The following is a 133,324-nucleotide window of genomic DNA, read 5'->3' as shown; positions in this document are numbered from 1 at the left end:
GTCCACCAAAATAACTACCACTTGCCCATACAAGTGCAATCAAAATAACATCACCTATAACCAAAAAGGGCTCCGCCCAATAACTACAAGTCTAGAATGCAGCGGAAATTATGATAATGTTAACTAAACAAAAAGGCCCTAAAGTTTGGCAATATACATCAGTCAAATCATGTATAAAAATAGAGGCTATACAGAGTGGAAAGGAAAACTCAAGCCTCGGACACCTTCCCCTTGGGACCAACACCTGAACCCTCGCCTGAAAAATGTTAAATAACCACGGGGGTGAGTCAAATTGACCCAGTAACCACAATTCCAATTCAACAAGTATCCAGGGAGTGATTACAAGATAGCTAAGCGGGCAAAGTACAATTTCAAATAACATATAAGTTAAACATCTTTACAGAAAACAATATATAATAATTCAAAAAGTAACTTGCATGCATAGAACTTCATCAACCATCCTTATAACCTCCTTGTAACCTCTGACAGAACCCATGGGCTATTCACACATAACAGGATTCGTCTCTTTTACAAGACTGCACCAAGCTCTCCAATAATGAGGTGTAACTCGGCCAAAAGTTACAGAGCTCATATCGGACCATGGGTTCCCTTTCCTTGGAATATGGAAAGGTGTCATGTCCCTTGGGCTGACCCTTGACCCGGCCAAAGGAAGGGTGATACCGAGGGCCCTAAGAATGTTAATGCCAACCACTGGGCGCCAAGTGGCGGCTATACCACGTGGTATAAATAATCAGACCTCCCACAACTACATTTCAGCACAACCAACACAGCCCATCCAACCATCCAATTCCACACAATTTCATATCCATAAAGTATTCTCAGATTCAATAATCAAATTTGTTCAACATCAACAAGATATTCATAAGATGAAATAATTCATGCCCACTTAACTAATAAATTTATCAAAAATAATCTTGATATAGATATATAAATTACTTTTCATACAAAAACCACCATAAACATATTGAGAACATTTATAATATCAACACATGCTTATAATCACATCAACAAGCATACAAGGTAAATTAGAAAGTGGTTACCTCAAGTTCTTGACACAAGAACTAAAAGTAGGAGGATTCAAGACCCAAGAGCCCAAACCAAGCTCACTCTACAATAATAAATTGATAAACATATATTAATATAAAAGACTAATTAATATAGCATTAAAATAGTTTATTAACTAAATCCCCATAATTGGCTTTCTTAAAAAATTTATTTAGGAAAAATAATAATTCATCTATTCTTCCAAGTGACAATTCCTAATACTTCCCAACTCTATTTCTCTCATTCACATCATTAATAAGAATATTTCCTTCAAATCATCTAAAAATCTCCAAAAAGTGCTTACTTTAACTCTTAGAAAAATAACCATATATCAACTATGCCTTCAATCATTATTAAAATCCTATTCCCTTCTTCCATTAATCATTTCCCACTCATTAGAATCAATAACTTAGAATATTTTCTCAATTTCCTCCAAACACCCAACTTCCACTAATTAAAGTCTCTCCAAGAATCATCAACATTACTATTTCAACAACAATCCTCAAAGTTTAAGCATTGGATCCTCAATATAACCTCAATGAACTCAACTAAGAGATAAATTTCGAAATTAATATCATCATTAATACAAATCACAATTTCCCAACCAATCCCTAACTCACATTGCCTCAAATCAACCATCAACTAAAAATCTAAGTCATAAGGCTTCTATTCTAACCCCATAAGCTCCATTAATATCATCAAAATGAGTTAGAAACCTTAAAATAAAAAAATCTAACAAGCCCTAATAAACTTTATTTCTGCCATAAACTTACAGAAATAAAAAGAAAAAGCTAAATAAAAATAGAGGATGAAAATAGCTTACCTAAATATCTTATATGTACCCAAGTAGAGCCCTTCCTTTCACACACTCACACTACACTCGCCCCACACTATTGTCGGCGCGTGCGTGGCGTGGACCAGAGGAAAGAACAAAGCGGAAGGAAAGGGAAGGGAAAAAGCGGACGAAGGGGTGGGGAAATAAAGTGGTTCACGTGATCCACCATATTTTCCAATTTCAATTTTTTTTTTTTTTTGAAAGCCACGGCCTAATGGGGAGTTAACCCCCCTCCTTCCTGTGGCAGTGGGTGGCCCACGTGCCACCCACTTGCCTTTTTATTTTATATATATATATATTTTTTAATTTTTTTAAATATAATTTTTATTTATTTTTTTTATAATTTATATGTATATCACAGAAACTATGATTACAATTTATTCAATAAGCTTCATATAAATATTATGAATTAATCTCACCATATAACCTAAATCCTAAATAAGATAAAGAAAAAAAAAAATGGAATGTTACAACTCTCCCCTCCTAAATAGGAATTTTGTCCCAAAATTCAGTTTAGTAGGAATTCTACGTACCTAAGTAAAAAAGATGAGGAGATTGTCGCATCTTCTCTTCCGTTTCCCAAGTAGCATCACCGGGAGCCATACCCTTCCATATGACTTTCACAAGTCGAATTGTCTTATTTCTTAGTTGTTTCTCCTTCACATCGGCAATTCGCTCCGGTTCTGTCCGGTAAGTCAAATTCTCACGGAGTTCAACCTCTTCAGGCTCAATGATGTGTGAGGGATCAGGTTGATACTTCTTCAATTGTGACACATGAAACACATTATGAACCCTGTCTAGCTGTGGTGGCAATGCAATTTGGTATGCTACTTCACCAACTCTTGCAAGAATCTCATATGGACCCATGAATCTTGGACTCAATTTCTTGGCTTTGATAGACCTTCCAATGCCTGTCATTGGAGTGACACGTAGAAATACATGATCACCAACACAAAATTCCAAGGTCTCCGTCGTTTATCCGCATAGCTCTTCTGTCTACTTTGAGCTGCCAACAACTTCTTTTTAATCATTTCAATCTTTTCTGTAGTGCGGTCAACGTAATCAGGGCGATGATAGTTCTTTCACTCAATTCTGTCCAACACAACGGCGATCTACACTTTCTGCCGTACAATGCCTCGTAAGGCGCCATCTGTATGCTCGAGTGATAGCTGTTATTATATGCAAACTCAGCCAATGGCAAGTGACTGTCCCAGCTACCCTTCAATTCAATGGCACATGCCCTCAACATGTCTTCTAAGGTTTGGATTGTCCTCTCTGTTTGTCCATCGGTTTGTGGATGATAAGCTGTACTATATTTCAATCTAGAACCCATAGCTTGGTGTAAGGCTCTCCAAAAACCTGACGTGAACCTTGGATCCCTATCAGAGATAATGCTCTCTGGCACACCATGCAATCTGACAATCTCCTTCACATATAATTGAGCATATTGTTCCATTGTATAAGTAGCTCGTATAGGCAAGAAATGAGCAGACTTGGTCAAACGATCAACAATCACCCAAATTGCATCATGATTACTAGGTGTCCTCGGTAGCCCCATAACAAAATCCATAGATATACTATCCCATTTCCATTTCGGTATCTCTAAAGTTTGAAGTAACCCTGGTGGCTTTGATGCTCAATTTTGACCTTTTGGCAAGTCAAACAACGGGAGACAAATTCTGTCACGTCTTTCTTCATTCCAGGCCACCAATAGTTCTGCTTTAGATCATTGTACATCTTAGTGATTCCTGGATGTATGGTGTACCTACTTCGATGAGCTTCCTCTAAGATGTATTGCTTGGATTTTCCATCATTAGGGATACATACTCTCTCTTTGAATCTCAAAATTCCATCTTCGCCAACTTCAAAATCACTTACCTCTCCTTCTTCTAGTTCTTTCCTAACCTTCAATAAATAGTCATCCTCTAACTGAGCTATCTTGAGCTCCTTCCAGAATTCATTCTCAATCCGCATGGCTTGCAAGATTGTATCCGTATCAGCTAGCACATCAGTGTCCTTCACCCTTTCTAACAAATGGTTCTCATAGAGACTCAACTGAAATACATGAACAGCTTTTCTACTCAAAGCATCAGCGACAACATTCGCTTTACCAGGATGGTATTTCAATTGAAAGTCATAGTCTTTTAGAAACTCCATCCACCTTCTCTGTCGATTATTAAGCTCCTTTTGATCCACCAGATACTTCAAACTCTTATGGTCACTAAAAACATCAAATTGTGAACCATATAAGTAGTGTCTCCATATCTTCAATGCAAATACCACTGCTGCTAACTCTAAGTCATGAGTTGGGTAATTTTCCTCATGTGGTCTCAACTGTCTGGAAGCATAAGCAACAACCTTCCCTTCTTGCATTAATACACACCCTAAACCTTTTAAAGAAGCATCAGTGTAAAGGGTGTATGGCAATGCGGGATCAGGAATAACCAATATTGGTGCAGAAGTCAACTTCTTTTTCAACTCTTGAAAGGCGGCTTCACACTTCTCAGTCCAAATGAATGGTTGGTCTTTCTTGGTCAACTTAGTAAGTGGCATAGCCAACTGAGAGAATCCTTGTACGAACCTCCTATAGTAACCAGCTAGACCCAGGAAACTTCTCACTTCAGTCACTGACTTCGGTTGTTCCCACTTAAGAACTGCATCAACTTTTGTAGGGTCCACTGCAACCCCTTCAGCTGAAACCACATGCCCCAGAAACTTACCTCCTTAAGCCAAAACTCGCACTTGCTCAATTTAGCATAGAGCTTGTGCTCCCTCAATACTTGCAACACTATTCTAAGGTGCTCACGGTGTTCTTCTTCGTTCTGTGAGTAGATGAGAATGTCATCTATAAACACCACCACAAACTTATCCAAATAGGGTCTGAAGATCTGTTCATATAATCCATGAATGCAGCTGGGCATTAGTTAAGCCAAATGGCATCACAAGAAACTCATAGTGACCGTACCGAGTACGAAAAGCAGTCTTAGGAACATCTTCTGCTTTAACTCTTAATTGATGGTATCCCGACCTCAAGTCAATCTTAGAGAATACTGCTGACCCCACCAACTGATCTAACAAATCATCAATTCTTGGTAGTGGGTATTTATTCTTGATGGTGACTTTGTTTAATTGTCGATAATCAATACATAACCGCAAGGTTCCATCCTTTTTCTTCACAAATAGCACCGGTGATCCCCATGGGACACACTTGGTCTGATGAATCCTTTCTCAAGTAATTCCTCAAGCTGCTTCTTTAGTTCTGCCAATTCAGCAGGAGCCATTCGATAGGGAGCCTTAGAGATAGGCTCTGTCCCAGGAGGCAAATCAATAGAAAACTCTCCTCCCCTCTCAGGGGGTAATCCTGACACTTCTTTGGGAAATACCTCAGGAACTCATTCACAATCTCAATTTCATCAATCCCTTCTTCTATCTCAGCTTGCACAGAAAAGAAAACCATAAAGGCCTGACATCCTTGCTTTATACAACTTTCAACTTGAACAGCTGATAACGAAGGAGGGCCACTAGGCACCTCTATAGGCAGGCCATGCATAGGCAAGGAACAGTTTTTGCTTTACAATCAAGCGTGGCACTATTAGCTGTTAGCCAATCCATACCCACAATCACATCAAGACCCTTAAGGGGCAAACAATCAAATCAATCTTTGTCTTGTGACTCTCAAACTCCAACACAAGATTCAAGCATGCATTTGAAGTTTTACAGAAGATCCAGCAGGTGTCGAAACATTCATATCAAAAAAGGCAAATCATAAACATGCAAGTTCAATCGCTTAGCACATTCAAAAGCAATAAAAGAATGTGTAGCACCAGAATCAAATAATGCATGTATACTGTGACCTTGGAGAGAAATGATACCTCTAATCAGGTTAGGAGACCACCGGCCTCCTCTTGAGTCAACGCAAACACACGACCGGGAATGGTAGATCGGGTCTCCGTGCACTCTGTTTGTTTGCAGTGCAATAGCGAGAAATATGTCCAACCTTGCCACAAGTAAAGCAAGTCCAACACTTGCCCTGATGATGCTTGCCACACTTAGAACATGCTGGAGAACGTGCGGTGCTGGGTGCAGAAACAGTAGAGCCTCTGAATGATGATTGGCTCCCACTAGCATTACCCCTTGGAGTGGGGGCCTCTGTGACTGTCTGTTCTGGAAGCGGCTCTTCTTGCTAGAGCTTCCTGGATTGAACCCACTTCTCTTGCCAATCCCACCACTAGGCCTCATAAAGGAAGAGAAACGGCCCTGGGAGTCCCTCTTTGGCTCAATTTCATAGCCATAACCCTTAATCTCAGCATCAAGGAGGCGAAGTCGAGTACACATGTCATCAAAAGAATCAATCTGGAGTGGCACTAGCTGTCGTCTAAACTCCGGTCTAGCCTTTTGTAACAACCTGTCTGCCATCCACTTGCTATTCTTTTCAGATTGTCCATAAGCAGTATACTTAATCAACTCTAGAAATTTAGCAATGAAAGCATCCACATCCATGTCGTCTTGCTGAAAAGCATAGAACTCTGTCTCCTTCAGTGATTGGAGGGCTGAAGGAAAATAGTGCTGAAAGAACATCTCCTTAAACACCTCCCATGTAGGGAAGTGCCATCAGATGGTCTAACACTCTCCCACCATCTCTTAGCAGCATCAACAAGTTGTACAACCGCCACTTGCACCCTTTGCTGTGAGGTGCATGGGACCAAGGTGAAGATAGTTTCCAAACGATCGATCCAAGCCTCACTCTTAGAGGGATTAAAGGTGCCATTAAATGTTGGCGGATCACACCTATTGAAATTCCTCCATACATCACTAATAGGCTGCTCCTTCTTCTGTTCATGCTGACTACTATCCCCAGTTTCCATAACAGTGTGGTGACCTTCTTCGGAACGATGGCCACTTGATTCATTAGCATTGATATGCCCATTTTCTTGGATGGGCTCCTCATCCTGTCTCATTTCATTCAGCTGTTGCTCATGTCTCTGAACTTGCTGACTGATTTGGACTACCAATGTCCTTAGCTCCCTTAAGAATGCTTCATTGTCCAGGGGCTCTTGAGGTTTTTGGGTTGCTATTATTATTATTAGCCGGCTGTGTCCTACGTGTATCTACCATCTCTCCCCTCCTAAAGGACGCAACCAACCAAGAAACGATAAGGCTTGAGAAACTTAGAAAAGTCTAATAATAAAGGGGAAGCACATGTATGATCAATGTATATTGCCAATGCAACTATATGCCAAAATGAAAATGAAACAAGAAACCAGAAAACATGAGGCTCTGGATACCAAGTTTGTAATAACCCCCGTAATTCATGGTAAATAAACATTTTCAAAAGATAATTACTTTAAAAGGCTAACCATGGTAGGAAGGACAAACCTAATCAAATAGAAATTTACCATAGTCATTAACAATATACATTCATAACAGTGCAGTAGCCACTAATCTAAAGTAATAAAGATAATTAATGTAATAAGAAGTAATTAATACTTGATTTTTCATGTGTATAACAAATCCCATCATGAATCTCTAAAATCTCAAAAATAACTAAGACCATCATGAATGGACTGTAGCATTTTCGGCCCACCAAAATAACTGCTACCATTGGCCATAACAATCGTAATCAAAATAACTCACCTATAACCAAAAAGGGCTCCGCCCGATAACTCAAGTCTAGAATGCAGCGGAACATTAAATAATTTTAAGTATAACAAAAAGGCCCTAAAGTTTGGCAATATACATCAGTCAAATCATGTATAACAAAATAGAGGCTATACAGAGTTGAAAGGAAAACTCAAGCCTCGGACACCTTCCCCTTGGGACCAACACCTGAACCCTCGCCTGAAAAATGTTAAATAACCACGGGGTGAGTCAAATTGACCCAGTAACCACAATTCCAATTCAACAAGTATCCAGGGAGTGATTACAAGATAGTTAAGCGGGCAAAGTACAATTTCAAATAACATATAAGTTAAACATCTTTACAGAAAACAATATATAATAATTCAAAGAGTAACTTGCATGCATAGAACTTCATCAACCATCCTTATAACCTCCTTGTAACCTCTGACAGAACCCATGGGCTATACCACATAATAGGATTCGTCTCTTTTACAAGACTGCACCAAGCTCTCCAATAATGAGGTGTAACTCGGCCAAAAGTTACAGAGCTCATATCGGACCATGGGTTCCCTTTCCTTGGAATATGAAAGGTGTCATGTCCCTTGGGCTGACCCTTGACCCGGCCAAAGGAAGGGTGATACCGAGGGCCATAAGAATGTTAATGCCAACCACTGGGCGCCAAGTGGCGGCTATACCACGTGGTATTGATAATCAGACCTCCCACAACTACATTTCAGCACAACCAACACAGCACAATCCAACCATCTAATTCCACACAACTTCATATCCATAAAGTATTCTCAGATTCAATAATCAAATTTGTTCAACATCAAAGATATTCATAAGATGAAATAATTCATGCCCACTTAACTAATAAATTTAACAAAACATAATTCTTGATATAGATATACAAATTACTTTTCATACAAAATCACCATAACACATATTGATAACATTTATAATATCAACACGTGCTTATAATCACATCAACAAGCATACAAGGTAAATTAGAAAGTGGTTACCTCAAGTTCTTGACACAAGAACTAAAAGTAGGAGGATTCAAACCCAAGAGCCCAAACCAAGCTACTCTACAATAATAAATTGATAAACATATATTAATATAAAAGACTAATTAATATAGCATTAAAATAGTTTATTAACTAAATCCCCATAATTGGTTTGCTTAAAAAATTACTTTAGAAGAATAATAATTCATCTATTCCTCCAAGTGACAATTCCTAATACTTCCCAACTCTTTTTCTCTCATTCACATCATTAATAAGAATATTTTCTTCAAATCATCTAAAAATCTCCAAAAAGTGCTTACTTTAACTCTTAGAAAAATAACCATATATCAACTATGCCTTCAATCATTATTAAAATCCTATTCCCTTCTTCCATTAATCATTTCCCACTCATTAGAATCAATAACTTAGAATATTTTTCTCAATTTCCTCCAAACACCCAACTTCCACTAATTAAAGTCTCTCCAAGAATCATTAACATTACTATTTCAACAACAATCCTCAAAGTTTAAGCATTGGATCCTCAATATAACCTCAAGTGAACTCAACTAAGAGATAAATTTCGAAATTAATCATCATTAATACAAATCACAATTTCCCAACCAATCCCTAACTCACATTGCCTCAAATCAACCATCAACTAAAATCTAAGTCATAAGGTTTCTATTCTAACCCCATAAGCTCCATTAATATCATCAAAATGAGTTAGAAACCTTAAAATAAAAAAAAAACTAACAAGCCCTAATAAACTTTATTTCAGCATAAACTTACAGAAATAAAAAGAAAAAGCTAAATAAAAATTGTAGGATGAAAATAGCTCACCTAAATATCTTATATGTACCCAAGTAGAGCCTTCCTTTCACACACTCACACTACCTCTCGCCCCCGCTCATTGTCGCGGCGCTGCGTGGATGTGGACCAGAGGAAAGAACAAAGCGGAAAGGGAAGGGGAAAAGCGGACAAAGGGGTGGGGAAATAATAGTGGGTCACGTGATCCACCATATATTCCAATTTTCAATTCTTTTTTTTTTTTTGAAAGCCACGGTCTAATGGGGACTTAGCCCCCCCTCCTTCCCGCTGGCAGTGGGTGGCCCACGTGCCACCCACTTGCCTTTTTATTTTATATATATATTTTTTTTTTATTTTTTTTAAATATAATTTTTTTTTATTTTTTTATTTTTATAATTTATATGTATATCACAGAAACTATGATTTACAATTTATTCAATAAGCTTTCATATTAAGTATTATGAATTAATCTCACCCATATAACCTAAATCCTATAATAAGATAAAGGAAAAAAAATGAAATGTTACAGCTATATTCCTCAAAAGAAGCATGTATGGGATACCTTGCAACATATTTCCTCTCCCAATGTATAGGTCAGAGCTAGCATTGATTGGGACAGGTCATGCATCAAATCATGCATCTTAAAATATTTTATTTCGCCGAATTCATCCGTCTCAACATCTTGCAAGAATGACTTTGTTAACAAAATGCGAACATATGCTTCACCTACATCTTCTAGACATTGTTTCTCGTCTTTATTTTCAAGGAAGCCTTGTGCCATCCACAAATCAATCAGTTCATCCTTATCATATATCCAATCTTTTGGATATAAAGAACAATAAGCAAAACAGTGTTTTAATTCAATTGCCAAACTATCATAACTCAACTTTAGAATTGGCATAATTGAATCATTACGGTCATATAGCTCCCAAAAGTTACCTTGCAACATATCTTCCCAATCACTTTCCTGCGATTTTGATTGCAACAAACTTCCCATAACTCTTATTGCCAGCGGAACGCCCTTACATTTTTCTGCAATTTTTTGACCAATAGACTCCAAATTTTGGGTCATTATTTTATCTTCATCAAATGCCAATCTTTTCAATAAAGTCCAAGATTGGTCATTTTTCAATCTTTTCAAAAAATATGGTGTTCTTACACCCATTATATTGGCTACCGCTTGACTGCGTGTAGTCACTAAAATCTTACTACCTTTGGCACCACACATCAAATATTTTTTCAAATTTAACCACTTCTCTCTATCCTCAGTCCACACGTCGTCAAGGACGAGCAAATATCTTTGTCCGTTCAAATTCTCTTCAAGTTGATCCTTAAGTAATTCCAATGATTGGTCATTCACACCATTGCCAATTGATGATTCCAATACTTTTTTAACGAGCGCTTTCACATCAAACTCTTCAGAAACACACACCCACATTTGCTTATCGAAAAGTTTGTTGGCTTTGGCATTATTGTAGACCAGTTGGGCAAGAGCAGTTTTACCTAAACCACCTATTCCCACAACAGCAACCAACGAAACATTTTGATTGTCATTAGTGTTTAGCAACAGATCAGTAACCTCCTTCTCACTTTCCTCCCTGCCAGTGATATTCTCTTCAAGCTTAGAACTAGTTTCCCTCCAGCTACTATGTTCATGCTTCATTTCCACAACTCTTCGATCAAAGTTCAACCTCGAAACAGTTTCAGTAACAGCCTTAAATTGCTCTCTAACCTTTCTAATCTTGCGAGCAATTTTGAGGCGAAAAGCGATTGGATTGGAGGATGAGAGGAAGTCACATACCTTTCCTTTTGCATCCCTCTTGTGCAGCAAATGCTGGGTGTGGATCTCATCAAGCAAGTCATCTGCTTCGTAAAGCACTTGTTTGAGTTTGGTCATCCAGCGCTGGATGAGTTGTTCAGTCTGCTGCTTGTGGTCAGCATCAGCAAGCACAGCTTTGATGTCTTCAATAGTTTCCTTCAGCCATTCAATCTCAGTCTCGACCCCATAAATGGAAGCAATCTCTCTGAAGGCTGATGAAGCCAACGTGTTGATGAAACTTGTAGCCACACCATATGGAACTTGTTCCGCCATCCTCAGAGCGATAGGTTGAAGAACTACGCGAGGCTGCGGTGTTTGATGATCAGATCCAGTAAAGGTGAGAGTGGAAAGACTACTATGTTCGCACAGTTAATGGCCTATAAAGGAGGAAAAAAGCCTTGGATTGGGAATGGTGACGGTATCTTCTGAAAATCTCAAATTATTGTGGATTTCTGACTTTGGATGCTAAGCTCCTGACCTTTCCTCACCGCATTGGACTTAACTCCAAGGCTAATTTGTCGTCACACACACGTACACATATGACATATTTCCTGTCTCCAGATTCCAGCGATGCTTCTTTAAATCTGAGCCCTTCACGTTTCAATCTGTTTGTCGGGACTTCCATGATCGTGACTATAAGGCTTGCTGGTAAAAATAAAAAATTAAAAAAAAAGGGCTACAAGGCTGAGGCTAATGCGTTGGAACATGAGACTTCCCCGGCCCTCAACTAGTACCTTTTTTTTCTTATTTATATACTCTTCCGCTTGTTAATATAAAACTCAGTTATTGACTTGGTTTTAATTATAAATATAAAATTTATTTATTATATTTATTAATTTTTTTTAAATTAGTCATATGGATACTCCTTCAACTATAATTAAGTAGAAGAGGAAGACAGGGCATTACGAAAGATGATTATGGTGTTTTAGGAAAAATATATTACATTTCTTATAATTAACTAACTTACCTAACTTCCTTAATCTAATCAAATTAGTTAAATTGGTCTTATATTAAAGACCGAAAGAGTATTAAAACAGATAATATATTAAATTTCTCATAAAATTCAAATAATTTTTAATATTATATATTACTCCTATGGTCCTATTTATGTGTAGAAAAAGAAAATATTTTGTGTCCTGTTTATAAAATATTGAGAGAAATTTTTCTTATAAATGTATAATTTTACTTTTCATTTATTATTATGTTGACTTTATTTATATGAGGTGTAGTATATATTACATAGAAATAAAATTAAAAGTTATTCGATTTTAAATAAAATTTAAGTTTTTTCTTAGTTTACATAATATTAAGAAAGTAACAGAAATAAATTTTAATATTGTATTAACTCTTATGTCTTTAATATCTTCATTAAATATGAGTAAGAAAATAAATAGTTAATGTTACTCCCCTAATCCTATTTATAGGTCACTTTTAATATATCTCACATAGATTAAGAAAAAATTTAAATTTTATTAACTCTTATTTAAAATTTAATAATTTTTTAATTTTATTCTTATTTAATATATATTACACTTCATATAAATAAAATCAATGTAATAATAAATAAAGGAGTTAAATTGTATATCCAAACAAAAAAAATTTCATTCAATATCTTGTAAATAGAATAAAAAATGTCTTTATGAATATAAATACAATAAGAGGAGTATTAAATAATTCTATACGTGATAGAGTGGTAAGTTATCAATCGTACGTGCATTGCCTTAAAGTTAAGGTTGGCAGATGATGATCCCGGGTTTCTTTTGAGGAAAGAGGAAGACGACAACGAGGAGATCATAACCGGTAAGAAGCTTTCGTTTTTGGTCATCAGTTTCATTCTGCAGGCTTTAACCATCTCTGTTTGTCACTTTCAGTTTCAAACTTCCTCGCAAAGTCTCAAAGTCAGTCCCTCCAGCCTTCCTCTCAGCTATCGGCGTTTATCTATGTGGGCAATGATGCCGAAGTGAAAGTGATCATGTTGAAGCTGTCATGTAGATTGTTCTTTCATTACGTGGATTAAGAAGGACGAAGGATTTTGTGTAAGTATGAACGATTTAGGAAGATCGAAAAGGCTCCTCTGTTTTCCGTAAGAGAAAACAGAGGCAAACGAAAGCTTTCAACGAGTAACAAATATATATATTTTATTGTTGACACTGTTTACTACAAAAGTACGAAATAAAACTTCCAGGAGGAACAACACTGTGCAATTAACTTGGCGTTTAAATTAATTTTTTGTCTTTCAAGTTTTAAGTGCAACTGAAACTGCAATAAGTAGATACAGGAAGGTAATGCTTCTAATTGTGAAAGTCCCGACTTGGGGCCTTGTAATAACCAACTCTTACGTCTAAAAGAATTCAAATTAATTGACAGCAATGCCTGGAATTGGGTTTGGGTGTCTGGAAAGGTGAGGAAGAAGAATCGGGAGAGAGTGGAGAAGTTGGACGTGTGGCTCTGGAATGGTGAGGAGTTGCCTTGAAAAAATTTAGTAAATACGTGAGCTGAGTTGGATGACGTGTGCAATTTTTGATGGTGTTAAATAATATTTTTTGCCAGGTAAGATAATTATTTTTTTTAGTGCCATGTAAGATAATTATTTGATCATTAAAATAAGTTATGTATGATAAGAATTAAATTATTAAATGTGAAAAAATGACAGAATAAATTATAAACAAGTTAAGATATCAGGAATTGAGTCACGCAATTATAAGTGGGTTAAAATAGTAAAAGACATAAAATATTGCCAGCTATACGTTTGAAGAGCACTCATATGAGACAATGAGCTATGAATCTGGTTATTTTATATATATATATATATATATATATATCTGTGTGTGTGTATCTGTGTGCGTGTGTTTGTTTGTATGTTTCTGTTCTTTCTATTTCTTCGGTCATGATTAAAACGCTGCGCATCTCATTCTTTCAGCAGCATGTGTTTCCGTACTTTCACCCGTAGGCTTAACAGTTCATATGAGGTCTTTGATTTTCTTCGATTTTGTCTTTTAAAAGAATAAAGTAAAATAAAGGGAATTTGGATTTTCAGTTATTCATAAAATCATTTTTGAAAAATCAAATAAATGAGAGAAAATTGGTTAAAAGTCTCTCTTTTGACAAATTAATCAATTGGGAAAATTGGTTAAAAGCCCCTCAAATGTTAGTAAGTGTAGTAGGAAAAAGATCATATTACCTTGATGGATGCTAATTGCATGTAACAGATCCTCAGTTACATATCACGGATTCTAATTGCTTATGGTGGATGCCTAATTGCATATAGGATATTATTTTGTATTGCAATTCCTAACTACATATTATTGATCCAAACTTGCATATTACTGATTCTAATTACATATTGCAGATACTTAGTTACATATAAGATTCTATTACATATTACATATCTTAATTGCATTTTGTTGATCCGAACTTGCATACTATTGGTTCTAATTGTACACTGCAAGTACTTGATTACATATTATGAATTCTAATTATATATAATTGATTCAAAGTTACATATTAGCGATTCATATTGCTTGTCATTGATTCAAATTTGCATAAATAAATTCTTTTGCTCAGTACTCACAAACAAATCCTTATGTACAAATTAACATGATGAAAGCGGGATCTGTCATATGCAATAAGCATTCGTACGTAGATAAGAATTTGTTTGTGAGTAGTACAGAAAGAAATTTTATGCTTTGGCTCAATGTACAGGAGACTTGCTTGATGGATCTTGTGCTCCGCGTCTAGTTATTGCAGAGAACAACTTCGACACATTTTGCAGCAATAACAAAGAGTGTTGGGTGTTGTATAGTTCTTATTATGTCTGATACGAGCTTTATCCTTTTTTCTTTCCTCTTGATCCTAACATCACAGGGCTCAACAACACTGGGATGGCTATTGTTTATCCGTGAATGTTTCAGTGTAATTGCTCTGAAAATAAAGATAAGTTTGTGTCTTTGTGGCACCGGAGGCTATCAAATATCGTCAACCTGTTCGAATTTTTGTTCTATCCTGAATAAAGATTCGAACTCAATACCTCGTAAATATTCAATAATTTTTATTACCATTATATTACTTAACCTTATAGCCAATATAATACAATAAATAGTTAAAATAATTAACCATCTCATTTTTTTTCCCCAGGGCCATTACAATTACTGTCATTCTTCATTGCCTTGTTATTTTATTAGTTTCAATATGAAAATCTTCTCTATCTCAAAAATATAAAGCAGATATTGTGAGTTACGTGGTCGTTTATTAGTTCATTTGAATTGTCTTCTCAAAAAGTATTATGCAGTCAGATTCCAAGAGAATCAGTCCAGATGGTTATATCTGTCATAGTGGAAGCTAATTCTACTTATATTTGACATCAGATTAATGAAGGCTTTTCAACTAATTTGAGGGTTCAATCAAAACACCAATTTAGTTAGCATATTAGTCAGCATAGAAATCATAATTTTGGTATATCTTCAACAGCATGCATGTAGTTACTAGTTTCTTTGTTAGATTTTTTTTTAATTTTAAAACTGAAAATTGAAAATAGAGTTTGATAAATTCCTATTTTAATATATTATTTGATATCTTTTTGGAGATATTTGTCAATTAAAATGGGATAATTTGTATTGATTGTGGATATTTTGAATTAAATATTGATTGTATGAATTAAATAGAGTTTGATAAATTCCTATTTTAATATATTATTTGATATCTTTTTGGAGATATTTGTCAATTAAAATGGGATAATTTGTATTGATTGTGGATATTTTGAATTAAATATTGATTGCATGAAATTAAAGATTTAAAAGAAAATCTTCTCATATTTTTATCTGCTCTTGGATAATTGATCTTGGGATTTATGATATTATCTTAATTTATCTTTTGCAGGCCTCAGAAAAGAAAATAAATATAAAAAGAAAACTAAAAGAAACAAAGAAAAAAATTTTAAAAAAATGGAGATGCAAACAACTTGAACGTCAAGATATCTTGTATTGAGAGATATTTTAAGAAAGACAACATCTATTTATTACAATAATTAACTTAACTTATTTTCTTAATTTTTTAAATTAGTCAATTAATTCTGATATTTAAGATCGGAGGTAGTGTTATATTATTTATATATTTATTGATTCATGGCAGAAGGCACCCATACACAGCCCCGCGGATACACACATACGCCGCCAATACCCTGGGAATTGATTCTTCAATTTCGCACCAAAAAAACTCGCCGCCAGAGAATTCGATTTCTGGGTTCCAGTTTTCTTCCTCTTCTTTTTTCCCCTTCGACCTCTATTTTATTTTTCCTGCATCTAATCTCCACACCCACGCTTGCTTCATGGATTCTCATTGCTTCAAACATATTGTGAGTTCTTCTAGAATCATGAGAGGCTAATCCCATTGTGCTTCTTGGAGATTGAGGAATAGTTTGAGCTTGAAACCTCAGGGGAGTATTTAGTTTTCTAATTAATTTTCTTGTGTTAGGAATATTCTTATTTGATTTGGAAACTGAGATTATGCCTTATAATTTCTGTTAATTGGATTTTTGCAGTTTAATTTGAGTTGTATTACGTGGGATTTGAATTTATATATTAATTCCTTTGCATTCATTGAAATTATTTTATCTGACATGTTGTTGAATTTTATAATTGAGATCTATTACAAATGAGTATCTACGTGAATTCTTTGAGAGAGAAACAAGTTTTGTTAACTCAATTTAAATTGCACATCAAACCTTAATAATTTGATTACTATCTACTCCTCTAGTCCTATTTATAGGACCTTTTTTATTCTATTTATAAGCCATTGAGAGAAATTTTTTTGTACGAATATACTCTTCTGGTCCTTAATATAAGACCCATTTAACTAATTTGATTAAATTAAGGAAGTTAGGTAAGTTAGTTAATTATAAAAAATGTGACACGTTTTTCCTAAAACACTATAATCATCTTTTTTAATACCCCATCTCCCTCTTCTATTTGATTATAGTTGAGGGAGTATCCATAGAGGTAATTTAGAGAAAACTGATAAATATGAAAAATGGGTCTTATATTTAAGACCAAAACTAATTTAACAATTGGGTTTTATATTAAGGACCGGAGGAGTACAATTTTACTTTTCATTTATTATTGTGTTGACTTTGTTTGCATGAGATATAATATATGTTAAATAGGGATAAAGTTAAAAAATTATTAAGTCTTCAATGAGAGTTAATGAAGTTTAAGGTTTTTTTTGGTCTGTGAAACATATTGGAAGTGCCTTATAAATAGGACAAGAAGAATAGCATTTAGAATAGTCGAGTGTTAAGTTTACTTGATTCAAACCGTGTTTGGGGCTTTTTTTTTTTTTTTCCTTTACTTGGTGCATTATTTTACTTTCATGTTTTTATAAAGTAAGGATAGTTATATTTCGTTTTTAAGAGGCACTCTTATTATTGATTTCTTAAAATTCAAATTTGCATTTATCATTTTCTCTTTATTAAAAATACCAAAAAAAAGTAGCTCAGATTTATTCCTTTATTTTCATAATTAATTTTATAAAAAGGAAAAAAAATCCCTTTTCAAACCCTTCATTTTTAATATTTTTATCACTTAGTTAACTTAAGAATTAATCAAAAGCTTCTCAAGAGACACGGTTCAAGTTGTGTTTTCCTACATAATCTGGTTTTGTTTTTTATTTAACTCAAGGTGACTAAAAAGTTCAAATTAGAGTTTAATAGAGATTTAGATAAGGAAAATCAAAATGGCAAACAGGACATTTAGAGGAAGATTGTTATTGCTTTAAACTTTTACCAGATTCTAATAATGGGAAAAGAACTAATTATTTTCCACCATACAAATATGAACCCTTTGAGTTTTTGACAATAATTTCAAAGACAAACATTGTAAAAATGTCAGGTCGTAAAAATACTTTTCTTTTTTCGCTAAATAATAAATGTGTATGGACTCTATGTTCAATACTACCATTACCTGAAAACTAGCGGTTCACTTTTAACGATTTAATATCTTTTTGTTTTTAATTCTGTCCAACAAGTTAAATGCAAGTTGACAAACTTCATTATAAAATCCATAGAAACTTTCTTTATAAATAAAAAATCCATAGAAACTTTAAGGTGATAATTTGCAAATTGACCAAATTGTTTATACTGCGTGGCAAGCAATTAACCAAGGCAATAAATATTATAAATTACAGAAATAAAATTCAATGATGATCCTCAAGAAACTTCAGCTTGAAAGTTCTTCCGTGTGATGATCTTTTATTGAGGGAGATCCAAAATGGTAGAAACCATGCAAAAATAATGTGGAATACCAAAAATATGATCTTAAATTTTTGAAAGGCCATGAAAATTTTGAAAGTTAACTTGGAAGCCAAATGTGCAAGCAGAAAAGACGTAGGAACCAGGCTTTGATGCTGATTAATGCAGCACAGGAAAAGGAAAAGGAAGAAAAGAGGTGAAGAGAAGGGGAAGAGAGAGACTAGAGGAGGAAGAACAGCAAGAAAGGAGGGAGAGATTAAGAAAAGGGAAAGGAAGAAAAGAGGTGAAGAGAAGGGGAAGAGAGAGATTAGAGGAGGAGGAACAGCAAGAAAAGAGGGAGAAATTAGAAAAATAAAGGGAAAAAGAGAATTTAGAGGAAGATAAACTAAATAATATGTTTATTCAAATCACAAGGTGTACAAAACAAATAAATTGAGATATTATTATAGGTCTTAACCTAACCCTAGAAATTGTTTATAGAAAACTCTAGAATCCTAGACTTGAAAGCAAATAATAATTAAAAGATAACAATCAAATTAAAATTAAAGCCAAATATTCCTTAATAATGATAAATATCCTTAATATCTGAAAATCATAATCAACCATGATTCCATATCCCATCAGTAGCCTTGCCACCCATAGTTTAATGAAATAATCATCCTTATCAAACATGATTGAATTGTTGCTTCCTGATAAACATCCAATAATCACCTCCTAAGATAATACATAGCTTCCCAATAACTTTTTTTATTTTTTATTTTTGAATTCTTGATTGCAGCATATTTCCCACATCTCTTATCTGTACTTGAAGAAAATGTGTGTACCTTGAATCCGACAGAGTGATCTAATCTACTCACATGATCAGTTTTTTTTTTTTTGGCTTTTTGGTTGAAACTCTGCGTTTTGCAAAAACACACAGGAGCACTGTTTGCCAAAATAATGTCATACCTGCCATACCATATAGTCATTTTTAACTAAGGATATTCAATTTGTCCTGTTCCGGTCCTGTGAATTCGGAACAGGACAAAAAAAATTTTGGGATGGGGTCATCCCGTCCCGTTCCATCCTGAGTGTTTTTTTAAAAAAATTATTTATTAATAATTATTATTGGATTATTCAATTTACTTATTGATAATAATTATTATTTTTATACTTATTTTTAACTCTTAAGTTGTAGTATCATCTCAACGAAATCTCCTTCCTCAATAAAATAATTCATAAAACTATTATATAATATTTTTTTATGGTATTTCTTTTACAATATTTTTTTATACTATATAATTAAGCTTTTTACATAATATTTCTTTATAATGTTTTTATCTTTAGAAACCCAATAAAAAATAAGCATTATAACAGAAAAAAATTTATACAAAAAAGTATAGCATATTTTTTTTAAAAAAAAAAGAAAAACGGGACAGGGCAGGATACGGGACAAAAATCCTGTCTTATCCCTATTTACCCGGATGGGACCGGGACCGTGACCACCTCTATCTTTAACTTCTAGTTTGTGTTGAGTGCATTGGACCCTTTAGATTTATTCGTGATAACACATCCCACCAGATTATGGAAGTTAGGGACCCATATAAACCAAGGTTAGTTTTTTTAAAAAAAATCTTGAGACAAAAACAAGAGTTAGAAGAATATTCAAGCGATGGGCCAATATATAGTTGCCCATGAAATTGATAAGAAATGGAATCAATGTTAACAGGGACGTAACCCTCACGTATTGCCATCAATTCTCTCTTCTTATACAGGCGAATGTATGATTTCTTTTCTTTTCTTTTTTTTTTAAATAAGTATGTGTGATTTCTTATTAGGCTATTATTCTGCCTTCCAAATAGTATATGTATGTCTCTGAAACTTATAAATTTCAAATATAAAAAAATAGACACAATTTTGAATCCAGTCCTTCTGTTGTGCAAGTCCCACAAGTTGAATTCACTTTGGTTTGTCAAATATCAAAGTGGAAAAATAAAACATAGAAGTATGCTTCTCTGCCTCTCTTTTATAATGTATAAAACAAAGTAAAAATGACAGCAGATTTAACGTGGAAAACCCTCTAATACTGAGGGAAAAAACCACGGGAAAAACATTTCACTATATCAAAAATCATTACAATGTTCTTAGAAATAGTACACATTTAAAGAAAAAAGATAAAACATAGCATGTAAACACTCCTAAAATTACAATCAGATGTGGCTGTTTTGCATAGTGCCGTATGAATTACAAACTCAACTTTATTTATGGTGACTCCACAACTTGAGCGATATTACTCTTTTCAATTCTTCTTTGCCAAATATATGAAACTTGAGATTTAAGAAAATATCAGCTCTTCACCCTGCAAAAAATCACAGACGTCAAAAGGTTCAAAATTGTTAGTTATGAATTCGCCATTTTATCAAAATATTCCCCACTAATTATAGGCAAATGAGAACTTAAGCATCTAATTATTCTACTTAATTAAGCATCTAATTATTCGATTTAATTCATTCATAACTCTACGGAATTAACCTCATGCGTATACTAGGCTTTTCATGTAAAGCACGTATATTATAGTTCAGTAACTAAAGAAGCATCTTCAGGCGCCACATAAATATTAACTACAGAAAAGATCAAGAGGGTGAGACCTGGACCCTATTCTCATTCGGCTTCAATCTTCTGAAAGCATATTGGTGGTTCTCTCCTATGAATATATAGTGGATGAAAGATCTATCAGATCTGAAGTCCGCTGCATTGGCTTTACTGTACACAAATCTGCATAATTTGTTGAGCCCAATGAAGCTTTCTTGTAAGGCCAGTGACTAAATAAGCATTGAACAAACAAAGTGAAATATGCAAGTTTTCAAGCTTGAACAGCAAGCGATGTAATTCATTGCAGTTGAATTCAAATTCAGAACAGGAATGGAGTTTCCTTATCACATTCATCCAATTCTGAAATTGAGTAATAAGCGAAAATCAATTAAAAATAAGAAGACAAGGTGATATAATTTTTTTTTTCCACCAAAAAAAAATTGTAACCCAATTTCTTTTGCTAGATACTATTCTTCAAAATAGGCTTTCATCACAAGTTTATACATATTAACCTTTTCATATTTCGACACGAAAACAAGTGACTTACAATGCAGTAAACATAACTCACAGGATCAACCTGAACATAACCATCTTGACCTGGAATTTTCATGGGTAAAAGATGGTAATTAGTGTTATTGATAATAACAAGGGACACAACAAACTATTATTGGAGCATAAGCTTAACATATTTGTTGACAAACTAGAATCCTTTCTTACTTGTCCGAGTTCTTAATTCTCTCCAACAACATTCAATAGATTTAAAGAACCCTTTCCATCATACATAGGATCAAGTATGTGCTGGTATGAGTAAGCTCAGGTGTCTAAAAAGTTTTCCTCTTACTTCATCCCAATTTGAGTACTTGCAAAGTTACAAAATAATTAACAGATCAGAATTCCTTCAGTTCTAAGTAAATGTTCCTAAAACTTTCGAATTTAAATTAAAACCATGAAATCATGATCATTGAGTAAGAAAAGGATTGAAATTAACTAAAGTAGCAGAGGAAGTGTCAAATTTGGAGTAGCCGGAGCACCCTTTAGTTGTTATCTAATTTTCATAAAAAGAGAGCAAATAAAAGTAATCGTCAAGTAATCGATTACCTCTTTGAATGTTTCCAAAGGTTTATAATCCAAGGAGTCGGACATAACCAGTTTGAAATTTAAAGGGTGCACAAGTCCGTTAACTGGCGAATACTATAGTAATCATCAAAGTAAGTAGCAATGGAGTACCTTATTTTAAAGATTCAGAGCGCAGAGCATGCTCTGTGAGGCTGCCTTCTCTTGGGAAAAAAAATGGTCAGCTGCAATGAAACGTTACTTTAGTAAGAGGAGTGGAGCTTAACAACTTGGAAGCTTTCTAATAATGAATTCTTATATGAAGGTGAAAACAACTTGAGTAGTATGTAATTGTTTTGATAAAGTAATTGTAGATATCATACGAGTTTTTGTTCTTGTTGTTTAATGGCATAATAGTTACTCATGAGTATACCTTTGGATGCATGCAATGAAGAGTTAGCTTTGACACCCATCGATCAATATATTTGGGATGTGATGAATTTTTAGCCACTCTGCTCCTGTACGTTTCTGGCATATTTCCTTTAAAAGTAGAGAACATCTATCCAGCCGTAGTGTTTGTAAATTAGTGAGGCAAGACATTTCGGCTGGAAATGACTTCAAGTTTGCACAAAACCAAATCTCTATAACTCGTAGTGATTGGAGATCACAAATCCACTCTGGTAAAGCCATGAGGTGATCACAACAAACAAATTCGATTGTTTGGAGAGAATGTAGGCAACAAAGGTCTTGGCACTGCATGTTATAATCTTCATCAACATACTGTGAATCAAGTTTGAAAATACTCAATTTTTCGAGTGTGGCAGATAGATTTTGCATATGAAGAAATGGTTTCTCTAGACTTGAAAATCCCACAATATAGAGATGTTTAAGAGAGGAGAGATTTTGCATCCATTCCTCTGGTAATGCTTCCATTTCTATCCGTCCAATGTGAAGAGACTTGAGCATGGAAAGAGATGGAGTCATATCATGTGATGTTGACGGCCCAATTGTGCTCACTCTTAATGTGTCTACCAATGGCTTTATGCTGGAGTTGATTAATTCCAAATGCCTCGCGAGATTTGGAAAAGTAGGCATGCATCTTAAGTTTGGGCAGTTACGAATTTCCAATGCTGAAAGATGTGAAAATGGAGGCAGTGAATCATGCCACTCGTTATCTCTTGTATTTTGGACATTTGCCTCCCTTTGCCATCCCCTTAAACTTCTACAGGTGTCAATTGTTAATTGCACCAAAGATGGGAAGAAGTTGGCTGATGATGAACATCCTTTATAGTATATGCACTCCAATTTATCCATCCCCTCTATGTGAAGAGTCTTGAGAGAAACAAAGCCTTCTAACGCTGGCAAGTATTGACAATTTTTGGATTCAAAAAACTCTAATTGTACAAGATTTGCACATGACAAAAGCCAATCAGATAGACATACCCCAGGGTACCGGTTTATTTCTAGTGTCTTCAAATTTTGATGAGGGTGAAGATTTTCTAGTAACTGCATGGCATCACTTTTTTCCATCTTGGGATCGTCTCCCCAATCCAGGGACAAGGAAATGAGGTTTTTCTTTGTTTTCAAATTAATATTTTTGGACTCCTCCTCTACATCCCTTACTGAATCAAGTTTGTTGATGGCTAATCTACCTTTGAGGTCAAGATCTTTCAATTCATTCAATTTGGCTTTCTTTATCTCCTTATCATCATTACCTACTATGAAATGTGACAACCTCTGCATACAAGTCATCTTGCCCAACCCCATAGGCATTCCATCATCAAAGGCCTTGCAACCTAGTATATCAAGGCGGCGCAACTTTACCAACTTCGTGATAATATCTCCAGAAAATTTCAAATTAACACAGCGGGTCAATCTAAATGTTTGTAAATTGACTAAGTTACCAAAACTCTTGGGCAAACAAGTCAAATGGTAACAACGATAAAGATTAAGATGCCTCAAATGGATCATTTTACCTATTGATTTAGACAAATATCTCATCCCACAGTTTGACAAATCTAGACTCCGTAAGCATTTTAACACAAATAAATTGGTTTGATCCCTTCCATATGTTTTCTTCATTTCATGAAAGGTTCTCAATCTACCTAGATTCAGCACATTTAGTAACCTACTGGAGTCATAGTTTTTAGAAAGAGCATGTCTAGGACACCTTGGAACGTCTTTTCCTCCCTCAATGTATATGTCAAAGCTAGCAGCAACTGATTGGGACAAGTCATGCATCAAATCATGCATTTTAAAATATTTTATTTCTTCTGATTCATCCGTCTTAACATCTTGCAAGAATGACTTCATCAATAAAACACGAACATACTCTTCACCCACGTCTTCTAGACAGTGTGCCTCGTCTTTATTTTCAAGGAAGCCTTGTGCCATCCACATATCAATCAATTCATCCTTTTCATATTCCCAATCTTTTGGATATAAAGAACAATAAGCAAAACACTGTTTTAATTCAGTTGCTAGACTGTCATAACTCAACTTTAAAATTGGCATAATTAAATCATTATTGTCATGTGGCTTCCAAAAGTCACGTTTCAAGAGATCTTCCCAGTCAGTTTCCCGCAATTTTGATCGCAACAAACCTCCCATAACTCTTACTGCCAGCGGAACACCCTTACATTTTTCTGCAATTTTTTGGCCAACAGACTCCAGATTTGGGGTCATTATTTTATCATCGTCAAATGCCAATCTTTTCAACAAAGTCCAAGATTGGTCATTGTTCAATCCTTCCAAAAGATATGGCGTTTTTATACCCATTCTCTTGACTATCGCTTGATCACGTGTAGTCAACAAAATCTGGCTACCCTCAGCACCACACATCAAAACCTTCTTCAACTCTTCCCACTTTCTGGGAAAATCATCCCAAATATCATCTAAAACTAGCAAAAATTTTTGGCCATCTAAATGTAGTTTAAGCTTATTTTCAAGCAACTCTCGTCCTTGATTATCTTTTTCTTCCTTTTTAAGTAATGATTCTAGCATCAGTTTAACAAGCACATTTACATCAGAGCCTTGAGAAACACACACCCAAATTCGCTTGTGGAAAGAACGCTCCACGTCAGCATCGTTGTACACCAACTGGGCAAGAGCAGTTTTACCCAAACCCCCAATGCCGACAATAGCAACCAAGGAAACATTTTGATGGCTATTATCATCATTCAACAACAAATCAATTATGTCCTTCTTGTTTCCCTCCCTGCCAACCATCTCCTCTTGGAGCACAGAAGAACTAGTTTCCCTCCAGTTACTCTTCTCATGCTTCATTTCAACAACTCTTCCATCTAAATTCAATTTCGACATATTTTCAGCAACAGCATTAAATTTCCCTTTAATGTTTCTAATCTTGCGAGCAATTTTGTGACGAAAAGTGATTGGGTAGGAGCATGAGACACGTACCTTTACCTTTCCCTTTCCCTCTCCATCCCTCTGGCGCAGCAAATGCTGAGTGTGGATCTCATCAAGCACGTCATCTGCTTCGTAAAGCACATGTTTGAGTTTGGTTATCCAGCGCTGGATGCGTTGCTCAGTGTGCTGCTTTTGGTCAGCATCAGCTAGCACAGCCTTGATGTCTTCAACAGTTTCCTTCAGCCAATCAATCTCAGTCTTGACCCCATAAATGGAAGCAATCTCTCTGAATGCTGCTGAAGCCAACATGTTGATGAGACTTGTAGCCACTCCATATGGTACTTGTTCCGCCATCCTTCCTCCAATACACAAATCAAAGGGAGACTCTCTCTGGTGTTCGATGATTAGAAACAAGTTGAGGAGAAAGTGCAGGAGAAGAGAAGACTTAAAAGCACTCAACTAACTCTACCATATGATATTTAACTTCATTGATAGAGAAATGACCATGGCAATTATTTTGGTGTCCCCACTGCACTGATTCATTGTCTCCCACTAAGGAAGAGGAAGTTTCCTGGAAATTGCCTATACGTCTGGCATCCATCAACTTTAAAAAAGTTTCGTGGAAACCTTGCAATAATTTCTCCCTTGTGGTGGCCCATGCAGTAAGGTTTAGAGAAACCAACGTCGTGCTGAAGTGAGAGAGAGATATATATACATATTTGTATCACAGAGACGCAGCTAAACTTAGAGAAAGTCCATGCCCAGTTTTTATTGAGATTTTTCTTCTTCTTTTTTCGGTGAATAAAGATAAACTAGTAAAAAAAAAATACAACCAGCTACGCTAAACCAGGCGAACTCGTCTTGGAGTCCCGATGCCCAGTAGACCCTTATGCAATTGCTCTTCCAAGACTATTGGAGGTATTACCCAAGATCTTTTCCTTTCAGACTGAAGGAAAGCTTGATGCCCCATCTTGTCTGCACAATCATTTGCTTCTCTGTATATAGCTTTGAACCTCAGTTGCCATTCTCTTCCCATTAGCTCTCTTGCTTCCTCTACTAATCCATTATATTCCTCTTGCGGTTGCTCCTTCTGAATTTCTTTTGTTGAGATTTTTCTGATAATTACATTTTATTATTTGTCCGCACTCTATGAAAACCCACCTTTTGTCAATTGTAGGTTGGCCCATAAAAGATCTTTGATTCTGGGTTTTGTTATATTCTGATGCTTTCTGGGCTAAATCCTTGGGAAATATTCATGGCTCATTTACAAAAATATATTATTATATAAAAGTAGAGTGTAAAACAAGATTTGATGAGAGACTATAAAGTGGCCTCACCAAAATACAGATAAATAGGTTTTATTTTTTTTTTTGTAAAAACCTAAATTTTATACACACCTCCCCTATCTATGCGTTCCTCATCCTATCATGATAAAATTTGACAGTTATCTCCTATAATGAATCTAGCACTTATCTCACATTAGTCTTAAAAAAATGTTTTAAACTTAAAACTAATGAGATTTATTTATTCCAAAGCTATTTATTTTTTATTTCCATTTGAATTGCATGAAATAACTTCCTTGGTTTTGAAAATCATGGCATGTATAACATCCATGATATATTTTTAAAATTTGAAATTTACATTAGTCTTGTAGTGTTAATAAATATTTTAAATTTTAAATTAAATAACATAAGCTATACATATAACTTTCTAATCCTGTTAACCAATTATCTTTTTATTTATACAGTTTCAACAATTTAAAAAGATATTTAATTTCTCTCTCATACGACCTTCATATTTTTATTTATTGGTCGCTTCTTCAATAATTTTAAATAGAAAAATAAATGTGAGCATTTTTTTATAGTTGGGTTTTAATTTGACTAAATTTTTCACAAGAGACCACTCTACCAAATAATAGGTTTTACCAAATAATAAAATATTAAAATAAAGCTATATATATTACATACTTTGAAATCTAATGGATATTCAATTCTTGAAATTATGTTGAAATTATAATTTATAAAAAAAATATTATCTTCAACTAACTATTTTATGGTAATTCAACTTTTTATATGATATAAAAGGTCATAAATTCATACCCATACATTATCGCATGGCTACTGAACTAGTTTTGAAAATAACAGTAGCGCAGAAATCGTATCTTGTTCCTTCTCTGGTTTCATCATCAACAGTATCCATGTGTTAAAACTTAGTACAAACTCGTTAGCACGTGAGAAGCACATGGTAGCAAGTCCAACGTCCAGTTTCGAAATTCTTGGTCTCTATCTTATCGTCTTTGCTTAGTTTACCCAGTCAAGTAGGTTAGTTCCTATTATTTTGGTGATTTATTTTATTCTGAATAAAGAGGGAGTGCTAGCAAGATTTCAGGAGATATTTTAGGAATAAGTTGAAAGCCTTGAGTTATAAAAGGCAGCTGATGTATTCGTTTATGTTAGAAAGAAATAAAAAGCATTCCTGATAAGTTCGTTGTCTTTTGCTCTTTATTTTCCTTCTCTGTTTTGTTTCATGGTATCCGAGCCAGGTTTGGATAACAACGTTATTTTGTTGCTGAAATGGAGCCTTCAAACGGAGGAAATGGACACCTTGGAATGGAGAAGCTAGTCGGTGAAGGGAATTGAAAGACGACGCGCAGCGGAAAACGACATAAAATTTTAAGACTTCCAACCCCTTGCCCGGATCTACCGATCGCGTTTAAGTTAGGTAGTAAGAAGCATTACCTTCGGTGTTCGATTTCCTGGTGACTCGATGATTCGGCCGTTCAGGATGCTTCTGCTCGCCTCCTTCGTCGTTCGAAGTCGACAACTTCGGTCGGCTTCCTCTACCGGTATCCATACTAGTAGCCCTCAACCTCGAACGGCGTGCTAGCACCTATGCCCGTCTAGGGTTTTCGAAATCCGTCCTCTCTCTCCTCTCTTAGGCCGTCTCTTATCTGTCAGTTCTCTCACTCCTAAACCCTAGCTCCTCATATCAAATATATAGGATGCTATATAGGTTTAATTAATAATATTTAATTTCGAAATTAACTCTAAATTAATTCCGAAATTAATACAATATCAAATATTGCCTAATCAGATAAGAGAACAATTAAATAAATATGGTTTAAATTAAATCCGTCTCACAGATTTAATTCACTTATTTATTTAATAAAGAGATGACGGAATTTATATATTTAATTTATCCTTATAAATTAATATCTCTTATATTTATATATATATACGAATTTATATATATATATATACACGTCCACCCTATTTATTCATTGAATCTGGACATATCTTAGATTCAATGAATCTGGACATCATAACTCGTGTTGGGCTATTTTGTGTGCGACCCTGTAGGCCCATATGAAGTTGGCAGTGGGCCATTAACTATAATGACTCACAAGTCGTAAGCGGTCTCTAGCAAGACATCACGACTACCCAAAACATATGAGGATCATTGAACGATGCAACCTTTCATACAACCATATCACGTCCCTTTTGTCACACGACATTTTGGTCATGGATGAGGCATGGAGAACTTCATCCTCCTATTCATGACCGTTACTTTCTCGATCCCTGAGTAGTCTGAGTATAGAAACGGAACTACCTTCCATTATAGTATGGCCATACATTTCTCAGACTCACTCATCGAGGGGCCCAGTAATGTCTCTCTACGAATGTGAGGGACAAATTCCATCTTGACCATTCACATTCCTCCGCATGAAAAACCACTAAGTCTGAACATAGTCTTTATGATCACTCGGTCAAAAGTGACTTTTGACTAGGTCAAAGCTAAGCGTTTCTCATGTAGGAATCCATGATGATCTCAGGTCAAGGGCATAGTGACGTGGTTTGTATATGAGAGAAGCTTATGACTTAACCCATGCAGCTCTCTCATAGCGGGTCGGTCCAACACCTTGTACTCTTACATGTGCCTATGACTTTAATTTATATCTCTATATATCTTTAAAGTCATACTGGTCTTATTTCATCTTTGCTCCCATATAGATGACCGACCAGGGACATTTAGGATAAACCATGAGTTATCCAAGGATAGTCATCACAGTAAACATGCAAATAATATGATAACTTAATTAATAAATTCATAAATTAACAATGTTCAAAACAGAATGATTGGCCCCTAGGGCACAATTTCCAACAGTCGGCACCAATTACAAATATTGGCGGATGTGTATGGAGGCTTATCTTCAAGGACAGGACTTGTGGGAACTAGTTGTCGGCACTGATAAGATCCCCAGCGAAGATTCCAAACACTCCGAAGCAAGACGCAAATGGAAGATTAAGTGTGGAAAAGCTCTCTATGCACTAAGAACGTCCATTAGCAGGGAGTATATAGAACACGTTCGAGATGTTACGTCTCCGAAAGAGGTATGGGAGATTCTTGAGAGGCTCTTCACAAAGAAGAACACGGCACGACTGCAACTTTTGGAAAATGAGTTGGCTAGCCTAACTCAAGAAGGTATGACGATCTCAGAATATTTCTTACGAGTCAAAAGTGTGTGTGCTGAAATTTCAGAGATCGACAAGGATGAAAAGGTTAGTGAGTCGAGGTTGCGTCGTTATATTATACGTGGCCTACGGAAGGAATATGGACCCTTTGTCACCTCGATACAAGGGTGGCCAACACAACCTTCCATTGAAGAATTGGAAAACCTGCTCTCAAATCAAGAAGCCTATTACGTGCTTCAGGTGTGGCAAACCTGGGCACATAAAACGGTTCTGTCGAGTAAAACTCTCCAAAGCGAATGTGGCTAGCACCGAGGAGGATGATCAGCTCAAGTGGGAGCAATGCTTTACAGTTGAAGCAGTAGATCAGAAGTCCACGTTGAGCTTCGCTAATTATGCATCCAACAAGAGTACAGAATGGATAGTTGACTCAGGATGCTCCCACCATGTAACCGGTAATGAGACTCTGTTTTCAGAAATACATGAATATTGTGGAGACACAGTCGTGGTGACCGCCGACAATTCAACCCATCCCGTCACAAATGAAGGAGTAGTAATGGTTGAAGGCAATGGTCAAGAAAATATCAAGCTGCATGATGTGTATCACGTCCCAGGTGTGACTAAAAATTTAATGTCTGTTCCCCAGATCACTAACACTGGAAAGTATGTATTGTTTGGCCCAAAAGATGTAAAAATACTTGGTAATGTGAAAGAGATATCTGCTGATGTCCTTTTTTCTGGCAAAAAGAAAGGCTCGTTGTTTGTTCTATCAGCAGGGGAGGCCTATGTGAAGAAGACAAGTCAAACCGATAATGCAGCCATATGGCATGCTCGGTTGGGACACGTGGGATACCAGCTGTTGCAACAAATCTCCTCAAAAGGACTAGTGGACGGGATGCCAGGCTTGAAAAATGTTCGTGAAGATGTGATATGCCAAGGATGTCAATATGGCAAATCTCACCGACTTCCATTCAAAAGGTCATCAAACCGACGCTCCTCAATGCTAGAACTAGTTCATACAGATCTCATGGGACCAACAAAGACAGCAAGCTGTAGTGGACACCAGTACGTGATGGTGCTGGTAGATGATCACTCAAGGTTCACTTGGGTGAAATTCTTAAAGGAGAAAAGCGAGGCGTTGACTAAATTTGCAGAATTTAGAGAAGCAGTTGAGAAGGAGTTCGGGAAGAAAGTCAAGTGTCTCAGAAGTGATAATGGCGGAGAATACATGTCTGATGAATTTTTCAAGTACTGTGATACCCATGGTATTGCTCGGCAGATGAGATACCCCTCAGCAGAACGGGGTTGCTGAGAGGAAGTTGGCATATCTCACGTCTGTTTGTCTTTCATGGCTACATGACAAGAACCTCCCTAAAGAGCTGTGGGCAGAGGCGTTTCAGTGTGCATGCCATGTAATAAACAGGTTGCCAATCTGGCTAGGTACACAGAAGTCTTCTTTTGAGATTGTATATGGAGAAAAACCAAATGTTAATTACTTTAGAGTATTCGGGTCGATATGTTATGTTCATGTCCCTAAGAGTAATAGAACTAAACTTGACCCAAAGGCTAGGAGGTGTGTGTTTGTTGGATATGATCCGTGCAGGAAAGGTTGGAGGTGTATGGATCCAAAAACGAAGAAGTTCACAACTTCCAGGGACGTCGTGTTTGATGAAGTCTCAACAACGTTCCCAGCTCCTAAGTTAATTGCTCCAAACGACAGCAACACAGAACTTCGGTTTCCTGAAACAAGTGAGAAAATGACGAATGAGGATGCAGAAGAAGATAGGCAAATATCTCCCACAAACAGTGAACCCGAAGAGCAAGTAGTGAGACGTTCAACAAGGGAGAAGAAACAACCTCATTATCTAAGTGACTATGAAGTGAACACTTGCTCGGTTGCTGCATGTTTCTTTATGGGGGAGCAAAACGAAGGAGAGCCAGCTTGCTATGAAGAAGCAAAGGGAAATCCAGAGTGGGAAAAGGCCATGCGAGAAGAGATAAGTGCCTTAGACAAGAACGAAACATGGGAGTTAGTACCCAAACCAGAACATTGTGAACCTGTCACGTGCAAGTGGGTATTCAAACAGAAGAGAAAGTCTGATGGCACTATTGACAGGTACAAAACTCGTCTCGTAGCACGTGGTTTTTCTCAAAACTATGGGCTGGACTATGAAGAAACTTTCAGTCCCGTAGCAAAGATGGTGACCGTGAGAACTGTCATTTCCTTGGCTGCATACAAAGGGTGGAAGCTGTGGCAATTGGATGTGAAAAACGCGTTTCTCTATGGTGAATTAGACAGAGATGTGTTCATGCAACAACCTCCTGGGTTTATTTCCGAAAAGTTTCCAAGTCATGTGTGTCAACTGAAGAAGGCATTATACGGGTTTGAAGCAAGCTCCACGAGCTTGGTATGGAAAGGTAGCTCAGTTTCTTGCCTTCTGTGGGTTTAAGATGTCAGATGCAGATTCAAGTCTGTTTGTGAAGCTAAGGTCCAATGTGCAGCTGCTGGTTCTCTTGTACGTAGATGATATGATCATAACTGGAAATGATGAAACTGAAATTTCTAGCCTACGGAATGATCTAGCTCTGCGTTTTGACATGAAAAATCTAGGGGAAGTGAGTTGCTTTCTTGGCTTGGAGGTTGAGAAGACAGAACAAGGGTACTTTATGACACAGCAAGCTTATGCAAGGAGCCTCTTAGATCGTTTTGGTATGAGAGAGGCAAAAACAAAAGCCACTCCCATGGAACCAAACCTGAAGCTAAAGAAAGAGGAGGGAAAGATGTTGAAGAACCCGAAAAAGTACCGACAACTAGTAGGTAGTTTAATCTACCTGACTATTACGAGGCCAGAAATTTCATACTCAGTAGGCGTTATATCTCAGTTCATGCAAGAACCGAGAGTTCCTCACTTAGAAGCAGCAAAAAGAATCCTGCGTTACATAAAAGGGTCTCTTGAATACGGGCTCTTGTACAAGAAGAATACCAAGTTTGTGTTAGAAGGGTTCACAGACGCAGATTGGGCAGGAGATACAAATGACAGACATTCAACCTCTGGTTACTGTTTTAACGTCGGCTCAGCAGCAGTGTCATGGTGTAGCAAAAAGCAAGATATCGTTGCCTTGTCCAGCACCGAGGCGGAGTACGTGGCAGCTACAATGGCTGCTCAAGAGTGTGTGTGGTTAAAGAGACTGATCAAAGATATACTGCATGAAGACGAGTACACGGTGGAAATTAAGTGCGATAATGAGAGTGCTATCAAACTTGCACTAAATCCAGTGTTTCATGCTAGAACTAAACACATAGAAGTGCGCCATCACTTTATCCGTGAGAAGGTTCTGAACGAAGAGATAGAGCTTACTGGTGTTCGGACAGGAGCTCAAGTTGCAGATATATTCACCAAGGCTTTAGTGAAGCCTAAGTTTCAGAGTCTTCGTAAAGCACTCGAATAGAAGACCGGAAGTTTGTACTAAGGGGGAGTGTTAAAACTTAGTACAAACTCGTTAGCACGTGAGAAGCACATGGTAGCAAGTCCAACGTCCAGTTCCGAAATTCTTGGTCTCTATCTTATCGTCTTTGCTTAGTTTACCCAGTCAAGTAGGTTAGTTCCTATTATTTTGGTGATTTATTTTATTCTGAATAAAGAGGGAGTGCTAGCAAGATTTCAGGAGATATTTTAGGAATAAGTTGAAAGCCTTGAGTTATAAAAGGCAGCTGATGTATTCGTTTATGTTAGAAAGAAATAAAAAGCATTCCTGATAAGTTCGTTGTCTTTTGCTCTTTATTTTCCTTCTCTGTTTTGTTTCAGGTTGGCTCACAGGCCCAGTATCTTCATTTTTCACTCGTGACCATGGCGTTCGCTTATTTATCAGGCTATCAGCAACTAGAAGCAGAGTCCAAGGGAGTTTGGGTTTAATAAAAAAAATTAATTTCTTACAACATTATCAATTAAAATTTAAATCCTTCTTAAAAAAATGCCACATTTAATGCTATATTGTTTTTAATAAAAAGATGAGTTTATATAACACATATTATAATTTAATAATTTTTTAAATTAGTTGTGTGTTTTATATTGCTGAATAGAAATAATATTTTGTTTTATACATCTATGACATGGCTCTTTTAAGAGATGGGTACGTAAAAGTGTAAAACGCGTCAACATATGTAAATAAAGCAGTATTACTTTGGGGGTGTGGTCCAATATGCAAGGGCCACATCATTACATAAATCCTTTGGAGGTTTCCCAGATACAGGAAGAAAGGGACACATTAGTTTGAAGATAAGATTGCTTTAATCCAAATGTGACATGTGAGTGACTGCTTATTAACAATAATAACGCCTTGGCCTTCCCTTTTTTGGAAAAAAAAATTAGTACCGTTTTGTGATCACGATTACATCATTGTGATGTCACACCCATGGTAGATTAAAAATATTATATAACATTTCAAAAAGAGGAAAACTATTTTTAAAAAAATTAATCTCCTATTTAAAAATTTTATTGATGAAAGGGACTTAAATCAAAATATCAATATTTTGTATGCACAAAATTTGTAGATTACCAAACATCTTTTATGTATAAAAATTTATAAGATTCTTCTCATCAATAAAATTTTCAATAGGAATTTTTTCCTAATTTTTCTTTAAAGATTTCATTTATGCCAGGAAATAAATTAAACAGAAACGGCTTGCAAATTAATGAAACTATATTTTCCAATCATTAATATAATAATTTGAAAAAAAATATTATATAAATGTATGAGAGAGGGAAACTTACATTTTTATTGTGATGTCATGCCCATTTAATATTTTGTATATACAAAATTTGTAGCTGGTAAAAAAAAATACAAAATTTGTAGATTACAAACACTTTTTATGTATAAAAATTTATCAGATTCTTCAAATTAATAAAATTTTCAATAGGAATTTTTTCCCCAATTTTGCTTTAAAAGATTTCATTTATGCCAGGAAATAAATTAAACAGAAAGGCTTACAAATTAATGAAACTATATTTTCAATCATTAATATAATAATTTAGAAAATATTATATAAAATGATGTAATAAGAAATTGATTAAAAAAAAGATAGAGTAATAAATATGTAGAAAATGAAATTAATTTTTATTTTTGTCATTTTGTTCGTGATCCCGTCTCTTGTTATATGTTTCAACGTTATGTAGAGAAAGTATTTGCCACATAAAAAGATAATTACATAAAGGTCATGTCATGTCATCCAAAAAAATAAATTATGATATTTTTATTCAAATTAAAATTACTCTCGGTAAAGAGAGTATAAGAAACGTAAAATGCTACAAGACTATTACAATATTTTTATCCATTAAAATGCATGGAATGGAAGCATGCCATGGAATCCAACAGAATGAAAATGGTGATTGGCATGAGGGAGAAGCATTCGCCTTCATCCATGCATTCCTTCTGGAAAATTAACAAATTAAATCCCAAAACTTATTCCCACAATCTCTTTAAGGATTTTTTTAGGGGGGAAAAACATACTTTAAGGAAGGTTACTAACTTAGCAAATGAGTATTTCTTCGATCAATAATGTAGTAAGGCTATTTATCTATTTTGGTAGATTAAGGGTGTTAAATAAATTATTTAGTTATAACATATGTGCTCTAATATTTCTAAAATAATTCCGTGTGACATTGGGTATATCACTTTATAAGTTGCATAAATTAATTTTAAAGAAATAATAAATGCAAGAAAAAATAATGAATTAAGATATTACATTTGATTAGGACCAAAGCTTGGCTACTATATTTACTACTATATTTAGAACAAAAGAACAATTCGACAGTAATTATGTGGAGTGAAAAAAATTGAATTAAAAAAATTTTACATTGGGAAGCGACTTTCATTCAAGCTAATAATGTTGGAATTTGATCCAATAATACTAAATATTATATATTACTTCTATAAGAGCTAATTTGATATTTAATTTGATCATAAATATAAAATCTTAATCTATTTTATCTTTCATATTTATCATTTTTTAAAAATAGTCTTTGTTGTGGTTACACATGTTAAAGGTTCTATCAAATAGTAAGTCTAGTTAGTACATATGATTAGTAAGAGTATTTAAAAAAAAATCTAAATAGTACAAATAATAACGTAGTAAATTTTCCTGCTCAATTAAGTAACAAACTCTTTTATTAAAAACATGAGGGAATATTATATATATTAAGGGGAAAAGGCGAATGACTACCAAGTGTAGGTTTAATTTTCACCCTAGATGCATCACTTGGCCCCTACTTAAAAGAGGCTTTTATATCTCATCAGAGCGTCTTAAATTATTGCCTGCTCCTGTCCGTCACACGGCATTTTTAGTGAATATCACTACGAACGTTTTGAACCTGCTGCATCAATTCCCTAATTTATATGACCCCATGTATAACACCACGCCGTTAAGTTAATAAATCACCAATGTCAATCTTGTTGATCTAATTTAAAACCCTACTTATTTAACATAAAAATAGTCAAACACTAAATTAAGTTAGTTATTTATAATAAATAGACGTTGTCGTCTTTTTTAAAATATTCTTATTAATTATGTGTATGGAAACTATATTTTGATAGAGACTCGTTAACATATGCAATCGTCATAAGAATTACTTACAGGCAAAATAGATAAATATTAGAGATTAAATAGATTGGGGTCATATTTTAAAACCAAATTAAATCTCCAACTATTTTCTACGTTAATGACTGGAAGTAGCATACATGAAGCATGCCCATGCCCGTTCAGAATCAGATCATAGAAATAAAGGATTAAGTACAACAATAAAAAACACACAGCACTTACTCTTCCCATTAAGTACTTCAAATATACACATACAAAAGCTATCTATCTACTATTTAATTTTCTGATTAAGTACCTAGTTAGCAAATTGAAAGTTTCAAGTATATTTCATCAATACACTCAAAAGAAATCCCTGGTGATGAGAAGCCAAGAATTGCAGAGAATATTGATGTAATAATTAATTACCCCAGATCATGAATTTCAAGCGTAAGTGTTTCTTTAAGAGGATATTGTTGTGAGGTGATCATGATGCATATATGAGATTATATTTAGTTAATTTTTGTTTTTGCGTTTTCTGATAAAGAAAATGATCCAAGTGATGACTTCCAGCAACAAGGCAATAACAGCCAAAGCTGCAATGGCTGCCACATAAGCAAGCTTCCATCTCCTGTTAGGGCTCAAGATGTTGAATCCTCCAAATATGTTAATGATCCCAAGGATGATGCTGATATATCCAACACTGTGATGATACATATTCCACCAAAATCTGTACTTGTGATCCTTGTTTGGTCTCAACAACAATGCAAATACCTGCAATTTTCCAAAATACACACAGAGGTTAAATATAAACAGAGAGATTAGAATATTTCTCTTGAATTAACCACATCATGCACTAACAACAATGCAAACTATAATAAGTTGTACTGTCCATAAATTATACTCCCTATGATCCTAGATTACACTATAAAATGAATATTATATTTAGAAAAGAATGAGTAAATAATATGGTTTATTTTCATTTTGTGCAATGCATGCATGCATAACAGTAATGGCTATGCTTTACGTTACTAAATGGAGTCGATCATATGGATAACACTATCTTCAATCCTTAATATAAGAACTAGTCGACTAATTTAAGTAGATTAAAGAAATTAGTTAAATTAGTTATTTGTAATAAATAAGTGTTGTCTTTCTTAAAGTATCTTACAAATCAAGTATATTGGCTAGAACTACTATTATTATAAAAATTATTTTAGAAAAAAATGAATAAATATAAGACACTTGAGGTCTTATATTTAGTACCAAAATAAAAGTTAAACAAGGTCTTATATTAAGAACTGAAAGTAGTAACATATTATTGTGTTCTATTCAGAACCATGTTATTATTTTTTATTCTAAATATAAGACCTAATTTGTATTATCAGAATTACTATTTACAAGTACAATAGCCAACATCCTCATTTGTTACCTGTAATGTGGCAAGGCAGAAAAGGGTAATTCCAATGTTGCGATGGCCAGAATACTGAATACCCTCAGATTCACTTCCAAGCTTAAGACCAATGGCCCATCCTGAAACTCCAATGGCGTATCCTGAAACTTGACAAAACACATGAAGGTAGAACCATGCTGAGTCTAATGACGGAAATGCCCTCATGTATCTCGCTATTATCACCCCCAATGGGAATAGAATCCCCCAGCTCACTGTATTCAGCACTCCATGAATCTGCCATATATTAATTAATTAATCACAATCAAATTATATTAATATATTCCGTAATTAATGTAAATCAGTGAAGCTTGATAATTTACATTCTTTTGCTTTGTTCTTGAATCATCCCCACCACTACTAAAACCCTGCCCAGACTTCAAGTTCAATACGCCCTTGGATTCTAGATTCACCGGAGCAAAGTTATGAGCGTCCGGTTCTCCGTCGGTGACTGAAGGTCCCACCTGCCACACCTGGTTCACTTTTTCTGCATTTTCCGGCAGCTTCACTGTGGCAAAAATGCTCACCGCGCCACCGGATGACTCCTCCGCCTTCAAGTCCCACACGTCAAATGATAGCTTTCCGGGAGCCACTGAACTGTAAGAGCTAATGTTATATGTCTTCACCGCCACTACGCCCTCCTTGTTTTTAAACGCCACCAGAGCTTGCGCTCCGGCCATGCCAGTCCCCGTTGGATTTATCGCCCACGACACCCACCCACCGAGTTTCGCGGGAGCTGCGACAAAGGCGACGGAAAGAGAAGAGTTGGAGGAATCATGGGTCCAATGGAGATAGGAGTTTAACACAGGAAGGTCAGCGCAATTGGAATAAACTTTACTATCGGTGAACTTCTGGGAAGTGCATGTGAGTGAAGTCGCCGGAGAAGGCAGCGACACCAAAAGTGAAAGACCCAAAAAGAGAGGAATAATTGAACGTGGCAGCAGAGACATAATCGTCGTCGTCGTCGTCGTCCAGAGAGAGATTAGAGACAACACAACGTGTGTTTTTTTTCCTCTGATATATTTATTTAAGGTCGAGATTAAACAAAAAGCGAAAGGCACGCCAATAAATCTGGGCAAATTAGTAAGTACTCTTAGAGAGCAACAAATGCGTTGGAAGAACGTAAAACTTTTCTGCTTGGAAAGGAAATCGGATTGAAACCTTTATCCAGATTTAGGCAATTTTCGGTTTACTTTTCTATTGTTGGTAAAGTGTCGTTTAATTTTGTTTGTTTTTTTTTGTTTTTCTTTTAATTAGTAGTTAATTACAACGCACCCCATAGTTCCATATGTGATATGATTGTTTCTAAAAGGAGAAAAACTTAGGTATGATATCTTTCCATATAACAGTGTTGCTGGATTTTTTATTAAAAATATAAATTTTAAAATCAAATGTTTATTATTTTTAATTCAATAAATATTAGAAGAACCCTGCCTGTTTAATATTTTTAAAATATAATTTTTCGGTATGCCGTATTATAAGCTTCGACCTTCTAGTATATTATCAGATTAAATTGAGGGTAATTGAGAGACTTGTTAGATTATTTTTGTCTCAACAAAAAAATGAAAATTTTTGTCTCAATATCATTGACGAGTATAGGGGAAATTATTTTTGCTTCTTGTAGCTGATTTCCTAAAAGGATTAAATTTATAATAGTTTTGTATATCTTTGTAAATGAAATTTTTAATTAAAATGTAATGATGATTCTAATGTTTTTCGATGATTCTACAATAAATATATATTGTAGACTCAGGTTAGGTCTCAATTTAAGGAATGAATTACATTTTTTTATAAATTATAAATAGCTCATTTTGCTTAAAAATTTTTATTTTATAGATAGATTATATAATGGAGCATAATACTCCTCTGGTCCTCTGGACAAAATATTTAACACTTCAATATCTTTTAATTTCAGCCTTTTGGCTGAGAACAAGGGTAAATAATGGGATATCTTTTCGGTTTCGGAAAAACTGAGTTCTCAAATTAGCATATTCTTTGATGTTATCATCAATATGAATATAGTAAAAATTAAAATGTAAAAAATTCAAAGTAAATTTTATTTAAGTTTGACTTTTAATCTTTTTTTATTTGATACGATTATAATTTTTATGTTTCAAGATAAAAATTATTTTATTCTATATTTTGTATTTTCAGAAATAAAAATATTCGAAGTAAAATAAATTATTGAAAATTGTACATTTAAATAACCCAAATTTTTTTAGGACTGAAATTTAAATGACTTAAAGATGAGGTAGCTGTTACCTATTATTCTTTTCAGTGCTTCTGCATTGTTTAAGAGTACATCTAATATGAACCCTTTAGTTCGCAGTTAGCACTTGTTAGAAGGTCACTTTAATTAAAGTCATTATTGAAAAAAGGCAACTGGTACCACCCAACGTGAATTAAAAATGAGTTAATAAAAACAAGAATAAAACTTTTAATCCTTCAAAGTTTGCTTTCATTATCAATATAATCTTCGAATTTTAATATTTATTAATCAAGTTTCTTAAATTTTATTACGTATCATGTTACTCCTAATTAATAGGGTTATTTTCCCTTCAAACCATAAGAACTAATTGTATATAATTATGCAGTTTCATGAATCAAATTGATAAATATTAGACATTAGGATTAAATTGATAATTGAAGTAAATCTAATACTACCTCTGGTCCTTAATATAAGACCTTTTTTTACTTTTATTTTGATTCTAAATATAAGACCCCAATCTACTTTGTCTCTCATATTTATATTTTTTTTCCTAAGGTAGTTCTTCTAATAATAATAGTTCTAGCCAATACGCTTGATTAACAAGGATATTTTAGGAAAAACAACACATATTTATTACAAATAACTAACTTAACTTATTTTCTTAATCTCTTAAAATTAGTCAACTAGTTTTTATAATTAGGACCGGATGTAGTAGATGAAAATTTTCATTACCGCTTAATAAAACATTCTTTTAAAGTCATCCATTTAATTTGCCATAAAACATAGTAGCCCAAGGACAATTCCGACAGGATCTGAATGTTAAATAGCATAATAAGAATTCTGGAGGGTCCTCATCCCCTGTTTTGAGTTTTGACAATAGGGTCGCCTTCTTGTTCTTGCTTTCTAGTTTGAAAAAAGTGTTCATAAAAATATTTGCTAACTACTACCGATTGCGTACTAAAAGTTGGTTGGGAGATTAAATTCCGTTATTTAGTTATAAATATAATATTTTAATTCATTCTGTTTTTTAGATTTGTAATTTTTTCAAAATATTCTTATTGATTATTGATTATGAAAGCTTCCTATCAAAAAATAATTCTAAATTATAATACATATGATTAAATAGGATAATTTAGAAAAATCAATGGACATTTAATATTTTTAAGTTAGTATTCAACTCTTATATTAAATATCAAAGTTAGTACATTTTAATGATATTATCATATTAAATATAAGATGCCAAATACTGTACATCTGATTTTATAAATCACATAATTTTTTCGCTAAGTCTTTCTTGGAATCTTGTCAAAATTATATTTTTTTTAATAAAATTACATATATTTTCTCAATTTTAAAAATATGCGCAAACCTCTTCTAAAAATTATGTGTAATTTCACAGAAACGTGTCGATAATTTTTTTTGGTATTTTCATAATGTTTTCCTAATTTAATAATGAATACCAAAAGCACTAAAAAAATACCTTTTTATTTAAAGGGATATATTGCTGCTTCTAACTGGAGAGGAAAATATAAGATAATTGATCTTACGTATTTCATTGTATTTAAAGGCTTCCCTTTTGGAAAAGTAGGATCACATGCATGGGGAACAAAAAGATTCAAAATCAGATTTAAGAATATTAAATTCATTGCGACATAAATTTTATTTGCAAAGAATCATTAATATAGTGAATGGCCCAGATTTTGTTTCCTCTCTAAATAGGGGATGATCCTCTTTGACCAAAAAAAAAAAAAGAAGAGGATGATCCTGTCCTTCCAAAAATTAATGCGATTGCATTATTATTTATTTAAATTGAATAAACGAAAAGAAATATCACATGAATTATACTGACATGCTAGCAAAAAAATAACATCACAAATTAAAAGGAAACCCGTGTTATGGTTGGGGGGGGGGGGACGCAGAAGCCAAAACTGCCGCATAAATCCAATTGCAATAAGGACAAAATTCAAATTTCCACGACAAACAATATTTTATTAAAATATAGAAAGCTTATATAGAGTGCATGCAATAGCAAAATTTAACCCGTTAAAAAGGAAAGAATTGATCATTGCTTTCTATAAGCCGTCCGCAGAACAAATTTCCTATTCTTCTTTATAACGTGACATTTGTTTTTCCTAAAGTTAGAAGATGATGATGATGCTTCCTTTTTTTCTTTTCTTTCTGAAAGTCTAGCCTGACATCAAACCCAAAAAAAGTTGTTCCATTTTAACTAATCAAATTGAAATATTTATGTTTATTTTTAAGAGTTAATAAAATTTTTGGTCTCTCATTTTAGTTTTGATCCTCTAGATTTTAAATAATAAGTTTTGATCCCTCAAAAGACAAAATAATCAAAGTTTTTATTGAATTATTAGAACTAATATTTTAAATAAAAAAATTTAAAAAACCAGAACTAAAATGAAGACAAATTGAAATAAAAAATGTATTAACTCTTATTTTTAAGTTACATGACAATTTCATATTTATTTCATGTATATAATATTTTTTTTATTTCTAGAAAAAAAATGTAGCGATAAAAATCATGAATCTTAAACACATGGGTCGCATGCCAACGGTCCCATCCCAAAAAGACAGGAAATTCGCCAATTCCCCACAGCCCATTCCCATTCACATCTCGAGAAACACAATCCGAACAAAAATGACAAAAATTTAACATGAAAAACCCTCTACTACCGGGGAAATGGGCTGTTTCCCATTAAATGTTCTTAGAAATAGTACACATTAAAAGAAAAAAGATCAAATATACCGCGTCAACACTCCAAAAATTACAATTAAATGTGGCTGTTTTTCATAATTCGAGATGAATTACAAACTCAATTTTATTTATTATGGGGATTCCACAACCTGAGTGATATTAATCTTCTCAATTCTTCTTTACCAAATACATGAAACTTGAGATTTGTTTTTTTTGGGGGAGGGGGGAACCAGCTGTTCATCCTGCAAAATAAATCACAAACATCAAAAAGTTCAAAATCTTTAGTTATGAATTTGGCATTTTATCTAAATATTCCCCACTAATTATAGGCCAATGGGAACTTAAGCATCTAGTGATTCTATTTAACTAATTCATAGCTCTAAAGAATTAACCTTATGCATATAATACGCTTTTCATGCCAAGCGTGTATATTATAGTTCAGTAACTAAGGAAGCATCTTCATGCACCATACAAATATTAACTACAAAAAAGATCAAGAGCGTGAGACCTGGACCTTATTCTCATCGTTCGGCTTCAATCTCCTGAAGTCCGCTGCATAATTTGTTGAGCCCAGTGAAGCTTTCATCTGAGGCCAGTGACTAAAATAAGCATTGAACAGAAAAACTAAAATATACAAGTATTGAAGCTTGAACGGCCAGCGATATAATTCATTGCAGTTGAGTTCAAATTCAGAACAGGAATTCAGTTTCCTTATCACATCCATCCGATTCTGAAATTGAGTAATTACCGAAAATCAATTAAGAATATGAAGACATGGTGATATAATTTGTAAACCAGTTTTGTTTTGCTAGATACTATTCTTCAAAATAGGATTTCATCGTAAGTATATGCATGTTATCTTTTTCATATTTCAACTCAATAAGAAAGCAGCTTACTTAAAATGCAGTAAACATAACTCACAGGATCAACCTGAACATAGCCATTTTGACCTGGAATTTTCGTAAAAACAGAGCAAATAAAACCAATCATCTTTGAATGTTTTCAAAGTTTTATAATCCATGTAGCTGGACAAAACTAGTTTGAAATTTATAGGGCGCACAAGTTATTTAGTTGGCGAATACTATAGTAATAATCAATTTAAGCAGCAGTAGAGTACCTCGTCTTAAACTTTCAGTGAGCAGAGCATGCTCTGCGAGGCCTTCTTCTCTTGGAAAAAAAGGTTACCTGCAAGGAAAGGTTAATTAGTAAGGGGAGTGGAGTTTATCAACTTGGAAGCATTTTAGTAAGGAATTCTTATATGAAGGTGAAAACAAATGGGAGAGTATTTTTTTTTTTAATAAAGTAGTTATAGATATAATGAGCATACCTTTAGATGTATGCAATGGAGATTTAGATTCGAAAGCCATCGATCAATATATTTGGGATGTGAGCAATTTTTAGCCACTCTGCTCCTGTTTCTCTCTTGCATTTGTCCTCTAGAAGTGGAGCTCCAAAGAGTTCTAGTGTTTGTAAAGTAGAGAGGCGAGACATTTCTGCTGGAAATAACTCCAAGTTTTTACAAATCCAAATGGTGATAATGCGCAGTGACTGGAGATCACAAATCCACTCGGGTAAAGCTGTGAGTTGATCACAATGAAAAAAATTGATTTTTTGGAGAGAACGTAGGCAACAAAGGTCTTGGCACTGTATGTTATAATCCTCATCACTAAGGTGGAAAATAGTCAACCTCTCGAGTGTAGCGGATAGATTCCGCATATGAAGAAATGGTTTCTCCGAAAATCCATCAATAGAGAGATGTTTAAGAGAGGAGAGATTTTGCATACATTCCTCTGGTAATGCTTCCATTTCTATCCTTCTAATGTCAAGAGACTTGAGCATGGAAAGAGATGGAGTCATATCATGTGATGTTGACGGCCCAATTGTGCCCACACTTAATGTGTCTACCAATGGCTTCATGCTAGAGTTGAATAACCCCAAATCCCTCACGAGATTTGGAAAAGCAGGCATGCATCTTAAGTTTGGGCAGTTACAAATTTCCAATGCTGAAAGATGTGAAAATGGAGGCAGTGAATCATGCCACTCATTATTTCTTGTATTTTGGCCATTTGCCTCCCTTTGCCATCCCTTTAAACTTCCACAAGAGTAAATTTCTAATTTCTCCAAAGATGGGAAGAAGTTGGCTGATGAGGAACATCCTTTATATTCTATATGCTCCAATTTATCCATCCCGTCTATGTGAAGAGTCTTGAGAGAAACAAAGCCTTCCAACGCTGGCAAGTATTGACAATTTTTGACGTTCAAAAACGTTAATTGAACAAGATTTGCACATGACAAGAGCCAATCAGATAGGCATGCCCCCGGGTATCGGTTTATTTCTAGTGTCTTCAAATTTTGATGAGGGTGAAGATTTTCTAGTAACTGCATGGCATCACTTTTTTCCATCTTGCGATCGTCTCCCCAATCCAGGGACAAGGAAATGAGGTTTTTCTTTGTTTTCAAATTAATATTTTTGGACTCCTCCTCTACATCCCTTACTGAATCAAGTTTGTTGATGGCTAATCTACCTTTGAGGTCAACATCTTTCAATTCATTCAATTTGGCTTTCTTTGTCTCCTTATCACCATTACCCACTATGAAATATGACAACCTCTGCATACAAGTCATTTTGCCCAACCCCATAGGCATTCCATCATCAAAGGCCTTGCAACCTCCTATATCAAGCCGGCGCAACTTTACAAACTTTGTGATAATATCTCCAGGAAATTTCAAACGATGACAGTTGGTCAATCTTAATGTTTGCAAATTGACTAATTTACTTATACTCTTGGGCAAACTAGTCAATTCATCACAATAAGAGAGATTAAGATGCCTCAAATGGATCATTTTACCTATTGATTTAGGCAAATATCTCATCATAGAGTATGACAAATCTAGACTTCGTAAGCGTTTGAACACAAATAAATCGGGTAGATCTCTTCTATATTCTTTCTTCATTTCATGAAACGTTCTCAATCTACCTAGATCCGGCATATTTAGTGAACGATTGGTGTTATATTTTTCAAAAGAAGCATGTATAGGACACATTGCACCATTTTTTCCTCCCTCAACGTATAGGTCAGAGCTAGCAACTGATTGGGACAAGTCATGCATCAAATCATGCATTTTAAAATACGTTATTTCTCCTGATTCATCAATCTTAACATCTTGCAAGAATGACTTCATCAATAAAACATGAACGTACTCTTCACCCACGTCTTCTAGACATTGTTCCTCGTCTTTGTTTTCAAGGAAGCCTTGTGCCATCCACATATCAATCAATTCAGCCTTATCATATTCCCAATCTTTTGGATATATAGAACAATAAGCAAAACACTGTTTTAATTCAATTGCCAGACTGTCATAACTCAACTTTAAAATTGGCATAATTGAATTATTATCATCACGTAGCTTCCAAAAGTTACCTTTCAACAGATCTTCCCATTCACTTTCCCGCGATTTTGAGCGCAACAAACTTCCCATCACTCTTATTGCCAGTGGAACGCCCTTACATTTTGCTGCAATTTTTTGGCCAATAGACTCCAAATTTTGGGTCATTATTTTATCATCGTCAAATGCCAACCTTTTCAACAGAGTCCAAGACTGGTCATTGTTCAATCCTTCCAAATGATATGGCGTTTTTATACCCATTCTATTGACTACCGCTTGATCACGTGTAGTCAACAAAATCTTACTACCCTTAACACCACACATCAAAATCTTCTTCAACTCTTCCCACTCTCTGGGAAAATCATCCCAAATATCATCTAAAACTAGCAAAAAATTTTGGCCATCTAAATGTGATTTAAGCTTATTTTGAAGCAATTCTAGTCCTTGATTATCTTTTTGTTCTTTTTTAAGTAATGATTCTAGCATCAGCTTAACAAGCACTTTTACATCAGAGCCTTGAGAAACACACACCCACATTCGCTTGTGGAAAGAACGCTCCACGTCAGCACCGTTGTACACCAACTGGGCAAGAGCAGTTTTACCCAAACCCCCAATGCCGACAATAGCAACCAAAGAAACATTTTGATGGCTATTATCATCATTCAACAACAAATCAATTATGTCCTTCTTGTTTACCTCCCTACCAACCATATCCTCTTGGAGCACAAAAGAACTAGTTTCCCTCCAGTTCCTCTTTTCATGCTTCGTTTCAACAACTCTTCGATCTAAATTCAGCTCCGACATTCCTTTATTAACAGCATTAAATTGCTCTTTAATGCTTCTAATCTTGGGAGCAATTTTGGAGCGAAAAGCGATTGGATTGGAGGATGAGAAGAAGTCACGTACCTTTCCTTTTGCATCCCTCTTGCGCAGCAAATGTTGAGTGTGGATCTCATCGAGCAAGTCATCTGCATCGTAAAGCACTTGCTTGAGGTCCCTGATCCAGAGCTGGACGAGTTGTTCATTCTGCTGCTTCTGGTCAGCATCGGCAAGCGCAGCTTTGATGCGTTCAACAGTTTTCTTGAGCCATTCAGTGTCCCTTTTGACCCCATAAATGGAAGCAATCTCTCTGAAGGCTGCAGAAGCCAACGTGTTGATGAGACTTGTGGCCACTCCATATGGTACTTGTTCCGCCATCCTTCCTCCGATACACAAATCAAAGGGAGACTCTCTCTGGTGTTCGATGATTAGAAACAAGTTGAGGAGAAAGTGCAGGAGAAGAGAAGACTTAAAAGCACTCAATTAAGTCTACCATATGATATTTAACTTATTGACAGGGAAATGACCATGGCAAATTGTTTTGGTGTCCCCACTGCACTGATTCATTGTCTCCCACTAAGGAAGAGGAAGTTTCCTGGAAATTGCCTATACGCGTAGCATCCATCAACTTTAAAAAAGTTTCGCGGAAACTTTCCAATAATTTCTCCCCTGTGGTGGCCCACGCGGTAAGGTTCAGAGAAACCAACGTCGTCTTGCTCTGTGAGAGAGAGGGTGAGGTGTGAATCACAGAGATGGATCTAAGCATAGAGAAAGTCCATGGTATTTATGCTATCCAGTTTTTATTGAGATTTTATTAATAATTACATTTTTGGCTTATTCATGATTTTCTCTTTTATTCTGTTGGCTGTGGTTAACAAGGAAGATTTGATCAGATTGAACTTTGAAGTCTTTAACACGTCGTTCAATCAAAAAGAACTTTCTTAATCTAATGATAAAATCAACTTTAAAAAGTTTCGTGGAAACCTTGCAACAATTTCTCCCTTGTGGCGGACCATGCAGTAAGGTTCAGAGAAACCAACACGGTGTTGCTGAGAGAGAGATGTGTATCACAGAGATGGGGCTAAACATAGAGAAAGTCCATGGTGTTTGTGCTATCCAGTTTTTATTGAGATTTTTTTTTTGGACAATTACATTTCCGTTTTCGGAGTTTATAGTGATGATTCTCAGCCCACCTTTTGTCAATTGTACGCCTAGAAATCATATCTTGTTCCTTCTCTAGTTTCATCATCAAGAGTATCCATGTGCGCTCACAGGGCCAATATCTCCATTTTTTGACCGCTCAGAAGCCTCTTGTGTCGCTTATTTATCAGCATCTACAAGCAAAGCCCAAGGGAGTTTGGGTCTAGTAAAAAGCTAATTTCTCAATAGTAAATCAAAATTCATATTCTTATCAATGGAATTGGGCAAAACGGAATAAGCTAATTCTTGAATCAATATTCAAATCCTCATTAGGAGATGTGTCCATATTTAGTATTTGACAATGTCTCCGATAGCATTACCTCCAATAGGAGAATACTTATGTATTAGCCAAAAAAAAATTCAAATTCTTATTAGGAAAAATTACGACATTTAATACCACATAGTACCTCGATCAAGATTGCTTCTAATATAAAAATACATGTGTTTAAAAAAAACTAGAAGCAAAGCCAAGCTGCTTTTGTTTTCAAATCATTATTATATTATATTGTTCCTTTTATCGCATCTTTCTATTTCTTCTATCATTATTAAAACGTTACACATTTAAAATTCTTTCAGTAGCATATGTTTCCTTACTTTGTCCCCCAGTCTGACAGCTCACACGTCTTTGATTCTCTCTTTTATTCTGTTGGCTGTGAACAAGGACGATTTGATCAGATTGAACTTTAAAGTCTTTGATTCGTGGTTCAATCAAAAAGGAACTTTCTTAATCTAACGACAAAATCATATAAAAAAAAATCAAATAAATAGTTCTACCTCTATTTAATTCAATTGGCTAATTTGTCTCACTTATAAATTAATATATAATCTAATAATATATAAATATTTTTAAAGTCATATAATACATGTTATAATTAACTAATTTAAGAATTTTTTAAAATTTTTTAAATTAGTTAAATAAGTTTTATATTAACAAATAGAAATAGTATTTTGTTTTATACATGTATGGCGTGGTTCTTTTAAAAGGAGAGAAAAGGGCGTAAAACGTGTCAACGTCTGTAAATAAAGCAGTATTACTTTGTGGGGTGCGGTCCAATTTGCAAGGGCCACATCATTTCATAAATCCTTTGGAGGTTTCCCCGAAACAGAAAGAGAGGGACACTTTTTTTTGGGGCGGGGTACACGGAAAAAAAAGGACATATTAGTTTAAGAAAAAATAGTAAAAAAACAACCTTCGAAATAAAAAAATTATAAATAAAAATTTGTGATAATATTAATATGAGTTTTAATAATAATTTCTATAAATTAGTCTCTGTCTACGTAAAGAAAGGGACACCAAAGAAGGGGACACGTTAGTTTGAAGATAGGACATATAATATAATGCGGATTCCTTTAATCCAATGTGACGCTTTTTGGGGGGAAAAAAACGAGGACCATTTTTGTAATCATGATTACATCACTGTGATGTCACACCCATGATAGATTAAAAAGTAAAATACTCTGACTGTCCTTCTATTTTGTCTTAATTACACATTACACAGATCTTTCTTTTATTTTGATAACATATATTTTAGCCCAAACTATTAATACAGTTAAAAAATATTCTGAAAAGATTCTTTACATACATTTTTTAATTAAAAAATATTAGAATAAACCTTGTTTCTTACTTTACCCCTCATTATATTAAATATGTAGTTTATCTTTTAATATTAATATTTATTAATAATCTATTTGATATTTTACCAAATTTAATAAATTAAGACATAACTTTATAATTTTATTGAAAATATATATATACAATTACAAAACATTTTTTACTAATATATATTTAAAAAATTACATCACAAGTAAATTTAAACAAATAAAACAACTGTAAAATAAAAATTTGTATTTATAAAATTAATAAAATTTATAATATGGTAAACAATTCAGTAGTATAACAAAAAATATTAAAATATTTATTAAAATTATTTTTAATTTCAAATAAAGATGTATAATATGTCATTAAATGATAATTATTAAGTAATATTTGTATTAAGAAGAGATAATTTAGTCAAAATAATGGGTCAATCCTATGATTTAATGGTTAACTAACGGATGAGTGGATGTGAGTTGAATCTCAAGACTGGAAAAGAGCTTTGTATAATATATATTTTGATTTTAAAAAAGATCCATAGAAGTTTCCAAAATAAAAAGAAGGTATCTGTGATTCAGGTTAAAGAGAGGGGAGGTTTATATATTTTACTTTAGATTAAAGATACCATATAACATTTCAAAAAGAGGAAAAAAATTAATCTCCTATTCAAAAATGTTATTGATGAAAGGGACTTAAATCAAAATATTATTATTTTGTATATACAAATATTGTACATTACCAAGCACCTTTAATGCATAAAAATTTGTCAGATTCTTTCCATCAATAAAATTTTCAATAGGAATTTTTTCCCAATTTTGCTTTAAAAGATTTCATGTATGTCGGGAAATAAATTAAACAGAAACGGCTTACAAAATAATGATACTCTATTTTTGAATCATTAATATAATAATTTGAAAAAAATATGATATAAAATGATGTAATAAGAAATTGATTAAAAAAAGATAGAGTAATAAATATGTAGAAAATGAAATTAATTTTTATATTTTTATTTTTGTCATTTTTTTGTGATCCCCTCTCTTATTATATGTTTCAACATTATTGTAGAGAAAGTATTTGCCACATAAAAAGATAATTACACAAAGTTCATGTCATGTCATCCAAAAAAATAAAATATGGCATTTTTATTCAAATTAAAATTACTTTGGGTAAAGAGAGTGTAAGAAATGTAAAATGCTATAAGACTATTGCAATATTTTTTATCCATTAAAATGCATGGAATGGAAACATGCCATGGAATCCAACAAAATGAAAATGGTGATTGGTATGAGGGAGAAGCATTCGCCTTCATCCGTGCATTCCTTCTGGAAAATTAACAAATTAAATCCCAAAACTTATTCCAACAATCTCTTTAAGGATTTTTTTAGGGGAAAAAACATACTTTCAGGAGGGTTACTAACTTAGCAAATGAGTATTTCTTCGATCAATAATGTAGTCAGGCTATTGATCTATTTTGGTAGATTAAGGGTGTTAAATAAACTATTTTTTTATACACGTTAAGTAAATTATTTAGTCATATTTCTAAAATAATTCCGTGTGACATTGGGTATATCAGTTTATGTGTTGCATAAATTAATTTTAAAGAAATAATAAATGCAAGAAAAAATAATGAATTAAGATATTACATTTGATTAGGACCAAAACTCGGCTACTATATTTAGAACAAAAGAACAATTCGACAGTAATTATGTGGAGTCAAAAAAAATTGAATTAAAAAAATCTTACATTAGGAAGCGACTTTCATTCAAGCTAATAATGATAGAATTTGATCCAATAATACTAAATATTATATATTATTTCTTGTTCTTAATATAAGATCTAATTTGATATTTAATTTTGTCATAAATATAAGATCTCAATTTATTTTTTCTCTTATATTTATCTTTTTTTTCAAAAGCAGCCTTTGCTGTAACTGCACATATTAGAAGTTCCATCAAATGGTAGTTCTAATTAGCACACATGATTAGTAAGAGTATTTTAAAAAGGATAATACCTAATTAGTACAAATAATAACTTGATAAATCTTCTTAAGGTGTGTTTGGATGAAACCAAACCGTGGTTTGAAAAAGTGATTCTGGAGAATAGATTCTGGGAAGAATAGATTCTGGAAAGAATAAATGTTATGAAAAAGTGATTTTGAGAAGTGAGAGTGTTTGGATAGTTGTTATCAGAAACACTTTTTATATATACAAATTACTAAAAAAAAGACATAAGTTAATATGATAATTACAGAAAAAATAGATTTTATGATATATTTTAATTTGAAGGAATAAAATTGTTAATAATATATTTTTTATTAACATAATTAATAATACATAAGATAATATAATTAATAAATAATTAATATGTATATATATTTTTAAAATATAAGATTAAATATGTTTATAAAAAAAAATATACATATCCTATAAGCTATCACACTCTCCCTTTTTTCTCCAAAAGCAAAAAATTTCTGCTTTTTCCAAAACCATAGTTTTGATCTAAAACCACGGTTTGTCCAAAACCAGTGGGTGTTTGGGTGACTTATCACCCAAACCATGGTTTGGGATGTCACCCAAACGGGGCCTAATAGTTTACTTAAATTAAGTAACTAAAAAGCAATGAGGTAGATTAAGGGCCCTGGTCAAAAGGTGAATGACTACAAACTGTAGGTTTTAATTTTCACCCTCCTCCTGAGTCCTAACGGACCCTAGATACATTTTTAACCAGAACCCTAGGTACATCACTTGGCCCCTACTCAAAAGAGGCTTTTATATCTCACCAAAGCATCTTAAATTATTGCCTACTCCTGTCGGTCACAGAGTATCATTAGTGAATATCACTACGAACGTTTTGGACGTGCGGGATGAATTCCCTAATTTATATTATTTCAGTTTGAGTTGGACCCCATATTACCACGCCATTAAGTTAAATTAAAAAGTTATTTAAATTAGTTATTTATAATAAATAGACGTTGTCGTCTTTTTTAAAATACTCCTGTTAATCATGGCATGGAAACTACATTTTGATAGAGACTCGTTAACATGTGCAATCACTATAAGAATTACTTAGGGGTAACATGAATAAATATTGGAGATAAAATATATTAAGATTATATTTTAAAAACAAATCAAATCTTAAACTAGCTTTCATCCTAAGGACTGGAAGTAGCATGCATGAAGCATGCCCATGCCCGTTCAGAATTAGATCATAGAAATAAAAGATTAGATCTGTAAATTACAATAATTAAAAGCAGACAACACTTACTCTTCCCATTAAGTACTTCAAATACACACACACAAGAGCTATCTATCAAGTATTTTGCTGATTAAATACCTAGCTAACAAATTGAAAGTTTCAAGTATATTTCAATACACTCAAAAGAAATCCCTGATGATGAGAAGCCAAGAATTGCAGAGAATATCGATGTAATAATTAATTACCCCATATCATGAATATTAAGCATAAGTGTTTCTTAAGAGGATATTGTTGTGAGGTGATCATGATGCATATATGAGATTATATTTAGTTAATTTTTGTTTCTACGTTTTCTGATAAAGAAAATGATCCAAGTGAAGACTTCCAGCAACAAGGCAATAACAGCCAAAGCTGCAATGGCTGCCACATAAGCAAGCTTCCATCTCCTGTTAGGGCTCAAGATGTTGAGTCCTCCAAATATGTTAATGATCCCAAGGATGATGGTGATATATCCAACACTGTGATGATACATATTCCACCAAAATCTATACTTGTGATTCTTGTTTGGTCTCAACAACAATGCAAATACCTGCCATTTTCCAAAATACACACAGACGTTAAATATATACAGAGAGATTATAATATTTCTCTTGAATTAACCACATCATGCACTAACAACAATGCAAACTATAATAAGCTGTACTCTCCATAAATTATACTCCCTCTGATCCTAAATTACACTATAAAATGAATATTATATTTAGAAACGAATGAGTAAATAATATAGTTTATTTTCATTTCATGCAATGCATGCATGCATAACAGTAATGGCTATGCTTTACGTTACTAAACAGAGTCGGTCATATGGATAATATTATCTTTGATCCTTAATATAAGAACTAGTCGACTGATTTGAGTAAATTAAAAAAATTAGTTAAATTATTTATTTATAATAAATAAGTGTTGTCTTTGTTAAAGTATCTTATAAATCAAGTGTATTGACTAGAACTATTATTATTATAAGAATTATTTTAGAAAAAAATGAATAAATATAAGACACAAAATAAATTGAGGTCTTATATTTCGTACAAAATAAAAGTTAAAGAAGGTTTTATATTAAGAACCGAAAGTAATAACATATTATTGTGCTCTATTCAGAACCATGTTATTATTTTTTATTCTAAATAAATATAAGACCTAATTTGTATCATGAGAATTACTATTTACAAGTACAATAGCCAACATCCTCATTTGTTACCTGTAATGTGGCGAGGCAGAAAAGGGTAATTCCAATGTTGCGATGGCCAGAATACTGAACGCCCTTAGATTCACTTCCAAGCTTAAGACCAATGGCCCATCCTGAAACTCCAATGGCGTATCCTGAAAATTGACAGAACACATGAAGGTAGAACCATGCTGGGTCTAATGACGGAAATGCCCTCATGTATCTCGCTATTATCACCCCCACTGGGAACAGAATCCCCCAACTCACTGCATTCAGCACTCCATGAATCTGCCATATATTAATAATTAATTAATCACAATCAAATTATATTAATCTATTCCGTAATTAATGTAAAACAGTGAAGCTTGATAATTTACATCTTTTGCTTTGTTCTTGAATCATCCCCACCACTGCTTAAAACCCTGCCCAGACTTCAAGTTCAATACGCCCTGGATTCCAGATTCGCCGGAGCAAAGTTATGAGCGTTCGGTTCTCCGTCGGTGACCGAAGGTCCCACCTGCCACACCTGGTTCACTTTTTCTGCATTTTCCGGCAGCTTCACGTGGCAAAAATGCTCACCGCGCCACCAGATGACTCCTCCGCCTTCAAGTCCCACACGTCAAATGAAAGCTTCCCAGGAACCACTGAACTGTAAGAGCTAATGTTATATGTCTTCACCATCACTACGCCCTCCTCGTGTTTAAACGCCACCAGAGCTTGCGCTCCGGCCATGCCAGTCCCCGTCGGGTTTATCGCCCAGGACACCCACCCACCGGGTTTCGCCGGAGCTGCGACAAAGGCGACGGAAAGAGAAGAGTTGGAGGAATCATGGGTCCAATGGAGAAAGGAGTTTAACACAGGAAGGTCAGCGCAATTGGAATAAACTTTATTATCGGTGAACTTCTGGGAAGTGCATGTGAGTGAAGTCGCCGGAGAAGGCAGCGACACCAAAAGTGAAAGACCCAAAAAGAGAGGAATAATTGAACGTGGCAGCAGAGACATAATCGTCGTCGTCGTCCAGAGAGAGATTAGAGACAAGACAACGCGGGTGCGTCCGTGTTCGTGTGTGTGTTTTTTTCTTCTCTGATATATTTATTTGAGGCCGAGATTAAACAAAAAGCGAAAGGCACGCCAATAAATCTGGGCAAATTAGGAAGTATTGTTAGAGAGCAACAAATGTGTTGGAAGAACGTAAAACTTTTCTGCTTGGAAAGGAAATCGAACTAAACTTTTCTCCAGATTTAGGCAATTTTCGGTTTACTTTTCTATTGTTGGTAATTAAAGTGTCGTTTAATTTTGTCTGTTTTTTGGTTTTACTTTTAATAGTTAATTACAACGCACTCCATAGTTCCATATGTGATATGATTGTTTCTAAAAGAAGAAAAACTTAGGTATGATATCTTTACATATAACAGTGTTGCTGGATTTTTTTATTAAAAATATAAATTTTAGAATCAAATTTTTATTATTTTTAATTCAATAAAAATTAGAAGAACCCTGCCTGTTTAATATTTTTAAAATATAATTTTTCGGTATGCGGTATTATAAGCTTCGACCTTCTAGTATATTATCAGATTAAATTGAGGGTAATTGAGAGACTTGTTAGATTATTTTTGTCTCAACAAAAAAATGAAAATTTTTGTCTCAATATCATTGACGAGTATAGGGGAAATTATTTTGGTTCTGTAGCTGATTTCCTAAAAGGATTAAATTTATATATAGTTTTGTATATCTTTGTAAATGAAATTTTAATTAAAATGTAATGATGATTCTAATGTTTTTCGATGATTCTACAATAAATATATATTGTAGACTCAGGTTAGGTCTCAATTTAAGGAATGAATTACATTTTTTTATAAATTATAAATAGCTCATTTGCTTAAAAACTTTTATTTTATATATAGATTAGATAATGGAGCATAATGCTCCTCTGGACAAATATTTAACACTTCACTATCTTTTAATTTCAGCCTTTTGGCTGAGAACAAGGGTAAATAGTGGGATATCTTTTCGGTTTCGGAAAAGCTGAGTTCTCAAATTAGCATATTCTTTGATGCTAGCATCAATATTAATATAATAAAAATTAAAATGTTAAAACTTCAAAGTAAATTTTATCTAAGTTTGACTTTTAATCTTTTTTTATTTGATACGATTATAATTTTTATGTTTCAAGATAAAAATTATTTTATTCTATATTTTGTATTTTCAGAAATAAAAGTATTCAAGTAAAATAAATTATTGAAAATTGTACATTTAAATAACCCAATTTTTTTAGGACTGAAATTTAAATGACTTAAGGATGAGGTAGCTCTTACCTATTATTCTTTTCAGTGCTTCTGCATTGTTTAAGAGTACGTCTAATATGAACCCTTTAGTTCGCAGTTAGCACTTGTTAGAAGTTCACTTTAATTAAAGTCATTATTGAAAAAGGCAACTGGTACCACCCAACGTGAATTAAAAATGAGTTAATAAAAACAAGAATAAAACTTTTAATCCTTCAAAGTTTGCTTTGAGTATCAATATAATCTTCGAATTTTAATATTTATTAATCAAGTTTCTTAAATTTTATTAAGTAGCATGTTACTCCTAATTAATAGGGTTATTTTCCATTCAAACCGTAAGAATTAATTGTATATAATTATGCAGTTTCATGAATCAAATTGATAAATATTAGATGTTAGGATTAAATTGATAATTGAAGCAAATCTAATACTACCTCCGGTCCTTAATATAAGACCTTATTTGACTTTTATTTTGGTTTTAAATATAAGATCTCAATCCACTTTGTCTCTCATATTTATATATTTTTTCTCAAGGTAGTCTTTCTAATAATAATAGTTCTAGCTAATACGCTTGATTAGTAAGAATATTTTAAGAAAGATAACACATATTTATTACAAATAACTAAGTTAACTTATTTCCTTAATCTTTTCAAATTAGTCAACTAGCTTTTATAATTAGGACCAGAGGTAGTAGATTAAACTTTTCATTACCGCCTAATAAAACATTCTTTTAAAGTCATCCATTTAATTTGCCATAAAACATGGCAGCCAAAGGACAATTCCGATTGGATCTCACTGTTAAATGGCATAATAAGAATTCTGGAGTGTCCTCATCCCCTGTTTTGGGTTTTGACAACAGGGTCGCCTTCTTGTTCTTGCTTTCTAGTTTGAAAAAAGTGTTCATAAAAATATTTGCTAACTGCTACCGATTGAGTACTAAGAGTTGGTTGGGAGATTAAATTCCGTTATTTAGTTATAAATATAATATTTTAATTCATTCTGTTTTTTAAATTTGTAATTTTTTTCAAAATATTTTTATTGATTATTGATTATGAAAGCTTCGTATCAAAAAATAATTCTAAATTCTAATACATATAATTAAATATGATAATTTAGAAAAATCAACAGACATTTAATATTTTTAAGTTAGTATTCAACTCTATATTCAACTCTTATCAAAGTTATTGCATTTTAATGATATTATCATATTAAAGATAAGATGCCAAACACTGTACATCTGATTTTATAAATCACATAATTTTTTCGCTAAATCTTTCTGGAATCTTGTCAAAATTATATTTTTAAAGAAAATTACATATATTTTCTCAATTTTAAAAATATGCGCAAACCTCTTCTAAAAATTATGTGTAATTTCACAGAAACGTGTCGATAATTTTTTTTGGGGTATTTTCATAATGTTTTCCTAATTTAATAATGAATATCAAAAGCACTAAAAAATACCTTTTTATTTAAAGGGATATATTGCTGCTTCTCACTGGAGAGGAAAATATAAGATAATTGATCTTACGTATTTTATTGTATTTAAAGGCTTCCCTTTTGGAAAAGCAGGATCACATGCATGGGGAACAAAAAGATTCAAAATCAGATTTAAGACTATTAAATTCATTGCGACATAAATTTTATTTGCAAAGAATCATTAATATAAAAAATCGATTTCAAAGGTGTTGTGTTTAAGTCTCTCTCCTGGTGAGAGCTTTTCTCTCTCCCAATGAGAGTTTGTTACGGCAGTTATCTTGCCGATTGTGACTAGTGAGCTCCACCGCCCACTGCGACGGAGGAAGAAAGAGTGCTTTGGGTTTCTGTACACCGCAGTAACTCAGAGAGGCGAGGATTTACAATGGAAGAAGTTTCGAAAGAAGGAGGAAACGGCCAGAGAGGAGGACTGGAGGTGAATCTGGTGTGGAAGAAAAAGGAGCAGAAGAAATTTTAAGAATATTGTTTGGAAAAGTGGGATCACATGCATCCCAAAGATTCAAAATCAGATTTAAGAATATTAAGTTCATTGCGACATAAATTTTATTTGCAAAGAATCATTAATATAGTGAATGGCCCAGAGTACATGCAATAGCAAAATTTAACCCATTAAAAAGGAAAGAAGTAATCATTGCTTTCTATAAGCCGCCCGAAGAACGAATTTCTTATTCTCTTTTATAAGATGGCATTTGTTTTTCCTAAAGTTAGAAGACGATCATGATGCTTCCTTTTATCTTTTCTTATAAAGTAATGTTCTGAAAGTCTAGCCTGACATCAAACCCAAAAAAAATTGTTCCATTTTAACTAATCAAAATGAAATATTTATGATTATTTTTTAGAGTTAATATAATTTTTGGTTCCTCATTTTGTGTTTGGTCCTCTAAATTTTAAATAATAAATTTTGATCTATCAAAAAGCAAAATAATCCAAGTTTTTATTGAATTATTGGAAGTAATATTTTAAATGAAAAAATTTTAAAAACCAGAACTAAAATGAAGATAAATCAGAATAAAAAATGTATTAACTCTTATTTTTAAGTCACATGACAATTTCATATTTATTTCATGCAGATAATATTATTATTTTTTTATTTCTGGAAAAAAAATGCACCGATAAAAATCATGAATCTCAAACACATGGATCGCATGCCAACGGTCGCATCCCAAAAGGGCAGCAAATTCGCCAATTACCCTCAGCCCATTTCCATCCACATCTCGAGAAACGCAATCCGAACAAAAATGACAACAAATTTAATATGAAAAACCCTCTAATACCAGGGAAAAAACCATGGGATCAATTCCGAAAAATTCCACTGTATCAAAAATCATTAAATGTTCTTAGAAATAGTACACATTAAAAGAAAAAAGGATCAAATATAGCCTGTCAACACTCCATAAATTACAATTAAATGTGGCTGTTTTTCTTAATTCGAGATGAATTACAAACTCAATTTTATTTATTATGGGGACTCCACAGCTTGAGTGATACTAATCTTCTCAATTCTCCTTTACCAAATATATGAAACTTGAGATTTGGGGAGGAAAAAAAACCAGCTGTTCTTCCTGCAAAATAAATCACAAACATCAAAAAGTTCAAAATTGTTAGTTATGAATTTGGCATTTTATCTAAATATTCCCCACTAATTATAGGCAAATAGGAACTTAAGCATCTAGTGATTCTATTTACCTAATTCATAGCTCTAAAGAATTACCCTCATGCATATAATACCCTTTTCATGCCAAGCGTGTATATTATAGTTCAGTAACTAAGGAAGCATCTTCATGCACCATACAAATATTAACTACAAAAAAGATCAAGAGCGTGAGACCTGGACCTTATTCTCATCCGTTGGCTTCAATCTCCTGAAAGCAGATTGTTTTCTCTGCTATGAATATATTGAGAAAGGGATCTATTAGATTTGAAGTCCGCTGCATAATTTGTTGAGCCCAGTGAAGCTTTCTCGCATTTGAGGCCAGCGACTAAAATAAGCATTGAACAGACAAACTAAAATATACAAGTATTGAAGCTTGAACGGCCAGCGATATAATTCATTGCAGTTGAATTCAAATTCAGAACAGGAATGGAGTTTCCTTATCACATCCATCCAATTCTCAAATTGAGTAATTACCGAAAATCAATTAAGAATAAGAAGACATGGTGATATAATTTGTAAACCAATTTTGTTTTGCTGGATACTATTCTTCGAAATAGGATTTCATCGTAAGTATATGCATATTATCTTTTTCATATTTCAACACAATACGAAAGCAGCTTACTTGAAATGCAGTAAACATAACTCACAGGATCAACCTGAACATAGCCATTTTGACCTGGAATTTTCGATGGTATGAGATGGTAATCAATTATTGTTAAATTGATAATAATAATAAGAGACACAACAGACTTTTATTGCGGCATAAGCTTAACATATTTGTTGTAAAACTAGAATCCTTTCTCACTTGTTTTGAGTTTTTAATTCTCTCCAACAACATTAAACAGATTTGAAGAAGACTTGCCTTCATAATTCCTTCAATTGCAAATTACTATTCCTAAAACTTTTGAATTGAAATTAAAATCATGAAATCATGATCACTGAGTACGAAAAGGATTGAAACTAACTAAAGTAGCAGAGGAAGTGTCAAATTTGGAGTAGGCTGGAGCACCCTTTAATTGTTATCTAATTTTCGTAAAAACAGAGCAAATAAAACCAGTCATCTTTGAATGTTTTCAAAGTTTTATAATCCATGTAGCTGGACAAAACTAGTTTGAAATTTAAAGGGCGCGCAAGTTATTTAGTTGGCGAATACTACAGTAATAATCAATTTAAGTAGCAGTAGAGTACCTCATCTTAAAGCTTCAGTGAGCAGAGCATGCCCTGCGAGGCCTTCTTCTCTGGGAAAAATAGGTTAACTGAAAGGAAAGGTTAATTAGTAAGGGGAGTGGAGTTTATCAAATGGGATGTATTCTAGTAATGAATTCTTTTATGAAGGTGAAGACAAATGGGGCTATATTTTTTGTTTTAATAAAGTAGCTATAGACATCACGAGCATGCCTTTAGATGTATGCAATGGAGATTTAGATTCGACACCAATTGATCCGTATATTTGGGATGCGAGCAATTTTTGGCCACTCTGCTCCTGTTTCTCTCTTGCATTTGTCCTCTAGAAGTGGAGCTCCAGAGAGTTCTAGTGTTTGTAAAGTAGTGAGGCGAGACATTTCTGCTGGAAATAACTCCAAGTTTTTACAACTCACAATGCGCACAATTCGCAGTGACTGGAGATCACAAATCCACTCGGGTAAAGCTGTGAGGTGATCACAACAAACAAATTCGATTGTTTGGAGAGAACGTAGGCAACAAAGGTCTTGGCACTGTATGCTATAATCCTCATCACCAAGTTCGAAAATAGTCAATATCTCGAGTGTAGCAGATAGATTCCGCATATGAAGAAATGGTTTCTCTGAAAATCCCTGAATGGAGAGATGTTTAAGAGAGGAGAGATTTTGCATCCATTCCTCTGGTGATGCTTCCATTTCTATCCCTGCAATGTGAAGAGACTTGAGCATGGAAAGAGATGGAGTCATATCATGTGATGTTGACGGCCCAATTGCGCTCACACTTAATGTGTCTACCAATGGCTTCATGCTGGAGTTGACTAAATTCAAATGCCTCACGAGATTTGGAAAAGTAAGCATGAATCTTAAGTCTGGGCAATCACGAATTGTCAATGCTGAAAGACGTGAAAATGGAGGCAGTGAATCATGCCACTCATTATCTCTTGTATTTTGGCCATTTGCCTCCCTTTGCCATCCCCTTAAACTTCCACACAAGTAAATTGCTAATTCCTCCAAAGATGGGAAGAAGTTGGCTGATGAGGAACATCCTTTATAGTATATGCACTCCAATTTATCCATACGCCCTATGTAAAGAGTCTTGAGAGAAACAAAGCCTTCTAACGCTGGCAAGTATTGACAATTGTTGAATCCAAAAAACTCCAATTGAACAAGATTTACACATGACAAAAGCCAATCAGATAGGCATACCCCAGGGTATCTTTGTATTCCTAGTGTCTTCAAATTTTGATGAGGGTGAAGATTTTCCAGTAATTGCATGGCATCACTTTTTTCCATCTTTGGGTCATCTCCCCAATGCAGGGACAAGGAAATGAGGTTTTTCTTTGTTCTCAAATTAACATTCTTAGACTCCTCCTCTACATCCCTTACTGAATCTAGTTTTTTAATGGCTAATCTACCTCTGAGGTTAAGATCTTTCAATTCGTTCAATTTGGCTTTCTTTCTCTCCTTATCATCATTACCCACTATGAAATGTGACAACCTCTGCATACAAGTCATTTTGTCCAACCCCATAGGCATTCCATCAACAAAGGCCTTGCAACCTAGTATATCAAGCCGGCGCAACTTTACAAACTTTGTGATAATATCTCCAGGAAATTTCAAATTCTCACAGCCAGTCAATCTCAATGTTTGCAAATTGACCAAGTTACTTATACTCTTGGGCAAACAAGTCAATTGATGACAATAATCGAGATTAAGATGCCTCAAATGGCTTATTTTACCTATTGATTTGGGAAAATATTTTATCGATTGGTATGACAAATCTAGACTTCGTAAGCATTTTAACACAAATAAATCAGATGGATCCCTTCTATAATTTTTCTTCATTTCACGAAAGTTTCTCAATCTACCTAGATCCGGCACATTTAGTGAACTATTGGTGTCATAGGTTTTAAAAAGAGCATGTCTAGGACACCTTGGAACGTCTTTTCCTCCCTCAATGTATATGTCAAAGCTAGTAGCAAATGATTGGGACAAGTCATGCATCAAATCATGCATTTTAAAATATTCTATTTCTCCTAATTCATCCATCTCAACATCTTGCAAGAATGACTTCATCAACAAAATACGAACGTACTCTTCACCCACATCTTCTAAACATTGTTCCTCGTCTTTATTTTTAAGGAAGCCTTGTGCCATCCACATATCAATCAATTCATCCTTTTCATATTTCCAATCTTTTGGATACAAAGAACAATAAGCAAAACACTGTTTTAATTCAATTGCCAAACCGTCATAACTCAACTTTAAAATTGGCATGATTAAATCATTATTATCACTTAGCTTCCAAAAGTCACCTTTCAAGAGATCTTCCCAGTCACTTTCTAGCAATTTTGATCGCAACAAACCTCCCATAACTCTTATTGCCAGCGGAACCCCCATACATTTTTCTGCAATTTTTTGGCCAACAGACTCCAGATTTGGGGTTATTTTTTTATCATCGTCAAATGCCAATCTTTTCAACAGAGTCCAAGATTGGTCACTGTTCAATCCTTCCAAAAGATACGGCGTTTTTACACCCATTCTATTGACTACTACTTGATCACGTGTAGTCAACAAAATCTTACTACCCTCAGCACCGCGCATCAAAAACTTCTTCAACTCTTCCCACTTTCTAGGAAAATCATCCCAAATATCATCTAAAACTAGCAAAAATTTTTGGCCTGCTAAATTTTGTTGAAGCTTATTTTGAAGTAGTTCTAATGGTTGATCGTCCTGTTTTTCGCCAAGTAGTAATTCGAGTGTCTGTTTCACAATCGCCTTTACATCAGAGTCTTCGGAAACACACACCCAAATTCGCTTGTGGAAAGAACGCTCCACGTCAGCATCATTGTACACCAGCTGGGCAAGAGTGGTTTTCCCCAAACCCCCAATGCCGACAATAGCAACCAAAGAAACATTTTGATGGCTATTATCATCATTCAACAACAAATCAATTATGTCCCTCTTGTTTCCCTCCCTACCAACCATATCCTCTTGGAGCACAAAAGAACTAGTTTCCCTCCAGTTACTCTTTTCACGCTTCATTTCAAGAACTCTTCCAACTAAATTCAATTTCGACATACTTTCAGCAACATCATTAAATTGCACTCTAATGTTTCTAATCTTGTGAGCAATTTGGAGGCGAAGGGCAATTGGGTTGGAGGATGAGAAGAATTCACGTACCTTTCCCCTTCCCTTTCCCTTTGCATCCCTGTGGCGCAGCAAATGCTGAGTATGGATCTCATCGAGCACGTCATCTGCATCGTAAAGCACTTGCTTGAGGTCTCTGATCCAGAGCTGGATGAGTTGGTCAGTGTGCTGCTTTCGGTCAGCATCAGCCAACACAGCTTTGATGCCTTCAACAGTTTTCTTGAGCCATTCAGTGTCCCTTTTGACCCCATAGATGGAAGCAATCTCTCTGAAGGCTACAGAAGCCAACGTGTTGATGAGACTTGTGGTCACTCCATATGGTACTTGTTCCGCCATCCTTCCTCCAATACACAAATCAAAGGGAGACTCTCTCTGGTGTTCGATGATTAGAAACAAGTTGAGGAGAAAGTGCAGGAGAAGAGAAGACTTGAAAGCACTCAACCAACTCTACCATATGATATTTAACTTCATTGATAGAGAATTGACCGTGGCAATTGCTTTGGTGTCCCCCACTGCACTGATTCATGCCTCCCACTGAGGAAGAGGAAGTTTCCTGGAAATTGCCTACACGTCTAGCATCCATCAACTTTAAAAAAGTTTCGTGGAAACCGTGCAATAATTTCTCCCTTGTGGTGGCCCATGCAGTAAGGTTCAGAGAAACCAACGTCGTGTTGATGTGAGAGAGAGAGAGAGAGAGAGAGAGATTTTTGCATCACAGGGATGGAACTAAACTTAGAGAAAGCCCATGCCCATTTTTTATTGAGATTTTTCTGATAATTACATTTCTTTTTCAGAATTCATACGATGATTCTCTCATTTTATTATTTGTCCGCACTCCATGAAAGCCCATCTTTTCCAATTGTAGGTTGGCCCATAAAAGATCTTTGATTCTGGGTTTTGTTATATTCTGAAGCTTTATGGGCGAAATCCTTGGGAAATATTCATGGCTCATTTACAAAAATTTGACAAGAATAGTAGGCCCAGAAATCATATCTTGTTCCTTCTCTGGTTTCATCATCAACAGTATCCATGTTGGCTCACAGGTCCAATATCTTCATTTTTTTCTCAGAAGTCTCTAGCGTTCGCTCATTTGTCAGCAACTAGAAGCAGGGTCCAGGGGAGTTTGGATCTAATAAAAAAGATTAATTTCTCATAATATAGTAAATCAAAATTATATTTAAATCATTCTTAAGAAAGATGCCACATTTGATGCCATATTGCTTCTAATAAAAAGATAAATGTGTCTTTGGGGGGCGAGGAGAAGCAAAGCCAAGCTTCTTTTGATTTCAAATCATTATTATATTATACCGTTCCTTTTATCACATATGTATTTCAGTTCTGTCTATTTCTTCTGTCATTATTAAAACGTTACGCATTTGAAATCCTTTCAGTAGCATATGTTTCCTTGCTTTCTTCCTTAGTCCAACAGTTCACATGTCTTTGATTTTCTCTTTTATCCTGTTCGTTGTGTTTAACAAAGAAGATTTGATCAGATTGAACTTTAAAGTCTTTAACGGGTCGTTCAATCAGAAAGAACTTTCTTACTCTAATAATAAAATCATTTAAAAAAATCAAATAAATAGTGTTACCTCCGGTCTTAAAGTCAGTGGACTAATTTACCTCACTTATAAATTAATATATAATTTAATAATACATATAAATATTTTAAAAATCATATAACATATGCTATAATTAAGTAATTTAATAATTTTTTAAATTTTTTAAAATTAGTTAAATGAGTAATATATATATTACCGAATAGAAATAGTATTTTGTTTTATACATTTATGACATGACTCTTTTAAGAGATGGGTAAAAGTGTAAAACGGGTCAACATATGTAAATAAAGCAGTATTACTTTGGGGGCTGCGGTCCAATTTGCAAGGGCCACATCATTTCACAAATCCTTTGGAGGTTTCCCAGATGCCGAAAGAAAGGGACACATTGGTTTGAAGAGAGGACATATGATATTATGATATAATGCAGATTCGTTTAATCCAACGTGACACGTGAATGCCTACTCATTAACAATAATAACGCCTTAGCCTTCCCTTTTTTTGGGAAAAAAATTAAGCACCGTTTTGTGATCACGATTACATCATTGTGATGTCACACCCATATAACATTTAAAAAAGAGGAAAATTATTTTTGAAAAAAATTAATCTCCTATTTAAAAATTTTATTGATGACAGGGACTTAAATCAAAATATTAATATTTTGTATATACGAAATTTGTAGATTACCAAACACCTTTTATGTATAAAAATTTATCAGATTCTTCCCCTATCAATAAAATTTTTAATTGGAATTTTTTCCCAATTTTGCTTTAAAAGATTTTATTTATGCCAGGAAATAAATTAAACAGAAACGGCTTACAAATTAATGAAACTATATTTTCCAATCATTAATATAATAAATTTAAAAATTATTATATAAAATTATGTAATGAGAAATTGATTAAAAAAAAGGTAGAGCAATAAATATGTCAAAAATAAAATTAATTTTTATATTTTTATTTTTGTCATTTTTTTGTGATCCCCTCTCTTATTATATGTCTCAAAATTATGTAGAGAAAGTATTTGCCACATAAAAAGATAATTACATCAAGTTCATGTCATGTCATCCAAAAAAAAATAAACTATGATATTTTCATTCAAATTAAAATTACTTTCGGTAAAGAGAGTATAAGAAACGTAAAATGCTATAAGACTGTTACAATATTGTTATCCATTAAAACGCATGGAATGGAAACATGCCACGGAATCCAACAAAATGAAAATGGTGATTGGTATGAGGGAGAAGCCTTCGCCTTCATCCCTGTATTCCTTCTGGAAAATTAACAAATTAAATCCCAGAACTTATTCCGACAATCTCTTTAAGGATTTTTTAGGGGAAAAAACATGCTTTAAGGAATGTTACTAACTTAGCAAATGAGTATTTCTTCGATCAATAATGTAGTAAGGCTATTTATCTATTTTGGTAGATTAAGGTTGTTAAATAAATTATTTAGTTATAACATATGTGCTCTAATATTTCTAAAATAATTCCGTGTGACATTGGGTATATCAGTTTATACGTTGCATAAATTAATTTTAAAGAAATAATAAATGTAAGAAAAAAATAATGAATTAAGATATTACATTTGATTAGGACCAAAACTTGGCTACTATATTTACTACTATATTTAGAACAAAAGAACAATTCGACAGTAATTATGTGGAGTCAAAAAAATTGAATTAAAAAAATTTTACATTGGAAAGCGACTTTCATTCAAGCTAATAATGTTGGAATTTGATCCAATAATACTAAATATTACTCCCTCCGTTCCTTATTATAAGAGACATTTGAGGCTTATGGCATGTTCCTATATATAAGAGACACTTAAAAGTTGTCTCAATTTTTGTGTGTTGATTTTCTATTTTACCCATATTTATTGTCTCCAATTCACACTCTCTCCCCCTCCCACTTCTCTTTCTTTCAATAATTTAATTGTTCTCTCTCATGCTCTCTCTCTCTCCTTATTAATGAGGGTATTTTTGAAAAAAAATTATATTTTTTACACATTGATTGTTCTTAACTAATTTTAACTGCTTTTTTTATCAAAGTAATTCGGTTATTCATCTCTTATAATAAGGAACGGAGGGAGTATATGTTACTTTTATAAGAGCTAATTTGATATTTAATTTGGTCATAAATATAAAATCTTAATCTATTTTATCTTTCATATTTATCATTTTTTAAAAATAGTCTTTGTTGTGATTACACATGTTAAATGTTTTATCAAATAGTAATTCTAGTTAGTACATATGATTAGCAAGAGTATTTTAAAAAAATCTAAATAGTACAAATAATAACTTAATAAATTTTCTTGCTCAATTAAGTAACAAACTCTTTTATTAAAAACATGAGGGAATATTATACTACCTCCCGTCCTTAATATAAGACCCTGTTTGACTTTTATTTTTGTCCTAAATATAAGACCCCAATTTACTTTGTCTCTCATATTTATATATATTTTTTTAAAGTAACCCTTCTAACAATGATAGTTCTAGTTAATGCACTTGATTAACAAGGATATTTTAAGAAAAATAACACATATTTAGGACAAATAACTAACTCAACTTACTTCCTTAATCTCCTCAAATTAGTCAATTGGATCTTATAATTAGGACCAGAGGTAGTATATATTAAGGGGAAAGGGCGAATGACTACCAAGTGTAGGTTTTAATTTTCTCCCTAGATGCATCACTTGGCCCCTAGTTAAAAGAGGCTTTTATATCTCATCAGAGCGTCTTGAATTATTGCCTGCTCCTGTCCGTCACACGGTATTATTAGTGAATATCACTATGAACGTTTTGAACGTGCTGCATCAATTCCCTAATTTATATGACCCCATGTATAACACCACGCTCCGGTCAAAAAAAAAAATGTATAACACCACGGAATTAAGTTAAATTAATAAATCACCAATGTCAATCTTGTTGATTTAATTTAAAATCCTACTTATTTAACATAAAAAAAAAGTCAAGCGCTACCCTTGATAGAACTATATAACTAATTTGCATATATTAAGAAAATTATTTAAGTTAGTTACTTATAATAAATGGACTGTCGTCTTTCTTAAAATATTCTTATTAATCATATGCATGGAAACTATATTTTGATAGAGACTCGTTAACATATACAATCATCATAAGAATTATTTAGAGGCAAAATAGATAAATATTACAGATAAAATAGATTGGGGTCATCTTTTAAAACCAAATTAAATTTCCAACTATTTTCCATGTTAATGACTGGAAGTCACATACATGAAGCATGCCCATGCCCGTTCAAAATCAGATCATAGAAATAAAGGATTAAGTACAATAATAAAAAACACACAACACTTACTCTTCCCATTAAGTACTTCAAATATACACATACAAGAGCTATCTATCTACTATTTAATTTGCTGATTAAGTACCTAGTTAGCAAATTGAAAGTTTCAAGCATATTTCATCAATACACTCAAAAGAAATCCCTGGTGATGAGAAGCCAAAAATTCCAGAGAATATCGATGTACTAATTAATTTTCCCATATCATGAATTTCAAGCGTAAGTGTTTCTTCTTAAGAGGATGTTGTGAGGTGATCATGATGCATATATGAGATTACATTTAGTTAATTTTTGTTTCTGCGTTTTCTGATAAAGAAAACGATCCAAGTGATGACTTCTAGCAACAAGACAATAACAACCAAAGCTGTAATGGCTGCCACATAAGCAAGCTTCCATCTCCTGTTAAGGCTCAAGATGTTGAATCCTCCAAATATGTTAATGATCCCAAGGATGATGGTGATATATCCAACACTGTGATGGTACATATTCCACCAAAATTTGTACTTATGATCCTTGTTTGGTCTCAACAACAATGCAAATACCTGCCATTTTCCAAATACACACAGACGTTAAATATATACAGAGAGATTAGAATGTTTCTCTTGAGTTAACCACATCATACACTAACAACAATGCAAACTATAATAAGCTGTGCTCTCCATAAATTATACTCCCTCTTATCCTAAATTACACTATCAAATGAATATTATATTTAGAAACGAATAAGTAAATAATATGGTTTATTTTCATTTCATGCAATGCATGCATGCATAACAGTAATGCCTAGGCTTTACATTACTAAATGGAGTCGGTCATATGGATAATACTATTTTTGATCCTTAATATAAGAACTAGTTAATTAATTTGAGTAGATTAAAGAAATTAGTTGAATTAGTTATTTGTAATAAATAAGTGTTGTCTTTCTTAAAGTATCTTACAAATCAAGTGTATTGGCTAAAACTACTGTTATTATAAGAATTATTTCAGGAAAAATGAATAAATATAAGACACTTGAGGTCTTATATTTAGTACCAAAATAAAAATTAAACAAGGTTTTATACTACCTTCAGTCCTATCCAGTTGACTAATTTGAAGAGATTAAGGAACTTAGTTAAGTTAGTTATTTATAATGAATAGGTATTGTTTTTCCTAAAATATCCTTATTAATTAAGTTTGTTATCTAGAACTATCATTATTAAAGGACTATCTTGGAAAAAAAAAAGATAAATATGAGAGACAAAGTGGATTGAAGTCTTATATTTAGGACCAAAATAAAAGTCAAACGGGGTCTTATATTAAGAACTGAAAGTAGTATTAAGAACCGAAAGTAATAACATATTATTGTGCTCTGTTTAGAACCATGTTATTATTTTTTATTCTAAATACAAGACATAATTTGTATTATCATAATTACTATTTACAAGTACAATAGCCAACATCCTCATTTATTACCTGTAATGTGGCGAGGACGAAAAGGGTAATTCCAATGTTGCGATGGCCAGAATACTGAATGCCCTCAGATTCACTTCCAAGCTTAAAACCAATGGCCCATCCTGAAACTCCAATGGCGTATCCTGAAACTTGACAGAACACATGAAGGTAGAACCATGCTGGGTCTAATGACGGAAATGCCCTCATGTATCTCGCTATTATCACCCTCACTGGGAACAGAATCCCCCAGCTCACTGCATTCAGCACTCCATGAATCTGCCATATATTAATAATTAATTAATCACAATCAAACTATATTAATCTATTCCGTAATTAATGTAAAACAATGAAGCTTGATAATTTACATTCTTTTGCTTTGTTCTTGAATCATCCCCACCACTGCTAAAACCCTGCCCAGAATTCAAGTTCAATACGCCCTTGGATTCCAGATTCACTGGAGCAAAGTTATGAGTGTCCGGTTCCCCGTCGGTGACTGAAGGTCCCACCTGCCACACCTGGTTCACTTTTTCTGCATTTTCCGGCAGCTTCACTGTGGCAAAAATGCTTACCGCACCACCGGATGACTCCTCTGCCTTCAAGTCCCACACGTCGAATGAAAGCTTCCCGGGAACCACTGAACTGTAAGAGCTAATGTTATACGTCTTCACCGTCACTACGTCCTCCTTGTTTTTAAACGCCACCAGAGCTTGCACTCCGGCCATGCCAATCCCCGTTGGGTTTATTGCCCAAGACACCCACCCACCGAGTTTCGCCGAAGCTGCGACAAAGGTGACGGAAAGAGAAGAGTTGGAGGAATCATGGGTCCAATGGAGATAGGAGTTTAACACAGGAAGGTCAGCGCAATTGGAATAAGCTTTATTATCAGGGAACTTCTGGAAAGTGCATGTGAGTGAAGTCACCGGAGAAGGCAGCGATACCAACAGTGAAAGACCCAAAAGGAGAGGAATAATTGATACGTGGCAGCAGAGACATAATCGTCGTCGTCGTCGTCCAGAGAGAGATTAGAGACAAGACAACGTGGGTACGTACGTGTTCATATGTGCGTTTTTTTCTCTGATATATTTATTCAAGGCCGAGATTAAACAAAAAACGAAAGGCACGCCAATAAATCTGGGCAAATTAGTAAGTACTGTTAGAGAGCAACAAATGCATTGGGAGAACGTAAAACTTTTCTGCTTAGAAAGGAAATCGGACTGAAACTTTTCTCCAAATTTAGGCAATTTTCGGTTTACTTTTCTATTGCTGGTAAAGTGTCATTTAATTTTGTCTGTTTTTTGGTTTTACTTTTAGTAGTTAATTACAATGCAATCCATAGTTCCATATGTGATTTGATTTTCTAAAAGAAGAAAAACTTAGGTATGATATCTTTACATATAACAGTGTTGCTGGATTTTTTATTAAAAATATAAATTTTAAAATCAAATTTTTATTATTTTTAATTCAGTAAAAATTAGAAGAACCCTGCCTGCTTAATATTTTTAAAATATAATTTTTCGGTATGCGGTATTATAAGCTTCGACCTTCTAGTATATTACCAGATTAAATTGAGGGTAATTGAGAGACTTGTTAGATTATTTTTGTCTCAATATCATTGACGAGTATAGGGGAAATTATTTTGGCTTCTTGTAGCTGATTTCCTAAAAGGATTAAATTTATATATAGTTTTGTATATCTTTGTAAATGAAATTTTGAATTAAAATGTAATGATGATTCTAATGCTTTTCCATGATTCTACAATAAATATATATTGTAGACTCAGGTTAGGTCTCAATTTAAGGAATGAATTACATTTTTTTATAAATTATAAATAGCTCATTTTGCTTAAAAAATTTTATTTTATATATAGATTAGATAATGGAACATAATACTCCTCCGGTCCTCTGGACAAAATATTTAACACTTCAATATCTTTTAATTTCAGCCTTTTGGCTGAGAACAAGGGTAAATAATGGGATATCTTTTCGGTTTCGGAAAAGCTGCATTCTCAAATTAGCATATTCTTTGATGCTATTATCGATATGAATATAATAAAAATTAAAATGTTAAAACTTCAAAGTAAATTTTATTTAAGTTTGACTTTAGTCGTTTTTTTATTTGATATGATTATAATTTTTATGTTTCGAAATAAAAATTATTTTATTCTATATTTTGTATTTTCAGAAATAAAAATATTCGAAGTAAAATAAATTATTGAAAATTGTACATTTAAATAACCCAAATTTTTTTAGGACGGAAATTTAAATGACTTAAAGATGAGGTAGCTCTTACCTCTTCTTTTTTTTTCAGTGCTTCTGCATTGTTTAAGAGTACGTCTAATATGAACGGTTTCGTTCGCAGCTAGCACTTGTGAGAAGTTCACTTTAATTAAAGTCATTATTGAAAAAGCCAACTGGTACCACCCCACGTGAATTAAAAATGAGTTAATAAAAACGAGAATAAAACTTTTAATCCTTCAAAGCTTGCTTTGATTATCAATATAATCTTCGAATTTTAATATTTATTAATCAAGTTTCTTAAATTTTATTAGGTATTATGTTACTCGTAATTAATAGGGTTATTTTCCCTTCAAACCATAAGAATTAATTGTATATAATTATGCAGTTTCATGACTCAAATTGATAAATATTAGATGTAAGGATTAAATTGATAATTGAAGCAAATCTAATAATACCTCTGATCCTTAATATAAGACCTTATTTGATTTTTATTTTGATCCTAAATATAAGACCCTAATTCACTTTGTCTCTCATATTTATATATTTTTTCCTAAGGTAGTCTTTCTAAGAATAATAGTTTTAGCCAATACACTTAATTAGTAAGGATATTTTAAGAAATATAACACATATTTATTACAAATAACTAACTTATTAACTTATTTCTTTAATCTCTTCAAATTATTCAACTAGTTCTTATAATTAGGACAAGAGGTAGTAGATGAAAATTTTCATTACCACCTAATAAGAATTCTGGAGTGTCCTCATTCCCTGTTTTGAGTTTTGACAATAGGGTCGCCTTCTTGTTCTTGCTTTCTAGTTTGAAAAAAGTGTTCATAAAAATATTTGCTAACTATTACCGATTACATACGAAGAGTTTGTTAGGAGATTAAATTCCGTTATTTATTTATAAATATAATATTTTAATTCATTCTGTTTTTTAAATTTGTAATTTTTTCAAAATATTCTTATTGATTATTGATTATGAAAGCTTCCTATCAAAAAATAATTCTAAATTCTAATACATATGATTAAATAGGATAATTTAGAAAAATCAACAGCCATTTAATATTTTTAAGTTAGTATTCAACTCTTATATTAAATATCAAAGTTATTACATTTTAATGATATTATCATATTAAAGATAAGATGCCAAACACTGTACATCTGATTTTATAAATCACATAATTTTTTCGCTAAATCTTTCTTTGGCATCTTGTCAAAATTATTTTTTTAAAAGAAAATTACATATATTTTCTCAATTTTAAAAAAATGCGCAAACCTCTTCTAAAAATTATGTGTAATTTCACAGAAACGTGTCGATAATTTTTTGTGTGTGGGTATTTTCATAATGTTTTCTTATTTAATAATGAATATCAAAAGCACTAAAAAATACCTTTTTATTTAAAGGGATATATTGCTGCTTCTAACTGGAGAGGAAAATATAAGATAATTGATCTTACGTATTTCATTGTATTTAAAGGCTTCCCTTTTGGAAAAGTAGGATCCCATGCATGGGGAACAAAAAGATTCAAAATCAGATTTAAGAATATTAAATTCATTGCGACATAAAGTTTATTTGCAAAGAATCATTAATATAGAGGATGATCCTCTCCTTCCAAAAATTAATGCGATTGCATTAAATTGAACAAATGAAAAGAATATGACATGAATTATACTCACATGCTAGCAAAAAAATAACGTAACAAATTAAAAGGAAACCCATGTTATGGTAAAAAAAAAAAAGCAAAAGCCAAAACTGCTGCATAAATCCAATTGCAATAAGGACAAAATTCAAATTTCCACCCCAAATAACATTAAAATATGGAAAGCTTATATAGAGAACATGCAATAGCAAAATTTAACCCATTAAAAAGGAAAGAATTAATCATTGGTTTCTATAACCCGCCCGAAGAACAAATTTCTTATTCTTTTTTATAAGATGGCATTTGTTTTTCCTACAGTTAGAAGATGATGATGATGCTTCCTTTTATTTTTTCTTATGAAGTAATGTTATGAAAGTCTAGGCTGACATCAAACCCAAAAAAGTTGTTCCATTTTAACTAATCAATTGAAATATTTATGTTTATTTTTAAGGGTTAATATAATTTGTGGTCCCTCATTTTGGTTTTGGTCCTCTTAATTTTAAATAATAAGTTTTGATCCCTCAAAAGGCAAAATAATCCAAGTTTTTATTGAATTATTGGCACTCATATTTTAAATAAAATTTTTTTTAAAAACCAGAACTAAAATAAAGACAAATCGGGATAACAAATGCATTCACTCTTATTTTTAAGTTACATGAAAAAAAATGCAGCGATAAAAATCATGAATCTTAAACACATGGATCGCATGCCAACGGTCCCATCCCAAAAGGGCAGCAAATTCGCCAATTCCCCTCAGAGCATTCCCATTCATATGAAAAATGACAAAAAATTTAACAGGAAAGACCCTCTAGTACCGGGGGAAAAAACCATGGGACCAATTCCGAAAAATTCCACTGTATCAAAAATCATTACGTGTTCTTAGAAATAGTACACATCAAAAGAATAAAGATCAAATATAGCATGTCAACACTCCAAAAATTACAATTAAATGTGGCTGTTTTTCATAATTCGGGATGAATTACAAACTCAATTTTATTTATTATGGGGATTCCACAACCTGAGTGATGTTAATCTTCTCAATTCTTCTTTACCAAATATATGAAACTTGAGATTTGTGGGGGGAAAAAACCAGCTGTTCATCCTGCAAAATAAATCACAAACATCAAAAAGTTCAAAATTGTTAGTTATGAATTTGGCATTTTATCTAAATATTCCCCACTAATTATAGGCAAATAGGAACTTAAGCATCTAGTGATTCTATTTAACTAATTCATAGCTCTAAAGAATTAACCTCATGCATACAGTAGGCTTTTCATGCCAAGCGTGTATATTATAGTTCAGTAACTAAGGAAGCATCTTCATGCACCATATAAATATTAACTACAAAAAAGATCAAGAGCGTGAAACCTGGACCTTATTCTCATCGTTTGGCTTCAATCTCCTGAAAGCAGATTGTTGGTTCTCTGCTATGAATATATATTGAGAAAAAGATCTATTAGATTTGAAGTCCGCTGCATAATTTGTTGGGCCCAATGAAGCTTTCTTGCATTTGAGGCCAGTGACTAAAATAAGCATTGAACAGACAAACTAAAATATATAAGTATTGAGGCTTGAACGGCCAGCGATATAATTCATTGCAGTTGAATTCAAATTCAGAACAGGAATGGAGTTTCCTTATCACATCCATCCAATTCTGAAATTGAGTAATTACCGAAAATCAATTAAGAATAAGAAGACATGGTGATATAATTTGTAAACCGATTTTGTTTTGCTCGATACTATTCTTCAAAATAGGATTTCATCGTAAGTATATGCATATTGTCTTTTTCATATTTCAACTCAATACCAAAGCAGCTTACTTAAATTGCAGTAAACATAACTCACAGGATCAACCTGAACATAGCCATTTTGACCTGGAATTTTCGTAAAAACAGAGCAAATAAAACCAATCATCTTTGAATGTTTTCAAAGTTTTATAATCCATGTAGCTGGACAAAACTAGTTTGAAATTTAAAGGGCGCACAAGTTATTTAGTTGGCGAATACTATAGTAATAATCAATTTAAGTAGCAGTAGAGTACCTCGTCTTAAAGCTTCAGTGAGCAGAGCATGCTCTGCGAGGCCTTCTTCTCTTGGAAATATAGGTTGGCTGCAATGGAACGTTAATTAGCAAGGGGAGTGGAGTTTATCAACTTGGAAGCATTTTAGTAAGGAATTCTTATATGAAGGTGAAAAAAAATGGGGGAGTATTTTTTTTTTTTAATAAAGTAGTTATAGATATAATGAGCATACCACTAGAAACCAATTAATGATCGTTATATTTGGGATGTGAGCAATTTTTGGCCACTCTGCTCCTGTTTCTCCCTTGCATTTGTCCTCTAGAAGTGGAACTCCAGAGAGTTCTAGTGTTTGTAAAGTAGTGAGGCGAGACATTTCTGCTGGTAATAACTCCAAGCTTTTACAATTCGAAATGTGCATATAGCGCAGTGACTGGAGATCACAAATCCACTCGGGTAAAGCTATGAGGTGATCACAATAAGAAAAACTGATTGTTTGGAGAGAACGTAGGCAACAAAGGTCTTGACACTGTATGTTACAATCCTCATCACCAAGTCGGTCAATAGTCAATCTCTTGAGTGTAGCAGATAGATTCCGCATATGAAGAAATGGTTTCTCTAGACTGGAAAATCCCCCAATGGAGAGATCTTTAAGAGAGGAGAGATTTTGCATCCATTCCTCTGGTAATGCTTCCGTTTCCATCCCTCCAATGTCAAGAGACTTGAGCATGGAAAGAGATGGAGTCATATCATGTGATGTTGACAGCCCAATTGTGCTCATACTTAATGTGTCTACCAATGGCGTCATGCTGGAGTTGACTAATTCCAAACGCGTCACGAGATTTGGAAAAGTAGGCATGCATCTTAAGTCTGGGCAATTACGAATTCTCAACGCTGAAAGACGTGAAAATGGAGGCAGTGAACCATGCCACTCATTATCTCTTGTATTTTGGACATTTGCCTCCCTTTGCCACCCCTTTAAACTTTCACACGAGTAAATTGTTAATTCCTCCAAAGATGAGAAGAAGTTGGCTGATGATGAACATCCTTCATAGTATATGCACTCCAAGTTATGCATCCCCGTTATGTGAAGAGTCTTGAGAGAAACAAAGCCTTCTAAAACTGGTAAGTATTGACAATTGTTGATTTCAACAAGCTTTAATTGAACAAGATTTGTACATGACACAAGCCAATCGGATAGGCATACCCCCGGGTACCAGTCTATTTCTAGTGTCTTCAAATTTTGATGAGGGCGAAGATTTTCCAGTAATCGCATGGCATCACTTTTTTCCATCTTTGGATCATCTCCCCAATTCAAGGTCAAGGAAATGAGGTTTTTCTTTGTTCTCAAATTAACATTCTTCGACTCCTCCTCTACATCCCTTACTGAATCAAGTTTCTCAATGGCTAATCTACCTCTGAGGTTAAGATCTTTCAATTCGTTCAATTTGGCTTTCTTTATCTCCTTATCATCATTACCCACTATGAAATGTGACAACCTTTGCATACAAATCATTTTGCCCAACCCCATAGGCATTCCATCATCAAGGGCCTTGCAATATGTTATATCAAGCCAGCGCAACTTTACAAACTTTGTGATAATATCTCCAGGAAATTTCAAATTCTCACAGCCGGTCAATCTCAATGTTTGCAAATTGACCAAGTTACTTATACTCTTGGGCAAACAAGTCAATTGACGACAAAAAGAGAGATTAAGATGCCTCAAATGGATCATTTTACCTATTGATCTAGGCAAATACTTCCCAGAGTGTGGCAAATCTAGACTCCGTAAGCATGTTAACACAAATAGATTGGATGGATCCCTTTCAGAATTTTCCTTCATTTCACGAAAGTTTCTCAATCTACCTAGATCCGGCACATTTAGTGAACTATTGGTGTCATAGGTTTTAAAAAGAGCATGTCTAGGATACCTTGGAACGTCTTTTCCTCCCTCAATGTATATGTCAAAGCTACTAGCAACTGATTGGGATAGGTCATGCATCAAATCATGCATTTTAAAATATTCCATTTCTCCTAATCCATCCGTCTCAACATCTTGCAAAAATGACTTCATCAACAAAATACGAATGTACTCTTCACCGACGTCTTCTAGACATTGTTCCTCGTCTTTGTTTTCAAGGAAGCCTTGTGCCATCCACATATCAATCAATTCATTCTTATTATATCTCGAATCTTTTGGATATAAAGAACAATAAGCAAAACACTGTTTTAATTCAATTGCCAGACTGTCATAACTCAACTTTAAAATTGGCATAATTGAATCATTAGCGTCACGTAGCTTCCAAAAGTCACCTTTTAAGAGATCTTCCCAGTCACTTTCCCGTGATTTTGAGCGCAACAAACTTCCCATAGCTCTTATTGCCAGCGGAACGCCCTTACATTTTTCTGCAATTTTTTGGCCCACAGACTCCAGATTTGGGGTCGTTATTTCATTATCATCAAATGTCAATCTTTTCAACAGTTTCCAAGATTGGTCATTGTCCAATCCTTCCAAAAGATATGGCCTCTTAACACCCATTATATTGGCCACCGTTTGATTACGAGTAGTCACTAAAATCTTACTACCTTTGGCACCGCACATCAGATATTTTTTCAAATGTAGCCACTTTTCTCTATCCTCAGTCCACACATCGTCAAGGACCAGCAAATATTTCTGGCCATTCAAATTCTGCTCAAGTTTATTTTGGAGCAGTTCCAATTGTTGGTCACTCACACCATCGTTAATTGAGGATTCCAATATTTTTTTAACGAGTGCTTTCACATCAAACTCGTCAGAAACACATACCCACATTTGCTTATCGAAGAGTTTGTTGGCTTTAGCGTTATTGTAGACCAGTTGGGCAAGAGCAGTTTTACCTAAACCACCTATCCCCACAACAGCAACCAAAGAAACATTTTCATTGTTATCAGTATTTAGCAACAGATTAATAACCTCTTTCTCACTTTCCTCCCTGCCAATGATATTCTCTTCAAGCTTAGAACTAGTTTCCCTCCGGTTACTCTTTTTAGGCTTCGTTTCAACAGCTCTTCGATCTAAATTCAGCTCCGACATTCTTTTATTAACAGCATTAAATTGCTCTTTAATGCTTCTGATCTTGCGAGCAATTTTGGAGCGAAAAAGGATTGGATTGGAGGATGAGAAGAAGTCACTTACCTTTCCCTTTCCATCCCTCTGGCGCAGCAAATGTTTAGTGTGGATCTCATCAAGTAAGTCATCTGCATCGTAAAGAACTTGTTTGACTTTGGTTATCCAGCGCTGGATGAGTTGTTCAGTTTGCTGCTTGTGGTCAGCATCAGCGAGAACTGCTTTGATGTCTCCAACAGTTTCCTTCAGCCAATCAATCTCTCTCTCCACCCCATAAATGGAAGCAATCTCTCTGAAGGCTGCTGAAGCCAACGTGTTGATGAGACTTGTAGCCACTTCATATGGTACTTCTTCCGCCATCCTTCCTCCGATACACAAATCAAAGGGAGACTCTCTCTGGTGTTCGATGATTAGAAACAAGTTGAGGAGAAAGTGCAGGAGAAGAGAAGACTTAAAAGCACTCAACTAATTCTGCCATATGATATTTAACTTTATTGACGGAGAAATGACCATGGTAATTATTTTGGTGTCCCCACTGCACTGATTCATTGTCTCCCACTTAGGAAGAGGAAGTTTCCTGGAAATTGCCTATACGCGTAGCATCCATCAACTGTAAAAAAGTTTTGCGGAAACTTTCCAATAATTTCTCCCCTGTGGTGGCCCACGCGGTAAGGTTCAGAGAAACCAACGTCGTCTTGCTCTGTGAGAGAGAGGGTGAGATGTGAATCACAGAGATGGAGCTAAGCATAGAGAAAGTCCATGGTATTTATGCTATCCAGTTTTTATTGAGATTTTATTAATAATTACATTTCTGTTTTCGGAATTCATAATCAGTGGCCATGAAAGCCCACCTTTTGTCAATTGCAGGTCGGCCTTGGCGCATAAAAGATCTTTGATTCTGGTTTTGGTGAAATATTCATGGCTTATTTACAAAAATTTTTGGGCTAAATCGTCGGGAAATTTTCAAATGACTACTATATTATATCGCTCGTTTTTGACATCACATATGCATTTCAGTTACGCATTTGAAATTCTTTCAGTAACATTTGTTTCCTTACTTGCTCCCTTAGTCTAACAGTTCACACGTCTATGATTTTCTCTTTTATTCTGTTGGTTGTGCTTAACAAGGAAGATTTGATCAGATTGAACTTTAAAGTCTTTAACGCGTCGTTCAATCAAAAAGAACTTTCTTAATCTAATGATAAAATCAACTTTAAAAAAGTTTCGTGTAAACCTTGCAATAATTTCTCCCTTGTGGTGGCCCATGCAGTAAGGTTCAGAGAAACCAACGCCGTGCTGCTGAGAGAGAGATGTGTGTCATAGAGATGGAGCTGAACAAAGAGAAAGTCCGTGGTGTTTGTGCTATCCAGTTTTTATTGAGATTTTTTTTTTTGGATAATTACATTTCTATTTTTGGAATTCATGGTGATGATTCTCAGCCCACCTTTTGTCAATTGTGCACCCGGAAATCATATCTTGTTCCTTCTCTAGTTTCATCACCAAGAGTATCCATTTGCGCTCAAAGGCCCAATATCTCCATATTTTTACCGCTCAGAAGTTCCTGTGTTCGCTTATTTATCAGCAACTAGAAGCAAAGCCCAAGGGAGTTTCGGTCTAGTAAAAAACTAATTTCTCAATAGTAAATCAAAATTCAAATTCTTACCAATGGAATTGGGCAAAACGGAATAAGCTAATTCCTATAATGAATTAATATTCAAATCCTCATTAAGAGATGTGTCCATATTTAATATTTGACAGTGTCTCCGATAGCATTACCTCCAATAAGAGAATACCTATGTGTTAGCCTAAAAAAAATTCAAATTCTTATTAGGAAAGATTACGACATTTAGTACCACATAGTACCTCAATCAAGATTGCTTCTAATATAAAAATACATGTGTCTAAAAAAAAACTAGAAGCAAAGCCAAGCTTCTTTTGATTTCAAATCATTATTATATTATATTGTTCCTTTTATCACACATGTATTTCAGTTCTTTCTATTTCTTCTATCATTATTAAAACCTTACCATTTAAAATTCTTTCAGCAGCATGTGTTTCCTTACTTTATCCCCCCGTCTGACAGCTCACACGTCTTTGATTTTCTCTTTTATTGTGTTGGCTGTGTTTAGCAAGGACGATTTGATCCGATTGAACTTTAAAGTCTCTAATTCGTCGTTCAATCAAAAAGGAACTTTCTTAATCTAACGATAAAATCATTTTAAAAAAATCAAATAACCAGCACTACCTCCTCTGTTTAACTCAGTTGACTAATTTGCCTCACTTATGAATTAATATATAATCTAATGATATATGTAAATATTTTTAAAATCATATCATACATGTTAATTAACTAATTTAATAATTTTAAAAAAAAAATTTTAAATTAGTTAAGGAAGTTTTATATCACCAAATAGAAATAGTATTTTGTTTCATACATGTATGGCATGGTTCTTTTAAAAGAGGAGAAAAAGCCTCAAACGTGTCAACGTATGTAAATCAAGCAGTATTACTTGGGGGGGGGGGGCGGTCCTATTTGTAAGGGCCACATCATTTCATAAATCCTTTGGAGGTTTTCCCGAAACAGAAAGAGAGGGACACTTTTTTTTTTTGGGATACACGGGAAAGAAACAAAAGAAGAAGGACGTATTAGTTTAAGAAAAATAGTAAAAAAAAACAACCTTCGAAATAAAAAAATTATAAGTAAAAATTTGTGATAATATTAATATGAGTTTTAACAATAATTTTTATAAATTAGTCTCTGTCTACGTAAAGAAAGGGACACCAAAGAAGGGGACACGTTAGTTTGAAGATAAGACATACAACATAATGCAGATTCCTTTAATCTAATGTGACGCTTTTTGGGGGGGAAAAATTAGGACCATTTTTGTGATCACGATTACATCACTTTGATGTCACACCCATGATAGATTAAAAAGTAAAGTACTCTGACCGCCCTTCTATTTTACCTTAATTACACGGACCTTATCTCTATTTTGATAACATCTATTTTAGTCCAAATCATTAATACCGTTAAAGAATATTCTGAAAAGATTCTTTATATACATTTTTTAATTAAAAAATATTAGAATAAACATTGTTTCTTACTTTACCCCTCATTATATTAAATATGTAGTTTATCTTTTAATATTAATATTTATTAATAATCTATTTGATATTTTACCAAATTTAATAAATTAAGAAATAACTTCATAATTTTATTGAAAAAAACATATATGCAATTACAAAACATTTTTTACTAATATATATTTAAAAAATTACATCACAAGTAAGTTTAAATAAATAAACAATTGTAAAATAAAAATTTGTATTTATAAAATTAATAAAATTTATAATATGGTAAACAATTCAATAGTATAACAAAGAGTATTAAAATATTTATTAAAATTATTTTTAATTTCAAATAAAGATGGATAATATGTCATTAAATGATAATTATTAAGTAATATTTGTATTAAGAAAGGATAATTTGGTCAAAATAATGGGTCAATCCTATAATTTAATGGTTAACTAACGGATGGGTAGATGACAGTTGAATCTCAAAACTGGAAAAAGCTTTGCACAATATATATTTTGATTTTAAGGAAACTCTATAAAAGTTTCCAAAATAAAAAGAAGGTATTTGTAATTAGGTTAAAGAGAGGGGATGTTGATATATTTTACTTTAGATTAAAGATACCATATAACATTTCAAAAAGAGGAAAAAAAATTAATCTCCTATTCAAAAATGTTATTGATGAAAGGGACTTAAATCAAAATATTAATATTTTGTATATACAAATTTTGTAGATTACCAAGCACCTTTAATGCATAAAAATTTGTCAGATTCTTTCCACCAATAAAATTTTCAATAGGAATTTTTTTCCCAATTTTGCTTTAAAAGATTTCATGTATGTCGGGAAATAAATTAAACAGAAACGGCTTACAAAATAATGATACTCTATTTTCGAATCATTGATATAATAATTTGAAAAAAATATTATATAAAATGATGTAATAAGAAATTGATTAAAAAAAGATAGAGTAATAAATATGTAGAAAATGAAATTAATTTTTATATTTTTATTTTTGTCATTTTTTTGTGATCCCCTCTCTTATTATATGTTTCAACATTATTGTAGAGAAAGTATTTGCACATATAGAGATAATTACATAAAGTTCATGTCATGTCATCCAAACAAATAAAATATGACATTTTTATTCAAATTAAAATTACTTTGGGTAAAGAGAGTATAAGAAATGTAAAATGCTATAAGACTATGGCAACAAAATGAAAATGGTGATTGGCATGAGGGAGAAGCATTCGCCTTCATCCATGCATTCCTTCTGGAAAATTAACAAATTAAATCCCAAAACTTATTCCAACAATCTCTTTAAGGATTTTTTTAGGGGAAAAAACATACTTTAAGGAGGGTTACTAACTTAGCAAATGAGTATTTCTTCGATCAATAATGTAGTCAGGCTATTGATCTATTTTGGTAGATTAAGGGTGTTAAATAAACTATTTTTTTTATACACGTTAAATAAATTATTTATTAATATTTCTAAAATAATTCCGTGTGACATTGGGTATATCAGTTTATGTGTTGCATAAATTAATTTTAAAGAAATAATAAATGCAAGAAAAAATAATGAATTAAGATATTACATTTGATTAGGACCAAAACTCGGCTACTATATTTAGAACAAAAGAACAATTCGACAGTAATTATGTGGAGTCAAAAAAATTTGAATTAAAAAAAACTTACATTAGGAAGCGACTTTCATTCAAGCTAATAATGGTGGAATTTGATCCAATAATACTAAATATTATATATTATTTTTTGTTCTTAATATAAGAGCTAATTTGATATTTAATTTTATCATAAATATAAGATCTCAATTTATTTTATCTCTTATATTTATCTTTTTTTTCAAAAGCAGTCTTTGCTATAGCTACATATGTTAGAAGTTTCATCAAATAGTAGTTCTAATTAGTACACATGATTAGCAAGAATATTTTAAAAAAGATAATACCCAATTAGTACAAATAATAACTTGATAAATCTTCTTAGTTTACTTAAATTAAGTAACTAAAAAGCAATGAGGTAGATTAAGGGTCCTGGTCAAAAGGTGAATGACTACAAACTGTAGGTTTTAATTTTCACCCTCCTCCTGAGTCCTAACGGACCCTAGGTACATTTTTAACCAGCACCCTAGTTACATCACTTGGCCCCTTCTTAAAAGAGGCTTTTATATCTCACCAAAGCATCTTAAATTATTGCCTGCTCCTGTCGGTCAGAGAGTATCATTAGTGAATATCACAACGAACGTTTTGAACGTGCTGGATGAATTCCCTAATTTATATTAGTTCAGTTTGAGTTGGACCCCATATTACCACGCCATTAAGTTAAATTAACAAGTCACCAATATCCATCTTGTTTATTTAATTTAAAACCCTATCTATTTAACATAAAAATAGTAAAATGCTACCCCTTGCAGTTCTTAATATGAAAACTTTATAACTAATCTGCACATATTAAGAAAGCTATTTAAGTTAGTTATTTGTAATAAATAGACATTGTTGTCTTTCTTAAAATATTCCTGTTAATCATGCGCATGGAAACTACATTTTGATAGAGACTTGTTAACATGTGCAATCACTATAAGAATTACTTAGGGGTATAAATATTGGAGATAAAATATATTAGGATTAAATTTTAAAACCAAATCAAATTTCAAACTAGCTTTCATACTAAGGACTGGAAGTAGCATGCATGAAGCATGCCCATGCCTGTTCAGAATCAGATCATAGAAATAAAATATTACCTATCTATAAATTACAATAATTAAAAGCAGACAACACTTACTCTTCCCATTAAGTACTTCAAATATACACATACAAGAAATCCTAGCTAACAAATTGAAAGTCGTTTCAAGTATATTTCAATACACTCAACAGAAATCCTTGCTGATGAGAAGCCAAGAATTGCAGAAAATATCGATGTAATAATTAATTACCCAGATCATGAATTTTAAGCGTAAGTGTTTTTTCTTAAGAGGATGTTGTGAGGTGATCATGATGCATATATGAGACTATATTTAGTTAATTTTTGTTTCTGCGTTTTCTGATAAAGAAAACGATCCAAGTGATGACTTCCAGCAACAAGGCAATAACAGCCAAGGCTGCAATGGCTGCCACATAAGCAAGCTTCCATCTCCTGTTAGGGCTCAAGATGCTGAATCCTCCAAATATGTTAATGATCCCAAGGATGATGGTGATATATCCAACACTGTGATGATACATATTCCACCAAAATTTGTACTTGTGATCCTTATTCGGTCTCAACAACAATGCAAATACCTGCCATTTTCCAAAATACACACAGACGTTAAATATATACAGAGAGATTAGAATATTTCTCTTGAATTAACCACATCATGCACTAACAACAATGCAAACTCCAATAAGCTGTACTCTCCATAAATTATACTTCCTCTGATCCTAAATTACACTATAAAATGAATATTATATTTAGAAACAAATGAATAAATAATATGGTTTATTTTCATTTCATGCAATGCATGCATGCATAACAGTAATGGCTGTGCTTTACATTACTAAATGGAGCTGGTCATATGGATAACACTATATTTGATTCTTAATATAAGAATTAGTCGACTAATTTGAGTAGATTAAAAAAATTAGTTAAATTAGTTATTTGTAATAAATAAGTGTTATCTTTCCTAAAGTATCTTAAAAATCAAGTGTATTGGTTAGAACTACTATTATTATAAGAATTATTTTAGAAAAAAATGAATAAATATAAGACACTTGAGGTCTTATATTTAGTACCAAAATAAAAGTTAAACAAAGTCTTATATTAAAAACTGAAAGTAGTAACATATTATTGTGCTCTGTTCAGAACCCAACGGGCCAGTCCCCGTTGGGTTTACCGCCCACGACACCCATCCGCCGGGTGTCGCCGGAGCGGCGACAAAGGCGACGGAAAGAGAAGAGTTGGAGGAATCATGGGTCCAATGGAGATAGGAGTTTAACACAGGAAGGTCAGAGCAATTGGAATAAACTTTATTATCGGTGAACTTCTGGGAAGTGCATGTGAGTGAAGTCGCCGGAGAAGGCAGCGACACCAAAAGTGAAAGACCCAAAAAGAGAGGAATAATTGAACGTGGCAGCAGAGACATAGTCGTCGTCGTCGTCCAGAGGGAGATTAGAGACAAGACAACGTGGGTACGTACGTGTTCATGTGTGTGTTTTTTTCTCTGATATATTTATTTAAGGCCGAGATCAAACAAAAAGCGAAAGGCACGCCAATAAATCTGGGCAAATTAGTAAGTACTGTTAGAGAGCAACAAATGCGTTGGAAGAACGTAAAACTTTTCTGCTTGGAAAGGAAATCGGACTGAAACTTTTCTCCAGATTTAGGCAATTTTCGGTTTACTTTTCTATTGTTGGTAAAGTGTCGTTTAATTTTGTCTGTTTTTTTGTTTTACTTTTAATTAGTAGTTAATTACAACGCACTCCATAGTTCCCTATGTGATTTGATTGTTTCTAAAAGAAGAAAAACTTAGGTATGATATCTTTACATATAACAGTGTTGCTGGATTTTTTTATTAAAAATATAAATTTTAAAATCAAATTTTTATTATTTTTAATTCAATAAAAATTAGAAGAACCCTGCCCATTAATATTTTTAAAAAATAATTTTTTGGTATGCGATATTATAAGCTTCGACCTTCTAGTATATTATCAGATTAAATTGAGGGTAATTGAGAGACTTGTTAGATTATTTTTGTCTCAACAACAAAATGAAAATTTTTGTCTCAATATCATTGAGGAGGATAGGGGAAAATATTTTGGCTTCTTGTAGCCAATTTCCTAAAAGTATTAAATTTATATATAGTTTTGTATATCTTTGTAAATGAAATTTTTAATTAAACTGTAATGATGATTCTGTGTTCTTCGATGATTCTTCAATACATATATGTTGTAGAATCAGGTTAGGTCTCAATTTAAGGAATGAATTACATTTTTTGATAAATTATAAATAGCTGATTTTATTAAAAAAAATTATTTTATATATAGATTAGATAATGGAACATAATACTCCTCTGGTCCTCTGGACAAAATATTTAACAATTCAATATCTTTTAATTTTCAGCCTTTTGGCTGAGAACAAGGGTAAATAATGGTATATCTTTTCGGTTTCGGAAAAGGCTGGGTTCTCAGATTAGCATATTCTTTGATGCTATCATCAATATGAATATAATAAAAATTAAAATGTTAAAACTTCAAAGTAAATTTTATTTAAGTTCGACTTTAGTCTTTTTTATTTGATATGATTATAATTTTTATATTTCAAAATAAAAATTATTTTATTCTATATTTTGTATTTTCATAAATAAAAATATTCGAAGTAAAATAAATTATTAAAAATTGTACATTTAAATAACTCAAATTTTTTTAGGACTGAAATTTAAATAACTTAAAGATGAAGTAACTCTTGCCCTGTTATTCTTTTCAGTGCTTCTGCATTGTTTAAGAGTACGTCTAATATGAACCCTTTAGTTCGTAGTTAGCACTTGTCAGAAGTTCACTTTAACTAAAGTCATTGTTGAAAAAAGACAACTGGTACCACCCAACATGAATTAAAAATGAGTTAATAAAAACAAGAATAAAACTTTTAATCCTTCAAAGTTTGCTTTGATCAGCTCTTATATTAAGTATCAAAGTTATTACATTTTAATGATATTATCATGTTAAAGATAAGGTGCCAACCACTGTACTTCTGATTTTATAAATCACATAAATTTTTTGCTAAATCTTTTTTGGAATCTTGTCAAAATTATATTTTTTAAAAAAATTACATATATTTTCTCAATTTTAAAAAGGGAAAACCATATTGGAGGTACCTATACTTTTTTTTAATTTTCAATTTGGTACCTATGTGTTTTTTGTTCTTAACTAAATCTTTATTTTTCCTCTATTAACATCATTAATCCTTATGTAAAAACTAAAAATATCAATAAAACAAAGTTATAAGAGCTAATGTTGCTAAAAAGATAAAATTAAATGTTTAATTAAAGGGAAAAAAAACACATAGGTACCAAATTAAAAATTAAAAAAAAGTATAGGTACCTTCAATATGGTTTTCCCTTTTAAAAATATGTGCAAACCTCTTCTAAAAATTATGTGTAACTTCACAGAAACGTGTCTATAATTTTTTTTGGGTATTTTCATTATGTTTTCCTAATTTAATAATGAATATCAAAAGCACTAAAAAAATACCTTTTTATTTAAAGGGATATGCATGGTCACATTACTATTGCTATTTCTAACTACTGGAGAGGAAAATATAAGAGAATTGATCTTACGCATTTTATTGTATTCAAATGCCTTCTTTTTAGTCAGCTCAAAAAAAAAAATGACTTCCTTTTAGGAAAAGAAGGGTCACATGCATGGGGGACAAAAAGATTCAAAATCAGATTTGAGAATATTAAATTCATTGCGACTTAAAGTTCATTTGTAAAGAATCATTAATATAGTAAACGGCCCAGATTTTGTTTCCTCTCTAAATAGAGGATGATCCTCTCCTTCCAAAAATTAATGCGATTGCATTATTATTTATTTAAATCGAATAAATGAAAAGAAATATCACATGAATTATACTCACATGCTAGCAAAAAAACAACGTAAAGAATTAAAAGGAAACCCGTGTTATAGTGAAAAAAAGCAGAAGCCAAAACTGCTGCATAAATCCAATTGCAATAAGGACAAAATTCAAATTTCCACCACAAATAATATTTTATTAAAATATAGAAAGCTTACACAGAGTACATGCAATGGCAAAATTTAACCCGTTAAAAAGGAAAGAAGTAATCATTGCTTTCTATAAGCCACCCGAAGAACAAATTTCCTATTCTTCTCTATAAGACGGCATTTGTTTTTCCTAAAGCTAGATGATGATGACGACGACGACGTTTCTTTTTTTTTTTTTTGCCCCCAAAAAGTAATATTCTGAAAGTCTAACCGGACGTCAAATCCAAAAAAAAATTGTCCCATTTTATCTAATCAAAGTGAAATATTTATGTTTATTTTAAAAGACTAATATAATTTTTATTCTTTAAACTTTTCTTCGTTTTTAAATTATAAATTTTGATCCATCAAACGACAAAATGATCTAAACTTTTATTGAATTATAAGAACTAAAATTTTAAATGAAAAAAATTGAGAAGATTAAAACCAAAATGAAGACAAATTTAAAAAACTAAAAATGATATTAACTTTTATTTTTTTAAGTTACATGACAATTTCATATTTATTTCACGTACCAATATTATTATTTTTTATTTCTGGCAAAAAAAAAGATGCAGCCATAAAAATCACGAATCTTAAAACATGGATGGCATGCCAACGGTCCCACACCAAAAGGGCAGCAAATTCGCCCATTCCCCACAGCCCATTCCCATTCACATCTCGAGAACCGCGATCCGAACAAAATATCAAAGCCTTGTCAGCCTCCGAACATTAATGTCGACGCCCAAGTAGAAGCAGCAATAATGCTTGACAATAACCCCACCCACAGTTCCTACTCAATACTCCTAATTCCTTCAACCAACTTTTTTTTTTTTTGCCTTTAAATTGATCATTTCTAATTATATGTATAAAGATTGACAACTATGTATCCTTCTTCATCATACCGATTCTCAGATCTGGATTATCTCCTGTAGATTGAAGACGGAAAATAAAAAATTCTATATATGAAACTGAAATCCTGATCAACATAAATCGCCTATTCTCACCTACAAGAATCCGCAGAAAATATCAGTAAACTATTAGGAGTCACACTGATGGAATATTATTCGTAGTGGTGAAGAACAAAGGAAAATCAGAAATTAACACAACTCGCTACCAGCATTAACAAACCAGCAAAAAATCCTACGCCGAATCTGTTATTTGTTACTGAGACGCCGCCGTTTTTGTCGCCGCCGGTGGTGGTGTTTTCGCGTGCCGATGTTGACGTGGACACCGATAAAGTGGATTTTGAGGCGAGATTCGCCGGAGTGAAGTCGTGCTTGTCCGGCCTGCCGCCGGTCACCGACGGCCCGACCTGCCACACCTGGTTCAGCTGGTCCGGCTTCCCCGGCACCTTCACCGTCGCGAGGATCGTGATGACGCCGTCAGATTCGACGGCGCTCAGGTCCCAAACGTCGAAGGAAAGCTTCGATTCGACGATGGATTTATAGGAGCTGATGTTGTAGGTCTTGGCGACGACAGTGCCGTTCGATTTGAAGGCGATGATAGCCTGGGCGCCTTGCATACCTTGGCCGGTCGGATTTATAGCCCAGGAGACCCAGCCGCCGGGCTTCGCCGGAGTAGCCATGTAGGCGATGGAGAGCGAGTTATTGGTGGCATTGTAAGAGTAACGAAGAGTAGCGCCCAGAGTCGGGAGATCCTTACAGTTGGGGAAGTCCTTACCAGGAAGCTTATGCGACGTACAGGTAAGAGAATGAGCCGATGAGAAACGCAAAGCAAAGAAAATCGCAGAGATTGCGAAGATCAGAGAAGAAGAAGCCATTAAAGGAGAGAAAAAGATAACAATGACTAAAACTGTGAAGAATCGGCGAAGCTAAGACTATTATCTCATCTTGCATAGTGGAGAAGGCATATAAATAGTGGGATGGTGGGAGTGAGGATGGCACGCGTGAGAAAGGTTGTGATCTGGTGAGGGTGTGATCTGGTGCGCCGTTCGCACGATTGAGACTTAACGGACATCAAGTCATTGATAGTTGGAGGCTAAAACAGTGAATACGAAAAAAGTGAAAACATAATTAAAGATTTCTAATTTTCTAAGTATTGTACTATTTTTATCCTTAATATAAGATTTTATTTTATTTTTATTTTAGTTTTAAATATAATATCTCAATCCATTTTGTCTCTCATATTTATATATATTTTTTCAAAGTAGTCCTTCGAATAATGGTAGTTCTAGTCAATACACTTAATTAGTAAGGATATTTTAAAAAAAACAATAACTATTTAAAACAAATAACTAACTCAACTTATTTTCTTAATCTCCTCAAATTAATTAATTAGTTCTTATAATTAGAAGCGGAGGTAGTACTATTTATTCAACAGATTCTGACATAAAATCTAGGCTTAAAAAATGGTTCACCAATTAAGATTATCAGACTAACGCTTCAGGTATAACCGAAGTGACTTGGTTTTGTTTAGTTTGTTTTTATACAATTTTTCTAATTAAAACTCTTTTCTCAGTTCTGTTTTTGGTCAACTTATCCTAATAATTTCTGTAATTTAAATTATTTTTAATTTATCTTTCATTTCGAAAATGTGATTATAGTATCAATCAATTATAATCACGTAAAACACACATTCCATTTGGGGTTCAACCGACAAAATTTGTACTCCTTCTACACTTATCCTACAAAACGGGTTTTATATTTAAAATAAGAAGAATATTATCTGTTAAGACTAAATAAAATGATTTGTTACCCCAAAAAAAAATCGATGCAAAATATGATTGATGAATTATTAACCAACAAAAGATGACATAATATTCACGAAATAAGCCAGCATTAAATGAAAAAAAAATACAAAATCTAATAATTTAATTGAAATTTCTTAAATGATAAAAAAGAATGACAATTATATTAAAAGTTGAATAAATTAAATTACTTTAATAAATGTAGAAGATCAAAATGGTATCTTTCCAGATTTTCATTCATATATACATTGAATTCTTCTTGTTTTTTGTTTTTTGACCAGCATCTACATTGAATTCTTTTAGTCCATGATTACCTTACAATCTTTTGGCACATTCAAGGTACCTACATAATGTAGCTCATTGAAATATTAAATTATACTAAAACGAGATTTATGTTTAGTGTGATAATTAAAATTCAGAGAAATTTTGTAATTGATATTTGAATTGATTACATAATTAACAAAAGTAAAGACAAGTAAAATAAAGAGCGTCTAGACGGGGGACATAACTGCATAGATAGGAAAAGTTCACATGCAAGAAGAATCTCACTAGAAAGGCAGGGAAATATAATTAATTTTAATTTTTTAAGTTATGGGGATAATCAGGCTCAGGGTACGTACTCACGTGAGACCTAAAGCTTAAAAATAATACGAATACTATATTACAATATGTATGTTTGGAAAGCGAGAATATAGAAATATTATATATATATATATATATATATTAATTGTCATGAAATTGAATTGGGACAGGATGAGGGACATCGGGGAAGAGAATCTGGGAATGATGGGAACAGAGAAAAGATTAGGTAAAATGACATTCAACAACCCTAAGTCCCTAACGAAGTGATTTTTACAAGAAAAATCTCAAAAAAATCGAAATCACGTCTTAATGTTAAAAATTCATAATAATTTTTTCAAATATTATTTAATGCTCAAAAATCACATTAGAAATCAGACCGAATTAAGTAAATAAAAAATTTCTCAATATTTTTTTTAATCAACAGTTTAATACTTAAGGTAATAAGTGGTTTTACTCTTATAAAAAAATACAAATTTAAAATGTAAAGAGTACAATGGTCGTAAGGAGCCAAGGACTGTAACTTTATATGTTCAATATAATACTACCTCCGATCTTAATTATAAAAGCCAATTGACTAATTTGAAGAGATTAAGGAAGTAAGTTGAGTTAGTTATTTGTCTTAAATAAGTGTTGCATTTCCTAAAATATCATTGCTAATTAAGTTTATTGACTAAAACTATCATTGTTAAAAGGGCTACTTTAGAAAAAATATATATAAATATGAAAGACAAAGTGGATTGGGATCTTATATTTATAATCAAAATAAAAGTCAAACGGGATCTTATATTAAGAACTGGAAATAGTAGGAGATTAGTCTCAAATCTAAATTAATTTAAAAGTAATTTTGTTAAATGATTATAATCTTACCACCGATAATAGGTAGTTAATTGGTGTCAGTTTTCTACTTATAAAGGAAAGGAAAAAGTAATTTCGCAGTCCTTATAGTTTATTTGAACTTTGAATCAGGTCCCTGTATTTTTATTTATTTTTATCAACTCCTGTAAGTTTACACAGTCAGCTCTCTCAGTCCCTACTGTCTAAAATCGTTTAAAATGGTTAACACTGTTAAAAAAACTGTTAAGCACACTGTTTGGCATGGCAGACGAGTACCCATACAAATTTGACTAAGCATTCAGCTGCAAAAACAAAGGCATAAAAATACTCCTCTAATCCTAAATACATACTCCTCCAGTTTTTAATATAGGACTCAATTCTTGAGTTGGTTTTGGTCCTAAATATAAGACCCATTTATCATATTTATCAATTTTCTCTAAATTAACCCTATAGATACTCCCTCAACCATAATCAAATAGAAGAGGGAGAGAAGGTATTAAAAAAGATAATTATAGTGTTTTAGGAAAAATATGTCACTTTTCTTATAATTAACTAACTTACCTAACTTCCTTAATCTGATCAAATTAATTAAATGGGTCTTACATTAAGAATCAGAGAAGTACTAGTATAAAGGTTTTATATTTAGAATCGGACAAGTAATAATTTAATCAAAAGCTTCTCCTTTGTCATTGACATCTTTTGCACATTGTGTATTGACATCACGTCTTTCAAGGTTATCCTCATCTGCAAAACTCTTCTTAGTTCTTAGGATCAGCTCGACTCTCATGACACCTATCAGGGCCACACCTACATCACTCTTAATTGTACCATTAGCAGCTCCCATGGTTTCAATTTCTTCCACAGAAGGATCTTCCAGCACCTAACTAGCAATACTAAGAATTCACCTGCAATGAACATTAATCCAAATCAAATACTCCTTTCTCGCTCTTCAGTTTTATTAATACTACCTCTAGTCATTAATATAAGACCCCGTTTGATTTTTTATTTGGTCCTAATTATAAGATCCCAATCTATTTTGTCTCTTATATTTATACATTTTTTTTCTAAGATTGTCCTTCTAATAATAATAGTTATTGCCAATACACTTAATTAGCAAGGATATTTTAGGAATGACAACACTTATTTATTACAAATAACTAACTTAACTTACTTCTTTAATCTCGTCAAATAAATCAACTGGGTCTTATAATTAGGACAGGAGGTAGTATTTAAAAAAAAAAAAACATAACGAAGCAGAGAAGCTATTTGTCCATGCTTTCACGCTGTTTATCATCATCATCTTCTTTCCCATGCCGAACCTTCAAGAGGAAAGGGCCATCCAAGAAGAGCTCTCGCTTCTCCGTCTTTCTATGAACCACCCATGCCAGATTGTCACCAAAGTCTTCAAGAACCTCGAACGAACCCTGACCCCTACCACAAGTGTAATAAACACAATGGGATTCTTCATCAAGTTTTCTCCATAATCTCCACCATTGACTTCTGAAAGTTTTTGAACCTTCTCAAATGTTCTATCAGTGACATGAAGTGGCTTTTAGTATCTTTGATTTCGATCAGAGGCATGGATTTGCCTCTCCTCCGATGGATAACAATGACCCAATTCTCACTTCAGTTGTTCCTGCACAATGGTTTTATCTCTCCACCCCTCATGCTTAGTCAAATTTATTTTTCTGCCTGTTGACCAAGTCAGCATTGTTTGCTTGATTGCTTGACAGTGTTAAATCTTTTTAAACGGTTTTTTTTTTTATAACACTTTTTAAACGGTTTTAAGAGTAGGGACTAATGTTAACAACAGCTGAAACTTAAAAGATTTGATAAAAAGAAAAAAAATACAAGGACTTGATTCAAAACTCAAGCAAAATATAAGGACTGGGAAATTAATTTCTCCTTAAAGAAAAAGTTTTCATAACACTTTGAATAGGCATTAAGCAGTGGAACCAAAAGTTTTTGGAAAGTTTTTAATTCTTTCAAATCTTAAAGATAAGCATACTTTTAGTCAGAGAAGCTTAAATCTAAAAGTTGAGGGCTTAAATGTAAATTTTGGGAAGAGGGAAGAGCATGTGGGGAAGAGGAAAGTGAGAGAAAAAAGGGGAATTGGATTACTTTTGTACTTATTCCGTTTGACGTGGGACTCAATCTCATATGCCCCAACTCACAAACGGCCCTTCTTTTAGCTTTACAACGGCACCACCTTTTTCCATTCTCTTTTTCTTTCTTTCTTTGCTTTTTCCTATTCATTTATTTATTTCTTTTTTTTTGGGGGTCAACAGTACCTTTTCTGTCTTCCTAATCTCTAATTGTGGATTTTTTTATTTATACTTTTCGTAAAGTGTGGAACGAATCGGACGAAATGATACAAAATGAGAAAAAATGCTGGGTTCTCTTTTTTTTTTGGCCTGATTATAAATAAGATTTTATAAATAGGACTAGAGGTAATATTTTCACTTGTTTTATATACTATCTCTGATCCTTAATATAAAAACTTGTATAATTTTTATTTTAGTCTTAAATATAAAATCTAAATTCACTTTATCGCTTACATTTATTTATATTTTTTTAAAACAGTTCTTATAATAACAATAGTTTTATCTAATACACTTGATTAATAATAATTTTTAGAAAAGACAATTATAACTAATAATTAATTTAACTGTTTTTTTAATATACTCAAATTAGTCAAGTAGTTTTTATATTAAGAATAAGAGATAATATATTCAAAACAACTTTTCCTTCCTTTTTCTTTTTTTTTTTTAAAACCTTATAGTGACTTTTCCACCCTCGGGTTTTTGGAAGAGCTTTTTGAATTTTACAAGGCCTTGATTTGGTATACCCTTTTGTGTGAACAAAATAGCAAAAATGAGTAAGTCTATTTATGACGTGTTAATACTACTGTGATGCTATGATGGCTTGCTTCAATTACAAAGGAAGGGCTTTTTATTAATATAATACTTTTGTATATTTCACTAAAAATGTGCACTAGTAGTAGTACCTGTCTTCTCAGAATTTATTATACTATTCTTTAATCTTATAAATTTTGTAAGAAAAATAATTAATTCTTCAGATTTTGTTAGACCCTGTTGAAAGAATACAAATCTTTTCCTATCTTTTTTTGACAATCATTTTTGTGTGCTTATGAGATATTACATTTTGAAAATTTAAAAATGATATAATTTCAATAAAAATTCACAAGAAATTTGTGTGATAGATGCATTGTTTCAAATAAGATACAATCTGGCGTTAAAAAGAGAAGAATTTGCATAATTTGAACAAACTTAAAAACCAAAAAAATACCATCATATGTTTGGTTATTTGAAATGAAAACCGTAATTTTCAACAAAGTATCAGATGTGTCCTAATATTACATAGAGTTCGAAAGAAAATATTACAGCTTACTGTAAATTTTACATTAAAAATATTTTTGCACATTACATTGTACAAAATTTAATGAAGATTTAAATAATATCAATCTTTAAATGTTTCGGTTTAAAAAAAAGATAAATTCGGTGACTTAATTGAGAAGGGGAGACTTATATTATAATGTATAACATAATTTATATATATATATATATATATGATATTCAAAACCAGGAGAAAATATTCGGACAGTGTCAAACTATTCCGAGGGAGATGTAGAAAACGGTTTTTAAATAGAAAGCAAATAATTAAACAACAAAGTATATGTTTGATATATTTTACTTTTTCTGTAAATATTTTTTAGGGATATTGATCTTATAATTTATTTTTTGGGGTGAATGTCCCTTCTTTAGTTGGGAACATTTCCTGGGGCTGTGGATCTGCGCTCCGTGCTTCCCGCACATATGCTTAATGGAACGGATCATGAATATATATATTTACTTTAACTAATTATATTGTATTCTTCAAAAGTATTATATTGCTATATATAAATATTAAATCACTATATGTATCGTGAAAATTTACGTAAATGAATAAATTATTATTTATATATCGCTTTCAATAATTTGAAGAACAAGTATTATTTATCTAAGAAAACAAACAAACAAAGAAGACAAGAAGCAAGTAGTATACATGAAGGGGAAGGAAATTTAATGACATGAGGCGAGGGGTTTACTTCATCTTGTTATTCTATTATAAATTAGTAAACTAACTACTTAAAAAAGTAGCAATAGAAATATGAAAATGGGAAATTTGACTCAAGAGAGGAATTTTTAAAAAATTATTTCAAATATCAATAGAAATTAATCTACTCTTTATAAGAGGCCACGAAACTTTGAAATCATGCATGCATGTTGAATAAGTGCTCGCTTCATTCTTTTTATTCTCAAGATCCGTGCACATGCACTATCTTTCCCTTCCATCTCAATCCTCAACTCACATGTCACTCAATTCTTTGTTCTTTCTTTTATTGGAAGTTTAGATATAATCAAGTCAAATATTACAAATGAACTTATAAGTTCAAAAGTTGAACCAAATCTTAAAAAGCTTGCTTGCAGAGGGTTTTAATCAGATGGACTAATTAGCAGGAAGCTGAAACATCCAGTGAAGTGTTGTGGTGAGAAACTACTACTATGACTGATCTTTTAGGAGTCCAGAATATGTTTCTTAGTTTAAAAAAATATAAAAATATTCATAAATTACCTGCTAATAAAATATTAGTCAATTGCTTATCAATTAGAATGCAATAATTGAAAGCCATGATGGGATTTTATATAGATATAAATTTAGCAGCGATATATAAGTCCTCCAGTTCTTAATGTAGAACGTAATTAATTTATTTGAATAGATTAAAAATGTTAGCTGAATTGGTTAATATGATATGCTTTTTCAAAATACCCAAGTCATCTTTCTAAATTCTCTCTCTCTCTCTCTGTTACTTAATTATTATTCAGAGAATATTAATAAAGTTAATTTGAAAAAAAATTGATAAGTATGTGAAATAAATCTTCCACATAGAATTATTGTCAATTTTTCAATTGGATCCTATATTTAAGAAAAGAGGAGTATTATTTAACACACTAGCACAATTGGGATCCATAAGAAAAGAAGACTAAGAATTTGAAAAAAGGACTTTTTTAAAAATTTTAGTCAACATATCAAATCTAATTAATATTATTCCGTAGAAGTGGCCATAAATTTATGTTATAAGTATAATGTGCAATTTGATGGGTGTGCAGAGGGAACGTGTGGAATCAGCTTCAATGTCTTGATTTCTTTATTTGTTTTTCTCCGTATGGAAAATTGGAAACGCAAGTCCTGCTCAATTTCCGGTGAGAATTTAATGCGCTAATGAAGCTGTTCCCACGGTTCACGGCTCACAATTATTTGTTATTCCATCCAGTCTTTAATATCATAACTATTTAATTATTTAAATAAATTAAAAAAGCCTAAATAAATCAATCAATCATAATACATGTCACATGATTTTTCTGAAAATATCTGGGACATACCATTTGATTATATAACAATTTATAAATTAGGTAATTAGTTTGTGAAAAATTAATGATAAATATGAGAGATGAAATAAATTTTTAACTTTGTATTTATGATTAAATACAACTCCCAAATTAATTCTCATATTAAAGATCCGAGGTAATTAGTAATACAATTTTCCTTTTCATTTCAAAACAGTGTGTGGGATATTATTACCTCTTATTCTTATTTCTTCAATATTAAAAAAATTAGTTAAATTGTTTATTTGTAATGGATATGTGTTAGTTTTTCTAAACTATTATTTTTAATTATATGTATTAAAATTACCTTTTAGTAAAAATTATAGCCTTATATTTAAAATTAAATCTTAGTTTTTATATTAAGAATAGTGGGTAGTTGTAAGTTTTTCTGCAGTCAAATTCACACGCATAATATGAACTGGAAATATGAACAAAAGAAAAAGTAATGGATGCAGAGATTAGTCAGAAATGAAAAGGAGCCGTAGTTTACGGAGCACGCTGACGAAATGGTTGACTTTGACTCCCTAATTTCTTGCATAAAATATCTCAAACTTGAATTCATATAAATACAAGAGATTAGGAAAGTTACTCTCTGCTTGAAATATAATGTAATTTAAATTTATATTAATAGGAGTTTTATATATTTTTTATATCGTATTGCATGGTTTGTTTGTAGGGGAAAAATTAAGAAGGAAAATTATAAATGTGACGTCATAACATTTGTCATAAAATAATTTAGCAACTTGGTCATTTATATTTAGTGAAGCACAAAATTCCTAAGGAAGTCAATGATTTGTAATAGATGCCCCTACCTACAATTTATGTACTATATATGAAACTGTAACATAATTGCCCAGGAGAATACGCGTCCATACAGTAGCTGTAGTGTCCCCTAACTTCTCTTCCCTATATATATATATATATATATATATATATATATATATATATATATATATCATTAAATTAAATGTCACCTTCTATTTTAAGAAGATAAAGAGCAAGAAAACAAATAAAGGAAAATATCAACAACACACAAAATGTCTTAATGCAAACATTTACCCCCCAAAAATAGAATATATACATATATATAAACCAACAAAGGAAATATGGCTACAAAAGAGAAACCACATACTCCTCTAGTCTTATAAATAAGGCACTTCCAGCATGTTTCACACAGACTAAGAAAAACTTTAAACTTTATTAACTCTAATTTAAAATTTAATAACTTTTCAACTTTATCCCTATTTAATATACATTATACCTTATGTAAATAAAATCAACATAATAATAAATGAGGGGTAAAATTGTACATTCACACAAAAATTTCTCTCAGTGCCCTATAAATAGGATCAAAAAAAGTCTCCTCTCTCTGCTTTATAAATAGGATTAGAAGAGTAAATGTGTGGAGTTATGGTGCCATTGTTGTCTGCAGTATTATGCACATGTAGTATTTTAAAGGTGGCCGCCCACAACTAAGGCGCATCTGGTGTAGTGGTATCATAGTACCCTCCCACGGTACTGACCGGGGTTCGATTCCCCGGATGCGCATTATCCTCAACTTTTAACTTTTTTGATTTCATCTTTAACTTTTTTTTTTTTTTAAAAAAACAATTGGAAAAAAAAAGGACTCGGATATCATTAGCGTGCATGGAAGCAAATTAAAGGACAACAATAATGGCAAAACATAGAAAACAATGAAATGTTAACTTTGTGTTACTCCACAGATGGAGGGAGGTGAAAAGTTATATCATTATTATACACAAGACCAACCACAGACAGTTTCATGATGCATGGAACATAAGACTAAGAGGCTAGGTTTTCCCATTTCAACCTACCAATTAATCATTGGCTGGCTGCAACCAGCATGCACCGCCTTTATTGTCTATTTTTTAGGCTGAGACTTAACTATTTTAATTAATTAGCTATCTAGAATTAAACATCATCATGATTATGTGGGGAGAAAATGAAGTCTAATCATACATATCATATCATAACTTATTATCTGTTTAGCACTATAATTAGCCCTAACATGATTATATGTTAGTGCTGGAAGTTTCATGAAAGTTTTTACTGGACAACGAACATATTTTTCCATTATTCTCGTTTGTTTGTTTGTTTGTTAATGTCTGTGTGCATGTGATGAATAATTCAAAATTATTATGTTTGTCCCACTTTCATGGACCTCTATGCCTATGATTCTACGGTGGAAAAAAGTCGACAAAAGTTTGAAACTATTTCCTGGCAGGTTGGATTTATTTCACCACCTTGGACAAATGACTGCAGACCGTTTATTAAATCTTGAGTTGGTATGTATTGCAACTGTGCATTTATGTACTAAAAAAATTTACAAAAAGAAGGAGATATATTCATAAACTTCATCTTATCTTTTTATAATGTTTTTTTTTGTCACTTCTCGTTTTTTTATCTATTTATTTATCTCTACAATGGCAGATCTAATTTGATTAAATAAAGAGCATGGGATGGGATTGTGAGCATTAATTGTCGGTTGATATAGTCTTATAAGAGCTAGATGACTAATTTGTAAATATTAAAAAAATTATTTAAATTATTTATTTATAACAAATGGGTGTTATCTTTTTTAAAATATCTTTGTTAATCATATACATTGAAATAAGTCTTTGATGAAAAACTTTAACATATGCAATCACATAGGAATTATTTGGGGGTGGGTAAATATAGGAGACAAAGTATATTAGAATTTTACATTTAAAATCAAATTAAATTTATAACTAGTTCTTATATTAAAGACACAAAATAATATGTCTGTACAGTGATAAGGGAAAAATCATACTTCTCTTGAAGTTCATATTTAATGCATGTACATAGCCTGCTGAATCATATACATTTATGGGAATGCATGTGAGATGTCTGCTAGGCATTTATTTATAGCTTTGTACACACTTCATATCTTATTTTTAAGTTTAATTTCTCAATAAATAATTTGTATAATTAAGAGTATGCTTTTTCATATGATTAATTTTTTAGGAAAATTTTTTTCCATATCTTAATTTTTTTTTTTTTTACAGTAGGAGGTTTTGTCGTCTGGAACCATAGATCTCTCTATTCACCCCGCACCACTCTTGTCACTTGAATTAGCTACTCTTAATTTTATTAGACAATTGTTGCAAGGTCTTGATGTTCTTATTTATAAGAATATTTGTAAATCTAGACAATAATTGATTCATCTTTTTTGTTTTCAGAAAGGCTTTTGAAAAGGAGTGCTTTTAATTAATCAAGACAGAATGTGAAGGAGAGAATAAAATAGAGTATTAATAAAGGGTATTTGTGGAAGGACAAGGTAGTTTTAAAGATACCTATTAGTCTTCTTAATTTGCATAAGGTAGATAAATTTGTTATATAAAAACCAAGTAACCCAAAAATTATAAAATTTATGACTTGGTTCATTAGATTATAGTTTTTCTATCATTAATATAAGACATACTTAGATTTTATATTGAGGACCAGAGAAAATATGTATTTGTGTATCGGTGATATGTACTAAATGATATGATAGTGAGGCATAGGTTAGGTTGGAGGTAAAAAAAAATAATGATATTAACATGTGATATATTTTAATTTATTATTTATTTAGTCATGGAGGATGAAAAAGGAAGGGGGAAATGTTACTAAAACTTAAATTATCTTTATCTACATAAATATATGACCTCCTCCCATTTTAAATATAAGATTTACTTGAGGACCCTACCTATTTTTTGAAAAATGACATAAATTCTCTACATAATTATAAATAACCAATCTATCTTTTTTCTTTTTGGATGCTATGAATTAATTAAGAGAATTTGTATATTGACGTATTAAAGAGCTTATAACATGACATCAAAGTGCTATATATGTATAGTAATCAATAAGAAAAATGGTGGCCCAAAAAAATCCACAAGACAGAGAGGTAAGTCTAATTCACCTAAACTATAGTCACTTAGCCGTGATTTTCTTTAGAACAGCCGCCAAAGATCAAAGCATTCATGAACCACAGGAAATTCATGCCTGCTGTATTAAGGTGCCATAGGAAAAATTATACATGATCTTTATCGACTTTAGGTCAATCTGTAAATAAATTAACTGATATCCCTTAGCAGCAATGATTCTGTGGCCTAGTGTAGCATGAAAGTTTTCATGTAAATGAGAGGTTGCGGCTTTATTCCCACTTATGACCTTAGGCGTCAGTACTTGCCCTTTATTAGTACCTCTTAGCACAGTACAAGTAAAGCAAGAAATTAAGAAAGTTGAGAACAGAAAGCAGAGTATAGAACAGATCCAACCTTGCATAATTCAGATCATGTCCTCCAAGCCACTCTTTACCGTATCTCCCGCTTACTTCATTGCTTATCTTCACAAGAACTGAGCTGAAAAAATATCCCATGGAGGCTGAACACCATGACAGTGCAGTACACATGCTTCTCATCCTACCGGGTGCTTTAGAATAGAAAAACTCAAGTGTTCCACTCAAAGTAAGTGCATCTGATATGGCCAAGAACAAGTATTGCCATCCTAACCAGAAAACTGATACTATCACAGCTTCGTTCTTGTTGGCTTCTTCTCTTCTCTTAGCTTCAACTATGGCTGCCACTGCCATGGACACTGACGCAAGAACTAGGCCTACTCCAATTCTTCCAAGTGGTTGAAGGATCTTACTTTGAGTTAAGCGTTTGTGTTTGTAAAAGTATTTAAGGTTCTCGAAAATCGGTATGGAAGCGATCATGATGATGAGGGGAAGTACTGTGAGGGACTGGGTAGGGATTGTGAAGCTGTGGAGCTTTCTGTTCATGATGATTCCTTGTTGAACTGAGAATGTTTGAAGCTGAGCTAGGCAACAGTTCATCATGATTGTGGTTAAGAAGATTGGAAGCAATCCAAGGAAGGCTTTTGTTTCTTCAATATCAGCTTCATCCACCGTTTCATCTAGCAAAGCTTTGTTTAAAAACCTGCAGAAAATGTTTGCCTAATCAGATATATGGTATCAAACGTGCTGCAATATGATGCGTATACCGTGTGAAATAAGTATCACTTCTCTTTTGGGATAGGCATGCTTTATAGTTAGAAATCATTACTTATTGAAAAGAGAAAAATCCTACTTGAATTTATCTTGAGATTGTTCTGTTGCGTCTTCCTCTGCTACTGCCCCAAGATTTACCCTCCCCACTGCTGAAGCTTTCCAGTTACGAGCTGAAGAAGCAAACACCTTGAAACAGAATACAGCAGAAATTTCAAGAGTTTATGTAAAGCAGGCAAAAATGGGTTTACCCCAAACATCTAAAAGTGTATACTCAAAAGCATAGTGCAAAAGTGTGAATTACACCTTAATGGTCCTTGTTAGAGGGCTTCCAGAAGGAGATTTATAGCGATAAAAGGGAAAGGCAAGGACGAAAATACAAAGAGCCAAAGCCAAGACTATATCAGAAATCACAAAACTCAAGTTCCAGCCATGATTCTCTTGAACCCAAACCATGACACTTGCTGCAACAAGGCCTCCCGTGCATAAGGAACAGAAGTACCAACTGAAGAATGAAGACATGTGATGTTGCTTATGGTGATCAAGCTGATCAGCTCCATGTGTAGGCAACGAAGCCTTGATCCCACCAACACCAGTGGCAATCGCATAGAGTCCACAGTAGAGTATAGCAGCTTGACTCTTAGAAGGTGTTCTATTCTCCGCTGGTTTCAAATTAGAGTGTTGAGCTTGGTATGTCAGCAAGATTAGCCCCTGCAATTAATCTATACTCAAATTGATGCATCTTAGATGGTGTTTGGATTAAATTATTTTAAGTGATTTTGCACTATACAAGTAAGTATGTAAGAGATGTTTTGTCTTGTGAAGCACAAAAGAGCTTAGTTTTGGATTGGGAATGTTGGGATTGAAGAATGGTAATTACCAGTAATTCTATGACACAGGAAATGATGAATGTCGTGAACCTTGTGAAGAAGGAGTCACTGATAAAGCCTCCAACAATGGTGAGGAGAAAGGAGGTTCCCATGAAGTTAGTGACCATGTTGGAAGACTTGGCTGCTGAGTAATGCATTGACTTGAGAAAGTAGGAAACGAAGTTGATTGCATTTGATAGGAACACCATGTTCTCCAGCACCCCCACCACTGCAACATGTGCAATCACAATACAAGAGATGATCAGAGTCTTCTTTTAAGCCTTATTATTAGAAACAACCAAATCATCATTACATGCCGAGTCATTGTAGTAAGGGCATTTTGGGAAAGAAAATTAAATATCCTACATATTTCTCACTTTGTAAAATAGTTATTTATTTCTTATAAATAAATTCAGAGGAAGTACATGATAGTATAATATAAAAATTCTAACCAATTACATTATTCATAAGTCATGAACAGTGTGACTCATTTTTCAGATTCTATATCATAAAAAGACTCAGACTAATTATTTGCTAATAGAAGCCATTAATGCTTGAGACTTTCAATTGATAAAATCCATTTCCAACAACTTTTTTATGTTCATACATGACCTAGATTGACTTGGCAAGAAGAAATTTTATGTTGAATAAAATTAAACTAGAAGAGGGATACATGGTTAGAAATGACCTACAAATCATAACTTCAGAAATTGTAAATGGGTGAGCTTATTCAAAGGTCCTGTAATTCCAATTAGGGTACAATTATCTGACTAATCATCCTATCATATAAATTAAAAGTGTTGATGTGAATCCCTCTCCTCCCACACATAACATGAAGCAGTTACTGTAGCTAAAACAGCAACAATAAATCTGCCCCTTTTTTGAGCTCCATCATATTTTTAAAGATTGCTTCTTCATCTTGATTTGTTTGCAAGGAGTAAAAATTTTATACCCACCTGTACAAGTCGAGTGACATCTTCATTAATTTATATATACACATATAAAAGTCATGCTAGTAATCAAACATGCATGAATCAGAAAACAAGTCACTTTTCAGTTTTCAGATTTTGTACGTTGCACTAGCTTTAGAATACACAAACAGATGTATGCATATAGATATATATATATATAGAGAGAGAGAGAGATAGAGAGAGAGTTGTTTACCACAAGTAATGGCAGAAGCTCTGAAGCCACCATGCTTTCTGGGATGTGCTTTTCTCCCTTTGTAGTCCCTAAAATATTCTTCATCTCCACTGCTGCTTTTCTCTCTATCCTGTAATTCCTTTTCATATTCACACATTTTTCTTCAGCCAAAATAATGAAGCAAAATCATAAAAGGAACAATTCATTATGCTCACACTTACCATCAGTCTTAACTTTTATTCACCTCAAATTTTAATTTAAACAGTTAATATATAAAGTTTAATTTTTAGTACAAGGTAAACCAAGAAGAGGAAAAGGTCTTAAGAATGATCAGAGCGTTTCCTTAACAACTCGAGACTAAAAATATAACAAATATGTAAACAGGACTGCATATATTCCCAATTTCCATTACTTGATTTAAATAAGGAGCCGCATTTTCAAAAATGTCGTCATCAAGCCAATTTTTATTTGATTTAGGCAAAGAGCCATATAATACATCACTTTAGGTAAATATATATATATAACACTTCTCCGTTTTAAATATAAGACCCATTTTGTAGTGTAATTTATACCATAAAATGTGTCTTAAATTTAGGACTAGAGGAGTACATCTCTTATTTTATTTTACATTATACTTGTTATATTTGATTTTTAAAATATTATTTTATTTATTTTTATATTTTCAAGTTGGAGGAGATACTTGTGTACATATAGATGTATTAGAATCAAATATGAATTCTAGTAATAAATTTATTTTAGACCTTTTTTATTCATTTTATCATCCTGATCTTTTTTTTCGAAACACATGTATTCTCTTATTGAAAACAATCTTGTTTAAAATATTGTTAGAAACTAAATGTAGGCACCTCATTTAAGGGAAATTCAAATATTAGTTCATCACATTATGAGAGACTATATCTTTTTGTTAAACCCAATCCCGTTGATTATCATCCTAATCACACCGAAATATACATAGGGAAAAATTCAAAAGAAGTATGATTTTACAAACATGAATTCTAGCCGAACAAATATTGAAGAGGCATGCTCCTTGAGTCATATAAAGAGATGTAATGTAGATTCCTGAGCAATCAATGATAATATCATTCCAATAACAATGATAATAACAATAAAGAATTAATTACTAACATAGTAATGAATATAACATATACAAATAAAATAATAAGATAAAACTATAGAGATACACAATAAATAATTAAATACTAACTAATTAATTACGAACGACATCTAAACCTATGGATCTTTATGTGCACTGTTAGCACTAAACGAGGGAATCCCTTCTAACAAGAATAACAAGAATCCGAATCTTAATTTGTCAAGTAATATGGGATTAATCTTTGGTGCTAGACTCAATTCCATCAATATGAAATTAATATCCCCCCCCCAAAAGGCACATGTATTCACTTATTATTGAAGACAATCCTAGCCGAGATACATGCTAAATTTAGACATCTCTCCCAAAAAAAAAACTATTTTTGGTACAAGGCATCTCTCCAATTTGATGACATTTTTTTTTTGGTTAAAACATATGTATCTTCTTATTGAAAACAATTCTATTCGAGACACTGTCGGGCACTAAATGCGGGCAGCTCTTCCAACTAGAATTCGAATCTTGGTTCACCATGTTATGGGAGACTAACTACTTCTACTAGATTCAACCTTTGTTGGTTGATGACATTTTTTTTTTTGGTTACAGGTTGATGACATGTTAAATAACCACATGAAGGATTCGAACAACTTATATGATCCAATTTCATGAAAGCCCAATACTTTGTCTGCTTTCAACAAACTTCAATTCTCAAAAGCCCATTCATATATATTTCAGTTGGAAACCCTAGCTCGCTTGCCTTTGCCCGCCCTTCCCAACTCCGCAGCAAGACGCCCTGCGTTAGTAGCAGGTCTGGAACAACTTCTCCCTCACTCTTGAATTACTGTAATTGGATTTTATGATTTGTTTACTGGGGTCAATTTGTATTAAGTTTCGGTCTTGATGCTTTTCTTTGAGCTTTTTCTCTGCGTTGTGTTCCTGAGAAACTAGACATGGTAGTTGGAGTATACAAAATCTATGAAATGCTAGTTGCAGCAATAGAGTTCTTTCATCGGAAACTATGTATGGAAAGCGCTTTGCAGCCTGATGCCTATCTATCATTTGCTTCTGGATGTGCATCTTGTATGCAGTTTTGGTTATTCTGTTGCTCTTTTGATTTACTTGAAAGCTGAAAAGCTAATTGCCAGCTTTATTGTAGCTTTGCTTGTTTCTGAATTGTTGCTTATGTCTCTCTCTGTGGATTTTTCTTCCTGTGTCTGTGTGTGCGCGCGCGCGCGCGCGTGTGTGAAGAACATTAGTTTACGTGGAAATTTTGGCTTCCCATGCATTTTTCTTATTTTTCTTACTTGATCCTTACTTTTATATGATCTTGTGTAATGCTGATGAATGCTTAGTTTCGAATTTCTTTCAGAGGCAAAATGGCGGTACCTTTGATTAGCAAGAAAATTGTTAAGAAGCGTGTCAAGAAGTTCAAGAGACCTCAAAGTGACAGGAAAATCTCTGTGAAGGTATGTCTTTCAAGATTTGTTCCCTTATTCCCTCTTGAGTTCTTTAGAATTCCTTTCAGGGGCATTCAGTGCGTGGGCACCTTAATACTCTTGACCGTTCGGAAACCTATTTTGAGATGTTTCTTTGTGACATTAAAAACTTGGAATCCCCTTGTCATTTGAGTATGATTTATATCATTTTTCATACCCCAAGATTTTGTAATTTGTATATATATTTTCAAGTACTAGCAAAGTTAAGGTGTACGCTATGTTTACTTGTATGTTTCCATACATCAAAGTTTGAAAATTCTTTGTCCAAAATCTTCTGCGAAAGAGGAAAACTTTCCTAGTATAGTTTAGGTATTCTTCAATTAGTTTTTATCTTGTGGGGATGTAAAGGTCTTTCTGTGTAGGAATTCTCATTTAGCTTATCATATAATCATGCTAGTGTTATTCCAAATAAAGGTCTAGGAACCTTTACCACTTTTTTTTTTTTGGTAGCATGCATTTCTATGTTTTCTGGACTTTGCTTGATCATTTATTCAGTTTTACATCCCTTTCTCCGTCTCTTTATTATTATTGTTTAAAATAGCTTATGAATATGCTGTATATCAAGTATCAGCCTTCAGCAAAAGCTATTAATATGTCAGTGTATAATGGAAAGTTGAAAACTAATTCTTTTTAGGAAAATGGAGGAAGAGTGTACTGAGGTGAGAATCTTGTTTAAGTTTGGGTTCATGTTAATAACATGATTGGAGTTTGGAGACCTTGTCCATATACAAAGGCCAAGTATTTGGTTGATTCGTTTGGTGCTTCTCACTATTTACACTTGCTTGGTCATTGAATTTTTCTTCCTGGCTGAATCAGTTAAGCATCTTGGCTCCTTGGGTTGATCCTCTATCTTTACTGTGTTATGCAGCCAAGCTGGCGAAGGCCCAAGGGTATTGATTCCCGTGTGAGGAGAAAGTTTAAAGGATGTACATTGATGCCGAATATCGGTTATGGTTCAGACAAGAAGACCCGCCATTATCTCCCCAATGGTTTCAAGAAATTTGTTGTGCACAGCGTCAGTGAGCTGGAACTCCTGATGATGCACAACAGGTTAGTAGTTTCCACTGCATACCTGAATTTCAAATTTCCTTATCATTATGTCATCCCGCTATAGTGATGCAACTGATGATGAAATTTCAGGACTTACTGTGCTGAGATAGCACACAACGTGTCGACCCGTAAGAGGAAGGAGATTGTCGAGCGAGCAGCTCAGTTGGATGTTGTTATTACCAACGGACTGGCCAGGTTGCGTAGCCAGGAGGAGGAGTAATTTGCTGAAGCTTGTGTTGAAATTGTTATGCTTGTACTGGCTGGGCAGTTTCTGAACCAGATAGGAAATCCTATTCAGATTGAATGTGCTATTTTCTCTGTTTTTAGACTTATGCTCTCTTTGCCTCTTCATTTTATTAGATGAAGCTTCTACAGTTTTGGCTATTTGGAAATCCTTTGAGACTATGAATCAATCTGAGAAAGTAGTCACGCCTATTGTTTTTTACTGAATGATGTGGGTAATTTAAAGTTAATGCGAAGGTAATAATCATTTTGTAGTTAATCCTTTGGAACTTCAATATTTCTCATTGAGCACATCATGTTGGGCGAAATGATGAATCTGTGTGAAATAACTTTTCAAGTCCCAATGTCAAATGTTCTTTTGACCATGGCAAACTGAACTTACTGGTAAATACTACCTCCATTTCTTAATACAAGACACTTTGACTTTTATTTAGGTTCTAAATATAAAATCTCAATCTACTTTGTCTCTCATATTTATATATATTTTTTAAAAGTAACTCTTCTAATAATAATAATTTTAGTCAATACACTTGATTAGTAAGGATATTTTAGAAAAGACAATATCAATTTAGGACAAATAACTAACTCAATTTATTTTTTTAATCTTTTCAAATTAGTCAACTGACTCTTATAATTAGGACTAGAGGTAGTATCTTAAAATTCTACCCTCCTAGCTCAAGGAGATTTCTTCTTTTTTTTTTAATTGGATTTTCGGACATTCAGTGCCTTTATGGTGTATCATTATTGTTTTTGGAATGTTTCATCGCAACATTGTCTTATGTTTCAAACAGAAAGGTAATGCAAGCTAAAAAGACTTAACATATTCAAATCAATTATGCCCAAAAAAAAATTCGTATCGAATGTAAAGTTATGAATATAACGGTTGATCCGTTAGTACTTGTATTCATGCAAGGATCAGTTCTAAGCACAAGGGGTTTCTAATGCCCCATCGTCTAATACCTGTTGTGAGGTGTGATGTCTTAACCTTCCGAAATTTTTTCTATTAATTACTATTAGATTGTACATAAAATTATGACATATTGATATATTCTTGCAGGTGTAAAATGTTGCAATTTTTATTTTTTTAAAAATTTCTTTAAAAAAATAGAATTGCAAATTTTTAGAGTGTTTTTTCTTTGAAAAATTATTTTAAAAAAATTCAAAACCAAACTATTTCATACCTCTAAAATATCAAAATGCTACTGATTCTATGTAGAATCTAACACTAATCAATAGAACGAAAAGAAAAACACTTGAAATGTTGTTCTAAAGTGGAAATTTGATGAACTGGTATGCTTCTTCTTCTTTTTTTTCCCCTTCTTTTTTCAACTTATAAATTTTGAATTCAATCCTTCAAGCACAAAGCTCTATCTAATTGAAGATATTCCAATATTTCAACATTTGACTCCTCTTTATTAAAAAAAATAATTCATGGATGCCTGCTAGAGTGTATTTTAATGATTACAATTACAATATTCACTGACTTAATTGCAACGGAGTCCGTCGTTGTCGAATTCTTAATTCATGGCGGACATTGATGAGGCAAGGCAGTTACTGCCTTGCTTTGCTTGTTTCTTTTGAATCGTTTAACACAATTGCTTTTTTTTTTGGGCGGGGGGGGGGGTTAGCCCTTAGAGCCGGAGCAATTGGGAAAAGAGGAAGTTAATCCAGTTTATGTTTTGTGTTTAGAATCGATCCTTTATAAACTAACGGGTAAAGTCTACAATTCTTATTTTATTTTTTAGGTGTATCCAGTCCCTTAATTTTATTTATGGTCTATCTATCTCCTCGATGTTTTTTTTTTTTTTGTGCTTCCAAGATTGTAAACAATAGGGATCAAGTGCTAGATACACTATAAGTAAGATCAAAATTATGGATGCACCTCAACGAGCCGTTAGAAGCTATTTTATCATAAATTAATTATCAATATACTCTTCTGTCCCTTATTATAAGATTTAATTTTTTAAATTAATTTGTTTCTATTTATAAGATTCTCTTTGGATTTGTCTAAACAATAAGGTCCAGTTTGGTATTAAGCATTGAAAATGACGGATTGTGATTGTGATTGTAATTAAAAAAATCACTAAAATAAAATAATATTTAGTATAAGTAACTGCTTGTTATATGGGATTAGGTAAACCCATAGAGATAGGATTTGGGAATACCACTTCCTCCCATGGTATTTCCCAATCCCACATACATGGGTTTAGCCAATCCCACATAACAAATAATCTCTTATACTAAACACTGTTTTAATAGACTTTCTTGATCTCAATTTCAATGCCTATCCCTTATTTTTAACGCTTCTTGCCAAACACAATCTAAATATATTTTTACCTATTTTACCTTTAATTAATATGATCTCTCTCTCTCTATTTTTTTACCCCACATATAAATAAAAGCATAGGAGTATTTGATTTTTTTTAAAAAAAAAGGTACATTTCCAACATATTTATTATTTTTAATTAATTTTAACAGTTTTTTTAAATCAGGATGAAGAGAGAGTGTGTGTACAGTGTATATGAGCGCATAAAGATCTGAGAGTCTTGAATCCAATCTTCCAAACACATAAAGCTCTTTTTGAAATTTCAAAATTTGACAGTGTTATATGAAAAGCCACACTTCATTGCATCCAAAGTATTTAAAAGATTATTTCAACCACTCGACCAATTGGTTGCGAGGAAATCACGTCGGGTATCTCAGAATAGATTGCAAAATATAGATATATATATATATATATAGCAAAACGAAATTTTGTAGATAAAAAATATATTTCGAATATCTGACTAAAAGCATATTGGCCTGAAAATTAAAAAAAAAAAAAAACCGAATAACTAGCAACTCTAGGTGAATGAGCATGAGCATCTATAGCGATCTATAGATAATCTTTAAAAACAAAAAAAATTAACAAGCTATTTCTACCAAATAAATGAATAACAAGCTATGTGAGTTGTGAATATTATTAGTAGGGTTTATTTATCAAATTATGTGCAATGCATACAGCTCCTCTTATTTTTTTGTAATTTCAAATGCTAATTAAGGATGGTTACGTTATAATTACAGAGCAAAGATGCAAGCTAAGCCAGCATTTGTCAAGATCAATCGAATGATTGTATGTTCGATCTCATCCTTAATCTTAAATCGTTAATCCGTTAGTATCTCTTCATTTAAATGAAAAATAGTGTTTGTTTAGCTTCAAACATAAGTCATTTTTAACAAAATAACAATAATTAATTATTTGCTTATAATGGGAGGAATGTAATTTGATATGATTTTATCAAAATTTTGAGCAAAAAATGTATTAAGTATCCCTAATTTTGTAAAATATCTTACATACTAAAGTACAGAACTTCCAAAAAAAAAAGTATCTTATATCACATGAATCAAACGTTGATTTAGCAAGTAACCTAAATTAGTCTCAACTAGTAGTACTCCTCCGATATTTAATATAGGATTTAGTTTTTGAGTTAGTTTTGGTCCTAAATATAAGACTTATTTCTCATATTTATCAATTTTCTCTAAATTACCCCTATAGATACTCCGTTAACCATAATCAAGTAGAAGAGGGAGGGGGTATTAAGAAAGATGATTATGGTGTTTTAAGAAAAATGTGTCACTTTTCTTATAATTAACTAACTTATCTTATTTCTTTAATCTAATCAAATTAGTTAAATGGATTTTATATTAAGGACCGGATGAATATAAAATTTCAACCATAAAGTATTAAGAAAAAATCTATTTCAAAAGCCATAGAAAGAGTCCAATAAGACAATAACATGTCTGCTCGATCTTTTTTAAAGACCTTGACTGAAAATTGTGGAGTGTGAAAAAATACACTCTCTCCACTCGTAAGAAACTTCATAACTAATTTAAAGACCTTGAGGACATTATTGAACCTATTAAAACAAACATTTCTTGGCTTTGACTTAGTCGTAATTAGGTTAATTTTACACATTAAAATTATATAAAAATTACTAATAATAAATTTTATAACTTAATACTGTATTTAAATATTTAAACAGGTTGATATCCATCCATAATCACAGAGTGAGTTCAAAATAACAAACTAACAATTAATAATCATAATATTCATTAAGTCCATCATTATTTTGATTCATGCACGGGAGTAATACTTACTACTCTATCCTTTATTATAAGATCCTTTTAACTAAATTATGCGGTTTAAGAAAACAATTAAAATTAGTTAAAAGTAATTAATATATAGTAAATACAATTTTTTTTCAAATATACCCATATATATAAAAGGATAAATGTGAGAGAATAATGTGAGATAAATGAAGAAAGAGAATATATTAAATACATTAAATTAGAGGTAAAATAGATAATATTCAATGCTCAAACAAACTCAAAGAGGATCTTATAAAAAGAAAAAAACCATTCAAAAATTTGGATCTTATAATAAGAGAAGGAGGGAGTATATCACACTGTAATATAGGAAAATAAATTTGCCCAAAATAACCTCATTTTATAAATTAAAAAAAAATTAAATATCTTTTTTTTTTTGTTGAATGAAAAAGAAACCAACAGAGAAAATGGTAGGTAGGCTTTTATGAAAGTTAGGTTTGTAATGTGGTGGGGGCTTGAATTATTCTTCGTGTGGCACGAGATTAATGTACAAACAAAAAGAGTCAACAACATATTAAATCAATAATGTGATTTAAAAAGACTTTAAATTTATAAAAGCAGCCAAACCAATTTATATAATGGAGCTTTAGCCCTTCGCTTTCAGTTCACATTCATTCACATGTATCATTTCATGGCCACACCAACTTCTTTTTTGCTCACCTTTAACTAAAGAGATTTTTGTTTCTATTAACACTAACTTGTTTAGTTACATTTGAGAGATTTTTTTTTTCCTAGGAGATACAATTGTCATTATTGTCTATAAAATTAATGGGTTTTGTACGTACTTATAGAAGTATATCAACCAGTTGTTCAAAATAATATTAATATATATTTATTATAAATAATTAACTTAACTAATGTTTTTAATATGCATAACTTAATTATCTAACTTCTATATATATTCATGATCAAAATGGCTAAAAGCATATCCCATATTATCAAAGACTAGCTTAGATGATAAGGATGTGATGTGGAATAAGTTAAAAGTTCAAAATCCTATCAATATATCGAAAGAAGATAATGAAAAAAAAAATAGAGAGAGGTTCCATTAAAATATATGTGAAAATTCCCATATCTAGTAATTGCAAAATAAATTAAAAGTGTAAAAATAAAAGTTATGTTTAATAAATTCATACAATTTTAATAAAAGTGAGGTCTTTTTCTTATTATTAATCTTCTAAAAAAAAAGTTAGTTGTGACTTGGGAGGGAGGTCTTAGATTCCACACATTTAACTCTTTCACTTTAGTCAAATGACTGGCAGCCACATGTTAATGCGCTATGCATTGAATTAATTCATCGCCCTTTTTTTCAACCACAATGATGTGTTCAAGTGTTAGTTAACTATTTGATGGTAAGTCTCAAGTTTTGAATAACGTTTTTCCGGGACATTGAATCTGGACTCCTTCCATCCATCCATTTCCTGAATAGACCCCAACAATTTTTTTTTCCAATATTTTTTTAATTGAATTTTTATTATATTTTTAAAAGTTTAAAAATAATACCCTCAACTCTTACATTTTAACATTTAACACCTCGTCATTAAAATATTTGTTAAATCTAGTAAAAGGGCATTTTTGTGACTCTCCTAATAATAATAATAATAATAATCCCTAATTTCTGTCTAGTCATCTGCCACTTTGGTAAGTCTCCCCTTTGCAAAGTTTTATTCATTTTCTAATCATCTCCATCACATTCTTCCTTTAACTTTGGATTTTTTTTCCCGAAATGTTTTTTTAATGATATCCTTCTATGACTATTAACTTTTTTTTAATATATACAAATCATTTATCTAATTCTTATGTTAACATACTTTTATTGTTTTTCTTAAATTTTATAATTTAATTTATACATAAAAATAAATTATTTTCTAAAATTTTGTCGTATGAAAAAAAACAATGGTTGAGGTGGATGATTGATGATTAACGATCAATGTAGGATGATTGAGGTGTGAATGTGATGGGAAGAAGAGGAAGAGGAGGAAAGGTGGCCGCCACAAGATTTAGCGAATTGATAGTGACTACTGAATCCTCCTTCCACTTTCACCCACCAACATTTGTCATATAAAAAAAATAAAATAAAAACTCAAAATATAAATATGTGATGTGTAATTAGATATGTAATAAAAATATTTGATGTCTTAATATACGAAAAATGAGTGCTCTTTTTTTTTTGTGATTCAAAATAAACAAGCTTAATTTGAATGACAAAAATTTATTTTTAAAAAAATTCTTAAGTAATAATTTTCTCTCTCTTAAACGACGCTTATATTGTTATCCATATTTCATATTATGCACCTATAAAAATAACAATAAAATTAAATCAAATTTACACCTTTCAATTGAACTTTCAACAATCCACTTAAAAAGGAGTAATAGACAATCCAATATTAACGGTGCCTGGTTAATGGCCAATTAACGTTAAGTTTAATGTCAATCATTTGATTTTTGTTTAAGGAGTGTCAATTAAAAGATCTTTTGAACTTCTACTTAGTGCATTTCATTTTCTTTTTTAATGACAACTTTAATTAAAAATCATTCAATTGAGACACTGTTCAACACTAAATATGAATATATTTCTTAACAAAAAATTAAATCTTGATTGGCTAAATTATAATTACTGCTAAACTCTCGCTTTGCCCCCAGTATTATGCTAGATAAACACAAATATTGTGTAGTGAATGTAAGAAAAATATAACTAATTATAAATTGGATTTTTTTAATAATGGATGCATAAAGTCGTTTTTCACGGTGAAAATTAATTTCTAAAATTATCTATTCATAGTATTATTTGGGATTTATGGATTTTTTTTCCATATCTCCATTTAAAAATCGTATAAAAAGTCTACTTTCGAGGTAATGGAAGACTTCTTTTGGGATCCAAGTGGTAATAGAAGTCTTCATTAGATTGTTAAGGAACATACCCAAATTTTGTTGAAATTGCATGAATAGATAAGCTTTTTTTTATTTTTAAATATACATTCACCCATTCAAACAATGAAATATTGAAATTAATTAAGGCGGGGGCACGCAAGTTTGGTTAATAAGTCATAATAAAATCCCTGGTCAAAAAAAAGAAGTCATAATAAAATACTGACCTTTTTAAAAAAAAAAAATTTGCTGCAAAATACTGACTGTTGAATTATCATGCGTATCAAACATAGTATAATTATATATGCGAAGTCCTTTTTGCGCCATCAATCTTTTACTTATCAAAAGAGCCATTATCATTCGTCCAACTTGAATATTTTACACTCGCAATCAATACATTTCTTATAAATAATTGATAATAATTGACTTTCAATCTTTGACCAAAACGTGCAAGAAATGAGGGATCAAATAACATAATATCTCGGGTCTTCAATATAAAAACTAGTTAAAAATTAAATTTAGTCCTAAATATAAGACATCAATCCATTTCGTCTCTCATATTTATTTATTTATTTCAAAATAATTCTTGATTGCACATGTTCAAAAATTTGTATTCTAATACATATAACTGATTTGCCAAAAAAAAAAAACTGATAAGGATATTTTAATAAAGATAACATTTATTTATTATAAATAACTAATTAAACTAATTTTCTAATATTTACAAATTAGTTATTTAACTCCTATATTAAAAATAGGAAGTAGTACTGTTTTAATTCATATGTATAGAATTAGTAACAAAGTGACAAAAAAATAATTCAATTCAACTAACCATAAGGATAAATGATAGCGCAAGAGTACATCTAGGTCCGGTTTGGTAGCAGGCGTTCAAAATGAGATATAAGAATTAGGATTATAATTTTAAAAAAATTATTAAAATAATATTTAGTATGAGTCATTACTTGTTATATGGGATTAGACAAACTTATAGAGGTGAGATTGGGAAATACTACTTCCCTGTAGGGTATTCCCTAATCCCACTTACTTAGATTTAACTGATATCATGTAACAAATAATCTCTTATATTAAATACTCTGTTAATAGATTTTCTCAATATCAGTTTCAATCCCTATTTAATTTTTAATACTTTTTACTAAACGGGATCCTAGTGTTTTGATCAAACCTATATCGTCACTGTCCTCGACAGCAAGATCATCACATAAAAGTCGGCTTGCTTAGTTAAATGATTTTAGGAAAAATTACCAAAAGATTCCAATTAAAAAAAATTAATTACCGCAAAATCCTCATAACAAATAACCAACCTGAGCATGTTATTATTTCTTATTTTGATACTTGTTATTGCTTACTCTTTACTTGTTGATAAATTGTAAGGTAATTAAATTCTTTTCTTAGGACTTAATTGTAATTCTTCCATGATTTTATTTATTGCTATTGACGTACTAAATCCTACAAGTTAGGACATTTAAACTCGCTTGTATATGTTGTTTTCCCACAATCAATTTGATGCTCATCATGAACTTTTGACGTTAATTATGTTTGCTAATTCTGATTGTGTTTTTGTATGTGTGTGTGTGTTTTTCTTTTGTCAAGTAGGTGTTTTTTAAAGGTCAGCATAACAACTTCTTTTCCTTTGTTTTTTGGGGTAAGAAAATTTGACTCTTCGTGAAAACTAAGATTTGAATTCATATGAATAAAGTTAAAGATCCTGTAACTTAGCAGCTTGAAAATTCTATTCTGAATATAAGGTCGCGTGTCAGATATTTCTCATGACTTCATGATATTAATATTTGTCCTCTTAATTTTTTTAAAAAAATTATATAAATAGAAATAACAGATGATCTATTATGTCTTGTTGACCCCAAAAAGCTGCCATACGAGTAATGAATGGACTTTTTCTTTTTCACATAAGAATTAAAATCTCCAATATTCATGATTTTCTAGTCATGATTCTTTTTACTATGTTTTTATATTTCAATCTTATTAACCAAAGAAAAAAGAAGACAGCCAAGTACACTACAACATACGCCAAAAGAATATACACATGATTATATATAACAAATAAATGGTTTAAAGAGAAACTCAAAAAATTAAAAAATCCTCATTCTCGGTGTGACTCTGACTCAATTTCTCTACCCACACGTTCTTGCTATTATTATTATTATTACAATTACTATTTTCTTCTTTCTTTTTCCCTTTTTCTTCCTCACCATCCGTTCCAAAAAATACCTCATGGACAAATACCTCCACTTGTTTTTCGTTAAACCCATTTGTGTCCCCAACCTCATTCAACGGAATATACGGCGGCCGCGCCACCTGTAAAACGGAGTCCCACTGAACGCCTTTGAAGAAATCGTGGCCCTTGATCCCTTCTAAGTCGATCCGACGGTCACGGTCCTTCTCCAGCAACTTCGCGATCAGGTCCCTCAACGGCGTCTTCTCTCCGGTTAACTCCGGTTCCTTCGTCAAAATCCGATAGAACGTTTCTTTCCTGTTCTGACCGGTAAACGGCGTCGTTCCGTACAGCATCTCATATAAAACGACGCCGAGCGACCACCAATCGACTCCGAAGTTATGTCCCTTCCCCGAAATGACTTCGGGAGCTACGTATTCCTCCGTACCAACGAACGAGTTCGATTTCTCAACCGAGTCCGACTCGCTCCGTCGCGGACATTGGAAATCCGGTGAGGCTTCTGTTTCGTACGACGGGGGGCTTGGCAGGGAGCAACTGTAAAACCGGAAGAAGCGTTTCTTCCGTAAGTCCTTCATCGCCGTCGTCTTTGACGAGTGGGAAATCGGCGACGAGGAGCTACTCTGGGATTTTGGAGATTTCAGGATTAGTTTTTTGGAAAGATCGAAGTCGACGAGCATTATGTGACCAGATTCTTGGATCAGTATATTTTCTGGCTTCAAATCTCTGTATACTATGCCCAAATTGTGCAGATACTCCAATGCAAGGACCAATTCCACAGCATAAAACCTGAGAAGGAAAAATAATAATTCAGATTTCAGCTCCAATTCGAACAATTTTGGTTGTTTTCTCTAAAGAAAACAGCCAAAAAAAAAATTACTCGTAAACATGCTTTATATCGCGGATTCCGTTAGAAAACGAAGCGAAATGACAAAGATGACGACGTTCAGCCAAAAAGAAAGACAAAAACGACAGAAAAAACGAATAGCATAAGTTTGAATTTGTCTTTTCAATGCCACCGCTTTTCGGGTTAACCAAAGAGGAAGAGACAAAAAAGGTACCTTATGCTGTCATCGGAAAACATCTTCTCAGTCTGCTTTTTCCGGAGAGAATGGAGATTGCCGCCGGGGCAGTAATCGATGGCGTACCCAATGATCTTGTCGGTTTCCAGAACCCCTCGCAACCTAGGCAAGAGAGGATGATCAAAACGACGCAGCACCTGCTGCTCAAACGACACCCTCCTGCACTCGCCCTCATTGTTGTCAATCGCCTTCGCTTTCTTCTGAATCAAGGCCTTGGAGATCACTTTCAAAGCAAAATATTCACCAAATGCATCGTCATTCCTCTTGGCCGCAAACACAACGCCCTTGGCTCCGCGGCCCACGGCGGAGATGACCTTCAGGTCCCGAAAATCTAACTCCGGTAACGTACGCTGGAGGTAGTGGCTCTCATCGCCGATGCTTATGGACGACATGACCGAAAACTTGAAGAGATCCGGTAGATTACGGCGCAAGGTTACGGCTCTTTATGATGGCGATGGTAAGGGAGGCTTTATAGGGCCAAGAGGGCGGATTTCCCATTCTTGCAGGAGAAGGAAGCCAGGGGGAAAGTGGGGCATGGTAAGATGGGGTTTGGCTTCCACGTGACGGTGAGGATCACCTATAGTGTAGTGACACGTGTACGGTAGAGTGACGTGGAGGGGCCATGCTTAGCGCGTGACATAAAGCTGGTTTGGGAACGCGGTCAAAAACAAAAAAGAACAGAGCACACGATTCTAGAAACCGTGGAGAGGAGGGAATGTGCCCAAATCTTATTTTAATTTTTAAAAGAACGTGACTGCTTAGAAGCAATTAAATAAGTATTCACACTTCCTATAGAAAAAAGTAGACATATATCTAGCATACTGTGCATTGATTTTCTTAAAGCATTTTCTTCAATTTGCTTTTTTTTTTTAAGGTACAGCCGTGCTGTGTCCTTATGTTCACTGTTTAGCTGTTTAATATGAACACATTTCCTGATTAAAATTTGAACATATATTCGCCAAGTTGTGAGAAACTGGTTTTTACTTTTTAATGTGGGCAAGGACTTTTTTTTTTTTTTTTTAACGCTGAAGAAGATATTTTAATTTATTGTTAGAGGTATGAAGTATACCATGCGTTAGTCTCATTTAAGTTAGTGGCAGACAATAGACATTACTTTAGTAAAATTGACCATTTGAATATTATGAATGGAAAAGATCGCATCAAGAGAACTATTCTTACGTTGACACGACAGTGAATATCAAAAATAAGGTAAAAGCTAAAGTTGGTAATAATTCTAAAGTGTCTATTGGATCCTATTTATGCATTCTTATGTATTGATTTTATAAAAAAAAGACTCTCCACAAAACTTAATACTCTTCTTGGCCCTAATACATAACATATTTATTAAATTAATTTTGATTATAAATATAAAATTTATTTATCATATTTATTACTACCTCCGGTCCTAATTATAAGACCCAGTTAACTTATTTGAGGAGATTAAAGAAGTAAGTTAAGTTAGTTATTTGTAATAAATAAGTGTTGTTATTCCTAAAATATCCTTGCTAATTAAGTGTATTGGCTAGAACTATAATTATTAGAAGGACTATCTTGGAAAAAAATGTATAAATATGAGAGACAAAATGGATTGGGGTCTTATAATTAGGACCAAACAAAAAGTCAAACAGGGTCTTATATTAAGGACCGGAGGTAGTAATTTTTTAAGTCACTTTACAGATACTCCCTCAACTATAATCAAGTAGGAGATGGAAGAATATTCAGAAAGATAATTATAGTATTTAAAAAAGTCATATTTTTTATAATTCACTGACTGATATAACTTTCTTAATCTAATTAAATTACTCAAATAAGTTTTATATTAAGAATTTGAAGGGTAAAACATTTACAAACTAAAAAAATATCCTTATATAATGGATTTTCCATCTTCTCTTATATCAATCAAAGCATCATCATGGAAAAAAGCAGTGAATATGGTTTTATGCAGAGCACAAAAACATAAATCATTTCAAGGTCAAATAGGCTGATTCAGGTCAAGTGGCTAGCTCCTAATAGTAAAAGGTTGGGGCGCTTTAAGGGTTGTTTAAACTTTTTTTTTTGGGGTGTCAAATAATGGTTGTTTAAACTTTTTTTTTTGGTCAAATAAGGGTTGTTTAAACTTTAAATAAGCTCACTCTTGTTCGGCGAAAAAGCACAAAAAGGTTGTTTTGTTTTAAAAAAAAAAACAAATGTGTTTGAAGTTAGAAAAGATGGATTCAATATGCTATTTATGTTCACGGACATCATTCTTTTTTTTTTATTATTATCTCAGGCTCCACCAAAAAAAATTCCCTAAAAATAAGCTCTACCAGAGAAATTTGAAGGCAATAAAAAAAATCCAGAAAATTAGTGTGCAACGTAGTTAAGTATACTTTCAAATATTTCCCAATTGGCCAGCTCAATTAATTAACTCTAACTTGTAATTTGAAATCAGGTGACAAAACTTAGGTGCAGATACGATTAGTTTTGAAAAGAATGTTGAGTTATGGATTATTATTAAATTATAATTAAGATGAACTTCAACCACGGTCGTTAGAAACATCACATGCAAATCAATCTCTTCAGCAATCTAATCTAATTAATAATTAAAAATTATGGCGTGGGAGAGACTTGAAATTAAAGTCATTGACAAATGTTCGCATGCACTATCTACTAGTTTATTAGTAGCTCAAAACTCGAAGTCACCACTTGTTTATAAATTGCTCACAGATTACAAATTATAATGTTGGCCAATTTTTCTTACTGACTTTGGTTTTAAATACTATTTCTGATTCTATTTATAAGACTTTGTTTATAGACCGGAGATAGTATTTAAAACCAAAGACAGTAATAAACATTGGTCAACATTATAATTTGCTATCTATATCTACAAACGAGATCTTATAATTAGGATAAGAGGTGATACAACAATTAGTTCAAAATTTAATTTGATTTTAAAATAATAAGATTCGAATTCATATTGTTTCCCATATTTATTTATTTATTTTAATTAGTTATTTAGTTCTTATGGTAATGATTAAGGTATTACGAAGTTTATAATCAAAGGCTTCAAGCATCATGAAGAGACGTGTGATAAGTGATAACAGATGCCCTTTAAGGGTGCTTTGAATGTGTTTTTATCAAAAATAAAAAATATTATTTAATTTCAAATTAAATTACTGGATGCTGTTAAATCAAGAAAACTATTACTTAGCTCGCATCTTGTAAAATATTAAATTACTTTATAATTAATTAGAGATAGTATTATTTGTTCCTTCCACGACATCCAATTAAAATATGAATCATTTTTTTTGTGGATGCTGTTAGAATCATAAAATGGTTTAGCGGGGAATTAATGAAGTTGGAGATTCCTACGGAGAAAAAGAGACCAAATCAATGGATCTTTCTATTATCTAAAGTTGGTTTGTAAATTTGAGATTCTCTTGTTAAAATGTCACCCCCAAGTAATTGTTTTTAATAATCCAGCATCTCTTCAAAAGGCTTCCAAACTTGATTCTTCTTTCATGTGTTTGTACTCATTTCAGTTTAATGCTTAGATTCCAAATCAGTTATTGGGAAACACTGTAAAACCAACATTCTTTTTCCTAATTTAGTATTGTTTCCATAAAATTTTATCATGCCGGAGCATCTCAAAAAACAATTAAAACAATCATTAAAATAAACGAAAACCCACCCGCTTGCCATGATGAAGATCCCTTGAATCAAATTTTTGATGTTTTGTGCTTTAATCCATCACACAAAGACATACTATTCCTCTGATCCTAAATATAAGATCTATTTTGTAGTGTAAATTATAAATATAAATTTTGTAGTGTAATTTACACTACAAAATGGGTCTTATATTTAGAACCGGATGGATTATTATTTTAAGGGAAGCTAAACGAAATGTTCTTAGCATCTGAGTCTGGGAAAACTGAACAAAAGTTTTCCATCACTAAAGATTTTATTTGTGGGAACGACTTGATAAATTTTTTATACATAAAAAGTATTGATATATTACAGAATTTATACACATAAAGTACCAGTACTACAATTTAGGTCTTTCTTGTTGATTAGTTATTGGACCAGCTCTTGTTGGTAAATACTTGAAATTAACTCCGCTTGTATTTTTTTTTTATAGGTATAAGTATTTTTCTATTGAAGACAATTCTATTTGAGGTATTATAAGGATACTAGATGTGAGGATATCTTCCAATAAAAATTTGAATATTATTTATCATATTATGAAAGACTAATTTTTTTTATTAGACCTAACTCTACTTGTTTTTATTAATTTTGCATCGAACCAAAAGATACAAGATATTATTGGTGGATTGGACCAACAAGCAGGGCTGGCCCAAAAACTAATGCCCAGTGGGCTATTCAACTCACTGTATTTTTATTAAAATAATATTGGTAAATAGTAACATTTTAAGCAAACTAACATAATAAGAAAGTAAAATATCAAGCAACTATTACGCAATCAAATAATTAATCAGTCTATCTAGTTACCAAAAACTAATATCAATTAATCTATCATTCTTTGATTATAAGCTGTTTTCCTTTTATATGAATCAATTTTACAAATTTTACTATTTTATATAAATAATTTTTTATTTGATTTCACATGTCCTTTCAAAAGGTCGACGTCGTATTTATTGATATTTTTCTATTATCTAAGTGTATCCCCTTCATCCCCAAATAAAAATAAATTATCGTTGAAAGATACATGAAATTTGTCTAAATATCTAGGTGTAACATAATTGGAGCAATCCTATAACCTATTTTTAAACATATGTAAAGCAAAAGATGTTGTATATAATTAAATATACATTGTACATGATTTTGCTAAAAAAAAGAGTATATAGATAAAAATGAGTTGCATTTGTAAGGAAGCGAGTTTTATGTATTTTTGCACAATAAATTTTGTAAAGAAAATTTCAACCTTTTTAACCTTTGATCTTATTGCATGGAGAATCTATTTTTTAAAAGAAGAAAAGGCTAAAACATACTCTGAAATAATTTATAAACAGTTTTTAATTATAAATTATGACATATAAAATAAATAGTATGCAAGAAGAATTACTTGCTTATAGAGGCGTTTAACAATTCTTAAAAATGTTTTTACAAAATATTTTTTTAAAAAATGAGATAAATTTTTTTATATATTTATTTTATAAATTATAAAAGTACTTTTGGTTTGTATCCTGACATTTCCAAAATCTTGATTCTAACTTGTCGTTTTTGCGCAAGTTGGACTTGGACCTTCGAATCTAAGCGGGAGTCGGTTTCCCTCGCAGGCTTGACTTTTGGGGCTCGCTCTTCTCCTTCCCGCGTTGCTTTAACGCTTCAAAATTCTGCTAAATCCTCTCGTTACCCTCGCTTTTCGCTGTACTTTTCAGTGCCGTACGGACGCTTGTGTATTTATGTACACGAGAGGGTGATTTCTGAAAGAGATAGAGAGGTTCAGAAATGGTGGCACACGAAGGTTCTCTGTCAGCGGCGGCTAAACAAGCGGAGCAACTGAAACTACTCGGAAACTCTTGTTTCAAAAAAGATCGTTTCGGGGCCGCCATCGATGCCTACACCGAGGTATTCTTGCTGCATTGTTCACTATTCACCAAAGATCTTTTCGAGGCTCTTTTTCAGGCTTGTTTTCGTTGTAAAGGTCAAGTTTTTATTCGCCTATTGATGTTTATTTCATATGAATCTCATTCTTTTCTTTTTGTGTCTCTGTTTTTTCAAGGCAATCACTCTGTGCCCTAACAATACGGTTTATTGGACGAATCGTGCCCTTTGTCACCGGAGGCGCAAGTATGTCTTTGCAACTGTGCGTCATTTTACACTGTTTATTCTTGTAGTGAAGTCAATTTTTCCTTTCTTTTGAATGATGCTTTCTTCGTTTAATTTTTCTTTTCTTTTGAATGATGCGTTTCTTCTTTGGTTGTTCTTTAGTGACTGGGCTAAGGTAGAAGAAGACAGCCGGAGGGCTATTCAACTAGACAACAAATCAGTCAAGGTCATTAAGATTCACTGCAGTTCCTGTATCACCCATGGCCACCCATTTTCTAGGATTGCCTGTTTGATTTCCTCACTTATCATATATAATTTCTCGTTTTTGTCTTCAATTTGTAAGCACATTCTTGATCAACTTTTTCCTTAACAACTTGCAAACTGTTTTGTTATAGGATATGTAATTTTATAAAAGCTGACGTTTTATGAGAATCTTCATGGCAGATTTTGTATTAATTGTTTGTAGCATTTATTGAGTTTATTTGGCTTTTTAATTTTGTTTTAGTCAAGCAAGTTCCATTTATGTATTCTGTTTTAAAATTATTGTAAAATCTTTTTGTTCATTATGAACTTGCTAAGCTGAAACAGAGAATGAATTTAGGTTAAACTCCATACATTTGCTTGTTATAGCTTGATTAACTTGTTTCTTGTAAACTGGCCATAGTGTTTTGCGTGTGGCACAAGCACTAGTGCTGGTAATCTTTGACAGCAGCATTTTATATTTTTTGTTTGTTTCATTTTGTTTAGTTAGCTTGACCTTGCCAGCAACTGGAAACTCATCTTGTGCTCGGCCAAATCTTCTTATGGCTATATTGCAGGCGCATTACATGTTGGGGCTTGCACTGCTGCAGAGACAAGAATATATGGAAGGGGTCAGAGAACTGGAGAAGGTTTGTAACCACTGAATTATATGTTTCTTCCTTTCTCCTCAAACATTTTCCTTTTCAGATTTTTGTGCTACTTAGACGACTATACCGATGCAAAGGTCAAACTACTACTAAAAGGAATTACATGATCATATATTATTGATAAAAAATTTCAGGTAGGAGCTAAGATGTTTGTGAACAAGATCCAAATTACATAAGTATGTTTAAAAAAGTTACAAATTGTGAAAGCTTGTTGTCTAAAGAGATTTTAGGGGGTGGGATTTTGAGAGGAGCCTTGCTATATACTGCTCGAACAACACAGAACTCTGCAAACACTGTCACTGAAATCGGAGCAGCAAGCACTGGAGAAAGAATATATGCAACTTCTTTGCTTTTCTTCTTATTCTACTTTCACTGAATTCCCTTTTCCTTTGTCTATTTATGTTGTTGTGGTCTGGACAATAGTAGCATAAATAAGACAATTAAGCCACATATTATGTAAGCTTTTGGCTTGCTTCTGGGATGCTAAGAGGCATGGAGGTTGTATCTAAGCAGATATAACTTTACCACTAATACATAGGGAGATGCTTGGTTTCTGAGATATCAACTTATGCTGCTTTCACTCGTATGAAGATGCTTATATCATGTATTGATTACAAACTTGTGTTTTATAGGCTTTGGATCTTGGGAGGGGTGCCAATCCTAATGGCTATATGGTAGAGGAGATTTGGCAGGAGCTTGCGAAAGCAAAATACCTTGAGTGGGAAAATGCATCTACCAAGAGATCATGGGAATTGCAGCGTTTGAAGTATGTTGTTTTATGGTGATTATTAGGCCTAATAGCTTAAGGTTTTTAATTGATGTGAGTCAACCAATAGTTTATATATTAAATTGTCACTGCTTACTTTATATATTATGTTAATTTCTGAGATTATTGTAGTGTATTTTTAAGAAAATATACAATTTGATCCTATAAAAATATGCCATTATGCCTGGTTTTTATTTCATCTTTGGATTTTTTTTCCTCGTTGCTAGAAACTGTTTCCTCAAGATTTGTAACTCATCATATGTGCCTATAGAATTTGGGCAGAGGAGCTAAAGTGTGGTAAGTTGCAAACTTTGTTTAACTCAACCTGCACGTACGCAGAAATAAATCTAAGATTGAAAGTACTATACAGAATATCTTTGAAGACTAAGTTATGCATTTAGTACTTATTTATTATTCATGAATGATAGTTTCTTATCAAGTTGTTATCAGCTGAAGAAGTAATGAAAGTGTTGTGATTTGTAAATTTTCTTTGACCGAACTCGCAAAGAGAAATAAATCCAAGTACTACAGTGCTACGTGGTATATATTTCAAGATTAGATTCCGTGTTTAGTGTTTGTTTATTGGACATCAATGATATATATATATATATATATATCTTGTCAAGTTGTTATTAGTCATTTTATAAAACATGTGCCTTTACTCATGTGACAGATCAACTTGTGAACATGCTCTAAATGAGAAGTATTCTTGTTATGTCTCTCAAATGGAAGGGTTTATAGATGATGTTGATGCTTTGCATTCACAAGAACTCAAAGCTTTAGAAAGAGTTTTTTGTGAAGCTGCAAAGGCTGACATGCCTACAGAGGTAAGTACAGGGCTGATTTCTGCTGTTACTATCTTCATCAAAGTTTTGTTTTGTTTTTTTTTTTTTTAATCTCCTGAAAATGACTCTATAGTGTGATGATCTTCTGTTGCATTTTAAGATCCCAGATTACTTATGCTGTAGAATCACTCTTGATATTCTTCGAGATCCTGTAATTACTCCAAGTGGACATACATATGAGAGGGCAGTAATTCTTCAACACCTTCAAAAGGTAATGTGGTTTTGTGTTAGAGCCATCCCTTGTTTGATCTAATTTGCAACAAGTTTTACTTCTCACAAGTTTGTATTTGTATGGGCTTTGTCTAAGAGTTGACTGCTCCATTTTGTGGTCAGAGTAACTTTGACCCAATTACACGGGAACCACTTAATCCATCACAGCTTGTACCAAATTTGGCAATAAAAGAAGCAGTTCAAGCATTCTTGGACAAACATGGTTGGGCATACAAAGTATAGAAAGATGATCAGTCAGTCTGAAGTTAACAGCTAATTGTAGATTTATTACTTATTTATTTATTTTTCCCTGGATGGTGCTTTTGCTAAATCTTGAAGATGGATTGGAGATTTATGGAAGGATTGAGGGAGTAAAAAGTGAGAAAACATATTCATTTCTTTGCGTTCCTGTCTCTTAACTGTTATAGTGCATTATTGCAGATTTTTAAACCATTACATAAACTAAGTAGTAACTGATGTGGGATGTTTGTGCCATATGCTTCAACCAGTTCTTATTCCTGGCATAATGCAGTACTATTTTAATGGCAAAAAGAAAACAAAAAAAAAAAAAGTTCCCAGTAAAGATTTCGTTCTTGCAGTTGATTCCTCAAAATATTGATTCATATGCTAATAGAACTATTAGGAAGGACTCTAAGCAACAATTAGCATTATCATAAATCTCAATTTGTTAAAGACCATAAATTTTTTTAATATCTGATCAATTGATCTCTTTATTTTTAATCATTTGGTCCTAAATATAATACTCATTTTATCATATAAATTGGGTCTTACTCTTACATTTAAAACTTGAGGAGTATTTCATATGCACACTCAAATATAATACAATAAAATTGTGGATGAGATATGTTCACAATTTTGTTCGAATTATTATTCTGAGTTTGCTTTTATAGTAGGCTTAATAGTTAATATAGCCTGCTATGATACTATAGAGAGCAAAGGGTTTAAATTGATATTCGGCAATAAGTTATTGTAATTACCTTAAATTATATGTGCATGCTCCTATTTGTCAAAAGCCATAAACTATACAAATATATTTACACATTTATATCAATCACAGTTAGTGTAGATATTTATGATAAAAACAGTGTTTTAAATAATTTCAGTAATATCACTCACAAATAATGAAAAGAAATAAATACTATAAAAGGTGATAATAAATATTATTCCAAAATAACAAATATATAGTAAATAATGTATAAATATTTATCTCATTTTCTAGGCAGTTTCTCATTAGCTTTGCATTTTTTTAAAAAAATATCTTTTAGCTTCCTATTTTTATGTAACTTAATTAATATTAATATCAATATAAAATATTGTCAAAAAAATATCAATATAAAATATACTCCTCCGGTCCTTAATACAGGACTCAATTATTGAATTAGTTTTGGTCCTAAATATAGAACCCATGTCTCATATTTATCAATTTTATCTAAATATAAGGATACTCTCTCAATCATAATCAAGTAGAAAAAGAAGAGGGGGTATTAAGAAAGATGATTATGATATTTTAGAAAAAACGTGTCACATTGCTTATAATTTACTAATTTATCTAACACATTGCTTATAATTTACTAATTTATCTAACTTCTTTAATCTAATCAAATTAGTTAAATGGGTTTTATATTAAGCACCGGAGAAGTAACAAATAGATGGGCAGCCTATTTATCAAAGGAAAACGTTACGAGGATGCTATTTCCGAGCTTTCACAGGTATTCTTATTGTCCTTCTAATGCTACCTGTTTGATCTGCTTCTATATAATTGGTCGTTTTGATATAACCATTAGAAATACATTCTTGATGGGTATAATGGTTTGCGAGTGGGGGCTAAATCTTCTTGTAGCTATATTATATTGCAGGCCCATTTTGTATGGGAGACTGTGCCGCTGAGGACGAAAAAATATACTAAGGAAATCAGAAAAAGATTAATATAAACTTTGATCTTTTAAATTTATTCTCATTTTAGTTTTAATCTCTCAAATTTTAAACTATAGATTTTGATCCTCAAATTTTCTTTCATTTAAAATATTGGTCCCTATAATCCAATAAAAACTTGGACTATTTTGTCTCTTGAAGGATCAAAATCTATGGTTTGAAATTTGAAAGACTAAAATCAAAATGAAAGCAAATTTGAAGAACCAAAGATTATATTAACCCATCAGAAAATTAGAAAATGTTTGTAAGGACATAATTAGAATTAGAATTCCCTTCCCCCATTTTTTATGCTTGTGTTAGGTTTGTTCTAGATAATATTAGTGTAAATGGGACAATTAAGCCACAGAATATCTATTCTTTCGTTTTACTTCTGTGATGCTAGAAGTCATGGAGCGAAGTAGTATCTAATTAGATGTAACTTACCAAATTTAGCTAAAATATGCCCAATGCTACGCAAGAAAATACGTATATAGCATCATAGCCTACCAATTTCCATGATCGCTTCCTAATTCTGTTATTGCGCGTGAAATTCGCCTTGCCATTTTCTACCAGCGCCACGTGTTCATCTTGAGCTGCTTTCACTTTTTCCACGTTGTCCCCATATAAATACCGTCCATTCTCATTAATACTGTGATCAGCTGTTATTAATCCCTTGCTACTTGAGATCATTACAGCTTGCAAGGGCAAAATACAATGGTTGGAAAGGGGCATATGACAAGAGATCACGAGAATTGCAAAATTTGAAGTATGTTTTATGGAGATTGTTAGGCCTAATAGCACAAAGCTTTAAATTTTAAGTTGATATTTGTTGAACAATGGCGTATATATCAAAGCGTATATCATATTCCATCAATATATACTCCTCCGGTCCTTATTATAAGACCCAATTTGACTTTTTATTTGGTCCTAATTATAAGACCCAATCCATTTTCTCTTTTATATTTATGCATTTTTTTCCAAGATAATCCTTCTAATAATGATAATTTTAGCTAATATACTTAATTAGCAAGGATATTTTAGGAATGACAACACTTATTTATTATAAATAACCAATTTAACTTACTTCCTTAGTATATATATATATACTCCTCCGGTCCTAATTATAAGACCCAATTGACTTATTTGAGGAGATTAAGGAAGTAAGTTAAATTGGTTATTTATAATAAATAAGTGTTGTCATTCCTAAAATATCCTTGCTAATTAAGTACTCCTCCGGTCCTTATTATAAGACCCAATTTGACTTTTTATTTGGTCCTAATTATAAGACCCAATCCATTTTGTCTCTTATATTTATGCATTTTTTTCCAAGATAATCCTTCTAATAATGATAGTTTTAGCCAATATACTTAATTAGCAAGGATATTTTAGGAATAACAACACTTATTTATTATAAATAACCACCTTAACTTACTTCCTTAATCTCCTCAAATAAGTCAATTGGGTCTTATAATTAGGACCGGAGGAGTATATTGGCTAAAACTATCATTATTAGAAAGATTATCTTGGAAAAAAATGCATAAATATAAGAGACAAAATGGATTGGGTCTTATAATTAAGACCAAATAAAAAGTCAAATTGGGTCTTATAATAAGGACCGGAGGAGTATATATTTATCAGCTACTTTATGAAATGTGCACTAATATTATAGAGAAGCTTGTAAGTTTGCTTTGAGCGAAAAGCGTTCACATATGGAAGGTTCTCATTTGGACCAAAAAAACAGAAAAAGAAAAATGGAAGGGTCTCAAGATGAAGCTGAAGTTGCGCAGCAACAGCAACTTGAGGCTTTAGAAAGAGATTTTGGTGAAGCTAAAGACGATGACAAGGCTTACTGAGATAAGTACAGCAAGAGTTTTTATAGTTAATACTCCTCCGATTCTTAATATAGACTTAATTGTTGAGTTGATTTTAGTTTAAATGTAAGACCTAATTTTCATTTTTTTTAATTTTTTCTAAATTACTGCTATTGATACTCCCTCAAACATAATCAAATAGAGAGGGAGGAAGCATATTAAGGAAGATGATGATGGTATTTTTGGAAAAACATATCACATCTCTTATAACTAACTAACATACGTAATTTTTTTAATCTAATCAAATTAGTTAAATAGATCTTATATTAAAGATTGTAGAAGTATCTTCAAGAAAATGACAAAATGATGTTTATTATCTGTTGAGTGCTTGAAGGTCCCATATCACTTATGCTGTGAAATCAATCTTCGCATTGTTGGAGATCCCGTCATTACTCCAAGTGGACATACATAGAGAGGGGAGCGATTATTCAGCATCTTTAGCAGGTAGCCAGGTAATGTGGTTTTGCATATTTGGTCCTTTTGATCATACTACTATGAAGAATGGATACTTGCAGTCATCGATTGTTTGATGTACCTTTTCTTTTCTTTTCTTTTTTTCCCTCATAATTATTACAGTATGAACTAAACCAAGATAAAAGAAAAAGTGCAGTCAGATACTATTGCCTTGGTGCCTGGGTCAATACCTATATGTCCTTGAAGCACTCGTCGAAGATTATCATCATTAGCTCTCAAACTTAAGGAAAAGGACGTTGCTTTTGCGATAATTTGCTGATTAATGATGAACAACAATCCTTTTCTGAGAAGAACGAAAATAGAACGCCATTTGTTGGACCCTTCATTGTTTGATGTACTTGTCATGTGTGATGTAATGTGCGTTTAATCTGTATCAACTCCTTACTATTCACAAGTTGTGTATCTTCCTGTTCAAAATATAAGATAAATTTGGCTGATTTACTCAAGAAATCAATTAAAATCAGCTTAAAATAATAAATGTATAAGGCATACATGTTTTTCCAAATATATCCTTATTAATGAAGAAAATAAATAAAAAAAGTAATTAATGAATCGAAAAGGAGAGAGAATATATAGGAGGTAATATTGAAAAAAAAAACTCATTAAATGCTTAGACAAAACTAAAATGT

At 32.7% G+C, this 133,324-nt stretch overlaps 15 protein-coding genes, 1 long non-coding RNA gene, 1 other non-coding gene and 1 pseudogene across 35 annotated transcripts; 4 read left to right on the top strand and 14 right to left on the bottom strand.

Moving 5' to 3' along the window:
• Window positions 1-2,433: 2,433 nt before the first annotated feature.
• Window positions 2,434-2,818, bottom strand: LOC114723301 (uncharacterized; the record flags this gene model as incomplete). The annotated part of the gene is made up of 1 exon (XM_028909493.1): window positions 2,434-2,818. A coding segment is annotated over exon 1 (385 nt), but the record flags the coding sequence as incomplete, so codon positions are not given.
• A 6,973-nt stretch (window positions 2,819-9,791) lies between these two features.
• LOC114723299 (putative disease resistance protein RGA3) lies at window positions 9,792-11,425 on the bottom strand. Its single transcript, XM_028909492.1, has 4 exons — window positions 10,546-11,425; window positions 10,273-10,365; window positions 9,896-10,152; window positions 9,792-9,824 (listed from the first exon to the last, which is right to left on the bottom strand). Exons 1-4 carry the CDS (start codon window positions 11,423-11,425, stop codon window positions 9,792-9,794), a joined length of 1,263 nt encoding a protein of 420 aa, XP_028765325.1.
• Window positions 11,426-20,433: 9,008 nt separating this feature from the next.
• Window positions 20,434-25,838, bottom strand: LOC114723279 (putative disease resistance protein RGA3). 14 transcript variants are annotated; one of them, XM_028909464.1, is made up of 6 exons: window positions 22,450-25,413; window positions 22,191-22,261; window positions 21,681-21,822; window positions 21,511-21,560; window positions 21,020-21,146; window positions 20,434-20,730 (listed from the first exon to the last, which is right to left on the bottom strand). In XM_028909464.1, the coding sequence occupies exon 1, from the start codon at window positions 25,335-25,337 to the stop codon at window positions 22,473-22,475; it is 2,865 nt and encodes a 954-aa protein (XP_028765297.1). In that variant the 5' UTR covers window positions 25,338-25,413; the 3' UTR covers window positions 20,434-20,730; window positions 21,020-21,146; window positions 21,511-21,560; window positions 21,681-21,822; window positions 22,191-22,261; window positions 22,450-22,472. The 14 variants fall into 14 exon arrangements, 13 of the variants coding, with proteins under 13 accessions (XP_028765297.1, XP_028765300.1, XP_028765303.1 ...); XM_028909467.1 differs by having other exon boundaries at window positions 21,532-21,560; XM_028909470.1 differs by adding an exon at window positions 25,434-25,838 and having other exon boundaries at window positions 21,020-21,822; window positions 22,450-25,318.
• A 6,464-nt stretch (window positions 25,839-32,302) lies between these two features.
• Window positions 32,303-33,301, top strand: LOC114723298 (uncharacterized mitochondrial protein AtMg00810-like). Its single transcript, XM_028909491.1, has one exon. It carries the CDS (start codon window positions 32,303-32,305, stop codon window positions 33,299-33,301), a length of 999 nt encoding a protein of 332 aa, XP_028765324.1.
• Window positions 33,302-36,938: 3,637 nt separating this feature from the next.
• LOC114723297 (cytochrome b561 and DOMON domain-containing protein At3g25290-like) lies at window positions 36,939-38,822 on the bottom strand. The gene is made up of 3 exons (XM_028909490.1): window positions 38,196-38,822; window positions 37,855-38,109; window positions 36,939-37,196 (listed from the first exon to the last, which is right to left on the bottom strand). The coding sequence occupies exons 1-3, from the start codon at window positions 38,820-38,822 to the stop codon at window positions 36,939-36,941; spliced, it is 1,140 nt and encodes a 379-aa protein (XP_028765323.1).
• Window positions 38,823-43,619: 4,797 nt separating this feature from the next.
• On the bottom strand, window positions 43,620-44,319 carry LOC114723283 (uncharacterized). Its single transcript, XR_003738225.1, has 3 exons — window positions 44,122-44,319; window positions 43,912-43,979; window positions 43,620-43,744 (listed from the first exon to the last, which is right to left on the bottom strand). It is a non-coding gene; the product is annotated as an uncharacterized LOC114723283 (long non-coding RNA).
• Window positions 44,320-44,349: 30 nt separating this feature from the next.
• Window positions 44,350-47,378, bottom strand: LOC114723296 (putative disease resistance protein RGA3). Its single transcript, XM_028909489.1, has 2 exons — window positions 44,482-47,378; window positions 44,350-44,371 (listed from the first exon to the last, which is right to left on the bottom strand). The coding sequence occupies exons 1-2, from the start codon at window positions 47,376-47,378 to the stop codon at window positions 44,350-44,352; spliced, it is 2,919 nt and encodes a 972-aa protein (XP_028765322.1).
• Window positions 47,379-53,320: 5,942 nt separating this feature from the next.
• LOC114723295 (cytochrome b561 and DOMON domain-containing protein At3g25290-like) lies at window positions 53,321-55,216 on the bottom strand (annotated as a pseudogene).
• A 4,990-nt stretch (window positions 55,217-60,206) lies between these two features.
• Window positions 60,207-78,029, bottom strand: LOC114723280 (putative disease resistance protein RGA1). 5 transcript variants are annotated; one of them, XM_028909473.1, is made up of 4 exons: window positions 76,417-78,029; window positions 76,206-76,273; window positions 76,010-76,038; window positions 75,659-75,687 (listed from the first exon to the last, which is right to left on the bottom strand). In XM_028909473.1, the coding sequence occupies exons 1-2, from the start codon at window positions 78,022-78,024 to the stop codon at window positions 76,220-76,222; spliced, it is 1,662 nt and encodes a 553-aa protein (XP_028765306.1). In that variant the 5' UTR covers window positions 78,025-78,029; the 3' UTR covers window positions 75,659-75,687; window positions 76,010-76,038; window positions 76,206-76,219. The 5 variants fall into 5 exon arrangements, 4 of the variants coding, with proteins under 4 accessions (XP_028765308.1, XP_028765306.1, XP_028765307.1 ...); XR_003738224.1 differs by having other exon boundaries at window positions 75,667-75,687; window positions 75,985-76,038; XM_028909475.1 differs by lacking the exons at window positions 75,659-75,687; window positions 76,010-76,038 and adding an exon at window positions 60,207-60,320.
• LOC114723294 (putative disease resistance protein RGA1) lies at window positions 61,066-64,311 on the bottom strand. Its single transcript, XM_028909488.1, has one exon. The coding sequence runs from the start codon at window positions 64,309-64,311 to the stop codon at window positions 61,066-61,068; it is 3,246 nt and encodes a 1,081-aa protein (XP_028765321.1).
• LOC114723293 (cytochrome b561 and DOMON domain-containing protein At3g25290-like) lies at window positions 69,138-71,240 on the bottom strand (the record flags this gene model as incomplete). Its single annotated transcript, XM_028909486.1, has 3 exons — window positions 69,138-69,395; window positions 70,306-70,560; window positions 70,650-71,240. Coding segments are annotated over 3 exons (1,104 nt in total), but the record flags the coding sequence as incomplete, so codon positions are not given.
• A 14-nt stretch (window positions 78,030-78,043) lies between the features above and the next one.
• On the bottom strand, window positions 78,044-79,647 carry LOC114723292 (putative disease resistance protein RGA3). The gene is made up of 2 exons (XM_028909485.1): window positions 78,113-79,647; window positions 78,044-78,047 (listed from the first exon to the last, which is right to left on the bottom strand). The coding sequence occupies exons 1-2, from the start codon at window positions 79,645-79,647 to the stop codon at window positions 78,044-78,046; spliced, it is 1,539 nt and encodes a 512-aa protein (XP_028765318.1).
• Window positions 79,648-90,037: 10,390 nt separating this feature from the next.
• Window positions 90,038-90,958, bottom strand: LOC114723282 (auxin-induced in root cultures protein 12-like). Its single transcript, XM_028909476.1, has one exon. The coding sequence runs from the start codon at window positions 90,882-90,884 to the stop codon at window positions 90,195-90,197; it is 690 nt and encodes a 229-aa protein (XP_028765309.1). The 5' UTR covers window positions 90,885-90,958; the 3' UTR covers window positions 90,038-90,194.
• A 9,193-nt stretch (window positions 90,959-100,151) lies between these two features.
• On the top strand, window positions 100,152-100,222 carry TRNAG-CCC (transfer RNA glycine (anticodon CCC)). Its single transcript has one exon. It is a non-coding gene; the product is annotated as a tRNA-Gly (tRNA).
• Window positions 100,223-102,893: 2,671 nt separating this feature from the next.
• LOC114723291 (protein NRT1/ PTR FAMILY 4.2-like) lies at window positions 102,894-105,875 on the bottom strand. The gene is made up of 5 exons (XM_028909484.1): window positions 105,740-105,875; window positions 104,587-104,804; window positions 104,013-104,417; window positions 103,789-103,895; window positions 102,894-103,638 (listed from the first exon to the last, which is right to left on the bottom strand). Exons 1-5 carry the CDS (start codon window positions 105,873-105,875, stop codon window positions 102,894-102,896), a joined length of 1,611 nt encoding a protein of 536 aa, XP_028765317.1.
• A 1,696-nt stretch (window positions 105,876-107,571) lies between these two features.
• LOC114723316 (60S ribosomal protein L32-1) lies at window positions 107,572-109,874 on the top strand. 2 transcript variants are annotated; one of them, XM_028909513.1, is made up of 4 exons: window positions 107,572-107,634; window positions 108,196-108,292; window positions 109,191-109,372; window positions 109,463-109,874. In XM_028909513.1, exons 2-4 carry the CDS (start codon window positions 108,203-108,205, stop codon window positions 109,590-109,592), a joined length of 402 nt encoding a protein of 133 aa, XP_028765346.1. In that variant the 5' UTR covers window positions 107,572-107,634; window positions 108,196-108,202; the 3' UTR covers window positions 109,593-109,874. The 2 variants fall into 2 exon arrangements, with proteins under 2 accessions (XP_028765346.1, XP_028765345.1); XM_028909512.1 differs by lacking the exon at window positions 107,572-107,634 and adding an exon at window positions 107,881-107,906.
• Window positions 109,875-118,600: 8,726 nt separating this feature from the next.
• On the bottom strand, window positions 118,601-120,385 carry LOC114723308 (serine/threonine-protein kinase OXI1-like). The gene is made up of 2 exons (XM_028909502.1): window positions 119,900-120,385; window positions 118,601-119,627 (listed from the first exon to the last, which is right to left on the bottom strand). The coding sequence occupies exons 1-2, from the start codon at window positions 120,310-120,312 to the stop codon at window positions 118,730-118,732; spliced, it is 1,311 nt and encodes a 436-aa protein (XP_028765335.1). The 5' UTR covers window positions 120,313-120,385; the 3' UTR covers window positions 118,601-118,729.
• A 4,983-nt stretch (window positions 120,386-125,368) lies between these two features.
• LOC114723289 (E3 ubiquitin-protein ligase CHIP-like) lies at window positions 125,369-128,920 on the top strand. Its single transcript, XM_028909483.1, has 8 exons — window positions 125,369-125,488; window positions 125,643-125,710; window positions 125,852-125,915; window positions 126,508-126,579; window positions 127,230-127,363; window positions 128,037-128,190; window positions 128,309-128,419; window positions 128,542-128,920. Exons 1-8 carry the CDS (start codon window positions 125,369-125,371, stop codon window positions 128,659-128,661), a joined length of 843 nt encoding a protein of 280 aa, XP_028765316.1. The 3' UTR covers window positions 128,662-128,920.
• The last annotated feature ends 4,404 nt before the right edge of the window (window positions 128,921-133,324 follow it).

This window comes from Neltuma alba, unplaced genomic scaffold, assembly GCF_004799145.2.
Source record: "Neltuma alba isolate B1F8T4 unplaced genomic scaffold, ASM479914v2 tig00012131_pilon, whole genome shotgun sequence".
NCBI lineage: Eukaryota > Viridiplantae > Streptophyta > Magnoliopsida > Fabales > Fabaceae > Neltuma > Neltuma alba.
This window is presented reverse-complemented; position numbering and strand designations above follow the sequence as displayed.

Coding starts and splice junctions, on each gene's coding strand:
- LOC114723299 (XM_028909492.1), bottom strand. CDS start 11,425: ATGGCGGAACAAGTTCCATATGGTGTGGCTACAAGTTTCATCAACACG. Junction 10,366..10,545: donor TTTGATGTGTGGTGCCAAAG/GTAGTAAGATTT, acceptor AAAAAATTGCAG/AAAAATGTAAGGGCGTTCCG. Junction 10,153..10,272: donor TTGGGAAGATATGTTGCAAG/GTAACTTTTGGG, acceptor TATATCCAAAAG/ATTGGATATATGATAAGGAT.
- LOC114723279 (XM_028909458.1), bottom strand. CDS start 25,337: ATGTCGAAATTGAATTTAGATGGAAGAGTTGTTGAAATGAAGCATGAG.
- LOC114723298 (XM_028909491.1), top strand. CDS start 32,303: ATGTCAGATGCAGATTCAAGTCTGTTTGTGAAGCTAAGGTCCAATGTG.
- LOC114723297 (XM_028909490.1), bottom strand. CDS start 38,822: ATGTCTCTGCTGCCACGTTCAATTATTCCTCTCTTTTTGGGTCTTTCA. Junction 38,110..38,195: donor CAAGAACAAAGCAAAAGAAT/GTAAATTATCAA, acceptor AATATATGGCAG/ATTCATGGAGTGCTGAATAC. Junction 37,197..37,854: donor TCTGCCTTGCCACATTACAG/GTAACAAATGAG, acceptor GGAAAATTGCAG/GTATTTGCATTGTTGTTGAG.
- LOC114723296 (XM_028909489.1), bottom strand. CDS start 47,378: ATGGCGGAACAAGTACCATATGGAGTGGCCACAAGTCTCATCAACACG. Junction 44,372..44,481: donor CTATCCGCTACACTCGAGAG/GTTGACTATTTT, acceptor ATCAACTCACAG/CTTTACCCGAGTGGATTTGT.
- LOC114723294 (XM_028909488.1), bottom strand. CDS start 64,311: ATGGCGGAACAAGTACCATATGGAGTGACCACAAGTCTCATCAACACG.
- LOC114723280 (XM_028909475.1), bottom strand. CDS start 78,024: ATGAAGGAAAATTCTGAAAGGGATCCATCCAATCTATTTGTGTTAACA. Junction 76,274..76,416: donor TCATTAATTGGTTTCTAGTG/GTATGCTCATTA, acceptor GTTCCATTGCAG/CCAACCTATATTTCCAAGAG.
- LOC114723292 (XM_028909485.1), bottom strand. CDS start 79,647: ATGGCGGAAGAAGTACCATATGAAGTGGCTACAAGTCTCATCAACACG.
- LOC114723282 (XM_028909476.1), bottom strand. CDS start 90,884: ATGGCTTCTTCTTCTCTGATCTTCGCAATCTCTGCGATTTTCTTTGCT.
- LOC114723291 (XM_028909484.1), bottom strand. CDS start 105,875: ATGTGTGAATATGAAAAGGAATTACAGGATAGAGAGAAAAGCAGCAGT. Junction 103,896..104,012: donor CTCTAACAAGGACCATTAAG/GTGTAATTCACA, acceptor TTCTGTTTCAAG/GTGTTTGCTTCTTCAGCTCG. Junction 103,639..103,788: donor CAATCTCAAGATAAATTCAA/GTAGGATTTTTC, acceptor CATTTTCTGCAG/GTTTTTAAACAAAGCTTTGC.
- LOC114723316 (XM_028909512.1), top strand. Junction 108,293..109,190: donor ACAGGAAAATCTCTGTGAAG/GTATGTCTTTCA, acceptor TGTGTTATGCAG/CCAAGCTGGCGAAGGCCCAA. Junction 109,373..109,462: donor CTCCTGATGATGCACAACAG/GTTAGTAGTTTC, acceptor ATGAAATTTCAG/GACTTACTGTGCTGAGATAG.
- LOC114723308 (XM_028909502.1), bottom strand. CDS start 120,312: ATGTCGTCCATAAGCATCGGCGATGAGAGCCACTACCTCCAGCGTACG. Junction 119,628..119,899: donor TTTTCCGATGACAGCATAAG/GTACCTTTTTTG, acceptor TTTCCTTCTCAG/GTTTTATGCTGTGGAATTGG.
- LOC114723289 (XM_028909483.1), top strand. CDS start 125,369: ATGGTGGCACACGAAGGTTCTCTGTCAGCGGCGGCTAAACAAGCGGAG. Junction 127,364..128,036: donor TGGGAATTGCAGCGTTTGAA/GTATGTTGTTTT, acceptor CTCATGTGACAG/ATCAACTTGTGAACATGCTC. Junction 128,191..128,308: donor AGGCTGACATGCCTACAGAG/GTAAGTACAGGG, acceptor TTGCATTTTAAG/ATCCCAGATTACTTATGCTG.